At 55.9% G+C, this 103910-nt stretch overlaps 7 protein-coding genes and 1 long non-coding RNA gene across 20 annotated transcripts; 6 read left to right on the top strand and 2 right to left on the bottom strand.

Annotated features, from left to right (window-relative positions):
* Positions 1 to 6746: 6746 nt before the first annotated feature.
* On the top strand, positions 6747 to 13516 carry ZNF865 (zinc finger protein 865). The gene is given in 3 exon segments (XM_033224503.1): positions 6747 to 8403; positions 9856 to 10677; positions 10680 to 13516. Coding segments are annotated over 2 exon segments (3165 nt in total). The 5' UTR covers positions 6747 to 8403; positions 9856 to 9881; the 3' UTR covers positions 13049 to 13516.
* A 3779-nt stretch (positions 13517 to 17295) lies between these two features.
* On the bottom strand, positions 17296 to 21133 carry ZNF784 (zinc finger protein 784). The gene is made up of 2 exons (XM_033224504.1): positions 21011 to 21133; positions 17296 to 19180 (listed from the first exon to the last, which is right to left on the bottom strand). The coding sequence occupies exons 1-2, from the start codon at positions 21086 to 21088 to the stop codon at positions 18287 to 18289; spliced, it is 972 nt and encodes a 323-aa protein (XP_033080395.1). The 5' UTR covers positions 21089 to 21133; the 3' UTR covers positions 17296 to 18286.
* A 6363-nt stretch (positions 21134 to 27496) lies between these two features.
* On the bottom strand, positions 27497 to 29186 carry LOC117091763. The gene is made up of 2 exons (XR_004440518.1): positions 28156 to 29186; positions 27497 to 28065 (listed from the first exon to the last, which is right to left on the bottom strand). It is a non-coding gene; the product is annotated as an uncharacterized LOC117091763 (long non-coding RNA).
* An 8321-nt stretch (positions 29187 to 37507) lies between these two features.
* On the top strand, positions 37508 to 47668 carry ZNF581 (zinc finger protein 581). 4 transcript variants are annotated; one of them, XM_033224522.1, is made up of 2 exons: positions 37508 to 37632; positions 46597 to 47668. In XM_033224522.1, exon 2 carries the CDS (start codon positions 46616 to 46618, stop codon positions 47207 to 47209), a length of 594 nt encoding a protein of 197 aa, XP_033080413.1. In that variant the 5' UTR covers positions 37508 to 37632; positions 46597 to 46615; the 3' UTR covers positions 47210 to 47668. The 4 variants fall into 4 exon arrangements, with proteins under 4 accessions (XP_033080413.1, XP_033080414.1, XP_033080409.1 ...); XM_033224523.1 differs by lacking the exon at positions 37508 to 37632 and adding an exon at positions 45598 to 45820; XM_033224518.1 differs by lacking the exon at positions 37508 to 37632 and adding an exon at positions 45836 to 45886.
* Positions 37524 to 45515, top strand: ZNF580 (zinc finger protein 580). The gene is made up of 2 exons (XM_033224524.1): positions 37524 to 37632; positions 44542 to 45515. The coding sequence occupies exons 1-2, from the start codon at positions 37594 to 37596 to the stop codon at positions 45070 to 45072; spliced, it is 570 nt and encodes a 189-aa protein (XP_033080415.1). The 5' UTR covers positions 37524 to 37593; the 3' UTR covers positions 45073 to 45515.
* A 1380-nt stretch (positions 47669 to 49048) lies between the features above and the next one.
* CCDC106 (coiled-coil domain containing 106) lies at positions 49049 to 54287 on the top strand. 3 transcript variants are annotated; one of them, XM_033224515.1, is made up of 6 exons: positions 49049 to 49739; positions 50452 to 50527; positions 50654 to 50758; positions 50855 to 51031; positions 52674 to 52886; positions 53534 to 54287. In XM_033224515.1, exons 2-6 carry the CDS (start codon positions 50497 to 50499, stop codon positions 53848 to 53850), a joined length of 843 nt encoding a protein of 280 aa, XP_033080406.1. In that variant the 5' UTR covers positions 49049 to 49739; positions 50452 to 50496; the 3' UTR covers positions 53851 to 54287. The 3 variants fall into 3 exon arrangements, with proteins under 3 accessions (XP_033080406.1, XP_033080408.1, XP_033080407.1); XM_033224516.1 differs by having other exon boundaries at positions 49677 to 49739; positions 50345 to 50527; XM_033224517.1 differs by lacking the exon at positions 50654 to 50758 and having other exon boundaries at positions 49612 to 49739.
* Positions 54288 to 56129: 1842 nt separating this feature from the next.
* U2AF2 (U2 small nuclear RNA auxiliary factor 2) lies at positions 56130 to 78158 on the top strand. 2 transcript variants are annotated; one of them, XM_033224513.1, is made up of 12 exons: positions 56130 to 56250; positions 60287 to 60422; positions 61252 to 61296; positions 61587 to 61690; positions 62456 to 62607; positions 63913 to 64029; positions 66805 to 66943; positions 71309 to 71388; positions 71472 to 71594; positions 71882 to 71980; positions 72235 to 72483; positions 77386 to 78158. In XM_033224513.1, the coding sequence occupies exons 1-12, from the start codon at positions 56202 to 56204 to the stop codon at positions 77518 to 77520; spliced, it is 1428 nt and encodes a 475-aa protein (XP_033080404.1). In that variant the 5' UTR covers positions 56130 to 56201; the 3' UTR covers positions 77521 to 78158. The 2 variants fall into 2 exon arrangements, with proteins under 2 accessions (XP_033080404.1, XP_033080405.1); XM_033224514.1 differs by having other exon boundaries at positions 71882 to 71968.
* Positions 78159 to 78603: 445 nt separating this feature from the next.
* Positions 78604 to 101365, top strand: EPN1 (epsin 1). 7 transcript variants are annotated; one of them, XM_033224508.1, is made up of 11 exons: positions 78604 to 78898; positions 81953 to 82326; positions 90260 to 90509; positions 94137 to 94261; positions 94556 to 94630; positions 95129 to 95212; positions 97130 to 97433; positions 98032 to 98142; positions 98296 to 98382; positions 100323 to 100580; positions 100745 to 101365. In XM_033224508.1, the coding sequence occupies exons 2-11, from the start codon at positions 82099 to 82101 to the stop codon at positions 100951 to 100953; spliced, it is 1731 nt and encodes a 576-aa protein (XP_033080399.1). In that variant the 5' UTR covers positions 78604 to 78898; positions 81953 to 82098; the 3' UTR covers positions 100954 to 101365. The 7 variants fall into 7 exon arrangements, with proteins under 7 accessions (XP_033080399.1, XP_033080397.1, XP_033080401.1 ...); XM_033224506.1 differs by having other exon boundaries at positions 81977 to 82326; XM_033224510.1 differs by having other exon boundaries at positions 81997 to 82351.
* The last annotated feature ends 2545 nt before the right edge of the window (positions 101366 to 103910 follow it).

Genomic DNA, 103910 nt, shown 5'->3' on the forward strand with positions numbered 1-103910 from the left:
AGAGGGTCTCGCTCTGTCACCCAGGCTGGAGTGCAGTGGCCCGATCACCGCTCACTGCAGCCTCGACCTGCCAGGCTCAAGCGACCCTCCCACTTCAGCCTACCGAGTAGCTGAGACTACAGGCGCGCGCCAGCATATTTAGCTTTTTTTTTTTTTTTTTTTTTTTTTTGAGACGGAGTCTTGCTGTCGTCCAGTCTGGAGTGCAGTGGTGCGATCTGGCTCACTGCAACCTCTGCCACCTGCGTTCAAGCAATTCTCTCCCTCAGCCTCCCTAGTAGCTGGAATTACAGGCGCCTGCCATCACGCCTGGCTAATTTTTGTACTTTTAGTGGAGACGGGGTTTCACCATCTTGGCCAGGCTGGTCTTGAACTCCTGACCTCGTGATCCACCCGCCTCGGCCTCCCAAAGTGCTGGGACTACAGGCGTGAGCCACCGCGTCCGGCCCAATTTTTTTTTTTTTTTTTTGTAGAGACGCGGTTTTGCCATATTGCCCAGGCTGGTCTTGAACTCCTGTGCTCAAGCAATCTGCCTGCCTTGGCCTCCCAAAGTGCTGGGATTACAAGCGTGAGCCACCACGCCAGGCCAAGAGAACGGATTTTAAAATGAGGGACGGAGCTTATAATAATTCAGCTCTGAGGTGGGCGTGGTTCAGGGCCGGGGGCCGGGGCTTAAAGGAGAAACTTTGAGGTAACAGGGTATTAGAGGTGGGACTTAGGAGAAGGTGCTGACGGGGGCGCACGACTGCTGTAGAGGCGGTGGGGAGAGAAGGAAGTACCTAAGAGAGGCGTAACTAAGGGAAGCTCCTGGGAGAGGGGAAGCTTAGCAGGAGGGGCTGAATGGGCCTGGGGTTTGGCTGCTTGGGATGGGGCTGAGTTGGGAGCGGGGATTAATTACAGAGATTATATGAACGGGGCAGTGTCAAGTGTGGTAAAGCCATGGCTCTTGACCAGCATGCAGCAGAATCAGCTAGAGTATTTCAAAACACGGATCCCTAGACCCCCAACCCCAGGGCTTCTAGTCTGCATGGTCTGAGCAGGCAGCCGGATGCTGCTGGCCTCCCAACTATGCTCGACAACCACGGATTTAAACGGATGCTTTAGAGGTGGGAGGTACTCAAAAGTCACCAGGGTTAGCTTAAATGCTATCGGGTGAAGGGGCGGGGCTTACATGCAAGGGGCGTGACTTGGGTGGAAGGGGCGGGGCTTGAGCAGAGGTTAAGTTCCAGAGAGCACGAGCTTGGAGAGGGGGAAGAACAGGAGAAACTGCATGAGGGCGAGGGGAAGAAGACAGATTTTGAGGCGGTGGGGGGCTTATAATTACGCTGTGAGATGGGAGTGGTTCAGAGCCAGGGGGCGGGGCTTCAGTGTGAGACCTGAGCCGGAGGTGTGGCTTAACCGGACACCCAGAGCGTGTCGGGGGGGTTCCCGGAGAAGAAGCGGGCACTCAGAGCGCAGGCGCACCTGGCTCTGTTCGCCCATCGGAAGCGGCCCAGGTTTTCACCGCTCTCGGCCCCGAGTCAGTGCGCAAGCGCATTTCCCCCATCCTGGTCCCCGCCACCGCCTCCTCTTTCCGATCCTCCACGCCGGCGCCTCGGGAACGGGCGCGACTTCCGCTTCCGGGCGGGCGGGCAGGCGGGCGGCGCGGGGCTGCCGGGGAGGGGGGAGGGGGCGGCACTTCCGGTCGGGCCCTCGGGTCTCCCCGGAGCGGCGGCGCCTCCTCCGCCTCCTCGGCCTCCTCCCGGCGGAGACCCCGGCGCCGGTGAGTGACGGGGTGCGTGGCCCGGGGGCCCGGGTGCAGCGGGGGCGGGGGGCACCGCCCTGGCCCGCTCTGGTCCCCAGAACGTCCCCCAACCCCTAGCAAGTCAGTTCAGCTCCCGCCGGGCCCTTGGCAGGGGACTCCCAATCACTGCTTCCCCGTAAGACCCCTGCAGATAGCTCCCCGATGAACACCTCCAGCTAGGATGACTGCCAAAGCGCTTTCATTCGTGGCGATCCCCTAGACGCCTGCCAGGGCCCCCAACTGATACCTCCTCGTAGGATTCCCTCCACATAGCGCCCCCCGTCATTGCTTCCTCCAGGTACCATCAGCATCGCCCCTCCCCATGTAGGGCAGCTGCTCGTGAACCCTCTTCTTCTTATCCTCTATATAATTCTCCCCAGAGTGTTGCCTTAGAGCTTTGCAGCAGAACTGCCCCCCGTTATCTCTGTCCATACACAGCAACGGCCCCCAATGGCCCTGACCACCTCCCTCCCCAGCAGAGCGCCCCTTCGTGGGTGTGAAAATACTTTCTATTCTGGTCAGCACCAAGAATGCCTTTTTCCTTTCTGCAAATCCTCCAGTGATTCCCCTTAAGAATACCCCTTTCAAAACCACCCCCCCTCGCAGCGGGACAGCTCCCTCTAGAATTCTTTCACACTCACATCCTCTCCCGCTTCAGGCAGAAATATCTGCCTGCTTAGCACCAGGCTCCCATGAAATACTCCTGTACCTCCTCTCCCCCCACCCTCGTCGTGGTCAGCCCCTGTCTTCATTACTTCTGCCACAGAACAGTGTCCGGCAGTGAGGCAGTGAAGCCTTGCCTCCCAGAATGTTCCTCATCCTCTTCCTATGGCATGAACAACTGTTGCCCTGACCTGCAGCTTCTCACCCAGCTCTCATGCCATCGTCCTGGACTCCCTAGGGAAGACTGTGGACTTCACTAGGGCGTTAACTTCTTTTCTCATAGGCATTCATTCTGCACTGAACGCATATTCACTCTTCTAGCTGAAGGGTATATACAGCCATGAAGGGGAGTGATGCACAGTCTTCTCACTGTCCAGGGTCTCAGTCTTGTTGATCAGAAACGAGTCAACAAAGATACATGGGGTTTTGCGGGTTCTCTGAGAGCCTGATGAACTACTTTAGAGGTGAAACCTGAATTACAAGAGGCAGCTTAGCCATGCGAAGATCTGGGTGGGTAGGCAGCAAGAAAAGCAAATGCAAAGGCCCTGAAGTGGCGGTGAGCCTGGTGAGTGGAGGAACAGCAGGGGAGGCCAGTGAGGGTGGAGTGGAAGATTTGAAAGGAAGAACAAGAGGAAGGAAGGTTTGGTCTCAAAAGGCTTTGGAGGTGAGGCACTGGGATAAATTAGCCCTTGTCACGTCTACCGAGCCCAGAATGTTCATTCATTCATACGTTCATTGGTAAACACTTGTTGAACAACTGTTTAATGAGTACCTACTTTACACTGGGGGTACAACAGAGAACAAAACAGACAAGAATCCCTGTCCTCATGGAGTGGATATGCTAGTTGAGGGGGCACATGATTAAGAAACAAAATACAGGCCAGGCGAAGTGGCTCATGCCTGTAATCCCAGCAGTTGGGAAGCCCAAAGTGGGAGGATCGCTGGAGGCCAGGAGTTCAAGACCAACCTCGGCAACATAGTGAGACCCTGTCTTTACAGAAAAAAAAAAAGCTGGGGGTGGGTGGTGTGCACCTGTAGTCCCAGCTATTCAGGAGGCTGAGGTGGGAGGACTGCTTGAGCCCAGGAGTTCCAGGCTGCAGTGAAAAAAAAAAAAAAAAAACCAAGAGTATATATGCGTGTTCAAAGTAAAATATCATGGGATAAAGAGATAGAGCTGGGGGGGCTGTGGTTCAGGATGGCCTCCCACAGGATATTCCTATGTCTTGTCATCTTGTCCCTCCCAAAAGCCACACACCAAAAAGTTATACAAGGGTAAAAATTCCCCTTCTCCTGGACAACTGTGGCCCACTGGGGGGCTGCTCTTATCAGCACCCCAACCCCAGGAGTGAAGTGATTAGGAGGATGAGCCCTGGATTCTACTAGGGTTCACAGCTTTGAGCAAACCACTCCCTCCTTTCCTAGCCTCATTCATTCACTTCTTCACACGAAAATGTATCAAGCCAGGAACTGTTGTAGGTCCTGGGGATGGAACAGTGAGCAAGAGATAAAAATCCGGCCGGGCGCGGTGACTCACGCCTGTAATCCCAGCACTTTGGGAGGCTGAGACGGGTGGATCACGAGGTCAGGAGATCGAGACCATCCTGGCCAACATGGTGAAACCTCGTCTCTACTAAAAATACAAAAAAAATTAGCTGGGCGTAGCGGCGGGCACCTGTAGTCCCAGCTACTCGGGAGGCTGAGGCAGGAGAATGGCGTGAAACCCGGGAGGCGGAGCTTGCAGTGAGCCAAGATCGTGCCACTGCACTCCAGCCCGGACGACTGAACGAGACTCTCAAAAAAAAAAAAAAAAAAAAGAGATAAAAATCCTTGCCTTCAGGAAGCCGATCCTCTGCATGGGGAGACCAGCAAAATCAAGGCAAAGAAGTAGACTATGTGAGGTTATAAATGATGCTGAGCAGTAAGGAGAGAAATGAAGCAGGGTTGGGGAGATCAGGATGTGGGCCTGAGTGACAGACCGGTCACTGGTTACTGAGAGGCTCATTGAGAAGACAATTGAGCAAAGATGGGGAGGAGGTGAAGGGGTGAGCCAGGTGGTTGCCTGAGAGTCAGAGTATTACAGGCAGCAGCAACAGCCAGTGCAAAGGCCCTGCGGCAGGAATGGAGTGGGCACATTTGCAGAGCAGCCAGGAGACTGTGGAGGTCATTGTAAGGACTGCGGCTTGCTTTATTTATTTATTTATTTATTTAGAAAAGGACTTTCACTCTTGTTGCCCAGCCTGGAGTGCAATGGTGTGATCTTAGCTCACTGCAACCTGTCTCCCAGGTTCAAGCGATTCTCCTGCCTCAGCCTCCCGAGTAGCTGGGATTACGGGCACGCACCACCACGCCTGGCTCATGTTGTGTTTTTAGTAGAGACAGGGTTTCTCCATGTTGGTCAGGTTGGTGTCGAACTCCCGACCTCAGGTGATCCGCCCGCCTCGGCCTCCCAAAATGCTGAGATTACAGGCGTGAGCCACCGCACCCTGCCAGGACCGTGGCTTTTGAATGAGATGGGGTTACTGTTTGGTTTGGGACAGAGGATGGACATGGTTTGGTTATAGTCCTCCTGTCAGTACAATGGGAATAATAGTAACAACAAGTTACCAGTTTGTTGTGAGGTTTGAATGAAACAAGCCACATGAGGCACCTAAGCACAATGCTGGTTAGAGGTCGTCCTGCCCTTGGGTCAAGTCAAGTGACTTGGGATTCAGTAGCAGGGAGATGGGTGGAGCAATGCGTATTTCCAGTGTAAAGTAGGGGGGGGGTCCTCCTTCATTTTGGAGGGAGAAATATCGAAAGACAGCATGTCATGGGACCCTGGAGCCTTGCTGCCTTTCTTCAACCCCTGGCCCTGCCACTAGTTAACAATGTGACTTTGGAAGTAGGTTTATTTATTTTTAAGAAGCAGAGTCTCACTCTGTCACCCAGGCTGGAGTGCAGTAGCGTGATCTCACTGCAACCTCTGACTCCTGGGTTCAAGCAATTATCCTGCCTCAGCTTCCCAAGTAGCCGGGACTACAGGTGTGCACCACCATGCCCAGCTAATTTTTGTATTTTTAGTAGCCATATATATTGGCCAGGCTGGTCTCGAACTCCTGACTTCAGTTGATCCACCCACCTTGGCCTCCCAAAGTGCTGGCATTACAGGCGTGAGCCACTGTGCCTGGCCTGACTTTGGAAGTTTAATTTACCTCTCTGGCCCTCAGTCTCTTCCTTTGTATTTCAGAGTCAATGATTATAACCATCTTCTAGGGTTACTGGGAGGATTCGTTGAGTCAACACACATCAGAGTTAGAAGAGTGCTGGGCTGGTAGAAAACGCACATCCAGTGTTATATGTTATTTTACATTACTCTTATTAACAAACCCGAATTTCATCACAAGGCAGCACTGTTGCAGCAGAATGGCCCACAGTCTGGCATCAGAAAGACCTGGAATCAGTTACCTGCTTTCCTCTTTATGACTTTGGAGGAATGCCTTCCCCATGCTGCTCCTCAGTTTCCCCACTTATAAGATGGGCCCAGTAATGGTACAGGACTATGCCACATCCAGGCAATGACAAATCAAACTGGTCAGACAATAAATGTGAACCGTTAATACACTTGCTGTGGGACTCCTGTCCCTTGGTGGCGGTGGCGGTGGTGGTGGTGGTGGTGGTGGTGGGCGGGGGGTGGGTCCCTCCCCATCATGCTTCTCTCCACATAAAACCCTCCTATGACATCCCTCCTTAAAAAGATACCAGTTTAGGCTTGAGTCGTGTGAAAGAGGAAATGTCTCTGGTTTCCTAGTGGAAATTATCATGAGCCTGATCGATTCTGTCCACCACTGATGTATCCCCTTCAGCATCTCCACACCCTGCCCTCAGTGCCTTCCTCATAACATCACTGTCCCCAGAATTGCTTCTCCCAGGAATCCTTGGGATCATTTAGCTCCATTTCTGCTAAATGACCCCCTCTGTTCCCTCTGGGAGTTTGGTCAGCTTAGTCTCATCCCTTCGTTCATTCCACAAATATCAAGATAGACATGCACGGCTGTACATTTCCCTCTGAGCACTGCTTTGGCTGCACCTCCTCAGCTTTGGTATGTTGTTTTCATTTTCATTAATTGCTAAGCAGTTTGTTTGTTTGAGATGGAGTTTCGCTCTTGTTGCCCAGGCTGGAGTGCAGTGGCATAATCTTGGCTCACTGCAACCTCCACCTCCCAAGTTCAAACGATTCTCCTGCCTCAGCCTCCCAAATAGCTGGGATTACAGGTGCCCACCACCAAACCTAGCTAATTTTTGTATTTTTAGTAGAGACGGGGTTTCGCCATGTTGGCCAGGCTGGTCTTGAACTCCTGACCTCAGGTGATCCGCCCGCCCCGGCCTCCCAAAGTGCTGGGATTACAGGTGTGGGCCATCGCGCCCAGCCAGCATTTTCTAATGTATGATTTCTTTGCGGACCCATTGGCAATTTTGGAAGGTGGTGTTTCATTTTCACATATCAGCAAATATTTGTCAAGCACCCACACTGTGCCAGGTGCTACACTAAGTGCTGGGGTCACAGGGGCGAGCAAGACAGGCCAAGTCCTTGCTCTCCCAGAGAGGGGCCAAACAGTAAACACACAGAAAAGGAATAACATGAGTTGGTGGCAATAACTGTAATGAAAAACCTGCAGCTGGATGAGGGGTAGAGAGTGATGGGGTGGGGAGTACTGAGTAGAGACCCAACCAGGCTCCAGAGGCCTTGTTGAAATCTGGGGAAGAACATTGTAGGTAGAAAGTAACCACCACCCTCTCCTACCAGGCCCCTTGTATAGACACCGCTCATAACCCAGAAGACACCCCTAAATAAAACTCTTATCCCGATAGTTCTACCCTCACCTTCCTTCACTCGGGGAACAGCCCCCGGTCAAACACTGCTGCAGGGACAAGGGTGGGAATGGGGTTCAGCCGATTGATCCAGACTCTTACTCCGTGTCGGCTGGCAACTCACTTTGCCTCTCCGTGCCTTAGTTTTCTCATTTATCCAATGGTGGTAACAGCCGCCCCTATTTCTTAGATTTGTGGGAAGTCAGTGAATTAATACGTGTAACGTGCTTAGAACCGTTGCTGGCCTCTAGGAGTTGTCCCATCAGTGACAGCTATGATTAACGTGTGCTCTAGTGGAGGCAAGCTAGGCAGGGCCTTCTTTCCCCAAACACTCTTACCCTTCCTCCCCATAGCGCCCTAAATCACCCCCTACTCCCTGCATCCTTATGGCCTGTGTTTGCCTTCCTGGCCAGTCAGCCCCCTCCAGAGCTGTCTCCCCAACTTAGGTTCCGCCTACAGCCTTCCAGTTACCACCCCAGCCACGCCTGTCCTCTTTCCGGAGATCAGATTAAACAGAGGGGGTGTGAAGGGCATGGGATGTTGAGTCTTGTCCAAGGACAAGGACATCCAGAGCTGGAGACTAAAAATATCTCACTCCAGGATGGTGTTTGGGGTGGGGGTGGAAGAGACACTCCTCCCTCACCTGTGGGAGGAGAGAGCAGCCCGATGGATAGAGGAGAAAGGGTCCAAGCCTTGGTAGGAACCCCCTTGACCCCCACAGTGGGCTGGGCTTAGAGCCAGGCCCCCACTGGGTAGGGATGATGGACAGAAAGCGGGTCAGACCTCACGGGCCCTTCACCCACTGGCCCTCCAGCCACTTGGTGGGGGTGCTTCCCCAGGCCAGCAAGTAGCCTAAGAACCCAGAGATCAGTTACGGGAGCCGAGGGTCTGGTGCGGTGTGGGATAACACATGGATACCTGCCATCTGGAATGAAAAGTCGTGTAAAGGAGGTGCCAGAGAATGATGCTGGGGTGGAGGGGTCAGGAGAAGCCCCACTAAGGGCAAGCAAGGATGGAACTCAAGCTCCCTGCTTCTGTTGCTAGGCTCAGCCCAGGTGTGTGATGTCATGGATGGTACAAATAGCTCAGGGGATTGGACGCATTCTGCTGAGGTGTGTGTTTCGTTACGTTCTGTTCCAACCCCCTTGAGTCTCCCTGCAGTACAGGGGTCCCCCCCATTTTAAACATGGAGAAGGTGTGGATCCCAGTGGAGGTGGGATTGGAACCCAGGTCCTTCCCAGCCCAGGGCCTGTGTTTTGATGGTATCGGGCCACCTTCTGACTACACGCCAGCCCCCGCGTTGGAATTTGTTTCTCCCGGGCAAGCACGTTCTCCTTTCTACCATCTAGTAATATGAAAAGAGCGCACCCCCCCATGCCGACTGCTCTTTCAGTTCTCTAGGCCTGTCCTGACTTCCCTGCTTCTACTACTATTAGTTAACAGTGATAACAGTATCATATCTCCTATTTTTTAAATTTTAACTTTTAGAGCCAGGGTTTTGCTCTGTCACCCAGGCTGGAGTACAGTGATGTGATCAGAGCTCACTATAGCCTCCACCTCCCAGGCTCAAGCAGTTCTCCTGCCTCGGCCTCCCAAAGTGCTGGGATGACAGGTGTGAGCCACTGCTCCCAGTCCATACCTTCTATGTACTGAGTGCTTGCAGAGTGCCAGGAACTGCCCCCCCCCAAGAGCCTTACGCATATGAGCGTGTTGAATCCACACAGCCCTGTGAGGTAGGCAAGTGCTTTGTCATCCCCAGGTGTAGATGAGGAAATGGAGGCACAGAGAGGTTCAGTCACTTGCCCATGGCCACACAGCTAGAAAGTGGCAGGGCTTACTTACATTTGATTCTGGCCCCAGAGTCTTCCCTCCTAATTACACTGATAGAAATTGTGATTCCCCTTCTCATTATGCTCATTTTAGGATAAAACCTGAAGGGATGAGGACGGAGGGCTGGGGGTGGGGTAGGGTGCAGGAGTGTGGGGAGACAGCAGAGGGCCTGAGAGGGTTTGGAAAGAAAACTGAGTCCAGAGGCCCTCAGGGTGCTTGGACAATTGGAGTCTGAAAAGGAGAGAAAGTAGAGAGGGGCCAGACCAGCGCGCTGGCTCACATCTGTAATCACACTTTGGGAGGTGGAGGCTGGAGGATCACTTGAGTCCAGGAGTTTGAGACCAGCCTGGGCAACAAAGCAAGACCCCGTTTCTACAATAAAGTAGAGGGCCTGCAGGTGGTGTGGAGGAGAGGGTCTCCTCCACAAAGCTGTTATCAGGACCCCAGAAAAGATGGGAAGAGATGGAAGGAATTAGGGAAAAGAGAGATGGAGAGGAGGGTGGGAGTTGAGAACACAGAGAGGTAAGGTGAAGGTGAGTAGGAGAGTCCAGGGGCCAGGGAGCCAAGAGGAAGGGCTGCCCTTTGGGGTGGACAGGCAGCGGGACTGGAAGCCTAAACCTGGAAGGCGAGGGGGTGATCCGCACCAGGATGGATGAGTGGGCGCACAGCTCCATTCACCTGCGGGGAGACCCATCACCGCGGCCGTGTCCTCAGCCCGGTCCTCCTCTTCACAGGGTCTCCCGTCTCCCACCCGCCGGAGATGGAGGCGAACCCAGCGGGCAGCGGCGCCGGGGGTGGCGGGAGCAGCGGCATCGGGGGCGAGGACGGGGTACACTTCCAGAGCTACCCCTTCGACTTTCTGGAATTCCTCAACCACCAGCGCTTCGAGCCCATGGAACTGTATGGGGAACACGCCAAGGCGGTGGCAGCCCTGCCCTGCGCCCCCGGGCCCCCGCCGCAGCCCCCTCCCCCGCAGTATGACTACCCGCCCCAGTCCACCTTCAAGCCCAAGGCGGAGGTGCCCTCCTCGTCCTCGTCCTCGTCCTCCTCCTCCTCTTCGTCCTCATCGTCGTCGTCGTCTTCGTCCTCTTCCTCTTCCCAAGCCAAGAAGCCCGATCCGCCCCTGCCGCCCGCCTTCGGGGCGCCCCCTCCTCCCCTCTTTGACGCTGCTTTCCCCGCTCCGCAGTGGGGCATCGTGGACCTCTCGGGACACCAGCACTTGTTTGGGAACCTGAAGCGAGGAGGGCCCGCGTCCGGGCCGGGGGTGACGCCTGGGCTGGGCGCTCCCGCGGGGGCCCCAGGGCCGCTTCCTGCCCCCTCGCAGACCCCGCCAGGACCCCCCGCGGCGGCGGCCTGCGACCCCACCAAGGACGACAAGGGCTACTTCCGGAGGCTGAAGTATCTGATGGAGCGGCGCTTCCCCTGCGGCGTGTGCCAGAAGTCCTTCAAGCAGTCCTCGCACCTGGTCCAGCACATGCTGGTGCACTCGGGGGAGAGGCCCTACGAATGCGGCGTCTGCGGCCGCACCTACAACCACGTGTCCAGCCTCATCCGCCACCGCGCTGCCACAAGGACGTGCCACCCGCCGCGGGGGGCCCGCCCCAGCCCGGCCCCCAGCTCCCGCCGCTGGGCCTCCCAGCACCGGCTGCCAGCGCTGCCACCGCCACCGCCCCCTCCACGGTGTCCTCGGGCCCTCCGGCCACGCCCGCGGCGCCCGCCCCCTCCGCAGACGGGAGCACCGCCCCTGCTGGTGTTGGGGTGCCCCCTCCCGCCGCCGGGGGCGGCGATGGCCCGTTCGCCTGCCCACTCTGCTGGAAGGTTTTCAAGAAGCCCAGTCACCTCCACCAGCACCAGATCATCCACACGGGCGAGAAGCCCTTCTCCTGCTCCGTGTGCAGCAAGAGCTTCAACCGCAGGGAGAGCCTGAAGCGCCACGTGAAGACGCACTCGGCCGACCTCCTGCGCCTGCCCTGCGGCATCTGCGGGAAGGCCTTCCGCGACGCCTCCTACCTCCTCAAGCACCAGGCGGCCCACGCAGGGGCGGGCGCCGGGGGACCTCGGCCCGTGTACCCCTGCGACCTGTGCGGCAAGTCCTACTCAGCGCCGCAGAGCCTGCTCCGCCACAAGGCCGCCCACGCCCCGCCCGCCGCCGCTGCGGAGGCGCCCAAGGACGGGGCAGCCTCGGCCCCGCAGCCCCCGCCTACCTTCCCCCCGGGCCCGTACCTCCTGCCCCCGGACCCTCCCGCCACCGACAGCGAGAAGGCGGCGGCGGCCGCGGCGGCGGTGGTGTACGGCGCCGTGCCAGTCCCGCTCCTGGGCGGCCACCCGCTCCTGCTCGGCGGCGCAGGGACCAGCGGGGCGGGAGGCTCGGGCGCCAGCGTCCCGGGAAAGACGTTCTGCTGCGGCATCTGCGGGCGTGGCTTCGGGCGCCGCGAGACCCTGAAGCGCCACGAGCGCATCCACACGGGCGAGAAGCCCCACCAGTGTCCCGTGTGCGGGAAGCGCTTCCGCGAATCCTTCCACTTGAGCAAGCACCACGTGGTGCACACGCGCGAGCGGCCCTACAAGTGCGAGCTCTGCGGCAAGGTCTTCGGCTACCCGCAGAGCCTCACCCGTCACCGCCAGGTGCACCGGCTCCAGCTGCCCTGTGCCCTGGCCGGGGCCGCCGGCCTCCCCTCCACCCAGGGCGCATCCGGGGCCTGTGGGCCCGGGGCCTCAGGCACGTCTGCAGGGCCCACCGATGGGCTGAGCTACGCCTGCTCGGACTGCGGCGAGCACTTCCCAGATCTCTTTCACGTCATGAGCCACAAGGAGGTCCACATGGCAGAGAAGCCTTATGGCTGCGACGCCTGCGGCAAGACCTTCGGCTTCATTGAGAACCTCATGTGGCACAAGCTGGTCCACCAGGCCGCCCCCGAGCGCCTGCTCCCGAGCACGCCTGGCGGCCCGCAGCCCCCGGACGGCTCCAGCGGCACGGATGCGGCCAGCGTGCTGGACAATGGGCTGGCGGGGGAGGTGGGAGCGGCCGTGGCGGCACTGGCAGGGGTGTCTGGGGGTGAGGACGCAGGCGGGGCGGCGGTGGCAGGGGCCGCCGGGGGTGCCAGTTCCGGCCCTGAGCGCTTCAGCTGTGCCACGTGCGGCCAGAGTTTCAAGCACTTCCTGGGCCTAGTGACTCACAAGTACGTGCACCTGGTGCGACGGACCCTGGGCTGCGGCCTCTGCGGCCAGAGCTTCGCGGGCGCCTACGACTTGCTCCTGCACCGCCGCAGCCATCGGCAGAAGCGGGGTTTCCGCTGCCCGGTGTGCGGGAAGCGCTTCTGGGAGGCGGCCCTGCTGATGCGCCACCAGCGCTGCCACACGGAACAGCGGCCGTACCGATGTGGCGTGTGCGGCCGAGGCTTCCTGCGCTCCTGGTACCTGCGGCAGCACCGCGTGGTCCACACTGGCGAGCGGGCCTTCAAGTGCGGCGTGTGCGCCAAGCGCTTCGCGCAGTCGTCCAGCCTGGCAGAGCACCGGCGGCTGCACGCTGTGGCCCGGCCCCAGCGCTGCAGCGCCTGTGGCAAGACCTTCCGCTACCGCTCCAACCTGCTGGAGCACCAGCGGCTGCACCTGGGCGAGCGCGCCTACCGCTGTGAGCACTGCGGCAAGGGCTTCTTCTACCTGAGCTCCGTGCTGCGCCACCAGCGCGCCCACGAGCCGCCGCGGCCCGAGCTCCGCTGCCCCGCCTGCCTCAAGGCCTTCAAGGATCCCGGCTACTTCCGTAAGCACCTGGCTGCCCACCAGGGCGGCCGGCCCTTCCGCTGCTCCTCCTGCGGCGAGGGCTTCGCCAACACCTACGGCCTCAAGAAACACCGCCTAGCGCACAAGGCCGAGAACCTCGGGGGGCCTGGAGCAGGGGCGGGCACCTTGGCCGGAAAGGATGCCTGACCGAGGGGTTCCCATCCCACTCCCATCAGAAGCCCCCTTCTGGACTCCCACCTCCCGGGACTGATCAGACTCTCCCCCCTCCTCGCTGTTGCCCCATCCCTCAGAACTTCAGACGGACTGGCGACCTTCAGGGCGCACGCCCGACAGGCTCAAGACTGAATCACTCCCATCCTCGACCTCTCTGCCCTCCCCTCATCCCATCAGACACTGAACCCATCCTCCGTCCAACCCTCGTTTGTGAGCCTCATCAGCCCCCGTCCCAGCAGCGCTCTGCCCCCAGTTAAGTTTTGGCGGAGATGGGTCGAACCGCCCCTCCCCCTCCTTTGGAATCTGGCTGGACAATGGAGTATGAGCAGAGTTGGGAGGGTACAAGGGGGTGCTGGGTGCTCTTTGGGGTGGGGGGTGGGGGGCGGGGTGGCAGACGCGGCTTGTACAGAGCGGAGAATAATAAATCTTACCATGAGGGCCGCTGCAGTCCATCCTTGCATCCCACCCAGGGAGAGTGGGGATTACATACATGGTGGCAAAGCACAAAGTTAAAACTTGTTTCCTCTGCAATTTTGATTCTGGGCGCCTCTGTCTCTCATTCACTCTCATTCGACAGGGACTTACTGAGGATTTGCTGTATTCCCAGCTTTAGTCTGAGCTGGGCAAATGGAGATGGACAAGACAGGTAAGTGTCTGCTCTCAGGAACTGACTTAACATGCCCGGACTCTTCCCCTACCTGATGCTTTCAGCCTTCATTCACTCTGCCACCACTTCCGGGGGCCTCCTGCCTGCCAAGCCCTGAGGTGGGTACTGGGGAAACAGATGAACCGGACATGCCCCTCGACCTCAAGCAACATGAAAGAGAACTCTCATCCGGCTGCCGCAGCTGCTTCACTACTGTGTGCAGACTAATGGGTCATGATACATCTCCCTCTTAGCACTTACCCTCCAGGATAATGATTGGGAGATTCAAAGCCCATTCACAGCTCACGTTGGTGCTGGAAACAGTGAGATGTATGCCTGGCAATGTGTGTTTAGTTATCTCATTTGTTAGAAGAAGGGTCTGGGGTCCTGAAGAACAAAGGTGCTCCAGGACATATCGAAAATCCACAGAATTTGGACTCCAGGCCAGGTGTGGTGGTTCACGCCTGTAATCCCAGCACTTTGGGAGGCCGAGGAGGGCAGATCACTTGAAGTCAGGAGTTTGAGACCAGCCTGGCCAAAGTGGTAAAACCCCATCTCTACTAAAAATACAAAACTTAGCTAGGTGTGATGGCATGCGCCTGTAATTCCAGTTATTCAGGAGGCTGAGGCGGGAGAATTACTTGAACTCAGGAGGCAGGGGTTGCAGTGAGCTGAGATGGAGCCACTGCACGCCAGCCTGGGTGACAGAGTGAGACTCCATCTCAAATAAATAAATAAATAAATAAATAGGACTTCAGTCCCAGGGTACTTCAGTACAGAAACCTGAAGACAAGGCCAGGCACAGTGGCTCACGCCTGTAATCCCAGCACTTTGGGAGTCCAAGGCGAGCAGATCACCTGAGGTCAGGAGTTCGAGACCAGTCTGGCCAACATGGCGAAACATCTCTACAAAAAGTACAAAAATTAGCTGGGCATGGTGGCATGCACCTGTAATCCCAGCTACTTGGGAGACTGAGGCAGGAGAATCGCTTGAACCCAGGAGGCGGAGGTTGCAGTGAGCTGAGATCACACCACTGCACTCCTGCCCGGGTGACAAGAGCTAGACTCCATCTCAAAAAAAAAAAAAAAAGAAAAAAAGAAACTTGAAGATGAAACTAAGTACGAGGGCACTGGCTGGGTGAGTCCTGTGTGACCCATAGGAGGGCAGCTACCCTGTGTCGCTCCATGTTCTAATGCTGAAGACCCAGCATGAGACAGATGTTCTGCCAGCGCCCCCAGGGTTCAGGGTTCAGCAGTAATGTGGAAATGGAGCCTCACAATGTAAAGGGCATGGAAGTATCACTAGGGGTTGAGGGAGCACAGAGGAGTCACCTTGTCAGAGTGGAAATGGGGCTAGAAAAGCTTCTTAGGGAGAAGGTGATCCCTGAACGATGACATAAACCAACTGAAGTTTGCCAAGTAAAGAAGTGGCAAAGAGGCCGGGCATGGTGGCTCACGCCTGTAATCCCAGCACTTTGGGAGGTCGAGGTGGGTGGATCACGAGGTCAGAAGAGCGAGACCATCCTGGCTAACACCGTGAAATCCCGTCTACTAAAAATGCAAAAAATTAGCCAGGCGTGGTGGTGGGCGCCTGTAGTCCCAGCTACATGGGAGGGTGAGGCAGGAGAACGGCGTGAACCCGGGAGGTGGAGCTTGCAGTGAGCTGAGATCACGCCATTGCACTCCAGCCTGGGCGACAGAGCGAGACTTCGTCTCAAAAAAATAAATAAAATAAAATAAATAAAAATGGAGAAAAAAAAAAAAAGAAGAAGAAGTGGCAAAGATTTCCGGGCGGAGAGTTTAGTGTATTGAACTAAACCCTGCTATTCTAGAGAATTCAAGACAGGTTAGTATGGCTGGAGGTTGGGTTCTTGGGGGCTAAATCCTGAAGGGTCTTGAATTCCAAATTGTGGGGCTTGGGAGATTTGATAGGGTAGAGGCTGGAAACTGGCAGCTGCAAGGCCGAATATGACTACCAACACATTTTTGTTTAGTCTGTGCATTTTTTAAAAAGTTTGACTTGACTGCCAACATTGGGAAATCAAAAGATTTTACACAACGTGAACTAATGGAACTTCTGAAAGAAACTGGAAGATGTGGCAACCCAATCTGTGTTCCGGAGCTGAGCGGCCGTTACCCTCTTCTGATGGGGCACTCTCCAATTTGTTGAATCTCAACTCTTGAAACCTGATGGCAATCACCATTATTTTATGTTGCTGATATTTTCCCCTTGAACCTGGCCATCTTGCTCATGTATTTACATTTTCACCCAGCTCCTGTATGCATTCACATTTCCAAATCCTTCTCAAAGCCACAGGGAGCTGTGGCTTGGTGACAAGGATCTGCGTGGATGCCATATGGAGAATGAAGAGGGCAGGTGGCCAGGCGCAATGGCTCATGCCTATAATCCCAACACTTTGGGAGGCCGAGGTGAGTAGATCACCTCAGGTCAGGAATTTGAGACCAGACCAGCCTGGCCAACATGGTGAAACCCCATCTCTACAAAAAATACAAAAATTAGCTGAGTGTGGTGGTGCCCTCCTGTAATCCCAGCTACTCAGGAGGCTGAGGCAGGAGAATTGCTTGAACCTACAAGGCAGAGGTTGCAGTGAGCCGAGATTGTGCCATTGGACTCCAGCCTGGGCAACAAGAGCAAAACTCCATCTCAAAAAAATAAAAATAAAAATAAAAAAACAAAAGAGGGCAGCCACTGGACTGCTATGCAGTTGTCCGTGTGCGAGACCACTGTTGGTCTACAAGGGTAGTGAGACTGAAAAGACGTTCCAATTCCAAAGATATTTAACTGGCTCAATTGAGGGAAACTGATAAGGGATTGGACATAAGGATGAGGATGAAGAAGCTTTAAACCTGCTCAGGGCCGGGCGCGGTGGCTCAAGCCTGTAATCCCAGCACTATGGGAGGCCGAGACAGGCGGATCACGAGGTCAGGAGATCGAGACCAGCCTGGCTAACACGGTGAAACCCCGTCTCTACTAAAAAAATACAAAAAACTAGCCGGACGAGGTGGCGGGCGCCTGTGGTCCCAGCTACTCGGGAGGCTGAGGCAGGAGAATGGCATAAACCCGGGAGGCGGAGCTTGCAGTGAGCTGAGATCCGGCCACTGCACTCCAGCCTGGGTGACAGAGCGAGACTCCGTCTCAAAAAAAAAAAAAAAAACCTGCTCAGGAACCCAGCTTGGGTGGTGGTGCCAATGACATCAGAAGCATGGAAGTTTCTTTGAGGTAAAAGGAATGAGTTCTGTTCACATTGTGAGTTATCTCATGGGGCCCACTGGGTGAACAGAAAGGTGTGCAAAATCAGAGGCTCTCACTCAACAAGCATGCAAGGCACACTGAGAGTGCTTTTGCCAGACTTCCCTGACCCCCTCTCCTACAGCTGAACCACGTAACACGTAACCACACAGTGGGGCGCATTCACTCCCCATTCTAAGGATGGGGAAACAGAAGCTTGGAGGAAGGTATGATGCAACTCACTGCTGGTGGCAAGACCACGGTGTGGCCCCCTCCTCCCCCACCTCCCCAAAGTGGACAATCCCAATACAAGACCGACAGAGAAGCCCTTCAGATGGTCCTTTAATAGGAACAGAACTGAAGGTGTCACACCTCCAGCTCCCAAGTCCTCCTCTCGCTCCCACACCGTGACTCTTTCACTCCACACCCTGGCCAGCCCACCATGCTGCCATCAGCCAGCCCTTCCTTGGGATTGGTGGGGACTAGGCAGTAAGCTGTTTGCTTCGAACTGGGAGTGGAGGAAATCAGAGAAACCTGAGGCTACCTTGAGGCTACCTTGAGGCTTGTGGGGGACCATGGGCTCTGAGTCTAAAGCTTTAGGGGGGGGATGCTAGGTAGCTGCTTGCTTTATGTGTTCTCAGTTGCCTCTGAAGAAGAGTGGATGGGTTAAGGACCGACCACAATGGGGGTGGGGGTGGGGGTTGCCGCTGTTGGAGTCCTATGGTCAGGCTTACATCCTTGAGGCTCAAGTGCTCTCAGCTGTGACTTGGAGCCCCTCTGGCTTTGAGGTGATGGGATCCCAGAGTCTCTTCACAGATAACCTGGTGAGTGTCTTCTGCCTGAGGGTGGATAGGCCTCCCAGGTCCAGTGCAATGCAGTGAGGTAGGCAAGAGACTCCATCCTGGTCCACCCATGGAGGACCAGAGCAGAACACTATGGTGGACCCCAATTCCCCCCTTCCATTCGATCCTGGCTCCTCCTCTGAAGTGCCCAGGCTCTGTCGTGACAGGCTGGGTCTTGCACAAGGACAAGCCAACCAAGAGGCATCGGGGCAGTGACATCCAGCTCGTGGACCTTGCCTTTGGCCAGAGCTGCACCTGTCCTCTCCTAGGCCTGGCAGAGGTGCTGTGTGGGCGTGTGGGAGTCTGGAGCCTGGCCCTCTCCCTCTGCTCTCCATCACTAGCCGCTCACAGCCATCCCTGCAGCTGTCATCTCTCCCCCAATCTCCCCTCTTCTGTTCCCTGCCTCCGTTTCCCCACCCCCGCCCCCCGGGTCAGCCGCCTACCTCCGCCTTAACTAACCCATGTTCCTGCAGCCTACTGGTCGGCCTCCACCTTCACCTTCGCGGTCTCCCCCCGCCCCTCCTCCGCAGGGTCCCCTGCCCCACACCGGCTCCCCGACCCCTGAGCCGCCGACGAGCCCAACTGGCCTCCAGAGTCTCCCAGCCCCGGCCCCGGCCCGTGGAAGTGGGTGCGCTGGTGCTTGCGGAAGTTGGAGGAGTTATTGAAGGTGCGATCGCAGAGCGTGCAGCGGAACGGGCGCTCGCCCGTGTGGATGCGGGCGTGGCCGCTAAGCACCGAGGACTGGGTGAAGCCCTTGCCGCAGATGCCGCAATGGTACGGCCGCTCACCAGTGTGCACGCGCTCGTGGTCTCGCATGTCTGAGGAGCGGCGGAAGGGCTTGGCGCAGAACCTGCAGGCAAAAGGCTTCCCCACCGCTGCGCCCGCCGCCGCCGCCGCCATCACCACCTCCGCCCTTTCCGGGGCTACCCCGGGCCTCTGTTCTGCAACGGCCGCTGCGTCCGGAGGCCTCCGAGAGGTGCCCGGCTCCACCCCGTGTCGGTGCTGGTGCCGGAGCAGGGGCGCCAAGGCCTTGAAGGCGCGGGGGCAGAGCGCGCAGCGGTAGGGCCGCTCCCCCGTGTGCAAGCTGTAGTGCGCGCGCAGGCTGGCGGGGCCCGGGCAGCTGTGGCCGCACACGTGGCACCGGCTCGGGTCCCCACCAGGCCCGCCTCCCTCGGCCCCGGCCAGGTGGCCATGTTCGTGGAACAGTAGCTCGGAAACCAGCCGGAAGGCAGCAGGGCACAAGGCACAGTGGAAAGAACCTGGCTCTGGAGGCTCAGGGACCAGTGTGGTGTCTGTCACCTTCACCACCTGGATCTCGATGAGGTCACTCGGGGGTGTGCCGGGCCGACAGTCATCAGGCACCAGGACCTGGGCAAAAGGAGAAGAAACAGGAGCCTGTGGAACCTGCCTCAAGATCGCCCCAGCACGCCCCAATTATTAAAGCTTCCGCTCCTTTATTATTTTCAGACAGGGTCTCAAACTGTTGCCCAGGCTGGAGTGCAGTGGCACGATTGTGGCTCATTGCAACCTCGACCTCCTGGGCTCAAGCGATCCTCCCACTTCAGCTCCCTGAGTAGCTGGGACTACAGGCGTGCACCACCACACCCAACTAGTTAAAAAAAATTTTCTTTCTGGCCAGGTACAGTGGCTCAGGCCTGTAATCCCAGCACTTTGGGAGGCCAAGGCAGGTGGATCGCTTGAGGTCAGGAGTTCGAAACCAGCCTGGCCAACATGGCAAAATACCGTCTCTACTGAAAATGCAAAAACTAGCCAGGTGTTGTGGCTGCTGCCTGTAATCCCAGCTACTCGGGAGACTAAGACACAAGAATCGCTTGAACCCAGGAGGTGGAGGTTGCAGTGAGATGTGATCATGCCACTGCACTCCAGCCCAGGCGACAGAACAAGACTCCATCTTAAACAAAACAAAACGAAATTATTATTATTATTTTTTAATGTTGAGGGAGTCCCACTAGGTTGCCCAGGCTGGTTTCCAACTACTGGGCTCAAGAGATCCTTCTGGCTCTGCCTCCCAAAGTGCTGGGATTGCAAGCCTGAGCCACTGCGCCTGGCCCATCCTCCAACATTCTGTTGTATCCTCATCAACATTTCCCCTCCTGTCCAAAATATATCATGGATCCCACCTTTTCTTCTCCACCCTAGTTAAAGCCCCATCACTTGGCGCCTCCACAGTTGAAAAACCCAAGGGCATCTCTGTTCCTACTTCTGCTGGCTTGTAACCCACCTCCCCAGAATAGCCTGAAGGTCTTTTGAAAATGTAAATCAGATCAAGTCATTTTTCGCACTCAAAACCCTCCAATGGCTCCAAATGTACTTATCCCAAAACGTCACTATAATATCTGTGGCGATGTGGCTCCACTTATCTCTCTGACCCCAGCTTAAACATAAGCCAGCACCCAGCTGACTTCTCTCGTCTAAATTTAGCTCCCCCACCCCCACGGTATTGGCTCAATTTTTATTTCCTTTATAGAACATATCACAGTGACTCTCATTGATTGTCTCTCTCCCCTCAAGAGACTGCAGGCTCCAAGAGAACACAGCCCTTGTCTGTCTTGGTCACTTCTCTATTTACAGAGCCCAAGTAGGAGCTCAGTAAATGTTTGTTGAATGAATGAATGTCCTCAATTACTCTAATTCCGAGTGGGGAAACGTGGAGGAAGTTCCAAAGTCACCTAGACCACCCACTTCTACTCCCAAATCCTCCCTTGGGCATTCGAGAAGCATCACTAAGACCCTGCAGAATTATCCCCTACCCAAACATAGGTGCTCCAATCATAATCCCCCACGTTTTTCAGGGTCACCTTCCCCACCTTCTACCCTAGAATTAGCCCTATAATTTGAGGCCCCGCCCCTTACAAGGCTCCACCCAAATTATGCAAATTATCCCTGGTAAGCCCCTTTCCCTGGACCCAAACCCGCCCCACAACACATCGTCCTCAGACTCCGCCTCCATCCAGCTCCGCCCACCACCCATAGGTTCCTCCCCACGCCCCGCCCACCAAGGCATGATCTCCTCCCCTGCCCCGCCCCTCGCGCAACCCCAAGAAGCCCCACCCCCAGGGCCACAGCACTAAATACCTCCCCCGCCCACCCCTCATAGGCCCCGCCCCGGCCCCGCCCCCTACACTACGACCTCCTCCCACCTCGAGCCCCACGCCCAGGCCCCTTCCTTGCCCGCACCAGGTCCAGTGGCTCCTGGGATCGCGACTCCGGGTTCGGTGCGCTCGGACTCCGGGGCTCCGGGCGCGCAGCGGCCATCTTGTGCCCAAGACCCGCCCCCGAGGCCAATGTTCGCTCTGAAAAGGGGTGGGGCTCGAACTGGCGTAGGAGCTACTGCGCAGACGTACTGCGGGGCGGCGGGGGGCGTGGCGCAGCAGGGGGCGTGGCGTGGCGGGGCGTGGCGGCTGAGCCCGAGAGAAAGTGAGTTGTTCGCTCTCTAATTACCTGTTGGTCCCTCCGAGGGGACGCTCTGATGGCACTAGGACGCCTGTAACACCCTGGGAACAAATCCCAGCGTTCCTTCTAAACCAACGCAGGCCGACTCGAGGCTCTAGCAGTCAGGGGAACCTCAGCAGAACTGAAGACGCTTTGCTTTGTTTCCACAGTAAACGTTTTTGTGGTTATCTCTGCCCTGCTTATGACAACATAATGACGCCAAGTTTATAAATGTCGGCGTAGGCCGGGTGCGGTGGCTCATGCCTGTATTCTCAGCTACTCGGGAGGCTGAGGTGGGAGGATTGCTTGAGGCTGGGAAGTCGAGGCTGCAGTGAGCCATGATCTCGCCACTGCATCCAGCCTGAGCGACAGAAAGACTCTGTCAAAAAAAAAAAAAAATGCAGTGGAGAGAAAAATATTCAGTAAACAGCAACACAGGTGGTCCTGGGAGGACACAACCCGCAAGCTGATGTTATGTTTGGGAGGAAAGACCTCAAAGACGCGGGGTTTTCGGCAGCACCAAAGACAGGGCTCTTCTTAGCTGCCCAGTTTAGTCATTCCTGGAGGTGTCACCTTGGATAGGTCACTACACTTCCCTGGACCATTTTTCTTTCTTCTGTACGGAACAGAAGAAGCATTGTGACAAACCACTGAGAAGAGATATGGAAGAGTTTGGAAACATCTTTAAGTAGTTTTCTTGAAAGGGCAGGATAGGAGATACTTAAACATGATCCTAATCATGATCCTTTCATTCATAAATATATATGAAATTATATTTTGTGGTATAGTGGTATAAAATAAAAATAAACACCACTTAGGCTGAATTATCTCCTCCTCCTCCTCCTCCTCCTTTTTTCTTCTTATTTTATAGAGATGGGGGTCTTGCTGTCTTACCTTGCCCAGGCTGGTCTTGAACTCCTAGCCTTAAGCGATCCTTCTGCCTGGTCTTCCAAAGCTATATTCCCCTTTCTTTTCTATACATATATATATATTTGTTTATTTTTGAGACGGAGTCTCACTCTGTTGCCCAGGCTGGAGTGCAGTGGCATGATCATGGCTCACTGCAACCTCTGCCTCCCGGGCTTAAGCGATTCTCCTGCCTCAGCCTCGTGAGTAGCTGGGACTACAGGTATGTGCCATCACGCCCATCTAATTTTTGTATTTTTAGTAGAGACAGGGTCTCACCATGTTGGCCAGGCTGATCTCGAACTCCTGACCTCAGGTGATCTGCCCACCTCAGCCTCCCAAAGTGCTGGGATTACAGGCGTGAGCCACCGCGCCCAGCCTAAAATGAATTTTTAAATGTTGTGGGTCGCTAAGAGTATCGTGGGCCCTAGGCACTGTATCTACTACTGTGTCTAACGCATAAGTCAGCCCTTTCTGTTCAGGTTTCCTAATTTGCAAAATGAGAATGATATAAAACCTACTTCACACAGTTGCTATGATGATTAAAGAAGTCATTATATGTAAAGTATTTTGGACAACGAATGGCACACAGTTGGTGCTATGGGTTAGCTATAATAATTACTACCATTTGGCACTCCCACTAGCAATAAATAAGGACCTCTGTTGCTTAACATTCTTTTTTTTTTTTTGAGACGGAGTCTCGCTCTGTCGCCCGGGCTGGAGTGCAGTGACCGGATCTCAGCTCACTGCAAGCTCCGCCTCCCGGGTTGACGCCATTCTCCTGCCTCAGCCTCCCGAGTAGCTGGGACTACAGGCGCCCGCCACCTCGCCTGACTAATTTTTTGTATTTTTTAGTAGAGACGGGGTTTCACCGTGTTAGCCAGGATGGTCTCGATCTCCTCACCTCGTGATCCACCCGTCTCGGCCTCCCAAAGTGCTGGGATTATAGGCTTGAGCCACCGCACCCGGCCAACATTCTTATCAATATCTGATAGTCAAACTTTAAAATGTTCAGTAATCTCTTGGGTGTGAAATCATTTCATTTCATTTCTTTTCTTTTCTTTTTTTTGAGAAACAGCCCAGGCTGGAGTGCAGTGGTGTGATCTCAGATCACTGCAACCTCCGCCTCCCTGATTCAAGCAAATCTCCTGCCTCAGCTTCCCGAGTAGCTGGGACTACAGGCGCCCACCACCACGCCTGGCTTTTCTGTATTTTTGGTAGAGACGGCGTTTCATCGTGTTAGCCAGGATGGTCTCGATCTCCTGACCTCGTGATCCGCCCGCCTCACCTCAGCCTCCTGAAGTGCTGGGATTACAGGCGTGAGCCACTGCGCCTGGTCTATTTCTTACTGAGAAGCTCTCTATTAAAAGAGATCATTTATAGCACACAGAACTCATCCCCCGTTTCCCTTTTTTGAGAGTTGGAAGTATGTCATCTCTGCATCCCTATAGAGAAGGCACGCATATGCCTCAGTGCGTGAGTGGTGAATGAACGAGTGAGAAATTGAATTCATGCAGGTAGAAGAATTTTGTACCAGAGCTTAAGGCTATTGAGTATTTTTTCCCCTTTTTTGTCTCCCTAACCCCACTAAAGCTATTAAATATTCACAGAGGAGAGCACTATTTAGTGAAATTACCATAAGCTTTCAAATCAGGCAAACCTGGGTCCAGATCCATTTATCCACTTGCTGTGCAACTCTGGGCAAGCCACGTCCCCTCTAAGTGTCTAGCTGACATCTACAAAGTGGGCACCATAATGCCATTTGGCAGGGTTGTAGTTAGAATGCCACCGATTGAGAATGCTAAAGGTCTATGTGATGCCTGGAACCAACTGGTGCTCAATAAATGTAGGTTCTGGCTGGGCATGGTGACCCCGTCTCTACTAAAAATACAAAAATTAACATGCACAGTGGAGCATGCCTGTAGTCCCAGCAACTTGGGGAGCTGAGGCAGGGGGATTGCTTGAGCTTGGGAAGTTGAGGCTGCAGTGAGCCAAGATCACGCCACTGCACTCTGGCCTGGGTGACAAAGTAAGACCCTGTCTCAAAAAATAAACATAAAATAAATATAAAATTTTAAAATTTAAAAATAAATCTGGGTTCCTTGCCTTTTCATCTGTTGTCTGGTTTCTGAGTCCCTCAGTGCCTAGCATAACACTAACAGACTACTGCATGACTTGAGGCCAGAAGCCCTGCCACACGGAGCCATTAGAAAATTGCAGGAAGATTTTAGTGGGGCATGGTGGTGGGTGCCTGTAATCCCCGCTACTCGGGAGGCTGAGGCAGGAGAATCGCTTGAACCGGGGAGGCGGAGGTTGCAGTGAGCCCAGATAGCACCATTGCACTCCAGCCTGGGAGACAGAGCAAGACTCCATTTAAAAAAGAGAGAAAAAAAAAAAAAAAAAAGAAAGAAAGAAAGAGAGAAAAGAAAAGAAAAAGAAAAAGAAAAAGAAAATGGCAGGAAGAGTCTTGGACTTGGAATCAGAAGATTTGCCTTGCTTCTTTCCATCTCTACCTTCCTGTAAAACCTGAGCACTTCACTTCTCACGGAGTCTAGATTTCCTGCCTTTTAAAAGAAATTGGCTGACAGAGTTAGCTAGATGGCTCTGCAATTCCTCTCCCTTTCATTTTTCTATGTACCCAAGAAAACTGAAATATACGTTCACACAAAAACTTGTAAACAAATGCTTGTAGCAGTATTATTCATAACAGCCAAAAAGCAGAAACAACCCAAATGTCCATAAACAACACGTGGTATATCCATAGAGTGGAATATTATTTGGCCATAAATGAGTAAAATACTGATCTGTGTGACAACATGGATGAACCTTTAAAACATTATGCTAACTTAGAGGCTGGGATGGGTGTGTGGTGGAAGTGGGGATAAATGAAGGTTGGTTAATGGGTACCAACATCCAGCTACATAGAAGACATACTTTTTTTTTGAGATGGAGTTCTGCTCTTGTTGCCCAGGCTGGAGTGCAGTGGCGCGATCTCGGTTCACTGCAACCTCCGCCTCCCGGGTTCCAGCAATTCTCCTGCCTCAGTCTCCTGAGTAGGTGGGATTACAGGTGCCCACCAGCACGCCCGGCAAATTTTTGTGTTTTTAGTACAGACGGGGTTTCACCATCTTGGCCAGGCTGGTCTAGAACTCCTGACCTCGTGATCCACCCACCTTGGCCTCCCGAAGTCCTGGGATTACAGGTGTGAGCCACTATGCCCAGTCTGTATATTGCAAAGTAGCTGGGAGAGAGCACTTGAAATGTTCCCTACACATAGAAATGATGAACACTCAAGAATGGTGGTTACCCCAAATGCCTTGATTTGATTGATCATTACACATTCTATGCGTGTAACAAATACTCACCTGTACCCCAAACTATGTAAAATATTATGTGTCAATAAAATAAAATTTAAAAATAGATTAAGTGAAAGAAGCCAGGCACAAAAGACCACATATTAGAAGACTATTAATACCAGAATAGGGTAATCTGTAGCGGCAGAGTGTAGCTTTGTGGTTCCTTAGGGTGGGTGGGGATAGAGAGTTGGAGGGAAGGAAGAATAGAGGAGTGATACCTAAAGGGCATGGGATCTCTCTTTGAGGTGATCAAAGTGTTCTAACATTGACTATCGTGATATTTGCACACAATTATGGATATATTTGGGCAACACATCACCACAGCCATCTCTACCAAAAACAAACCAAACCAAACCAAAAAACAAAAGTAAAAAAGGCCCGGTGGAGTGGTGCATGCCTGTAGTCGCAGCTACTTAGCAGGTTGAGGTGGGAGGATTACCTGAGCCCAGGAGGTTGAGGCTGCAGTGAGCCATGACCGTGCCACTGCAATCCAGCCTGGGCAACAGAGCAGCCAGACCCTGTATCAAAACTAACTAAATAGGCCGGGCGTGGTGGCTCACGCCTATAATCCCAGCACTTTGAGAGGCCAAAGCAGGTGGATCACCTGAGGTCAGGAGTTCCAGACCAGCGTGGCCAACATGGTGAAACCCTGTCTCTACTAAGTAAACAAACAAACAAACAAACAAATTAGCCAGGCCCATGTGGTGGCACACCCCTGTAGTCCCAGCTACTCGGGAGGCTGAGACAGGAGAATTGCTTGAACCCAGGAGGTGGAGGTTGCAGTGAGCCAAAATTGGGCCACTGTACTCCAGCCTGGGCAACAGAGTGAAACTCCATCTCAAAAAAACTACAAAGAGGCTGGGCACAGTGGCTCACGCCTGTGATCCCAGCACTTTGGGAGGCCAAGGCAGGAGGATCACCTGAGGTCAGGAGTTTGAGACCAGCCTGACCAGTATGGTGAAACCCCATCTCTACTAAAAATACAAAAATTAGCCAGGCATGGTGGCGGGTGCCTGTAATCTCAGCTACTCAGGAGGCTGAGGCAGGAGAATCGCTTGAACCCAGGAGGCAGAGGTTGCAGTGAGCCGAGATCACAGCACTGCATTCCAGCCTGGGTGACAGAGCAAGATTCCATCTCAAAATAATAATAATAATAATAATAATAATAATAATAATGATTGGCTGAATATGATGACCTTTCAGGATCAAACTGTAGATGCTATTTAAAAATGATAAACCTGGTATGGTAAGTATGTGGATGTTCACTAAGGAATTCTTTCAACTTTTCTATATATTTGAAATTTTTCATAATAAAATGTTGGTGTGGGAGCCTGTAGACTGTTTTTGTAATCTGAATTTTGAAAACCTCAAATCAATTCCATGACAATTCTCATGATACTGTAAGTTCCCTGAAGGTAGACACCATGTTCACATCTTCACCTCCCATATCTCTGGCGTCCACACTAGTGTCTGGGAGTATTCAGATATTCAATACACACGAATTGAATTAGTGAATCAACACATAAGTGTATTGAATGTGAAATGAATAAAGAGACGAATAAGTAGCTGGTAACAATGGGCGTCTGAAGTCCTACGCCAATAGTAATCCTCAGAGATCGTCCTCAAACCTTCCTGTTCGATCTGCAAAGTAACAGTAACATTAACAATAATAGCTAATATATATTGAGAGCTCACTGACTGTGAGGGGAGGCAGGTCCAGATTTTGCAGAAAGCGAAGCTTATCCAATTAAGAAAAAGAGTACTAAGCTAAAAATACAAAATAAGATACGCAAGCGAACATTTAGCATGAGAAAATAAATCCCACCTAATGACATTTGCAAGATGATAATTACCATATGCAACCTCCAATTATAAAGCATACAAGACATTTTTATTAATTTACAGCCTTACACAGCTCTGTAACACTTTCCTCCCTGCATCCTTCGATCTGTACTTCACACCACAACAATTTACAGTTTAAGCAAGTTTTATTTCAGATTCAGGACAGTTACAGATTTAGTACGGTCAACTTTGGGAAAATCAAAATACGTTTCTTTCAGATATGAATTTAAGTGTACAAGGCATAGCAAACTTTTTTGAGCAGTGGCTAATCTTAAATATTCTTTGAATTGTTGACACCCATTAGGTAGAGAAGTGGTCGTGCCCGCGGGGAGCTTCGGAAGCTTAAGCTTTGTTAGCTTCGTGGTAAACGCACCTGAACAGCTACGTTTAACGACTTTTAAAGGAAAGAATAATATCCGCTTTGCTACACGAAAGGGGGAATCCTGATAGGTAAGACTGGACTCCGGCTTGGAACCGGATTGTGGGGGCCCTCCACGCCTCTCTCAGGACCCTTCTTGTCACTACAGACCCCGCCTATCTTCAAACAGAAAAACACGGAGGTTCCCAGAATGGAGAGTCGGGAGCCCCATTTGGCTCCTGGCTGGTTCCGAGCGAGTTCCTCCCCATTCTGGCGCCTGAGGTTTTCGTCTGTGTGATGAAGTGGGCACGTCCCGATCTCCCCGTCGGTTCCCAGCGCTGTCAGAACAAAAACGAACGAGAGACAGGAAGCCCCTCTGCGGAGCGTGATCGTTTGGGGAGTTGTGGGGCGGAGGGGTCCCCACTTACTGAAGGGGGTGGGGTGAGTCAGAGCGGAGAGCGGCTCCTTCCTCTCGGAGCCTTGTGTTTCCAGCCGGAGCGTTTTCGCAAAGGGCCCGAAACGCGCCCCTTTTTCCCAGGGACTCTTCCCAGAAGTCACGGCCCGGGCCTTTCCTAAAAGCACTCTCACTGGCCGCCGTTTCCTCTCGGCTGGACCAGAGAGGCAGCTCTTATAGCCGACCCAACCCGCCTAGGACCCGCTGGCTCCAGTGCTGAGGAGCTTAGAGAAGGAGAAGTTGTAACAAGCCGGACGGCTGGACCTGGGGAGAGGGGGCGAACCATAGAGAGGCGGGCGGGTAGAGGGGCCAGTGTGGGAGTGCAGACGAGAGGAAGCCTGCGGGTAGATGGGCAAGAAGGGAAAACCCTAGAGACGCGAGGCGGCTAGACGGGCTGTCATGAGCGAGATGCAGTGTGGGGCGGACCGCTGGCCTCCGAAGGCGGGAACGGAAAACGGATCTCCTTGGGTTGAGGGATGTTGGCATGTTGGGAGGACTTTAGTCTCAGTCCAACGCTACCAGCGTGCCCTAGAGCTGTGAACTCTTTAGTCAGCTTCATATTATTTGTCACTTGTAAAACAGGAATGATTCTGTTACCGCTCAGGGTGATGAAATAAAATCATGTATGAAAGGACAAAGCATAATGCCTTTGCACAGACAGTATGGGACACCTGGGAACGGCTGCTAGTATTATTTTCCCACTCTGAAGTTCTGCAGCTCTGAAGTTCATCAGGGAATTAAAACCAGGCACTCGTGCATTGAGAGAGAGAGAGAGAGAGAGAGAGATCTGAGGATTCCCATATAATCACTCTCAAGGTGTCTCCGTCTCTAAAGCCTCGTCCCTAGCTCACACCTCATTCTTTCTCATGTGGGTCACAGTATCAGCCAGCCTCCTCTTCCCTTCCCTAGTCTCTCAGCTCCCAACTCAGCCGCTTAACATACACAGACAGATCCTTTTTGTTTGTTTGTTCCGTTTGAGATGGAGTCTCGCTGTGTCGCGGGGGCTGGATGCAGTGGCGCAATCTCGGCTCACTGCAAGCTCCGCCTCCCGGGTTCACGCCATTCTCCCGCCTCAGCCTCCCGAAAAACTGGGACTACAGGCGCCTGCCACCACGCTTGGCTAATTTTTGTATTTTTAGTAGAAACAGGGTTTCACCATGTTGGCCAGGATGGTCTCCATCTCTTGACCTCAGGTGAGCCACCCGCCTCGGCCTCCCAAAGTGCTGGGATTACAGGCGTGAGCCACCGCGTCCGGCCAAGTCCAGGTTCTTTAGTCTGGTAGTTATGGATGTCTCCACCAGCATCGTCCCCTGCTTGGTCCATTGTGTGTGCTCTGTTGCCCTGAAAGATGGACAGTTCTTTAGGCTCTTTCAGTCCTGGCTTTTGTACCCACTTCCCCATCTTGGCTAACTCTCTTGTGTTCTCCAAGACAATTCAGATGTCACACTGGAAAACCTTTCCAATTCTATTCCTCTCCCCTGCTGAGTCAAGTGGCCCTTCTGGCCTCTTGCACCTGTCTTTGCACTTATGACCCTGCATTATAATTGCCTGTTTACTTGTCCACTTCTGGAGACCTGTCTGTCCAATATGGTTACGTTACTAGCCACATGTGGCTTGAAATTGCATTAGGCCAAATTGAAACATGCTGTAAGTAGAAAATAGACACTAGATATCCAAGATTTAGTACAATGAAAATGAATGTAACACAACTCAGTAATTTTTATACTGATATGTGAAAAGTTTTGATAATATTTTAGATAGGGTGGGTTAAATAAAATGTTATTCATATGCACTTCACCGTTTGTTTTTTACTTTATCAATGTGGCAACTATTAGAAATAATTATCTATGTATATTTACACTGGCTAGCATATACATAGAAGACTATAGGTGTATTTCCTTGCTCTGTTGGCTGAAAGGACTTAGAAGATGATGCCCTAGTAGTAGCAATGAGCACACTAAGCACCCAGGTGTTGGTTTCTGATACCAGTCTCCAAGGACTCATTGGGAAAATGATGGTAGGAATGGGACAGGAAACATACAAGATGGGCCCAAACGATCTTCTTTTTCTTTTTTGGTTTCTTTTTTGAGACAGAGTCTCGCTCTGTCACCCAGGCCGGAGTGCAGTGGCGCGATCTTGGCTCACTGCAGCCTCCGCCTGTTGGGCTCAAGGGATTCTCCTGCCTCAGTCTCCCAAGTAGCTGGGAACACAGGTGCCTGCCACCATGCCCAGCTAATTTTTGTATTTGTAGTAGAGACAGGGTTTCACCATGTTGGCCAGGATGGTCTCGAATTCCTGACCTCAAGTGATCCGCCTGCCTCGGCTTCCCAAAGTGCTGGGATTACAGGTATGAGCCACTGTGCCCGGCCCCTTTTTCTTTTTCTTTTTTTTCTTTTTTTTTTTTCCGAGATGGGGTCTTGCTTTGTCACCCATGCTGGTGTGCAGTGCCACAATCATCACTCCCTGCAGCCTCGACCTCCTGGGCCCAAGCGATCCTGCCACCTCAGCCTCCTGAGTAACTTGGACTACAGGTGTTCACACCATCACGCCCGGCTAAGTTTTGTATTTTTTTGTAGAGACAGGGCTTCACCACGTTGCCCAGGCTGGTCTTGAACTCCTGGGCTCAAGCAATCCTCCCACCTTGACCTCCCAAAGTGCAGTCCTCCCACCTTGACCTCCAAAAGTGCTGGGATGACAGAAGTGAGCTACCGTGTCTAGCCGCCATAATTTCTGTTTCTTTTCTTTTCTTTTCTTTTTTTCTTTTTGAGAGAGTCTCACCCTGTCACCCAGGCTGGAGTGCAGTGGTGTGATCTCAGTTCATTGCAACCTGCACCTCCCAGGTTCAAGCAGTTCCCTGACTCAGCCTCCCGAGTAACTGGGATTACAGGCGTCCACCACCACACCCAGCTAATTTTTGTACTTTTATTGGGGCGGGATTTCACCATCTTGGCCAGGCTGGGTTCGAACTCCTGATCTTCTGCTCCACCCACTTCGTCCTCCCAAAGTGCTGGGATTACAGGCGTAAGCCACCGCGCCCGGCCTACTGCCATAATTTCATTCAGCCTCTCTGGTCCTCAGTTTCCTTATCTGTGAAATGTTAGTGCTGAATCTGAGAAACCAAGGGGCCTTCTTCTTCCAAATTCTAGTCGTTAGTTAGGTAAGATTCTTTAGTGAGGCCGAACGAGTCTTTGAACTTGAGTTTCTGTAGGCTGGAGGAGACAGTAGTCCCTACCTACTTCTCCCAGGTTCTAAGGTGGGTGAGACATTTTGATATTTTGGTCTTTGTCGCCCCCACGAGGCCTAGAAGGGTTCCCTGTCGCCCCAGGTGTCCAATAAAGATCAATCCGCCAGGTGCTGTGGCTCAGGCCTGTAATCGCTGCACTTTGGGAGGCCGAGGAGGGCGGATCACCTGAGGTCAGGAGTTTGAGACCAGCCTGATCAACATAGAGAAACCCCGTCTCTACTAAAAATACAAATTAGCCCGGCGTGGTGGCGCATGCCTGTAATCCCAGCTACTCCGGAGGCTGAGGCAGGAGAATCGCTTGAACCCGGGAGACGGAGGTTGCAGTGAGGTGTGCTGAGATGACGCCATTGCACTCCAGCTTGGGCAACGAGAGCGAAACTCCGTCTCCAGAAAAAAAAAAAGAAGAAGAAGTGAGAAAGATTTACTTGCCACCTAGGGTAACTGCTGGTCTTCTTTCCCCTATTAGTGGAACTCAGGAGGCGGGTAATCTATTTTAACTCTGCACCTGCTGGACTTTGTGAATGGGGAGTTTACTCTCTGGTCTCAGTAGCCCCATCGATAAAAGGGAATAACTTATCTCCTCCTTGTCAACAGCCAGATGGTGGGGATTTGCCAAATCTAAGACATCTATTTTCTTGCCTTGTTCTTCTTTATTTTTTTTCCCTCTCAGTTTTAAAACTGGATAGTCCTAAGACTTCTCCCAAACCAGGGTGAGTTGCTCACCTATTTTGTCCTCACTTGTATCTTAAGTGCAAACTGTCATTACCTTATTGACCACCAGGGGTGCCCTACGCACATAGTACTGTGGTTAAAGAAGCTGGCCCAGGAGAGAGCAGAGAAACGGGGCCCAGTTCCCAGCCTTGCCCTGAGTTCCTACAAACCTTCAAGGGCCTGCTCTACTTCACGCAGCATCATGTCTCACACTCAGCATCCTCCCGGCCTTATGATACGAACATGTGTGTGGTCCTGTGGAAAAGTCTTTTTTTTTTTTTTTTTTTTTTTTTTGAGGCGGAGTCTCGCTCTGTCGCCGGACTGGAGTGCAGTGGCCGGATCTCAGCTCACTGCAAGCTCCGCCTCCCGGGTTCACGCCATTCTCCTGCCTCAGCCTCCCGAGTAGCTGGGACTACAGGCGCCGCCACCTCGCCCGGCTAGTTTTTTGTATTTTTAGTAGAGACGGGGTTTCACCGTGTTAGCCAGGATGGTCTCGATCTCCTGACCTCGTGATCCGCCCGTCTCGGCCTCCCAAAGTGCTGGGATTACAGGCTTGAGCCACCGCGCCCGGCCTACTGCCATAATTTCATTCAGCCTCTCTGGTCCTCAGTTTCCTTATCTGTGAAATGTTAGTGCTGAATCTGAGAAACCAAGGGGCCTTCTTCTTCCAAATTCTAGTCGTTAGTTAGGTAAGATTCTTTAGTGAGGCCGAACGAGTCTTTGAACTTGAGTTTCTGTAGGCTGGAGGAGACAGTAGTCCCTACCTACTTCTCCCAGGTTCTAAGGTGGGTGAGACATTTTGATATTTTGGTCTTTGTCGCCCCCACGAGGCCTAGAAGGGTTCCCTGTCGCCCCAGGTGTCCAATAAAGATCAATCCGCCAGGTGCTGTGGCTCAGGCCTGTAATCGCTGCACTTTGGGAGGCCGAGGAGGGCGGATCACCTGAGGTCAGGAGTTTGAGACCAGCCTGATCAACATAGAGAAACCCCGTCTCTACTAAAAATACAAATTAGCCCGGCGTGGTGGCGCATGCCTGTAATCCCAGCTACTCCGGAGGCTGAGGCAGGAGAATCGCTTGAACCGGGAGACGGAGGTTGCAGTGAGGTGTGCTGAGATGACGCCATTGCACTCCAGCTTGGGCAACGAGAGCGAAACTCCGTCTCCAGAAAAAAAAAAAGAAGAAGAAGTGAGAAAGATTTACTTGCCACCTAGGGTAACTGCTGGTCTTCTTTCCCCTATTAGTGGAACTCAGGAGGCGGGTAATCTATTTTAACTCTGCACCTGCTGGACTTTGTGAATGGGGAGTTTACTCTCTGGTCTCAGTAGCCCCATCGATAAAAGGGAATAACTTATCTCCTCCTTGTCAACAGCCAGATGGTGGGGATTTGCCAAATCTAAGACATCTATTTTCTTGCCTTGTTCTTCTTTATTTTTTTTCCCTCTCAGTTTTAAAACTGGATAGTCCTAAGACTTCTCCCAAACCAGGGTGAGTTGCTCACCTATTTTGTCCTCACTTGTATTCTTAAGTGCAAACTGTCATTACCTTATTGACCACCAGGGGTGCCCTACGCACATAGTACTGTGGTTAAAGAAGCTGGCCCAGGAGAGAGCAGAGAAACGGGGCCCAGTTCCCAGCCTTGCCCTGAGTTCCTACAAACCTTCAAGGGCCTGCTCTACTTCACGCAGCATCATGTCTCACACTCAGCATCCTCCCGGCCTTATGATACGAACATGTGTGTGGTCCTGTGGAAAAGTCTTTTTTTTTTTTTTTTTTTTTTTTTGAGGCGGAGTCTCGCTCTGTCGCCTGGACTGGAGTGCAGTGGCCGGATCTCAGCTCACTGCAAGCTCCGCCTCCCGGGTTCACGCCATTCTCCTGCCTCAGCCTCCCGAGTAGCTGGGACTACAGGCGCCGCCACCTCGCCCGGCTAGTTTTTTGTATTTTTAGTAGAGACGGGGTTTCACCGTGTTAGCCAGGATGGTCTCGATCTCCTGACCTCGTGATCCGCCCGTCTCGGCCTCCCAAAGTGCTGGGATTACAGGCTTGAGCCACCGCGCCCGGCCTGGAAAAGTCTTTAAGTACTCCAGCCGCCTCTGCCAACACTGGATAACCACCCGGGTGGATGATCACTGACTCTGTGTCCATTGTTCCCAACATTTCCAGGAGGTGGCCCAGCATATCCCGGCTGGCTGTGGAGGCTGAGGCCACATACTTTATTTATTTATTTTGAGACGGAGTTTCGCTTTTTTTTTTTTTTTTTTTTTTTTTGAGACAGAGTCTCACTCTGTCGCCCGGCTGGAGTGCAGTGGTGTGATCTTAGCTCACTGCAAGCTCCACCTCCCGGGTTCACGCCATTCTCCTGCCTCAGCCTCCCCAGCAGCTGGGACTACAGTCGCCCGCTGCCATGCCCAGATAATTTTTTTGTATTTTTAGTAGAGACGGTGTTTCACTGTGTTGGCCAGGATGGTCTCAATCTCCTGACCTCGTGATCCGCCCGCTTCGGGCTCCCAAAGTGCTGGGATTACAGGAGTGAGCCACCGCGCCCGGCCAGGGGTTTCGCTCTTGTTGCCCAGGCTGGAGTGCAATGGCACCATCTCGGCTCACTGCAACCTCCGCCTCTCGGGTTCAAGCGATTCTCCTGCCTCAGCCTCCCGAGTAGCTGGGATTACAGGCATGTGCCACTTCGCCCTGCTAATTTTGTGTTTTTAGTAGAGATGGGGTTTCTCCATGTTGGTCAGGCTGGTCTCGAACTCCCGACCTCAAGTGATCCTCCCGCCTCAGCTTCCCAAAGTGCTGGGATGACAGATGTGTGCCACTGTGCCCGGCCAGGAAAGATTTTCTAGAGTAGGAAAGACAGCATAAAGTATTTCTAGAAATCCGACCTGAAATCAGAAAGGTCTAGCGATTTGTCTATTGCTACAGAGCAAAGGCAGAGGGCGGAAATTCTTCAACTCGTGAGACAGTTGAAGACAAGCCCTAACTCTTGATATGCTTCATGGCAAGAAAATGGAGTACTCTATCCCCATTGGTTAGGTGGTAATGCCAAGGCCATAGAGGGGCAGTCACTGGCCCTGGATCACACTGCTAGTCAAAGCTGGCTAGTAGAATGTAAAGGAAAATGAAAGTCTCAGGGCTGCCAAATTCATTATGCCCAAGGTAAGCCTGGAGACTGAGTCATGCAACACTGCTGTCTGCTTCCCAAACTGCCGTCGTTGCTTCACAACCCAGTGTCAAAGCATTACACATTAGCCAGACCCTCACAGAAAGACAAAGGGCCTCAGGCATCTCCACAGGACCACCAGTACAAATTGTTCTTTGCTGTCCTCCATCCTCCCATAAAACAAGAAAATAGGCCGGGTGCTGTGGCTCACGCCTGTAATCCCAACAATTTGGGAGGTGGAGGCGGGCAGATCACCTGAGGTCAGAAGTTCCAGACCAGCCTGGCCAACATGGTGAAATCCTGTCTCTAGTAAAAAAAATAAAAAAAACAAAAACAAACAAACAAAAAAAACAATTAGCCAGGCGTGGTGACTACACCTGCAATCCCAGCTACTTGGGTAGGCCCAGGCAGGAGAATCGCTTGAACCTGGGAGCTGGAGGTTCCAGTGAGCCAAAATGGCGCCACTGCACTCCAGTGTGGATGACAGAGTGACTCTGTCTCAAATAATAATAATAATAATAATAATAATAATAATAAAGAACATGTCCCTTGTAACTTTAGGTCTGCAATCTAAGTCTAGTTCCTAAAACTAAAGTCTGTTTGATTTCACACTGATAATGCTTATCTTCCCAGGTACAGAACAAAAACGATGAGCTCAATCATTGTTGAGGAAGGTGGATCACTTGAGGTCAGGAGTTCAAGACCAGCCTGGACAACATGGTGAAACCCCCATCTCTACTAAAAGTACAAAAATTAGCTGCGCGTGGTGGCGGGCACCTGTAATCCCAGCTACTCGGGAGGCTGAGGCAGGATAATCACTTGAACCCGGGAGGTGGAGGTTGCAGTGAGCCAAGATCGCGCCACTGCACTCTAGCCTGGGCGACAAAGTGAGACCCTGTCTCAAAATAAATAAATAAATAAATAAATAAATAGGAATAAATGAAAGTGTTTCCTTGGCTCAGTAGCCCTGGGGGACAAAGGAAAGGAGGAAGAAAGTTTTTTCTATTGTATAGTCTTTCCCTTTGTAGAAAGACTGGCTCCTTCTCGAGCCCAGAAGGATAAAGTGACTTTTTAAGGAAAGTCCTTTTCTAGCTGGGCGCGGTGGCTCACGCCTGTAATTCCAACACTTTGGGAGGCTGAGGCAGGCGAATCACAAAGTCAGGAGTTCGAGACCAGCCTGGCCAACATGGTGAAACCCCGTGTCTACTAAAAATACAAAAAAATCAGCCGGGCGTAGTGGCGGACGCCTGCAATCTCAGCTAGTCGGGAGGCTGAGGCAAGAGAATAGCTTGAACCTCGAGATGCGGGGGTTGCAGCGAGCCGAGATCACTCCGGTGAACTCCTGTACTCCAGCCTGGGTAACAGAGCGTGACTCCGTCTCAAAAAAAAAAAAAGAAAAAAGAAAAGTCCTTTTTTTTTTTTTTTGACAAAAGCCATCTCTGTTGTATTTCCTCCCTCAGCATCCGGCACGGCGCCAAATAGTGATTTCATTTTAACTTTCGTGTAGTGTGTGTGGAGTAGCAAGCTACGCGATGCAGGAACCTTTCTCTTGTGGGTGCGTTTCCGGACGGAGTGCTTTCCTGCTGCTCTCCGAATCCGGAAGCTGCCGGAGAAGTCGGAGTATCCCGGAAGTCGTCCCTGCGGTCACTTCCGGACGTGAAAGTTTGCTGCGTAGGGCTAGGGAGACCGGGCCGGACTGCGGGGAGTGAGGAGGTTCCGCAGTGACGGCATTAAGAGTCCTGTCCAAGTGAGGGATTTGGGGTGTGGGACAGAGTGGTCCCCAGGGCAGTGGGCATTGGAAACTGAGAGGCCCTGCGAAGGAGGCTTGGGGAGGGGCTGCGGAGACCAGGGGACGAGGTATAGGAAGGGGAGGGCAGAAAGCCTTGGGAGTGAGTGGGCTTGGATCCAGTTGCCCGAGAGGCACAGGCCTGGGAATCACTGTATTTCCCGAGGGGTGAAGGGGCTCTTTCCCATGGGAAGGCAAAGTGAGATGAATAGTGGACCTTGAGAAGAGGGGGTGGCCAAGAAAAGGTTCCTGAAGGAGGCAGGACCCAGACTGCAGGCTGGGGAGGGTCTGGGCAGCCAGAGGGAGGTGAGGGTGCTGGAGCGGGGGTCACTCGGTCACTCCGGCCGGAGATCTGAGTGGCCTCTGCTCCCTCTGCGCTGTGGAGTGCATCTGTTTGCCAGCCTCGCTGGACCGTTGAGAGGATTCATCGAGACCCTGGATATGAAGATGCAGTGAGAACTGAAGTTTGGGGACATGGGTAATCAGTCACAGTGGCCCAAGATTTGAGGTGTAAATGGAGAAGTCAATGATTCGCTGCAGCTGTCTGGACCAGGTTGGGTGAGGGCAAGGGTGGGAAAGGTGGCTGAGGTCAGGTTGGGCCTTTCATGCCAGGCTGAGGGGCTTATACTGTAGGGAGGATTTTAAGAGAGGAGCTGGTGGACTGGTGAGCAGGGCATATAGGTGACACCTAGCCAACTTGAGAGGTCAGAATACATGATTCCAGAAGGCTAAGGAGAAGGCTGCCAGTAAAGCAGAAGAATTCTCAGGGCGAGGAAAACACATAAGCTGTTGCGTGTGGAGCTGTGTAAATTCACGGTCTGGTCAGGGGCCTGTGAGATGCCATGTGTGGTTGGAGCACAGGAATGAGAAGTGAGGTGGGGAAGTGGCTGGGCCACCTCACAAAGGGTCTCAGATTCTAGGCTGAGAAACTCGGACTTGGTCCTGAGAGTAAAGGGGGCCAGGAGAATGTTACGCACGGTGCTGAAGTTGCATTCAACACAGCTGTGAGAAGAACCTGTCGAGGTCAGGCCAGTGTGGGAGAGGAACTGGAGGCCAGGGTACCAGGGAGAAGGAAGGGGAGTGCCCTCAGGGGGTGGAGGTGATGGAACTTGGTGCTTGTCTGACTTTGGGGAGTGAGGGAGTGGGAGGAAATGGGGACGTTCAAAGTTCTAGATGGTGTGACAATTTTGTTTAGATGGCGTGGCTTCCCCATGATCATGTCTTGGGGGTGAGCAGGGGTTCCCTTTGTTGGGGAGCTGGGTAGGGAGGTAATGCTTGACTTTTGGATGGGGCGATCAAATTCATTCATTTATTCAACCAATATCGAATTGATTCCCTACCCTTTCCTGAGACCTTTGATAGATTCTGAGGGTAGAATATTGACCAGGATGGTGCTGGGCCTTGGAGAGTAGGGAAGGCAGGCAGTCACACAGCAGGCAGTAGATCAATGAGGCCATGATGGATCGTGCCATGGGATGTGAAGGAAATGAACAGGCGGAGGACACCGAGCAGGGCACCTCGAGCTAACACGGTCACTAAAGGCTGCTATGACCAGGTGTCCTGTGAGCTGAAATTTGAAGGCCAGGAAGGAGCCACTCTTGTGAGAGGCTGAAAGGAACATCACAGAGAGAGGAAGAGCAAGCACAAAGGCTCTCCAGATGGGAGAGGCTGGTGCATCAGGCAAGGGAGAGGCAGCACCATGATGCCCAGAAGGGAAGGCAGCCGCGGGGGCAGTCTCTGCGGGGCCTTGCAGTGTCTAGGTTTACTCTAAGGGCAGAAGGAAAGGTTTAGATAATAATGCACTGCATTCTGTAACTCCTGGACTCAGGCAGTCCTCCTGTCTCAGCTTCCTGGGTAGTTGGGACTGTAGGCAGGCACCACCACCTCTGCCTAATTAGTATTACTTTTTTGGAGAGATAGGGTCTCAATATGTTGCTCAGTCTCAGAAGGGAAGGTTTTAAGTCAGGGAATGATTCTATGAGCTTAAAAAATCACTTGGAAATTGCCACAGGGAAGGGAGGGAGAAGGCCAGGCATGATGGCTTACGCCTATAATCCCAGGACTTTGGGAGACTGAGGCGGGTGGATGCTCGAGGCCAGGAGTTGGAGACCAGTCTGGGCAACACGGTGAAACCCTGTCTCTTCTAAAATTACAAAAAAGTAGCCGGCTGTGGTGGTGCATGCCTGTAATCCCAGCTACTCAGGAGGCTGAGGTGGGAGAATTGCTTGAACCTGGGAGGTGGAGGCTGCAGTGAGCCGAGATTGCACCGGTGCACTCCAGCCTGGGTGACAGAGCGAGACTCTGTCTGAAAAAAGAAACAGCAACAAAAAAACGAGAGGGGAGGGAGAGTGATGGCGGGGGAGGCTGCTGCTGCTATAGGCTGGGGCTTATTGGTGGTGGTTGGCGCTGGGGTGGCAGCGGGGACGGTGGGATTACAGGGAAATGTGTGGCTTGCTGACAGGGGTCATGTGCACTGACCTGGTGCGGGCAGAGGCAGGTGCTGTCCTGGCCATCCCGCTTGCGGGTATGTGACCTCAGGCCAATCACACCATCTCTTTGAGCTCTGCTTCCCTCATCTGTAAAACAGGGATCCTCATGGTACTTTCCTTGTAACTCTGCCCTGAGGATGCTGTGCATTTAGCAATGGCTGTTCCCGCGTGAGGGCTCAATAAATGGTGGTTATTGTTGTCATTATTTCCGGGGACAACAGTGGGGGTGGGGGTTGTGGCCACTACAATGCCAATAGTTACATGGTCTGAAACTCAAGAGAGGGATTGTGTTAGTTTCATTGCGTCTCTATGAGTGAATACTTGAGGCTGGGTAATTTATAAAGAAAAGAGGTTTAATTGGCTCATGGTTCTGCAGGCTGTACAGGATGTGTGGTCCTGGCAGCTGTTTCTGGCAAGGGCTTCAGGAAGCTTACAATCATGGTGGAAGGTAAAGGGGTGGTTGGCATATTACATGGTGGGGGGAAAAGACTGGTGAGAGGTGAAAGGTTTTTTTTTTTTTTTTTTGAGACGGAGTCTCGCTCTGTTGCCCAGGCTGGAGTGCAGTGGCCGGATCTCAGCTCACTGCAAGCTCCGCCTCCGGGTTTACGCCATTCTCCTGCCTCAGCCTCCCAAGTAGCTGGGACTACAGGCGCCCGCCACCTCACCCGGCTAGTTTTTGTATTTTTAGTAGAGACGGGGTTTCACCATGTTAGCCAGGATGGTCTTGATCTCCTGACCTCGTGATCTGCCCGTCTCGGCCTCCCAAAGTGCTGGGATTACAGGCTTGAGCCACCGCGCCCGGCCACTTTTTTTTTTTTTTTTAAGATGGAGTCTTGCTTTGTTGCCAGGGTGGTGTGCAGTGGTACAATCTTGCTTCACTGCAACTTCTGCATCCCAGGTTCAGGCGATTGTCCTGCCTCAGCCTCCTGAGTAGCTGGGACTACAGGCGCTCGCCACCATACCCAGCTAGTTTTTGTATTTTTAGTAGAGATGGGGTTACACGGTGTTGGCCAGGATGGTCTCGAATTCTTGACCTCATGATCCGCCTGCCTCACCCTCCCAAAGTGTTGGGATTACAGGTGTGAGCCACTGCATCCGGCCTGACATGCTCTTTTAAACAACTAGATCTTGTGAACTCAGCGTGATCTCAGTCATTACCTCAAGGATGGCACCAAGCCATTCATGAAGGATCCACCCCCATGATCGAAATGCCTCCCACCAAGCCCCATCTCCAACATTGGGGATTACATTTCAACATGAGATTTGGAGGAGGCCAGGTGCAGTGGCTCAACCCTGTTGTCCCAGCACTTTGGGAGGCCGAGGCGGGTGGATCACCTGAGGTCAGGAGTTGGAGACCAGGTGGCCAATATGGTGAAACCTCGTCTCTACCAAAAATACAAAATTAGCGGGGAGTGGTGGTGCATGCCTGTAATCTCAGCTATTTGGGAGACTGAGGCAGAAGAATCGACTGAGCCCGGGAGTTGGAGGTTGCATTGAGCCTAGAATTGTACCACTGCACTTTAGCCTGGGCGACAGAGCAAGATTCCCATCTCCAAAAAGAAAAAAAAAAAAATTTGGAGGGGACAAACATTGTAACCGTATCAGGGATCTGGGCAAGAGACTCAAGTGGGGTAATTGTCCGAGTAAACCAGGGGTTCTCAACCAGGAGCAATGTTGCCCCCAGGGGACACGGGCAATGTCTAGAGACATTTTGGGTTGTCACAACTGGGGGTTGGGGAAGGGTGCTACTGGCATCTGGTGGGTGGAGCCAATGATGCTGCTCAACACCCTACGGTGCACAGGATGGTCCCCCACAACAAAGAGTGGTCTGGCTCAAAATGTGTGGTGGCTCATGCCTGTAGTCCCAGCTGCTTAGGAGACTGAAGTGGAAAAGGATCACTTGCACCTGGGAGGTTGAGGGTGCAGTGAGCCAGAAGCATGCCACTGCACTCCAGCGTGGGTGACAGAGTGAGACTCTGTCTCAAAAAATATACATACCACCCAGTAAAATGTTTAAAAAGTACCCAGTGTTCCAAACCAAATATAACTGTGAGGCCTTTTGGGCCCTCGGGCCTCCAGTTTACAACTGGTTGATGGCGGTCTCTGGAGTTGTTCCATAAGGCAGGAGCCACATGTGGCTTATATTTTGATTATGGGGGGAAATTATTTTTTTGAGAGTCTCCCTCTTGGCACACTGCAACCTCCACCTCCTAGGTTCAAGCGATTCTCCTGCCTCAGCCTCCCAAGTAGCTGGGACTGAAGGGGGGGCACCACTACGCCCGGCTAATTTTTGTATTTTTAGTAGAGACGGAGTTTCACCATGTTGGCCAGGCTGGTCTCGAACTCCTGACGTCAGGTGATCTGCCCGCCATGGCCTCTGAAAGTGCTGGGGTTACAGGCGTGAGCCACCGTGCTGATTATTGGAAATTTAATACAATTTAAAATTCAGGTCCTCTGATCAGCCACATTTCAAGAGTGTAAGAGTCCCACGTGGCTAGTAACCGTCATAGAACTTTGTACCATTGCAGAAAGTTCTGATGGACAGTGCTCTAGGACGTAGCTGTGGCACCCCCAGGGTCCTGGGGCTCGCTGCAACTGTTACTCCTCTTCTTTCCCCCACTCCCAGCTGCACCTGCAGATGCTGCTGCTGCCGCCCTCCTGCGAGGCCGCGGCGCCACGTGGCTGGAGGAGGAGCTGCAGCTGCCGCGTGTGCAGCTCTCCAGTGCAGCTGCAGCGCCACCGCGCGTTGCTTTCGACGCCGGAGTCCTTCGCATGCGCAGCCAGCGCGCGGGCCTCAAGTGCCCCGGGACCTGGCGCAGCCCGCGAGCCCGTTTCAGGCTTCTAGTGGGCCCCGTGGGCAGTGCCAGCCTTTCCCACCTCCGCATCTGGCAAGGCCTGGCCTTCGCTGCGCCTCGGTGTCCCCATGTGCCTTCTGGAAATACCACACCTCCCCACCTGCGCATGTAGCCGTCTGGCCCTCTGTGGGCCTGGGTTCCCGCATGTGCCCTGTGGGAAGAACACACCTTCCCCAACTATCTGGCAGCATCTGGCTTTCTCCGGGCCTCGGTCTCCCCATTTGCTGGGTGGAGAATCACGGCCCGGCCACATCGGAGCCAATGGCTGGCCTCTGGACCTCGGTGTCCACATTTGCTCAGCCGGCAGGAACATCCCTTCTCCCGCCCTCTACCTCGGTGGGTGGCCACGGCCGAGCAGACAGCGACGGCCCAGTGGAAAGAGGACAAACCCTTGTGGGCCTTCGGGCAAAGACATAACTTTGCTTACTCTCGGTTTATTGGCCGATCTCTTGTCAAGTCGCGGAATTGTTCCAGTCCGGAGGTGGGAGGGGAGCGGGGACGCCGGGGGCGGGCGTCTTCAGCGTGCCCCGCGCCTCGGGTCCCCTCCCCGCAGGGCGCTCCGCAGAGCCGAGGGGTGGGAGCGCCGGCTCCAGGCGGCGGAACCTCCGCACGGGGCTCGCGCGCTTCCGGCCGGCGCCTTTTCCCAGGGACGCAGCCAACCCCTTGCACCCCCGCGCCCCCAGTCCCCGCGTCCCCGGCGCCGCCGGCCCGGAGCTGCCCGGAAGTCTCGGTTCCGCCGCCGGCCCTCGCCAGGGGAAGCCCGGGGCCGCCCGGGACCTCGGCCCGCTCCTCCGGACCCGACAGGCCGCCGCACGGGGTACGGGGGCCGGGATGGAGGGAGGAGCCTGGCCCCGGGACGACGCCGAGGCCGGGCAGGCTGGGGGAGTGCGCTGGAGCCACCCGGGATGGGGATGGGGGTGGGGAGCGGCAGGGTCGGGCGGAGGGACGGGAGGGGCAGTCGAGGCGCCAAGGCTCCTTGGGGAAGTGAGGGGAATAGGAGGGGCCCCGGGGCCGGGCGGCGCGGGGCGGTGTGTAGCGGGATGGGGGCGAAAACGCTGGGGTTCCCAGAAACAAGGGGAGTAGAGCAAAAGAACGGGCGGGGGCCGTGCTGTGTGTAACAGGGAGAGGGATGGGGCTCCTGGAAGAGGTGAAGAGGAGAAGGAGAGATGCCAGATGTACACAGAAAGGGGGGGAAGTGGGCTTGGGAGCGGTGCTGTGGGAAGCGGAGTCCCGGGGCCTGGTGTGCATAACGGGGTTTGGGAGAAGGCCCCTGGTGGGTACAGAAAGAAGTAACGATATCACCGCCATATATAGGGGCGGGGGAGAAAAGGGGGCCCTTGGGGAGAACGTAGCAGGTAGCCAGGTTGGGAGGGCGGGGTATACAGAAGGAAGGCATTTGAGTCATCTTGGGGTGTATAGATGTAGTGAGACGATGGGTTCCGTAGTGGGTAGCGGTGGCTAGACTTCGAGGTGCTAAGTGTAGGAACAGGATGGAAAGGCCCGAGTGAAATGTGGGGAACTGGGTTAGTGGGGCTCTGGGGAGGTACCTAGAGAGGAAGTGAGGGAGGCCACGGAATATGAAGATGGGGCGGCCCTGCGGCATGTAGTGGGGATGGAGCCCCAGCAGGGCCTGGAGGCGGATGCGGGGGCTGGATGGAGGGGGGGTGCGGCAGAGGGAGGGGAAGCAACCTGAACTGGGGCTGGGCAACAGGGAAAGAAGAAACCACAGATTAGAGAAATCTCGGTGATCAGCAGGGCCGGGGTGTGAGATGTAAAGAGGTAAACAGATTTAGGGATTGATTGCAGGGGTGGGTTGAGAGAAGAAAAGGGAAGAAAAGTCGGGGGACTACGCCCTCAGACCTGACCTGGGTGCTGAGAGGTGGATCCAGGAGTGGCAAGTGGTGGCGGGGTTTTGCAGAGCTCAACTGGATGTCCTCTCCGAGGCAGCTTGATGGAACGTGGGAGAGCTGGGCTGGAGTGAGCTGTTATTTTGCTGGGGAGGTGGTCAGTGGCGCACAAAGGGTAACAAGCAGCGATAGTGGGGACGCTTTCCATTTTAGGAAGCTTTTCCTAAAAGGAAGTGGCAATTTTAACTAATCTCCCCTCCGCCGCTCCCAGCTGCCGCTCCAGATGCTGCTGCTGCCGCCGCGGCCACCCCACCCTCGGTCCTCCTCTCCGGAGGCCATGGACCCACCGCCCCCCAAGGCTCCCCCTTTCCCCAAGGCGGAAGGCCCTTCCTCCTCTCCTTCCTCGGCGGCGGGGCCCAGACCCCCGCGGCTGGGCCGCCACCTCCTCATCGACGCCAATGGGGTCCCCTACACATACACGGTGCAGCTGGAGGAGGAGCCCCGGGGCCCGCCCCAGCGCGAGGCGCCCCCAGGAGAGCCCGGCCCTCGCAAGGGCTACAGCTGCCCGGAGTGCGCCCGTGTCTTTGCCAGCCCTCTGCGGCTGCAGAGCCACCGCGTGTCGCACTCGGACCTCAAGCCCTTCACGTGCGGCGCCTGCGGCAAGGCCTTCAAGCGCTCCAGCCACCTGTCGCGGCATCGCGCCACGCACCGCGCCCGCGCCGGGCCGCCGCACACCTGCCCGCTCTGCCCACGCCGCTTCCAAGACCCAGCGGAGCTGGCGCAGCACGTGCGCCTCCACTAAGCTCGAGATCCGGCTTGAGCTGCCCTGCCCCTCTCAGGGCCACGAAGTCTGACCCACACAGCGTCACTCACTCCCACACACACTCCCTGGCTCCGCTGAGGTTACTGCCTTACCCTGGGCCTCAGTTTCCCCACCTTCCAAAAGGACGAGCATCATTCCTTCCTTACCCCCTTTCTAGCTGTGTGATGTAGACCAAAGTCGTTGCCCCTCCCTGGGCCTGGGAACCAGTCGGAACTGGGTTCCGGTCCAGCTGTGCTATGTGAGCCTTTGCAAGTGACATGACCTCTCTAAACCTTGGTTTTCTGCTCTCTGGAGCGGTGAACCGGTGGTTGTCTGTGGGGAAGAGATGATAAAGAGCACGGGCACGGTCTGGTTCATTTCTGTATCTACCCCCCTTCCGCCCATGCCCCCTACCCTTTGCTCAATAAACATTCCGCACTTCATTTTCAAGTTCTTCCTTGCGTGTGCGTGCGCGTTGGGGGCTGGGGGGTGGAGACCGGATCTTCCTCGCTTGGGTACTTTTTCTCTCGGTGTGTGTTTCTGGCCGGAGCCGTTTCGCGACGGCCCGGGCGCCCCGCCCCCACCTTCCTTTCCTAGACCCTTTCCTCTCCCTTCGGCTTCTCTCTTTCGGCCGGCGCCGCCAGCTCCTGGGGCACACCCAGAGGTCCCCTTGCCGCCGCCGCCTGCAACTGCGAGGGTAGCCCGGGGCCGCTTGGAGTCGCCCGGACCTGAGAGGCTGCTGCACTGGGTACGGGGGCCGGGAGGAAGGAGGGGGCTGGGAGCGGGCGGCAGGAGGGGCCGGACCGCGTGGAGGGTACCTGGGCCGGGGCGGGAGTGGGGCAGGCGCCGGAGGAGGCTCTTCTGGAGCTTGCAGGGGGCGAGAACTTACACAGAAAGGCCCAGAAAGCGAGGGCTGTGGCCCTGGGGGTGGAACCCCGGAGAGCGCTGGGACCTAGAACGAGCCTGGTGGTGGCCGGGCGAGCACTAGAGAGAACCTGAGGTGGGTGGACGGGTGGGAGCACGGAGTCGTTCAGACATGTCGCTGGAGAGAGGCCAGGACCTGGGGGTCCTAACGTCGGAGCCCCTGTTAATAGGTTTGGCTTGTATGGAGGGGGTCAGGAAAGGCTTGAGTATGTAGGACGAGCCAACACGCAGACCCTGGAAAGGGCTAGAAGGAGGGGAGGGAGAGGCCTGGAGGCCTGCGGGGTGGGGCACCCACTGACCTGGGAGGCCACAAAGGGGAAAGTTAGAGCGAGGTCCAGGTTGTGCAGAGCAGGTCAAAAGATCCTGTGAGGACAGTGTGTGGCGGAGCACCGAGGCTAGGAGAGCTTTTCCAAGGAGGGAAACCCTGGGGACCTTTTAGGGGGTCACAGAGTCCAGCTGTGAGTGGGACTGGAGAAGAGGGACTGAGGGCAGCAGGATGCGGAGGTCCTGGGCCGTTTATAGGGAGGGAAAAGGATGGAGCCTGCAGTGCTGAGCTGCCTTTCTCTATATAACCTTCTTACCCCATCTCCCATCCACCAGGCCTCAGCCAGCCCTCCGGATGCTGGTGCTGCCATCCCCCTGCCCTCAGCCTCTGGCGTTTTCCTCCGTTGAGACCATGGAGGGCCCTCCCCGTCGGACATGCCGCTCCCCAGAACCTGGACCTTCCTCCTCCATCGGATCTCCCCAGGCTTCATCTCCTCCAAGGCCCAACCACTACCTGCTCATTGACACTCAGGGTGTCCCCTACACAGTGCTGGTGGACGAGGAGTCACAGAGGGAGCCAGGGGCCAATGGGGCTTCAGGCCAGAAAAAGTGCTACAGCTGCCCCGTGTGCTCAAGGGTCTTCGAATACATGTCCTACCTTCAGCGACACAGCATCACCCACTCGGAGGTAAAGCCCTTCGAGTGCGACATCTGTGGGAAGGCATTCAAGCGCGCCAGCCACTTGGCACGGCACCATTCCATTCACCTGGCGGGTGGTGGGCGGCCCCACGGCTGCCCGCTCTGCCCTCGCCGCTTCCGGGATGCGGGTGAGCTGGCCCAGCACAGCCGGGTGCACTCTGGGGAACGCCCGTTTCAGTGTCCACACTGCCCTCGCCGCTTTATGGAGCAGAACACACTGCAGAAACACACGCGGTGGAAGCATCCATGAGCCGGGCTGCCGGGTGCCCCAGGTACCACAGGACTTTGCAGGGAGCCTGGACTCCTGTCCAGACACCTGGTGAGAGCCCGAGGCTGGTGTGCAGGGCCCTGGACACAGACACAGAGCAGCCGCATCTCCAAGGCAGAGCCCTGCCTGAAGGAGGAATCCGTGAGTAATCTTCAGGTCCTCCGTGTTTTGGAGCTGAGATGGGAATGAGCCCCTACACAAAATGGAGTCCTCTAGCCTAAAGATACCAGCTGTTCCATGGCAGAGCCTCGACTGGATGGGGATGGGGAGTGTCGTGTGTAAAGTCTCTGGCCTCATAAAAGATGGCTGTGGGTCATCAGGAATCTGTGCCATCTTCCTGAGGCTTCTGTGCAGTTGTTGGGGAAGGGACCCCAGTCCTGCCTTCCACTCCCCAGCCAGGCCTGAGACCAATCAAACAATAAACGCGTTTCCCACCCTGAACACTCGAGGTTTGTTTTTAGAGACAGCATCTCAGACCGTCTTTGGTGGCTGCCCAGCAGGGAGACCTCAGCTTGCCTGGCTGGGGAATGGGAAGGTTGGCCCACCTTGGGTTCATCCCCTCCTCAGCTCCTGAAGACCTGGGTCATCTGGGAAGAATGTTTTTAAACTGAAACAATTTTAAAACCACAACCTCCTATCACAAACACATTTTATATGGCAATAGAGTACACAGATACGCAAAATATATGTGAACCAAGTTTCCTTCCTTTTTTTTTTTATTTTTTTTAGATGGAGTTTCGCTCATCACCCAGGCTGGAGTGTAATGGTATGATCTCGGCTCACTGCAGCCTTCACCTCCTGGGTTCAAGCGATTCTCCTGCTTCAGCCTCCCAAGTAATTAGGGTTACAAGTGTGTGCCACCAGGCCCAGCTAATTTTGTACCTTTAGTAGAGATGGGGTTTCACCACGTTGGCCAGGCTGGTCTCGAACTCCTGACCTCAGGTGATCCACACACCTCAGCCTCCCTCAGGACCCTGGGCCTTGAAACAAAAGTTTCTTTACCATAGTTACCTTTAGTATGTGCAGATTTTTTTTCATTATTATTATTTGAGACGGAGTCTCGCTGTGTCGCCCAGGCTGGAGCAGTGGTGCAATCTCGGCTCACTGCAACCTCCGCCTCCCTGGTTCAAGCGATTCTCCTGCCTCAGCCTCCTGAGTAGCTGGGATTACAGGCGTGCACCACCATGCCCGGCTAAATGTTTTTTTAAAATGCTGATTTCATCCTATTCTATTGAATTCTTCACCCATGAACGTATCGTTTGGAAAAGACTAATCCAGGGCAGGTGGCTCCCCTTGGAATTTTTGGACCAGGCTGCAGTTTATCTGTAAAGTGAAGTGGGGAGGGGAGGATCATGGGTACAGCTTTGCAGGCCGTGCACACGTTTAGATTCTCCCTCCATCGGGTTAAGACCTTGCTCTCCTAAGGGCTGGCCACAGTCCAGAGCATGGATGCTTCTGGTGAACAGGAGACGCAGGTGGAGCTGAGCCTGAAGCTAAATAAACATCTGCTTATTAATTCATTTTTCTTGCCTGTCTAGTTTGTGCCAGGCACTGTGCTAGGCCTCATTTGCTCTTCCGACCTCTTTTTTTTGGGAGGAAGAACACATCTCCCGTTCGTACTCCCCAGAGTGGGAAAGGAAAGAGCCTCCCAGAGGTTGCGATCATACCCCACCATCTGACCTCAAATAATACCAGCAGCGCGCCTCTCCAAGCCCTGACTATGGCCAGGTGCTGCTGGGCTGAGCTGTGTGTCACATCACTGAATCCTCACAAGAAATGTAGAGGGGCTTGTAAGTTCCCCATTTTACAGGGGAGTTAACAGGCTGGGGAGGAGCAGGAACAGTCAGGACTGGAATCTAGCTCTGTTCCAAAGCCAGCTCGTAATTACCAACATGGGGGTGGGGGTGGTGTGTTCCTGGCCCTCATTTTTCGGGAGGGGGTAACTCCCCCCATTTTGGCCCCCACATCCCTGAGAACCTTGGGGTCTGGCTGTAGGAGGTGGGGGAGCTCGGGGGGGTCTGCCGTTGGCTAGTTCCTGAGATCGTTAAAAGTAGATTCTCCTTTCGCTCCAACTTTCCCGGTGTCTCACACACTCTCCTGCCTTCTCCTGGGCCCACTGGGCCCACCGCCACCCAATTCGGGGACCCCCGGAGGCCCGCCAGCTCTCCAGGATGGGAATTTCGTGACGTTCCCTGCCTGAGCTTCGGGAAGGGCGGGGGAGTGCTGTAAGGGGCTATCACGCAAGTGCAGACCCTCTGCTGCTGCCGCAAACGGCGGCCCTCACCTGGACCCGGGGACCCTCCAACGACGGGCGCTAGCCTGGCCCGACTGGGCGAATCCCCGCGTCCGTACCCGTTCCGTCGCTCAGTTCCACGACTCGCTCCCCTGCCGCCCCGCCTGTTCGGGGGTGGGTGGGCGCTTCCCTCGGCTCCCCGTGACACTTTGCAGACGCTCCCTGGCGCCGGGCATGGGCGCCGCCGCCGTCGGTCCCCGAGCCGGATTCCGCGCGCGGGTGGGTGAGCGCGGGGGGCCTCGGCCCCTCGGACCCCGGGCACCCGTGGGCGGGGGATGGTGGCCGCATTTGCACCCCCGCCCTGATGCATTCCCCCCGGGATCTTTCCATGACTGCTCCCCCTCCCACCCCGGGACAAAGGGCGGGGGCGGCGCATCCCCACGCGTGACCTTTCCCCGTACTGCGCACGCGCCCAGCCCCCACCACCGGGGGAGGGTCCGCACGCCCACGCGAGTGCGGGGGAGGGGTGTGGGGCCCCGGAGGTGGGGGGGCAGCGCGCACGGGCTGGACCTCCTCCTACCCTGGGAAGTTGGGGCAGTTTCCCTCAGCACCTGCCTCTTCCTTAGGCCTGGCGGTGGCCCGCGATGAGAGAGGGTCCTTCCTCTTCAGGCCAGGTGTCCCTGTCAGGCGACCCCTTGGGGCACCCAGCAATTTAGGGCTTCAGCTGCCTTTTCCTTCGATACCCGGGAGCCCACGTCCCCAGCTTACTTCTCGCCCAGGACCTCGGTGGCTGGGCCCCCTGCCCCTGACTCTGGGAACCCAGGAGTTTGAAGCCCAGGCGTGTTTTGCCTCAGTCCTGGGGTCCGGGCTCCCTCCTCCCTCAGACCAGAGATCCAGGCCAGAAGGTCCTTCCTGTCTCACTTCACCTCCCCCAGGATGGACCCTCGAGTCCATCCGCGTCCCTCCATTTGTGGCTGCTGTTTCTGTCCAGTGCCCCTGAGGCCCTCGGCTGCTGGGGTCCGCAGGAAGCCACGCCATGAATGACCGGAGCAGCCGGAGGCGGACAAGTGAGGAAGCTGGGTCCCCTTTCCTACCCTGGGTCCCAGGGCGCTCGGATCCAGGCTGCCGTGGTTGGGGGGTGGTCTGAGGGGCCCGGGACTTCTCTGGGGTGACCCGGGGCCTCTCCTCTCCAGTGAAGGACGATGAGGCCTTCGAGATCTCCATCCCCTTCGACGAGGCGCCCCACCTAGACTCACAGATCTTTTACAGTCTGAGCCCTTCTCGGGGAAACTTCCAGGGTGAGCCGGGGGCGGGGGAGGGACTGGAGTCGGCTGGGAAGCCAGGCCCTGAGTCCCAGGGTGTGACCTGGTCCCCCACCCTCGCTGTGTCCCTAGAGCCTCCGGAGGCTGCGTCCCCTGCCCTGGCTTTGATGAACAGCGTCAAGGCCCAGCTGCACATGGCTCTGGAGAGGAACTCCTGGCTGCAGAAGCGCATCGAGGACCTGGAGGAAGAGAGGGACTTCCTGCGGTGCCAGCTGGACAAATTCATCTCTTCTGCTCGGATGGAGGCAGGTATGTGTGGGGTGCTCTGATCCACCTGCCTCCCTGTCCCGCTACTGGGAACCCGCTCACCCAGACTCAAGGCTCCACTGTTTGCCTGGCTGGGTGGGACCTGCCATGTTGGCCCTCTCTGCTAGTCCCCTGCCTGTTTTGGGCCCCCAGGCCCAGCTTGCTCCTCACTTGATGTCCAGGGCCTCATCCCCATGAACTGTCTACTGGGGCCTGTCCTGCTTTCTCCTTCAGCTCCCCAAATCCCATCAGCCTCCAGTGCCCTGGCATCTGCTTCCTCGGCCCATGGTGACTTCAGGACCCTGGAACCTGAGAGTCCCTGTCTTCTGACTACTAGGGGGACCTTCCTTCATCTCTTTGGCCGAGAGGCCCACCCTAGTCCTTCGGGTTTCCTCAGGGGGCCCCTGATCCTCCTCCTGTCCCCCCCTCCCCTGTGTGACACCAGGGGCCATCTTCCCACCCACCCTGTCCCATCCTTGGTTAATGAGCTCTCCTTGCTCATCAAAGACATTAAGGCTCTTCCTTTGTGGGCCTTTTTGGGTGGGGACACCAGCAGGTGCTGTCCCTCAAACCCTGCCCCACGTTCCCGGGCAGTCCCCGCCCACATACCTTGCTTTGCTATAATTCATGGCCAGAAGCAGCCGGGAGAGCTCCCATGGCAGCCCCCAGCCCCAGCCAGTTCACAGCTAGCATCTTCTCTTGACTGGTGGGACCCTGTGCCCTGCTTAATACATTTTGGACCCCAGCCGCATCCTCTTCCCCCATATGGTCAGGCCCTTTGCCAGACAGCCCATGTCCTGGAGAACCCACACTTTGCCCCACCTACCCTCAGCTCGGCTTTGCTAGCTCCTTGGCTGGGAAGACCCCTCAAAAGCTCCCACGTCTCTCTTTGTGAATTAAACCCTTTCCCCCAAAAACCTGGGCAAGGGGACTATGGTCTCGTGGTGTCTCTGTTACTGGGAGCCCAGCATCTGGGGATCTGGCCTTCCCTCTGCTCTGGAACAAACCGCCTCTGACTGCCCTTGCCTGCCACTGTCTCCTCCCACTGATGGTTCCATCCTGGGTGACTGACTCCTTTGCACAGTTTGGCCCTGCGGCCTCGGCACTTTCCCAGTGGGGACCCTGGCACCAGACCCCTCTCCTAACCCGCCTTCTAGAGGACCCTATGTCTGGGCCTCCGCGGGCCAGCTCCCTCTGTCTAGATGGAGGTGGGACCCATCCTGCTGGACCCAGGACCCCTGATTTCTCTCAGGGTCTGAACCCCCGACTCCAGCCTAGGCCTTGCCTGCCTCCTGGGTTTACAGAGGCCACTCTCCGGAGGTCCCACCCAGTCCCTAGAAATTTCTCCCTCCCCTATGGGAACTGCACATAGTCACAGGGGTCCTGAGGTCCCTGGTCGGCTGCCTCCCCAAGACCTCTTGCCAACCGAAGCCTCTGAGAAAACGCTCCACCCATTACTACCTCCCACAGACCCCAGCAGGCTCTACTCGGCCACCAGCGTCTCTACTGTACTCCTTGTCCGTTTCTTTAGGGGACCAGCCCAGGTTGGGGGATCCGGTTCTGGGGACTGCAGCCTCTCTCAGTCCCAGCACCTGTGATGGGATGTCTGGTCCCATAGTTCACGTGTGTGTCTCTCTCTCCCCAGAGGACCACTGCCGGATGAAGCCTGCGCCCAGGCGGATGGAGGGGGACAGCCGGGGTGGGGCTGGGGGCGAGGCCTCGGACCCGGAGTCAGCAGCCTCCTCCCTCAGCGGAGCCTCCGAAGAAGGCAGCGCCAGCGAGAGGAGGCGGCAGAAGCAGAAGGGAGGTGCTAGTCGGAGGCGCTTTGGGAAGCCCAAGGCCAGGGAGAGGCAGCGAGGTGGGTGAGGTGCATGGCGCGGGCGCTGAGGGGCCCGGGCTGCTGAATTGCTGTGTGTCCTTCCCAGAGGCCCTCCTTTCTCTCCAAGCCCCTCCAGCCTCGCTGGAGAAAGACCCACCGGGTTCAGTCTCCTCCTCCTCCCTTGTCATCCTGGGATTACGAGGCGTGAGCCTGGCCTGGGTTTACTTTAAGTTTTGGTCAACCCTCGAGGGCAGGGCCACTTTGGGCACCTCCTTCACCTTCATCGGTAAGAATGAGGAGCGCAGTAGGACCTACCTCAGGGCGGGTGAGGCTTGAATAAGTGAATTCACCCGAGGCAGGGAGGCGCGGGTGATGGCTGGGTGTGGTGGAGAGGCAGGGGTGGGGGGGTGCTAGGACTGCGTTGGTTGAAGCCGGCCTCTCGGCTCATTTTCTCTCCTCACCCTCCTTCCTGGGCCTGCCTCTTCCCATTTCCCACTGGTCCAAGTACTGGGTGCGCTTCTTCCCTCCTCTCCCCCTTCCTCCCCTGTTGTTCTCTGTCTCCTCCTGCACCGCCCGTGCCTCGGCTCGCTGGGATCCTTCCTTCCCATGGCCATTCCCCTTCCCGTGTCCGCCCCTCGCTCTTGTCCCCTGCTCCTCACTTCCGCGTCCCCGTCTCCGCCCCGCAGTGAAGGACGCCGACGGGGTCCTCTGCCGGTACAAGAAGATCCTGGGCACCTTCCAGAAGCTCAAGAGCATGTCGCGGGCCTTCGAGCACCACCGCGTGGACAGGAACACCGTGGCGCTGACCACGCCCATCGCCGAGCTGCTCATTGTGGCCCCCGAGAAGCTGGCCGAGGTGGGCGAGTTCGACCCCTCCAAGGAGCGCCTGCTTGAGTACTCCCGCCGCTGCTTTCTGGCCCTGGACGACGAGACGCTCAAGAAGGTGCAGGCGCTCAAGAAGAGCAAGCTGCTGCTGCCCATCACCTACCGCTTCAAGCGGTGATCGCACCACGCCTCCGCGCCTCCGCCCGGGCCTTCCTCCCCCGCGGACCCCGGCCCTCCCCAGGCCCCCGGTGGATGACCTGCGCCTCTCCCTGCCGCGCCCCTGCCCCTCCTCCTCGCTCCCTGGGTTGGGGGCTCCCTTAGCCGGGCCCCCAAGCGCGACGGTCCAGGGCCCGCCGCAGCCCCTTCCCGAACGCCGGCATCCCCTTCCGCTTGGGCTGGCCAGCGCTGTCCTCCCCGGACCCCTTCGTCCTGGAAATCAACCAGGCAGGAGGGTGCCCCCCGCCTCGGGTGGGGGACTATATAGACCCCGTCTCCGCCCCGGCCCCGCGGAGGAGCTGCCCACCTGATTGCCGGACAGACCTCCCCAACTCCGCGTGAGACAGAAAATTATTCAGAGAATTTAAATTAAAAAACGACGTGAAAATTTGGAATAAACTGAGCCTCAGCCTTTTCCTAGGAGGGGGACGTGCCTGGGAGGGGAAGGCCGTCGCCCCGAAGACGGTGATGGGGTTGCGGGGGCTTCCTAGGGGGTGGGCGGTCAGGCGGGAGGCCGATTAGGACGGTGTAATTAGCACCCCGGAGGCAGAGACGGAGAAACAGCTGTGCCCCTGAAAACTCGGAGGCAGAGCTCTGGAAAAGAAGCGCGGACACAGCCGGGCGCGGTAGCTCACGCCTGTAATCCCAGCACTTTGGGAGGCCGAGGCAGGCGGATCACGAGTTCAGGAGATCGAAACTGTCCTGGCTAACACAGTGAAACCCCATCTCTACTAAAAATACAAAAAATTAGCCAGATGTCCCAGCTACTTGGGAGGCTAGGGCAGGAGAATCGCTTGAACCCAGCAGGCGGAGGTTCCAGTGAGCCGAGATCGGGCCACTGCACTCTAGCCTGGGCGATAGAGTCTCCGTCACAAAAAAAAAAAAAAAAAAAAAAAGAGTAAAAAGAAGTGTGAACACTACCCGCTGGGCTACGCGGACCAGTGAGTGGCGCGAGGCGGGACTCGATGACCTCGAGCAGGGGAGGCCACCTAGCGGCCAGGCCAAGTCTGGAGGATACTTCCGTCCGGCCGCCAGGGGGCAGTAACGCCGGATCATCCTCTCCCGGAAGTAATGCGCGATCATCCATCTGCTGCGCCTGCGCGACGGGACGGGCCGGAGCGCGTTGATGTGGTTGCCAAGACAACCAAGAGGGTGGCCGGATTTAACCGTTGGAGATTAAGCACTTTCACTCTAGGAAGGGAAAATCTCGCGCACGCGCAATGGGGACTGAAACCTGGTCCCCGCAACCTCCCTCACCGGAGAAGTGAGAGAGCGCGCCACATACTCTTACGCAGGCGCAGAAGCCTGTTTCCCCTCACCCGCCGCTTCCACCCTGCGCAGGCGCAAAAAGCCGCGCTGGCAACCTCCGCAGCGGTCGCGCGCACCGTTCACCCCTCTTGCTGTTTTTGTCTCGCGCAACCTTCTCAGGCCCTCCGCGAGGCCGGTCCTTTTTTTCTTTCACTTTTCCCATCCGGAGAGCCAGGTGCCGAGAACCGGGACCTCGTCCCCTTCTCTGTATCCCTTCCCCTGACCCACCTCGCCTTCGTCCTCCCTCCCTTTTCGGTTCCCGAAGCCGGAAGGAGCCGAAGCACACACGAAAAAAGCCGAAGCTGTCCCCGGAGAGTGAGGCCTTCACGAAGCGGCGGCGGAAGGAGCCGAAGTTCTCTGATCGGCGGAGTGAGCAAGTGGCATCTCCGGAAAAAGCCGAAACTTGGACTCGCGCTTAATCCCAGGAGGGGCCCGAGGGCGAGCTCCGGAAATCTCCGGAAAGAGCCGAAGGCCGGGACGGTTAGGATTGTCGGAAGTGGCCGATTGCTTGGACAGGGCCGGCGGAGAAGATCGGAGGAAGTCCGTGGAAGCAGCCAAAGACTGCGACGGATTAAATTGTCGGAAGAACCCGAACTCGCAGAGGGGGCTGGGCGCATTGGAACACGAGGACACACGGAAACCTCCAAACGTTGAGGAGATAATTTTTGGAAAAGTTACGGAAACCTGGGAAGTCGGCGAAACCCTACCTTCGGGTGTTTTCGGAAGCAGTCGCAGCTGCCGTCTGCCTCTCCGTCCAGTGTCCGGAAATAGCCGACGTGCTTCGGAGCCAGGCTCGGGGGGAGGGGCAAGCTCGCGGGCGGGCGGGTGAGGGGGCGGAGCCCGGGCGGGTGGGGAGGGCTGCCGGAGGCTTGATTAGGTAGGAGGTGGCGAAGCGCCGGCGGCGGCCGGAAGTAGCCGAAGCCAGCGGCGGAAGTAGCCGAAGCGGCCGGAGCGGGCGGCAAGGCGAGGCGAGAGCTGCACAGGGCCCTACGCGGCCGCCTCAGCATGTCGGACTTCGACGAGTTCGAGCGGCAGCTCAACGAGAATAAACAAGGTGAGGGCGCCGGGGTCGCGGGGCGGAGGTGTGGGCGGCTCCTCGTGTCGCTCTTTGCCCCCCCGCCATTTTCTCCCTCGCTTCCCCCCCACCTCTCACGGCCGTGCGACCCCCCCCAACCCCGGTTCCCTGGCGCGCGCCTCGTTCACGTGACGTCCCCAGCGTTCGGCCGCGCGCTAGGCGAGGGGAAGGGGGCGGCGGGGCGCGGGCCCATGACGCATGCGCACGGCGGCTGTCCCCGTGCCCCACGTGGTCCTGCCGGAGGTGGCTCGGGGGACGCGGCGCGAGTGCGCTAGGTACCTCGACGTGAACTTTTGTTTTTTAAAATCTTTTTGTTTTCTCTGAAAAGGAGATTATGTTAGGCCCCGTAATCCGTTCTTTTTCTCCCGCTGCCTTGGCACTTCCGCTTCCGGTCGGGCCCACGGCCGCGTCTCCACGCCCCCTTTGTTTCCAAAATGGCGGTTGTGAGGACTCGGGGGGGCCCCCCTTTCCCTCCTTCACGTGGATGAGGACAGAGCTGTTTCGAGGACTCTCGGAGGCCACGAGCCCGTCTCTTACCCCTTTTCCTTTTTGCTGATTTGCTGCGACCTCTCCTGCCAGGTTGTTTCTGCCCCGTCTGTTGGTAGTGGGGCGCCTCATTAATGTGTTGGGCGCATGTTCCCTAAAGCAGCTGCATTCTTTGAGTGTGGGCACGCACACATCCTGCATATGCGGAACTTTTGGCGGTCCCGAGAATCGCGATAAGGAGTGTTTGAGACAAACGTCAAATCATGTACGATCCCAACTCAGGGCACCTGATAATACTCAGCCTCAGATCTCACTGTAGAGATCAGGAAACAGGTTCTGAGGGAGAAGAGGGACCTGGCCCGCTGCGCTAAACTCTTCACTTAACGGGGAAGGTGGGAGGCAGGTTCCCTTCAGGGTATCCATAATTATGATGGGTGAGAACAAAAAGCGTGGGGCCCTGCTGATCTTAGGGACTCCGAGAGTGTTAGAAGCGGGAGAGTTGTTCCATGCTTCAGTTTGAGAGTGAAGGAACACAGGACTAGGGAAGGTTGAGGACTTGTTTCCTGAGGCTTCAGCTGCCCATGATCCTATGTCGTTCGGAGGACGAAATGAGGGCTAAGGAATTTTCCTTTGAACCCAGGCTAGAGTTGGGTAGGGGCTGTATTAGGAAACAGTGCCCTGGGGAAGAAATAACGTTTACTGAGGGTCTGACTCTGTCTTAGGTGATGGACTGTTCAAGAGCATAGGCTTTGGAGTTGAGCACATCAGGGGTTTAGATACTTGCTTTGTTGGTTAGTAACTACTTTTAATACGTTTGTATCTCTCTTTTTCTTCCTATTTGTAGACTGATTATTATTTTCTTCTCACTGGGTTTTGAGAGGATTAATAAAGATTATAGTAATGATAGGTGTAGTTAAACTCCGAGCGCTTATGTGTGCCAGGCTCTTCGCTAAACTCTTAGCATGATTTTACTTAGGGGATCCTTGTAACAGCCCTGTGAGGTCCAAATGATTTCCACCTCTACTGGGGAGGAAACTGAGGGCTCAGAAAAGTTAAAAACTTTCTCAGGGCTCAGCTAGTCAGAGGCAGAGCTGAGATTAAATGGGGTAACATAAAGTGTGTGGCATGTGGCTTGTTGTACACTAGGTGTGCAGTAAGCGATATTTGCAATTGTAAAATCCCATGCTTAAAGAGGAGGGTCTTCCACTCACAGAGATTGTGTCATAGTTGGGAAAGGGCAGGAAAAGATGCTTTCCAAATATCATTCTGTCACACAACACCTGGGTGGAGTAGATGTGACCCTCGTTTACAGAGAAAAAACCAAGTCTTAAAGGTTAAGTTGTTTTTGCATAGTTTTTGTTGGTTAGAAGAAAAGCAGGTGCTGATTCTGAGCTCTGGCTGGCTGCAAGGCCAAGTTCCACTCTGCTGGGCCACCAAGTGGAGCTGATCGGGCCGTTCTTTGAGGCTCTCAGATGGTGCTTCGCTGGTTCTTGTGGGGTTTCCCCCTTGGTGCTGATAGGGGGAAGTCCCTGAGACCTGGCACGGCTCCTGAGTTGCCGGAGCTGCTCCCATAAGATGACCACAATACAGTGTTTTGAGCAGATGAAGTTCTCTTTGTTTTTACCTGTCCAGCATCAGTGTGTGGGAGAGGGTTCTTGTCATAGGGGAAGCTCTGCCCACCTGTCACTCTGCCTGTGGGTCTTTGTGGAGGACGGATCAGCCTCTGTACCTCAGTCCCTTTCTCTGCTACCTGTGTCGATAGGGAATTTCCTTGCCTGTCCCAGGCACCCAGCGGGCGTCGTTGCTTTCTCTGCGTGGCTTCCTCTCTGCCTGCTTGCCTGTTTCAGAGCCTTAGCAGCAGGAAGGGCTCTTGGGGCTCACAGCCTGTCCATCATACAAGCGTGGAGTTGTGCCCAGTGCCGAGCCTGCGTGCTTACCCTGCTGCTCTGCACTGCCGGCCTGTCCTGCCGATTGTTCCTCCCAATTTCGGTTTTTGATTTTGGGGTTTTTGGCCTTCAAGGGGACGATTATATTGTCATTGGTGGTTCTAGCCAGACTTGAGTGCTCTGCCTGATCCACCTTCAAGAGTATGGCCTCGTGCTTAACTCACTGATGTTTGAGTGTTTCCATTCCGGTATCACCATTTCTTAGCTGTTTGGCTTTGGGCAACTGTGATCTCTCTGAACCTTAGGTTTCTACCCATTAGGTCAGCCCCCAGCAGTGTTTCCGAAGCAGTAGTGAGGATTAAGAACAAACAAAACTATTTAGTACAGATTCCAATTGTAGGAAGCATCTCAATATTTGTTACTGTTTTTTTCTCTTCTGGGTGCATATTTTTCTGAGTGTTGGTGGTTTTGGAATTGCGGTGCTTTTCCAAACATTCAAATTGCTTCACAGAACCATAAGACAAAACACTGTGGGGGAGGCTAAAGTTTAACGTCTTCCCTCAGTGCCTTTTCCTCCTCTTGTCCCCAGGGATGATCACTGCAGGAGATGCGTGTTCACATACATAAGCACCTTAACGTGTGCATCTTTTTTGTGTGTATGCTTCGTGGCTAGTTGAGAAATCTGGGTGTCTTTGAATTAAGGAAATGGTATGGCGGTGCTCATGAACACCCCCAATGCTCATGCTTTATCCTCCATCTTAAAGGGCTGGTCTTCCTTCTTCAGGGGTTGAAGGGTCTAGTGAGAGCAGAGGTTTCTGTGGTTTTACCAGCGAGGCTCTGTTTCTAGTGGCTACATCAGGCAAATAGAGGGTTGAGGGAGCCGGCTGGAGGCTGGCAGAGATGCATGCCCCTATCCTACAGTACAGCCTAGCCTCTCCAGTACTTGGCTTTGAAGGGAGTGAGGCCGGGAGAATCAAGTGGTTTGGGATTCAAGTCGGGATGGGGCAAGCTCCTCCCCTGACCTGTTGAAGGAGAGGAGAGCCTCTTTCCCCTTCAGTCTGCGGATTCTCTGAGGCCCTTCCCTTCCCTTGGGGAAGGGTGCTTGCTTCTGCATTATTCACTGGCTTGGGAAGGGATGGGTTGAGTTTCCCTGCTTCCTGGGGATATCAGATCCTGCCTGGCACCTGACCCCTAGGCCTGGTGGTGGGGCTGTGGGTGCCAGCTGGTTGCAGAGGTCTTTCCTGAGGGGTCGCTGGGTCCCTTCAGGAAAACATCATTGGGTCTCTTGATTCCCCAGCCTCTAGCCCTGCCCCTCTCAGGGACGACCCTGGGGTCAGGCCCCTCAGCCCTCGAGGGGACCAGGAGCCAGCCTCCTCTGTCTTCTCTGGCTCCCAGCTCCTCCTGAGCATCCTCAGGTATCTCACACCCCCGGGGCATTTCCAGGCCCCGTCCCCCTGGTCCCCTCGTGGTCCCTGGACTCGCTTGTGGACCCAGGAGGCCTGTTAATTCCCTTCCTCCATTGGATCCCTTCCCTTTGGGGGTGGCCTCCCTGGGGCTGGGGACATAGCCACCAGCGCGCAGGGTGGGCTGGGCCCGCAGCCTTACTCCGCTCATCGCTTGCCCCTCCTCTCACCCTTGCCCAGAGCGGGACAAGGAGAACCGGCATAGGAAGCGCAGCCACAGCCGCTCTCGAAGCCGGGACCGCAAACGCCGGAGCCGGAGCCGTGACCGGCGAAACCGGGACCAGCGGAGCGCCTCCCGGGACAGGCGGCGACGAAGGTACTAGGGCTCAGGGATCCTCCTGGGCCAGCCTGGGAGTCAGGGGGTTGGTGTTGGCCGGCCTGTGGGTGGCCTGTGCGTGTGTGTCTGGGCCCGGGCCCTGTGTGGCTCGTGTGTTCTTCGTATGGATCTGGGGGAGGGATCTACTGCTTGGTCTGTCTTGAATTCCGATTTTTTCCCCTCTTTCTGGGGTTTCTTTCATTTTCTCTTGGTGGTTGCTGGTGGGTTGCTGGGGGCAATAGATTCTTTATCTGGAGCCTGGGAATTGATTCTGTGTTTTCCTTCACAAGGGGCTGTTCTCTGTCTCTGACTCTGAGGGCCTGTTCCTTCTTTTCGACTCTCTGTGGCTCTCTGTGGGACTCTCTTCGAGGGGGTTGGTCTCTGCCTCCAGTTTCTTTCTTCCCTGCCTCCCAGGAGAAGGGAACTCTTGGCACCGAGGCAGTATCCACAGCCTGGGCTTACTTTCTGGCCCGGGGTGTCGGTTTCCGCCGCCTCTTCCCTTCTAGGCTTCCCTCTCTGTTCTCTGCCCCCTTAGGTGAGGAAGGGCAGGATAGGCAGAAGTCCTCCTGCCTCCTCCCAGCTCAGTTTCTCCAGCTCGAGACCGGTCCTTCCTGGCCCCTGGCCCCTTTCTCCTTTCCTCACTTCCTCTTTCCTGGGGGTTGGGAGTGTTTGGGGGGAAATGGCAGGGCTGAGGGGGGCCTGCTTGCTGCTTGTTCACCTCGGCCCTGCTCCCACCCTGGGGCTCAGTGCCCTTGGGGGGGGTGTGGCATGTGGGGAAGACGAGGGTCCCCAGTCACCCCTCCCCATACCTTTCCCTCCCACCCCCCAGCAAACCTTTGACCAGAGGCGCTAAAGAGGAGCACGGTGGACTGATGTGAGCTTCTCTTCCTGCCCCTTCCTCCCTGATGTCCACTCCCTTCACCTTCCTCACGCCCGTGCACCCTGTCCCGCCCGTTTCCAGCCCTGGGCCAAGCACTGGGAAGAGTCCACTTACCTTGAAACCAGCACCCCTCCCCCAGGCCCTGCCCCAGACCCTCTCCTTTCCTGGAGAGAGTGGAGCTTACATGGTTGGGGGGAGGGTGAAAAGGTGCCTGGGAGGGGGCTCGCAGGCCCACTGTTAGACTGAGGTTGCCCTGCCCCGCTCTCCCCTCCCACCTCCCCCAGTCGTTCCCCCCGCCATGAGAAGAAGAAGAAGGTCCGTAAATACTGGGACGTGCCACCTCCGGGCTTTGAGCACATCACCCCAATGCAGTACAAGGCCATGCAAGGTAGGCCCCTGGCCGGGCTGCTCCCAGAGCGAGAGGGTGCAGGGGCTGGGATTCTCCGTCAGTCGTTCCCCTGCATGTGTGCGTGGAGGGTTGGGGACACAGGTGGAGGGTTGCACACCCCGGGAGGTCTGGGCCTCCGTCAGTCGTTCCCCTGCGTGTGTGCGTGGAGGGTTGGGGACACAGGTGGAGGGTTGCACACCCCGGGAGGTCTGGGCCTCCGTCAGTCGTTCCCCTGCGTGTGTGCGTGGAGGGGTTGAGGACACAGGTGGAGGGCTGCACACCCCGGGAGGTCTGGGCCTCCGTCAGTCGTTCCCCTGCGTGTGTGCGTGGAGGGTTGGGGACACAGGTGGAGGGTTGCACACCCCGGGAGGTCTGGGCCTCCGTCAGTCGTTCCCCTGCGTGTGTGCGTGGAGGGTTGGGGACACAGGTGGAGGGTTGCACACCCCGGGAGGTCTGGGCCTCCGTCAGTCGTTCCCCTGCGTGTGTGCGTGGAGGGTTGGGGACACAGGTGGAGAGCTGCACACCCCGGGAGGTCTGGGCTCTGTGCTTTTGAGGCCCCCCTCTGGATGCCATTAGGAAGTGAGGCTTCTTAGGAGCAGCAGTTACAGGGTGGGGGTCCTGAGGTGGAGAGAGGATTCTGGAAGGTGCTAGGGCCGAGAGCCTGTAGGAGCTTTCTGCCGAGGAGGGGAGCTCCCAGTGTGTGATGGGGGAGGCCACTGAACACTCCCCTCATGGGGTTTTGTCCTGCTTGTATCCCCTTTGAAGCTGCGGGTCAGATTCCAGCCACTGCTCTTCTCCCCACCATGACCCCTGACGGTCTGGCTGTGACCCCAACGCCGGTGCCTGTGGTCGGGAGCCAAATGACTAGACAAGCCCGGCGCCTCTACGTGGGCAACATCCCCTTTGGCATCACTGAGGTACTGCCCTCCCCCTGCCCCTGCCCTCTCCCTTGTCCCGCTACCCCATTCCTCCCCTTCCCTCCATTCCCTTTCCCCAACCTGCACGGGTCAGACTCTGCTCCTGCAAGACCCCCCGGCCCCCTCCCAGACGGACCGATGGAGTTGAGCCAGCCAGGGGCCGGGCTGGGGGTGGCCCTCCCTCCCTCCTCTTCCCCTCTCCCGTCTCCCCTCCCCCCAACCTCCTTCAGCAACCCAGGGATCAAGCACACACATAATGTACCCACGTGTTGTACCTACGTGTTGGAGAGAGACAGAGAGGGAGACTTGGACACACACACACACACACACACACACACACACACACAGACGCACGCTGCCCCTCAGTTTTTTTCTGACACGCCTCTCCTTCTCTGCCGCCTGTCCCCCATCCTCTCCCCCACGTCCCTCCCATGGTCGCTGTTCTTTTATTTTTGATCGCCCCTGACCTCCCCCTTCCCCACCACTCCTTTTCCCTCTCCCCTCTCCCCAACCCCTTCCTGTGGCACCCCCTGAGAATCCCGAGATCAAAGAGTTGTTTCCATTTCTCTTTAAAGTGAAATATTGTGGGGCTGAGATCCCTCGTAGCAACAAAAAGTTTGCTACCATCGTCGAAGGCAAGTAAGGTCCATTCTGACTTTCTCAACCTGCACTTTGCTACATTTGATAAACCAGCCCCCGGACTCCAGGGCCAGATTCCTCCACATCACTCTTTTCTCCTCCCCTCCCGTCCCTGCCCTCCTCCCTACACTCCTCCCCTCCCGCCCCTGCACTCTTGACCTCCTCCTCCTGGCTCGTCTCTGTCCGCTTTCCTTTTCTGTCCTTTGCTCGTCTCTGCCCCTGCCTGCCACTTCCTTTCTACTTTCCTGCCACTTCTCTGTCTGTCTCCACTGGGTGTCCCTTCCCTGTGTGCTCTGTCTCTTCATCTCCTGTGTTTCGTGTTTTTCTTCATTTTGTGTTGTCACCATTCCCTCTGCCTTTTCTTGAACAATCTTCTCCTTTCCCCTGATTTTTTGGGGCCCCTGTGGCTGTCCCCCGACGCCTGTCCATCGCCTGCCCTTGGCCGTCTTCTTGCTACTGCTTCCTCCCCATTTTCTCTCTCGCTTCTGTTCCTACTATTGACTTCTACACCCCCACCCATATTCCACTGTTCCTTCCCCCCTCCTCCCTCCCCTCATCCCTCTCCCCTTACCCCCAAACCCCTCTGTGTCTCCCTCTCTCACCCTTCCCCTCCTCTCTCCACCTCCCTTCCCCCGCCCCCCCCCTTGTCTCCTATTCCCTCTGCAGGAGGCCATGATGGATTTCTTCAACGCCCAGATGCGCCTAGGGGGGCTGACCCAGGCCCCTGGCAACCCAGTGTTGGCTGTGCAGATTAACCAGGACAAGAATTTTGCCTTTTTGGAGGTGAGCTGGGGAGTGAGTGGGGTGAAGGAAACGTGTGTGATGTGAAGGCCCATCCCTCAGGCCGCTGGTGTGTGGAGCTGCCCTGTGCTGTTTCCACTGGGCCCTCTGCAGCCCGTTCTCCACCTGGTCACTGAAGTGAGCCCTGTAATAGCTCCGCAGATCTGATCCTACTTTCTGCCTTACCTCTGCTTTCTCTGTGACCTGAGAGGCCTGTTTGGCCTCTGCAGACCTTTTTGGCCTTTTCCAGACCATTCCGGCCCAGTCCTCTGCACTCTGGCCATGCCGACCTTCCCAGAATGTACCATGCTCCTGCCTGCTTGGCTAGAGTTCTTTACCCCAGCTACCTGATGTTCTAACTAGTCTTCCGTACCTCAGCTAATGGAGTTCCTAACTAGTCTCCGTGACCCCAGCTAATGGATGTTCCTAACTAGTCTTCCGTGACCCCAGCTAATGGATGTTCCTAACTAGTCTTCCGTGACCCCAGCTAATGGATGTTCCTAACTATCTTCCGTGACCCCAGCTAATGGATGTTCCTAACTAGTCTTCCGTGACCCCAGCTAATGGATGTTCCTAACTAGTCTCCGTGACCCCAGCTAATGGATGTTCCTAACTATCTTCCGTGACCCCAGCTAATGGATTTCCTAACTAGTCTTCGTGACCCCAGCTAATGGATGTTCCTAACTAGTCTTCCGTGACCCCAGCTACCTGATGTTCTAACTAGTCTTCCGTGACCCCAGCTATGGATGTTCCTAACTAGTCTTCCGTGACCCCAGCTAATGGATGTTCCTAACTAGTCTTCCGTGACCCCAGCTAATGGATGTTCCTAACTAGTCTTCCGTGACCCCAGCTAATGGATGTTCCTAACTAGTCTTCCGTGACCCCAGCTAATGGATGTTCCTAACTAGTCTTCCGTGACCCCAGCTAATGGATGTCCTAACTAGTCTTCCGTGACCCCAGCTAATGGATGTTCCTAACTAGTCTTCCGTGACCCCAGCTAATGGATGTTCCTAACTAGTCTTCCGTGACCCCAGCTAATGGATGTTCCTAACTAGTCTTCCGTGACCCCAGCTAATGGATGTTCCTAACTAGTCTTCCGTGACCCCAGCTAATGGATGTTCCTAACTAGTCTTCCGTGACCCCAGCTAATGGATGTTCCTAACTAGTCTTCCGTGACCCCAGCTAATGGATGTTCCTAACTAGTCTTCCGTGACCCCAGCTAATGGTGTTCCTAACTAGTTTTTGTTACCTTAGCTAATGGATGTTCCTAACTAGTCTTCTGTTACCTCAGCTAATGGATGTTCCTAACTAGTCTTCTGTTACCTCAGCTAATGGATGTTCCTAACTAGTCTTCCGTGACCCCAGCTACCTGATGTTCTAACTAGTCTTCCGTGACCCCAGCTAATGATGTTCCTAACTAGTCTTCCGTGACCCCAGCTAATGGATGTTCCTAACTAGTCTTCCGTGACCCCAGCTACCTGATGTTCTAACTAGTCTTCCGTGACCCCAGCTAATGGATGTTCCTAACTAGTCTTCCGTGACCCCAGCTAATGGATGTTCCTAACTAGTCTTCCGTGACCCCAGCTAATGGATGTTCTAACTAGTCTTCCGTGACCCCAGCTAATGGATGTTCCTAACTAGTCTTCCGTGACCCCAGCTAATGGATGTTCCTAACTAGTCTTCCGTGACCCCAGCTAATGGATGTTCCTAACTAGTCTTCCGTGACCCCAGCTAATGGATGTTCCTAACTAGTCTTCCGTGACCCCAGCTAATGGATGTTCCTAACTAGTCTTCCGTGACCCCAGCTAATGGATGTTCCTAACTAGTCTTCCGTGACCCCAGCTAATGGATGTTCCTAACTAGTCTTCCGTGACCCCAGCTAATGGATGTTCCTAACTAGTCTTCCGTGACCCCAGCTAATGGATGTTCCTAACTAGTCTTCCGTGACCCCAGCTAATGGATGTTCCTAACTAGTCTTCCGTGACCCCAGCTAATGGATGTTCCTAACTAGTTTTCTGTTACCTTAGCTAATGGATGTTCCTAACTAGTCTTCTGTTACCTCAGCTAATGGATGTTCCTAACTAGTCTTCTGTTACCTCAGCTAATGGATGTTCCTAACTAGTCTTCCGTGACCCCAGCTACCTGATGTTCTAACTAGTCTTCCGTGACCCCAGCTAATGGATGTTCCTAACTAGTCTTCCGTGACCCCAGCTAATGGATGTTCTTAACTAGTCTTCTGTGTCAGTGTTTCTGAACTGTTGGGAAAGGGCCTTGGTTTTTGATTTTCGACTCTTGGGCTGATAACTCTGGTGAAGTACTGTGAAGACATTGGCAGTGCTGGCTTGCTGTGGAGGTTTCCGAGCACTCCCTCTCACTTTGTACTTGCCTCACTGCAGTCCACTTTCCGTTGCACTGCTCCAGATATGGGCTGAAATGTCCCCTCACCAGAAATACTCCAGTACTGTCATCTCCCCATTCAACTAAGCTTCCCCGTGACATCCTTTTTCAGCATTTTGTCCCTCTTCTGCATCGTCACAGCCTGCAATTGTGTGTTTGCCTCTGTGTTGGTGTTGGGTGCCTGGTGTTTTTAACGGTCGAGTGTGAGCTCCTGGCAGCAGGGACATGTGTGTCTGTTGTCCTCCCAGTGCCCAGCCTGGGGCCTGGCATGTTGTATTTGTTCACATGAGTGAAAGGAAAGAGGAAATCCCAATCCTGGAACACTAGGGTCTGTATCAGTCCCTGGCCGCCACCCTCACCCCACCTTTCTCTTTCATTCAGTTCCGCTCAGTGGACGAGACTACCCAGGCCATGGCCTTTGATGGCATCATCTTCCAAGGCCAGTCACTAAAGATCCGCAGGCCTCATGACTACCAGCCGCTTCCTGGCATGTCAGAGAACCCCTCCGTCTATGTGCCTGGTGAGTGGGGGATCCATTAAGGGTCCTCTTCCTCCCCAGTCCTGTTCCCATGGCCCGTCCTTCCCTTCAGCCCAGCTGGAGTGGCTTAGGAAGTCGTGTAAGTACTGTGGACCATAGGTGCCTTTTCCCTGCTTCCCCTCAGTCTGTGCGAGTGGGGTGCTCTCCTGCTGATAGAGAAGGTGCCTAGGGCCGGGAGAGGGAGCTGTGACCTGCTTGGGGACACACAGCTTGTATGTGGCAGAGCCAGGATCGGACGAGAGGTGCTGGGGGAAGTGAGGGGCTTGTAGTCGGGACCTCATGCCTGCTCTGGGACCTTGGAGGGCTCAGTCCGTGCCCATCGGGGCTGGCGTGCGTCGACAGTTTGCAGCAAAGTTCCTGCTGTGGGGTCTGGCACCTGGGTGTTCACTCGTTTTTTTGTCTCCCAGTGTTTGCCTTGAATCTTCTGTTCTGGGCCATTCCCCATAGCTGTGTTTAATATCGTCTCTAATTGGTAGGTAACATAGTAAATCAGGGGTTGGCAGACCATCTCACTGTGTGAAAGCAGCCAGACGGTGTCTGAGTGCATGGGCCTGGCTGTGTGCTGGCACATCTCAACACGCATGGCTGCTCAGATGGGGCTTTCCTGTGCTATTCACAGGCCACAGAATGGTCTCCCTTTAGAATGCTTGCAGGATGTACAAAACCAGGTGATGGGCCCTGTCAGCCCACAGGCTATAGTTTGCTGACCTTGTAGTTGATGAATGGATTTGAGTGAGGGTTTGTCTGATGCCCTGTCAGGGTGTGGCCGTGTCTCCTAGGACGTGGAGGAGATGGGGTTCTGCTGGCTGGTACTCACTGTTGGAGGAGTCCTTTAGAAACCGAGTCAGCTCTTCAGGGAGGCAATGTGGAGCCCCAGATGGAGGCACACCTGTGTCAGGCAGGACTTGGGCTGGGTTCCTCACTGGCCTCCAGTGCTTTTCTTTTTGTTGTTGTTGCTGTTGTTTTTTGAGACGGAGTCTCACTGTTGCCCAGGCTGGAGTGCAGTGGCACCATCTCGTCTCACTGCAAGCTCCGCCTCCAGGGTTCAAGCAATTCTCCTGCTTCAACCTCCCGAGCAGCTGGGATTACAGGCACCTGCCACCATGCTCGGGTAATTTTTTGTACTTTTAGTAGAGGTGGGGTTTCACCATGTTGGTCAGGTTGGTCTCGAACGTCTGACCTCAGGTGATCCACTCACCTCGGCCTCCCAACGTGTTGAGATTACAGGCATGAGCCACCGCGCTCAGCCCAGTGCTTTTCCACCGTGAGTTTTGGTAAATTCAGCTAACCTTTTAGAGCCTGTGGTATATGTTGACATGCTCCAATCTGTATGGACTTTTTATGTATGGGTGCGTTTCCCCGATCAAGCTACAGAATATCTTCCCCACATCTCTTCTGGTGAATCCACTGTGTTTTCATTCATTTTAAATCCTGTGAGTGGCCCGCCACTTGCTGGTGCTTACTGTGTGTGTCAGGCACCGTCCTAAGTGCACTCCACGGATGACAGTCCTACGATACAGGGATTGGCAAGTTACGGTTGAGAGGCCAACTCTGATCCACTGCCTGTTTGTTTTTTTTGAGACGGAGTTGCTCTGTTGCCCTGGCGGGAGTGCAATGGTGCGATCTCAGCTCACTGCAACCTCTGCCTTCCAGGTTCAAGCGATTCTTCTGCCTCAACCTCCCGAGTAGCTGGGATTATAGGCATGTACCACCATGCCTGCTAATTTTTTGTGTTTTTAGTAGAGACGGGGTTTCACCATGTTGGCCAGGCTGGTCTTGAACTCCTGATTTTGTGATTCACCCGCCTCAGCCTCCCAAAGTGTTGGGATTACAGGCGTGAGCCACTGTGCCTGGCCACTGCCTGTTTTTGTAAGTAAAGATGGATTGCGGCAGAGCTGGCCTCGTTGTGCAGTGCCTCCTTCCTGGGTAGGGACGTGGTGGACCTTGGGGAATAGGAACGGTGGGTTATGGATCTAAGGTTGCTTCTCTTACCAGGCTGAGGGGCTTGACACTTCTGAAGGTGATGGGGTGCTCTGGCAGGGGCTGAGCTGAAGGCGACCCAGTGATAGCAGTGGCTGCCGAGCTCCTTTCAGGCGTCCCCTGGGCCGAGATGGCCTGGTCACCATGGGAGGGGACATTCCTCCATCTTACAGAGGAGAAAGAGCTTCGGGACAGTGGGGATCCTGCTGGGTCTCCCCCATACCGCCTTTGCTCCCGGTGTGGTGCTTGATAGGTGCAGCCGCTGAAGAGGTATGGGGCCCTGTTTCCCCGCCTGACCCTGCAACATCCCTGCCAAGTAGGGCTCCTCCTCCTCAGTGATGAGTGGAGGACCTCGAGGCTCCGAGAAGATTCCTTTGAAGTTGTTGTCATGTAACAGCGGCTGACCCCACTGACAGTGCTCACAGTGTGTGTCTGGGCTGGGCTAGCCCTGTTGTGGGCATTGAGTCTCGCAGATGCCCGGGCCACGGCGACTGCCATGCCTATTCTCACGTCCTCTATTGAATCAGCACTTGGCCCAAGCTGTTCTCACGCACGTGGCTCGCACAACAGGCGCCAGTATTCTTCCCATTCCACAGATGAAGACACTGAGGCCCTTGGAGCCTCGTACGGTACAAACATGACTCGAACTCAAGGAGCCATGTACCCAGAGAGCCCAACTCTTGCACCCTTGGCCCTGGGTTGCTCAAGTGAGACGTGTAGAGCCAGGGCTCGAGGCCAAGCTTCCCGTGTGACCCATTCTTCCTTGGACCCAGGCACAGCCTGCAGCCTGCCATGCTGGCTGTGGACAGTCACAGCTGAGTGTGGGCTCTGGAGGCTGCCTTTTTCCTGCCTATGTGGCTTTGTTCTGTGCCTCAGTTATTGCCTTCTGTGCTGTAACAGCATTGCAGTAGGAGATTTGAAAGTCTTACAGGATGCCTGGCCGTTGGGGTGAGTGCTTGGTGTGTGTTCCTGCTCCCGGGCTGCTGCTACTTGTCCCTGTAGCATAGGAGACGGGTCTCCTGGGGTCTCCGTGGCCCCAGTCTGGTGTTTGGAGCTGGCTGGGTTGGTGCTTCCAGTTCTCTGGGGGCAACGTCGTCATGGACTGAAGGGGCTTGAGTAGGTAGGAGAGGGTGAATGGGCGCCTCCCTCCTCCCGTGGGCACAGCGGCTCAGCTTCTGAGGGTCCTTCCCATTTCCTGCCTTACCTGTTCCTTCCCAGCATCAGGATGGAGGTGGGATGGGGCCACTCACACTTGGTGTGGGGGTTGCAGAGGAAGGGGAGGCCACATGGCCTAGGCTTTGAACTTGGGAGTCAGGCTGGTTGGTTACCGGGTCCTGGCATAGCTGGCATCTGACAGGATGGCGTCAGGATACGTTGGCAGAGCCTGTGAATCATCCCACCAGTAGGCACTTGTCTGTGAGTCCAGAGTTCAGCGGATAGGGCAGGATCAAGGGCCAATCAATTCAGCTGATAAGCCCCCACTCTGGTATGTCAGCCCTCGAAGACAGTGGACCCTGCATCCCACAGTCAGCCCCCAGTTCCCAGTGAGATGAGAGTGGCTGATGCTGCGGACGCTGCTCTGAGGCTTGCTGAGCAGCCTGGGCTCCTCATCGTGTGAGGGCAGGGGCACCCCTGCAGTGACACCTGCTGTTCTGGCAGGGCGTGAAGGGAGGAACTGAGCCTTTTTTTTTCTTTTTTTTTTGAGACGGAGTCTTGCTCTGTTGCCCAGGCTGGAGTGCAGTGGAGTGATCTTGGCTCACTGCAAGCTCCACCTCCTGGGTTCAAGCAATTCTCCTGCCTCAGCCTCCCGAGTACCTGGGATTACAGGCGCCCACCACCACGCCCAGGTAATTTTTGTATTTCTAGTAGAGATGGGGTTTCACCATGTTGGCCAGGATGGTCTTATTTCTTGACCTCGTGATCCATCCGCCTTGGCCTCCCAGAGTGCTGAGATTATAGGCGTGAGCCCCCCGTGCCCGGCCAGGGATAAGCTTTAATGGGAGCCTTGCCTGGGTGTCTGTCAGAGAAGGGGTGGAGTGTGTTGGGACTCACCAGTAGGTCCCGAGCCCAGGTGACCTGCCAGCATTCCACAGCAGCAGGTGGCAGATGTGGGTGTGAACTTTGTGCCCTCGGAGCATTCTGGAGGATGTTCTAGTTTGAGGTTTCCTTGAGGCTGGGCAGATTTAGATTTGGGAGACAAGGTGCGTTCTCCCCAGGGAGCCTCTGTGCCACTGCCCAGGACCCTCCCTCGTCAGATCAGGCAGGAAGTGTTCTTTCTGGCGATTGAGGAGCTTGCTGTAGACTGTCCAGGTTTTTGGGAAGATAACCTGGTGCTGGAATTGAAGTCCTTGTCTCCTCTGCCCATAGGGGTTGTGTCCACTGTGGTTCCTGACTCTGCCCACAAGCTGTTCATCGGGGGCTTACCCAACTACCTGAACGATGACCAGGTAACCTCCGTGCCTCCCTCCAGTCCCGTGCCCCCACCCCGCCCCACCTCATCCCAGCCCTGATAGACTCTCGGCCGCTGCAGGTCAAAGAGCTGCTGACATCCTTTGGGCCCCTCAAGGCCTTCAACCTGGTCAAGGACAGTGCCACGGGGCTCTCCAAGGGCTACGCCTTCTGTGAGTACGTGGACATCAACGTCACGGATCAGGTGAGTCCCTGGTCCCTGGCCGCTGCCGCGTCTGTCCTTCCCTGCCCTGCGTCTGTTGCCAAGCCGTGGTCTCCCCTCCTCGGGACGGGGCGGGAGGCGGCCAGCCTGAGGCAGTGCCCTGCGTGTGGGCTTGTCCTTGTCCCATGGTGTTGGCTTTTTCCAGGCTCTTAATCCCCTTTGCCTTCCCCTCTTCCCCCACCAATGCCCCGGCTTGGGGGTAGGTGTTGGGCTCCCGGTCCCTGACCCCACCTCTCCCGCACCCCCTACCCCTCGTCCTCCAAACGCAGGCCATTGCGGGGCTGAACGGCATGCAGCTGGGGGATAAGAAGCTGCTGGTCCAGAGGGCGAGTGTGGGAGCCAAGAATGCCACGCTGGTGAGCCCCCCGGCACGTCATCTTCCATTGGCTCGAGGGACCCTGGGGGTGGGAGGGCTGGCTAGGGACAAGTGTTGATCTTTCTCCCAGCTTTCATGGGGAGGCAGTTGGGGGACGTTCAGTGCAGTGTTGGGGAGTGGGGCTTTAGGTGTTTAAGTGTAAGAGATGGCCTTTTCTCTGGGTGGGCATCTGAGGGGCATAGGCTTGAGCAGAGGGAGACTGGGTCTGGGCCCCCTGTGACGCCCCTGCCTCCCCTGGCCCCACAGAGCACCATCAATCAGACGCCGGTGACCCTGCAAGTGCCGGGCCTGATGAGCTCCCAGGTGCAGATGGGCGGCCACCCGACTGAGGTTCTGTGCCTCATGAACATGGTGCTGCCGGAGGAGCTGCTGGACGACGAGGAGTATGAGGAGATCGTGGAGGATGTGCGGGACGAGTGCAGCAAGTACGGGCTTGTCAAGTCCATCGAGATCCCCCGGCCTGTGGATGGTGTCGAGGTGCCCGGCTGCGGAAAGGTCAGGAGGCCCCAGGCTCAGAGCGTTCTCACTCTCTCCCCTTTCCTCTTCTCGCCCTCTCTTTCCTCCCTTCTCCCTCTCTTCCCGCCTTTCTCCCTCTCTTCTCTGTCCCTCTCCTCCCCTCTCAGTCTCCGTCTCCCTTCGCTGAGCATGCATATAGGTGTGTGCCGTCACTGAGTGCTGCCCTCAGGCCTGGCCATAGGAGATGTTGGTGACGCAGAGGGGTGTGTGGCCCTGTGGGGGCCTAAGGCCTGCAGGCGAGACAGTAGTTGGGGAATGCAGCTCTGTATTGCTTTAGAACTTGGCCCTGCTCCCCCTTCTTAGATGGCCTTGCTTGTGCAAATGGTTTTGTCTGGTCTGTGGAGTGGGGAAGAGTGCTGGGAACAGTCCCAAGACACCTGCTGGTGTCTGCTATGCCAGGCACCCCGCTGAAGCTGTGTCTGCACTCACCCTGAGCCCTCTCAGTAGCTCCTGGGCTCCATTGTGGGAGGAGACGAGCACAGCTGGGGTGGCTCACACTGGCAGGTTTCAGGTTCTCGGAGTCTGATTTCAGAGCCCACTAAGTCCTGTCGCCTCCAGCACTGTGACAGGTGTAACCAACTCACCTTGGCTGCCTTGTGAGACGGTGGTGGTGAGGGCGTGTGACCTGCTCTTTGATCCCCTTGCTTGGCGTATGTATGGAATTCTCACTGTACCAGGCTTGGAGGGACCTCTGTTCACTACTGAATCCTCAGTGTCCACATCAGAGCCTGGTATGATGATGCTGAGGGTTCAGTAGTAAATAGAGGTCCCTCCTGTCCTGTGCAGCAGAGGTCCTGGGGATGCAGCTGTTAGAGGACATGCATGCTGTGTTGAGTCGGGGCAGGGGCAGCATTTCTGGGTGTGCTGTTCATTCAGGGTGGTCAAGGTTAAGAGGTGGCAGTGAGCAGGTGAGTGAGCGAGGTGGTGGGGCCGGGGCTGAGTGGCAGGCCTTGGAGGGCTGCATGGGTCTTAGAATGCCCGGTTATTTTGAGCCAGATGGGAGGGAAGCAATATTGAGAGGCCTCCAATGTGGTCACACCTGGCACATGGAAATGGCCCCACATGGTGAGGTTAGGGGTGGGTGCGGAGGCACAGCAGGTGCTTCCCTGGGCTCTGCCTACCCTGCTTAGTCCTGCAGGGCAGAATGTGGATGAGCAGTAGGGCAGAGAGGGTGCTGTGGACAGGAGGGCAGAATGTGGATGAGCAGGAGGGCGGAGAGGGTGCTGTGGACAGGAGGCCTTGCTGGGGCTGGCAGGGTTGGTGCTGTCGAAGTGATGCCACAGCCAGGTTTGTCAGGACCAAAGCTGGCTCTGCAGGGCCAGATTGGGCAGGGGGGCCTTCTTACGTCGTGGAAGCAGCTTGGCTTTCCCCTGGAGTGGTGGGCTTTTCAAAGAGAAAACAGGGCTGTGGTGGTGGCATTTTTGAGGTGATTGTGGCTGCAGTTGGGAAAATGAACGGTGGGGAGGTGTCCCATGATAAACTGGGTGAAAGATGGTAACCTGATTTTCTTTTTTTTTTTTTTTTTTTTGAGGCGGAGTCTCGCTCTGTCGCCCGGACTGGAGTGCAGTGGCCCGATCTCAGCTCACTGCAAGCTCCACCTCCCGGGTTTACGCCATTCTCCTGCCTCAGCCTCCCGAGTAGCTGGGACTACAGGCGCCCGCCACCTCACCCGGCTAGTTTTTGTATTTTTAGTAGAGATGGGGTTTCACCGTGTTAGCCAGGATGGTCTACTACAGGCTTGAGCCACCGCGCCCGGCCAGTAATCTGATTTAAAGTAGTAGCAGGGGATGGAGAGTTGATGGATTTGAGGGAGACTTGTGCCTGGGAAGTGTCCAGACTTTGGTGATTGGTGTGTTTGTGTAGAGGGGAGGCCTATGGGCTGCTCAGTAGCAGCTCTGATGGTGGGGACGGTAGGTGAGACGCAGGGGTGACGAGCAAGTTGTGGGGGGTGAGCCGGGGGGAGGGGGCGGCTAGCTGGCTTTGGATTTCTGAGACACCCAGTAGAGATGTCGAGGATAAATTAGCTGGACAGGTCTGTGTTCCCAGCATGAGGGCTGATGGAACTCAGGTGTCAGGGTCCCGCTTGGGACCTTGGGATGGTGGAGTGGGAGAGCAGGGTTGGGGAGGCAGTTGGAGAGGTGGAAGGAGCATCTTAGAGAACGGGGCAAGGGGAAGGCCAGCAGCATCTCCTCTCGCTGCAGCTCCTGCCCGTGTCCTCCAGAGTCCCCGCCCCTTGAGCTCGTATGTCAGGGCTGCTCTCTGGTGTTGGGGTGGAGCTTGGCTCAAGCAGGGGCTGAGGAAACATTTGTGGGAAGAAGAGAAGGAATGGAGAGACCCTGGCCTTTGGGATCAGCTGACCTGTTTTACATATTAAAATTATTGCACTGGCTGGGCAAGGTGGCTCACGCCTGTAATCCCAGCACTTTGGGAGGCCAAGACAGGCGGATCATGAGGTCAGGAGTTGGAGACCAGCCTGGCCAATGTGGTGAAACCCCATCTCTACTAAAAAAATACAAAAATTAGCCGGGTGTGGTGGCGCACGCCTGTAATCCCTGCTACTCAGGAGGCTGAGGCAGGAGAATTACTTGAGCCCGGGAGGGGGAGGTTGCAGTGAGGCAAGATTGCGCCACTGCACTCCCAGCCTGGGTGAAGGAGCAAGACTCGGTCTCAGAAAAAAAAAGAAAAAATTACTGCATTGTATTCCTGTTTTCTTAAATTTTTTGTTACATGTCTTTTCAAATGTATCTGAAAGTGGAGACTCTAATAGTGATGAGTGTTTATCATAGTGTATGTGCTAATATTCTGGCGTTCCTTCATCTGGCTTCAAGTTACCAATATTTTGTCATTCTTAATGTTCATATTCAGCTTATTTCTCCCCCCTCCTCTTTTTTCTTTGCTGGATTATTTTAAAGCATATCAGATATATTTCATCTGAGATCCTTAAGTATATGTCTGTAATTTCTCAACTAACATTTGGGTCAGATAACTTCTCTGTGGGGGCCTGCGCTGTGCGTTGTAGGATATTGAGATGTATCCCCACCCTCCACCCACCAGATGCAGGAGCACTGCTCCTCGCTTTGAGACACCTAAAAGCATCTCCAAACATTGCTCCGTGTTCCTTGGGGACAAGCCCTCCTCCATTTGACAACCATTGCTCTAAGCAGATAACCTTAAAAAATTGTTCTTTTAACAAAACCACAATAGCATGATTAGATTAGCAAAATTCTTTAGTGCCTATTCCATGTTCAAATTTTTCTGTCTCAAGAATTTTTTTAGGCCGGCGCGGTGGCTCAAGCCTGTAATCCCACACTTTGGAGCCGAGACGGGCGGATCACGAGGTCAGGAGATCGAGACCATCCTGGCTAATACGGTGAAACCCCGTCTCTACTAAAAATACAAAAACTAGCCGGGCGAGGTGGCGGGCGCCTGTAGTCCCAGCTACTCGGGAGGCTGAGGCAGGAGAATGGCGGAAACCCGGAGGCGGAGCTTGCAGTGAGCTGAGATCCGGCCACTGCACTCCAGTCCGGGCGACAGAGCGAGACTCCGCCTCAAAAAAAAAAAAAAAAAAAAAAAAAAAAAGAATTTTTTTATTTTTATTTTTTGAGACGGAGCCTCGCTCTGTCGCCCAGGCTGGAGTGCAGTGGCGCGATCTCTGACTCACTGCAAGCTCCGCCTCCTGGGTTCACGCCATTCTCCTGCCTCAGCCTCCGGAGTAGCTGGGACTACAGGCGCCCGCCACCTCGCCCGGCTAGTTTTTTTTTTTCTATTTTCAGTAGAGACGGGGTTTCACCGTGTTAGCCAGGATGGTCTCGATCTCCTGACCTCGTGATCCGCCGGTCTTGGCCTCTCAAAAGTGCTGGGATTACAGACGTGAGCCAGTGCGCCCGGCCAAGAATTTTTTTTTTTTTTGATACGGAGTCTCACTCTGTTGTTCAAGCCGGAGTGCAGTTGCGCAATCTTGGCTCGCTGCGTCCTCCATCTCCCGGGTTAAAGAAGAGTACCTGGGACAGGCACCCGCCATCATGCCCAGCTAATTTTTTTATTTTCGGTAGAGATGGGGTTTCACTGTGTTGGCCAGGCTGGTCTGGAATTGTTGACCTCAGGTGATCCGCCTGCCTCAGCCTCTCAAAGTGCTGGGATTACAGGCGTGAGCCACTGTGCCCAGGCAAGAATATTTTTTAATAGTTTGTTTCAGTAAGGATCCAGATCAAGGTCCCTATCTTGAATTTGGTAACAAAAATTTCTGTAATTTATCCTTTGTACCTCTCCCCCCCCCCATTTTTTTTTGCAAGCTCTTTTATTTGTTGAAGAAATAAGTTCATCTGCTGTATAGGATTTTCAGTGTTCATGTAGGCTCATTGTATTCTTCCCTCCCTCCATTTTCCTGTAAATTGGTTTAAGTAAGGTTAGAAGCTCGAATAGATCAAGATTCAAGTTTTTAAATTTTACTCAACCTGAGTTTGAATCCTAATTTCTGAGCTTCCCGTAGCTCATTTATTGTTGGGATAACATGGCTGTTGGGGTGGTTCTGGGAGCGCCCACCATGGTGGCTGGTGTGGAGTAGACAGCACGAGGGACCCTCCCCACGATGAGCTCGTCCAGGCCTGCCCTCTATGGCTCTGCTGACCCCAACGTCTCTGTTCTTCTCCTCCGTGCCTGTGGTGTGTCTTTGCTCTTTTTGTTTTTTGATCCTGGAGGATGTTTGGGTAAACTCCACCAAACCTGCACTAAGGGTTCCTTTCTGACGCCTGTGGTGAAGGCCCCTCCTCCCTGTCCCTTCCTGCCTTCGGTTCCGGGGTTGGGTGGATGTTGGGTGCATGCTGGCTGCCTGGCTGCTAGGCTTGAGCCTTGTTCACAAACCTGCCTCTCCTTTCCCCACAGATCTTTGTGGAGTTCACCTCTGTGTTTGACTGCCAGAAAGCCATGCAGGGCCTGACGGGCCGCAAGTTCGCCAACAGAGTGGTTGTCACAAAATACTGTGACCCCGACTCTTACCACCGCCGGGACTTCTGGTAGAGGCGGCTGGGGGAGGGTGGGGGCAGGGCTGGCTGGGGGCTTCTCCCCACTCCCGCCCCCCCCTTATCCCCCTCTGAAGACGATGGGCAGAGGAGTGACAGCCGCAGACACACGACAGCCGGCAGCAACTGGAATGGCAGCAATTAAGGGTGGGGGGCGGGGGTTGGGGGGTTAGGGCAGGGAGGGGACTGGGGAAGTGCGCACACAGCCCACACAGACAACACGCACCCACACAGACACAGAGGGAAGGGGTTGGGATGGGGACAGGGTGCACAGCAGGGCGGGGTAGGACCCCAGCCCCTCCCAAAACAGCCTCTCCTCCCTTAAACCCCCTTTCTCCTCCCCTTCCCCACGGTAGGAACATAGCGTGTTTATATTTTATGGCCAAACTATTCTGAATTTTGTTGTCCGGCCCTCAGTGCCCTGCCCTCTCCCTTCCCAGGACCACAGCTCTGTTCCTTCGGCCTCTGGTCCTCTCTGGTCCCCTCCTGGGTTTCTTACGTAGTTGATTTTTCCTCTTTAGTCTCCCCCGACCTGCGCCCAGCCCCGTGGCCCCTGCCCCTCTCCTACTCTGTGGCAGTTTCATATTTGCTAAGACGAATTTGCTCATTAAACATTTTGTTGTATTTTACTTTATCGAGCGGCTGTGTGTCCAGTGTGTCCGACCCTCTGCCTCGGTTCTGGGCTCGGGTGGCGGTTCCCTTGCAAACCGTGGGCCCCTGACTGGGACGCCCTGGTGCCGGCGCCGGCACCCTCGGGGCCTTCCCTGCTTGCGCGGTGCGCTCCTCGGGGTCGGTACAGGCATAGTCCCGGGGGGCGTGAGGTTCCCGAGTGCTCACCCACCTCGCCGACAGGAGGGAGGGTGGCCCAGCGGGCCGGGGCGGGCGCGGCGTGGGTGCGCCAGGAGCTCCGCGGTTGCCGCCAAGCCAGCTTGAGGGGACGCTCGGCGTCCGGTGAGCACCCCGCGGAGCCCCCACGGCAGCGGGTGGAAATGACGTAAGGCGCCTAGCAACGGGGACCAGCGCGCCGGAAGTGATGCCTTCCAAGTTGGCTTGGCTGCGGAAGCGACTCCCGCCAGGGCGGGGCGCGGCACGGGAGGGCGGGGAAACCAGCAATTTCCGCTTCCGGTCCGTCGCCCCCCTTCGGTTGCTTCCCGTCTCTTCGGCGGCTCCCCTCCCCCGCCCGGCTCTCCGCGCCCCTTTTGGGCGGCGGGGCGGCGGAGCCGTCGGCGTGCGGCCCCCCCTTGCGTTCGTGAGTGCGCCCGTGGCGCCTCCTGGTCCGCCGCCCGGGGCCCGGCGCTCGCCCCGCGACACCGAGGCCGAGCGGGGCAGGGGGCTGACCGCCATGACCCCCCAGAGCCCGGCGTGAGGGGGCCGAGGTGAGCGCGGGGCGGAGCGCGGGGGACGCCGGCCCACCTGCTCCGGGTGTTCGGGCCTGGGCCGCGGCGTGCGCGGGCTCGCGCCTGGCCAGTTCTGGGTGTCTCTGGCGGCCTTTGTGTCTCTGCTCCTGTGTCGGCCTTGACTGCCCTGTGTCGGTTGTCTGTCTGTCTGTCTCTCTCGTGTCTGTCCGCGTCTGTTTCCCGTGGGCCTCTGCCTGTGCCTGTTTCAGTGGACTTAGAAAAGGGTTTGGAGATACGAGTGTGTCTGTGTGTCTGTCCCGGGTCTCTTTTTCCTCTGCCTGTCATGCCTGTCTGTCAGGATTTTGTTGGTGTCTTTCGAGTTTCTGAGTCTTCATTTCCCTAGGTGTCTCTAGCCCTTCCCTGCGGGCTTTTCTGCCTATGGTGCAAATCTTACCCCCGCCCCGTCTTAACATCTGAGTTTTGCCCCCATACCTATCACCTCCAATCCTGAAGTTTCTTTCCAGGAGTCTGTTCCCTGGTCTAGAATCTGCCCCTTTTCCCCTGTTTTCTGAGTCTCTGGTGTGGTGGTGAAGAGCCCCAGCCTTGGATTCAGAGGCCCGGCTGCCTGCTAAGCTGTGTGGTATTTGCCAGGTGATACTCTCCAGCTCCAAACCTCAGTTTCCTAGTCGTAGGAAATTCGTAGTTCGTAGGCGTTCATAGTTTCTGCATCATAGGGTCCCTGTGCACGTAAGTTGAGGTGATGTTTGTAAAGTACTAGACGGTATCTGACACATAGCAAGTGTGTAATTACTGGGAGCTCTGGTTTTTGTTATTACAGTGCTTAGAGGTTTTTACACAGTCAGTGTTCAGGTATCGGTCGGTTATGTGGGAGTACTCCTTGCAGAACTTTGTCATATCCTTTGTATTCTTTTTAATCTAATACTTCTCTTGGAATCAATTTCATTGGAAATACGGTCTCATTCTAAGCAGTATCGGAGAAATCTTAGCTTTGATGTGCTAGTTGGGTATTTTTTTCTAATGCACGCCAAATAGGTACACAGTATTGAGGTAGTGCATTTTCTGCCGCCACCCTTTTGGAACTGTTCTCTGTTTTTTTCTCTGATAATAATAGCAGCCAGTGTTATTGAGCGCCTACTATCTGTGGGGCACAGAGCCAAGCACTGTATGTACCCATCTTATTTAATCAACAGGCCTGCCAGGTAGGAATTCTTTCATTTCAGAGTTGAGCAAACTGCATCTCAAGGAGGTTGGCGCTGCAGGTAGCTGATGTGGCCAGGATTTGAACTCACATTTTCTATTCTTTGCCATTAGATTCCGTTTTTCTTGTCTCTTACTTCTCGCCAGGTCTCTTTTTGTTTCTGGGCCTCTGTCTTTCCTCCTTGGCCTCCTGCCTCCCTGTCTTCCCATGTTCTTGTATCTGCTGTTGCTTGTATCTTTCTCATTGTGTCTCTGCCTAGCTCCTTCTGCCCGGGTTTGGGTTTCTGTGTGTCTCTGTCTGGGTCTGTCTCTATTTCTTGTCAGTCCCCTTCTCTGTATTACATCATCGCATCATCTTAATGTGTCAGGCTGGGGCTCTTTTGGGACTCCGGAGAGTTTCTTTTTGACTAGCTACATCTGTCTTCAGGTGCCTGGCTCTCTGGTCTGAGTTTGAAGCAGAGGCCGGCCTCTGTCAGTCATCCCTGTCTCCCCTGGGCTTACATCATGGTGGGGCTTTGAAAATCTCCCTCTGTGGCTTGTTGGAGCCGCATAGACCGGTGATCAGAGCTGGCTCTGGAACCAGGCTGCTCCAGGAGTACGGTGTGTGTCCCTGGGCAAAGGGCTGAACCTCCGTGTCTCCGTTTCCTCAGACTGTGAGGTGGCTGTGAATCATGGGGTTGTGCCAAGGATTAACTGAGTTAATACATGTAAAGCGCTTGAAACAGTGCCTGGCATGGGATACGAGCAGTGTGAGTGTCTGCTGCTGTCATCATCGTTTGCTTGATTCTCCTTCTGTTTCTCATCACCAGTCTTGGGATGGGTTAATTTAATTGAGGTTCATTTAAAAGTATGAGTTTTGGAGTTCAGGTGGGCCTTGGTTTGAGTCTGCCCTGCTATTCCTGGTGTGTGACCTTGGTTGAGTTAGTTAACCTCCAGGAGCCCAGTCTCTGCATGCAGTATTGAAAAATGTAATGTCCCTCTTGTGCTGAGTGAGCACCTGGCACACAGCTGGGACCCAGGCAGTGGGGCTGTTAGGTTCCTTATCTCTCCTGAGCCCTGGGCTTCCCCTGTCCTTGGGACGTCTGGTCTTCTGGCTTCCCCGGTTCTTCCTGCCGCTCTGGGTTGGCTCCCTGCTCCTGCCCCTGTCTTTAATCCCTTCATCCTTCATCAGCCTTCTTTCTCATGTGTCCTTGTTTTGCTGTGGATTCCTGCCCGCTCCATCCTTGTTCCAGAGGCCTGTCCTGTCCTCCCTCTCCGCTTCCTCCTTGCATGGTTTACGGAATGGTTTTTCTGGGCCAGCTTCTTTGCTAGGAAAAGCCACATCCAGACAAACATGTTCTCTGCCCCCATGGGGCCTGTGGGTTGACCTGAGCTACAGAATCAGACGAATATAAAATCAGGAGGGAGGCTGGGTTTACTGATGAGGCTCCAGGGAAAGGTGACCGTGATGTGTGGGTGTGGACCTGGGAAGTGTAAGCAGAGCACTTGGGGTGAATGGACATCCCTGGGTGAGGAAGAAGGAAGAGCGCATGGGCAGGACAGAGTGCCTCCGGATGTGCCGCCCGTGTTTACAGGGCGTCAGTTCCCTAGATGACCGCACGGAGCCCCATTTGACGGAAGAGAAAGCTGAGGTGCAGGAGATGGCAGCCCACCCAGGGTGGCCTGGCCAGGAACTGGCTGAGCCAGGGTGTGGGGCTGCGATGTGCCACTGCATATACTCTGCCTCACTGAGCAGGGGCCCCAGCAGGAAGGAGGCAGCCTGTTTGAGGAACTGAAACATGGATGGGGTTACTTTGAGACCTAGAGGTTAACAAGGGACGGAGCCTTCTGGGCCACAGTTAGGAACTCATCTTTGACCCTGAGGGCTCTGGGCAGCCCATGTCCCACTTGTGTTTCCAGAGGTCCTGTTCCCCTCTCAGATGCGGTGACCTGCCAGCGCCTGCCGCAGCCTTTGTCCGGGAGTCGCCGCGTCTCTCCACGCATCAGGGGCCCTGTGCCCCTTGCTGCTGCAGCCAGGCACCATGTCGACCTCGTCCTTGAGGCGCCAGATGAAGAACATTGTCCACAACTACTCAGAGGCGGAGATCAAGGTTCGAGAGGCCACGAGCAATGACCCCTGGGGTCCGTCCAGCTCCCTCATGTCAGAGATTGCCGACCTCACCTACAATGTCGTCGCCTTCTCGGAGATCATGAGCATGATCTGGAAGCGGCTCAACGACCATGGCAAGAACTGGCGGCACGTCTACAAGGTCAGCGTCCCGCTCTCCTCCCCAGGCAGGTGCAGGGGCTCAGGCGGGAGGGCAGGAGCCCATGTTGTGCACCCTGCCTGGGATGGCGTCCCGGTTCTCAGAAGGAGCTGTAGAAGAGCAAAATCTCTCTTTTTGTTTAATGAAGGCAACGAACGTAAGGCTAAGAAGTTTGGAGCCTTGTGGTTAAAATCTGTTTTTGAGTGAGTGGTGCATTCGTAAGATTCATGTGCTCAGGAAGCCTGAAAGGGCCCACGGTGCCCATCTCTTCTGTGTGCCCAGATACCCAGTTCCTTTCCTCAGAGCAGCCAAGTTTCCGCTCTGGGCCCCGTCTGTGAATGCCTCTCAGGCAGACGTGTGCTCCCCGTGGCACAGGCGATGCCACGCTGGGGATGAACGCTGAAACGGTGTCGTGTTCTCACACTCCTTGTCAGACTCAAAAGCCTGCATACTGTTTGCTGGCATCGATCCGACTGGGAGAGACAGGACCGTAGGGATGGAATGCAGATAGCAGGTTGGTGCTCGCCGGGAGTTGGACGGGAGGGGTCACCTGCAAAGGGCAGCACAAGGACATTTTGGGGGCAGCGGGACTGTTCTGTGCCTTGAGTGCCGTAGTGGCTTCATGTCCTGTGCGTTTGTCAGAACTCAGACTGATGTTAAAATGAGCGAGTCTTACCATATGTAAATGAGAACCCAATTTAAAAAAGGAAAATGAGGCTTTATCTTAAACATTCCCTATCAGGATGTAAAAGATTTGCCGCCTTTTTTTTTTCTTTTGCAACTGCAGAACTTTCAACTCTATGGATTGGTCATCATTTATTTAACTAGTGACTTGTTGATGGATTTTTTTGAAAAGGGTTTTGCAGTGTTTTAAGAATGAGATTGCCGTGAATATCCTGGTACCTTTGCTGTTTTCTAGAACTGGAGTTGCCGAGTCAAGAGGCTCGTGCATGTGTAATTTCGGCAAATGTGTCCAAAGTGCCCTCCATGGATGTGGCCTAGTTGCTGGCCCTGACCCACTGACCACACACGCAGATCGCAGGTTTTGGGCCAAAGGGCTCGCGCCTGTGAGCAGGACTCAGCGAGTGGGTTTTCAGTTTGCTGTTCTTGGGGTCCAGGGGCCTTAGCATCCCCACCTTTGGTCTTTGGTTACTGTGTTCCTTGTGTTACGGCAAAGTGGCCAAGGACGTGGGCTGGGGCCGGGTTACTCTCCCAGTGGTGGGATCTCGGGCTCGTCCCTGAATCTCCCTCTGTGAGGGCCCGTGGAGTTGATTCACGTCCGACTCGGGTGAGGGGCTGGTGAGTGTTAGACAGCTGCTGTTGCGGTCCATTGGCAAGCATCTGCAGAGGGCCCGCTCGGGGTGTCTCGGTGCACCAGACCTGCAAGGCTCCACCCGCATGCCCTTAGACCTGGGCCTTTTCTGGGCGAGGTCCCCGTCCTTGCTGATTTTTGAGACTTCTGCCCAGGTGAGGGCAGTTCCCTCCCCTCACAGGTGAGGAGGCTGAGGCCCGGAGCGCTGCAGCACTTCCACGTGGAAGCAGCGTTGAGGCTCGTTTCCTGTGACTCTTTTTCATGCCCAGCCCGACACACCAAGATTGGGTTGAGTCAGAGGTTGAATCAGTTATTGGTCATTTACTGTGAAGGGCTGGGTGGCGTTTGTTTAGTTGAGGATCTTGGAAAAGCCTGGGGGTGCAGGGGAGCCTCTGTGGAGGCAAGGAGGGGGCGGGGCTAGAGGGGCAGGTGGGGCTGGAGGGGTGGGTGTGCAGAGGTGATAATCCAGAGGGGCCCTAGACGCAGTTCCTTCCTGGCTAGTGGCCAGAGTGATGCTGCTGGGGGCAGAGACAGAGTGGCCTGTGGGCAGGGCTGGCAGGTGCCAAGGCCTGAGAGTCTGCTGGGGAGCATGCGGTGCTGGTGGCCGCGGTGGACGGCAGGGCAGGGCAGGAGAGGGATGTGGCCTTCAGTGCCAGGCGGGGCTTGGGCTGCTTCCTAAAGGAGATGGGAGAGCCTCCATGGGGAAGCAACTTGATTTTTTTTGTTCATGCTGCACTTTTGTCCTGAGGTTGGTTACCTGTGGGCAGCCTCTTGCTGGACGGTGCTGGGGACCCAGCCCTGATCAAACCTGACCCCGACCCTCAGGCAGCTCCCAGGTAGGTGGGAGTCGAGCCGATAGGCTGGCGGGTGCCATGAAGGAGGGAACATAGCACAAGGCTCTGCAGGCCTCAGGCAGTCAGGGCAGACTTCCTGGAGGAAGCAGCCAGCCAGTCACAGGTCTTAGCCAGCCTTTCTAGCCTGGTTCTTTCTAATAACTTTGTAAAGGCAGATTTACTGTGGTATAATTTGCACACAATAAAACCTAGCCTTTCAAGATAGAGTTTTCTGGGTTCTGACAGATGCACGTGTTTCATAATTGTCATCACAGCCAAGGCATAGAAGGTTTTTGTCACCCCCAAGACCTCCCCTGTGGTTTTCGCGGCCCCTCTGGGACCCTCCCCAGGCCTGGCTGTTCTTGCTGTGTTCACCATCCTCACAGCATCTCTTGATTCTTGGGACTCTCCTTTCTATGCTCCCCACAGCAGAGTCTGGGTGCCGGCCTTTTTCTTTGAGCTTGGGGATCCCCAGCCCATGTGGCTGAGGACGTGGGGTTCCTGCTCCACCCTGAACTGCTGATTCCTCACACTGACGGTGGGGTTCAGCCTCACTGCCCCCGGGGAGGGTTGATGGTGTCTGTGGAAACCTGCTCTGGTTGCCGCGTGTGCCGCCTGCTGGACGCTGTCCTGAGAGCAGCTTTGTGAGGTCAGCACGTGTCACTGTTGTCCCTGCTGTGGCATGTGCTGATAGCTAAGCATAGGCACAGGGCAGGGGTCCAGGAGGGGCTCCCTGCGTCCACGTCTGGGCAGCGCCTCCCCTCTTGGGTGACCACTTCTGTCCCGCAGTCCCCTTCTGGAAGTACGGGTGATGAGCACAACCCCACGGGCCCGGAGGCCCTGAGCCACTGTGAAGCTGCCGCGCCCCCTGACCCTGTCCGGAGCCCTCTGTGCTGACCTGTTCCGGCACGAGGGCGGGTCCTCTTGCTTCCCACCATCCCTTTGCCACATGGTCTCATCTTGTCACTTCACCCCAGGTGGTGGGTTGTGCAGGAGCAGTCTTTCCACTTTGATGGATGGGGAAACTGAGGCGCAGAGCTGGGGGAGGTGGGGCTTGGGCCCGTCTGTTGAGAGCCCAGGCTGTCCCACCCTGTGGCCCTGCTGGCTGGTACTTTGTGGATCTTACTGTCCCCGTGGAGAAGGGTGGTCTGTGGGGGCCTCGCGGGCCTGGCTCTGCACGGCCTCCCTGCGTGGCCTTGGGGGTGAGTCTTGGTGAGTAAGGGCCGGCGTTTGTTTGGTGACTTGTATGTGTAGCACACATAGGTTCTCATCAAATCCACCGTTACCTGGTGAAGGAAGTTCTTTTCTTCCTTTTTCTCTGTTTTCCAGATGAGGAAACTGAGACACAAAGGAGCTCAGCTCTACCACGCAGGATGGGGTAGAGCCAAGAGGAGTCCCGAGCCCACCCTCTGGGCCCTGTGTGGAACCCCGAACACTCCCTCTGGGTCCTGCCCCGAGCCCACCCTCTGGGCCCTGCACTGCTACCTCACTTCTGAGGAATGCAGGGTCTCTCAGTCTTGACTTTAAACCAGGGGTCAGGAAAGTACAGCCCACTGGTGAAATCCCACCCACAGCCGTTTTTGTAAAAAAGTAAAGGAACACAGCCAGGCCCATTCATCTGTGGCTGTGGAGTAGTTGAGACAGAGAGTATATGGCCTGAAAAACAAATTTTTTCATCTGGCTCATTACAGAATGTTTGCTGATTCCTGTTTTAAACTTTATTTCTGCATTGCAGCATGTCCTTGATAAAGCTGCCTTTAGCATTAAAAAGGACTATTACTTTATGCAGTTGGCCACTGCTTTTTGTTTGTTTTTAGAAAAGCAAAGGAGAAATAACTTATTCTGCAAACTTTTTTTTTTTTTTTAACTTCTTTAGAGACAGGGTCTTGCTCTGTAGCCCAGGCTGGAATTCAGCAGTACAATCATAGCTCACCGAGCCTTGACCTCCTGGGCTCCAGGCATGCTTGAGGAATAGCTGGGACCACAGGCACATATCACTATGCCCGGCTAATTTTAAAATATTTTCAAATTTTTTGTAGAGATGAGGGGTCTCACTGTGTTGCCCAGGCTGGTCTTGAACTCCTGGGCTCGAGTGATCCTCTTGTCTTGGCACCCCAAAGGGCTGGGATTATAGACGTGAGCCACTACATCTGGACCACTTGCTCACTTCTAAAATAAGGTTTTAAATTTTTGATTAAGGAATTGCATACTAAGCACCTCATGAATGTATAACATATTGGACACCTGTGTAGCCTTTGCCTAGAGGGAGGTAGAGGATGCATCCAGCCTTCCAAGTTCCCTCAGGAAACCCGTCTCCTGCGGGCACCGTGTCTGACTTCTGTCTGCCAAGACTGTTCTAGAACTTTATATACAGGGAGTCACATGTGTGGTCTTTTGTGTCTGGCTTCTTTTGCTCACCATCACCATCAGGTCAGCAAGGTTGACTGTGCTGTTGCATAAAGCAGTTGTTCATTTATTTTGAGAAAGAGTCTCACTGTTGCCCAGGCTAGAGTGCAGTGGCGTGGTCTCGGCTCACTGCAGCCTCCGCCTCCTGGGCTTAGGCAGTCCTCCAGCCACAGCCTCCCAAGTAGCAGGGATGACAGGCACGTGCCACCATACCTGGCTCATTTTTTGTTTTATTTGTTTATTTATTTATTTATTTACTTAGAGATGGGGTTTCACCATGTCGCCCAGGATGGTCTTGAACTTCTGGACTCAAGTGATCCACCCACTTCAGCCTCCCAAAGCACTGGGATTACAGGATTGAGCCACTGCACCCAATCTAATAAGATTAAGTAATAACCTTATTATTAAATAATTAATCTTATTAAATAATGTTTATTTAATTATTCTTTCTTATTTATGAGACGGAGTCTCACTGTGTCGCCCAGACTGGAGTGCAATGGCGCGACCTCAGCTCACTGCAACTTCTGCCTCCCAGGTTCAAGCAATTCTCCTGCCTTAGCCTTCTGAGTAGCTGGGATTACAGGTGCCTGCCACCACACCTGGCTAATTTTTGTACTTTCAGTAGAGATGGGGTTTCACTATATTGGCCAGGCTGGTCTCGAACTTCTGACCTCGTGATCTGCCCACCTTGGCCTCCCAAAGTGCTGGGATTACAGGTGTGAGCCACCGTGCCCAGCCTATTTTTTGTTTTTTCTTGAGACGCAGTTTCGCTCTTACTGCCCAGGCTGGAGTGCAGTGGCACTATCTTGGCTCGCTGCAACCTCTGCCTTCCAAGATCAAGTGATTCTCCTGCCTCAGCCTCCTGAGTAGCTGGAATTGTAGGCGCCTGCCACCACGCCCAGCTAATTTTGTGTATTTTTAGTAGAGATGGGGTTTCACCATCTTGGCCAAGCTGGTCTCTAACTCCTAACCTCAGATGATCTGCCTGCCTCGGCCTCCCAAAGTGCTGGGATGACAGGCGTGAGTCACTGTGCCCAGGTATTTATTTGTTTCATTTATTGATTTATTTATTTACTTATTTATTTTTGAGACGGAATCTTGCCCTGTCGTCCAGGCTGGAGTGCAATGGTGCGATCTCGGCTTACTGGAACTTCTGCCTCCTGGGTTCAAATGATTCTCCTTGCCCCAGCCTCCTGAGTCGCTGGGATTACAGGTGTGCGCTACCACACCCAGCTACTTTTTTGTATTTTTAATAGAGATGGGGTTTCTCCATGTTGGCCAGGCTGGTCTCAAACCCCTGACCTTGTCATCCACCCACCTCGGCCTCTCAAAGTGGTAAGATTACAGGTATGAGTCACCACACCCGGCCTTATTTATTTATTTTTAAATGGAATCTCACTCTGTCTCCCAGGCTGGAGTACAGTGGCGTGATCTTGGCTGACTGTAACCTCTGCCTCCCCCATCCAAGGGATCCTCCCACCTCAGCCTCCTGAGTAGCGGAGATGACAGGTGTGCACCACCATGCCTGGCTAATTGTTTTGTATTTTTAGTGGAAATGGTTTCACCATGTGGCCCAGGCTGGTCTCGCATCCCTGACCTCAGGTGGTCACCTGCCTCAGCTTCCCATAGTGCTGGGATTATAGGTGTGAACCACCACGCCTGGCCTCGTTTATTTTTCATTTCAGGGCATGTGGTAGTCCCACTGTGTGAGTGTACCATAGTTTATATATGCATTTCACTGTAGGTGGGTTTTCACACTATTTCCCACTTCACAATCTTTTTAGCTGCGATACCAAAGTCCAGAGAGCTCTGGAAACAAAAGTGTTTCATGATCCATTTGGCACAAAGTCTGACCCATACTGAAGTGAGGTCGTTTATGTGGTGTCTGCTGGTCCCGCAGTAATGTGGCTGTTGGCAGGACTCTGCCTGGAGCGTTCTCTTATGTGTTGTATGTGCATTGTTTTCCTAGTCTGAACTCAGGAAAATTCTGAATTCCAGAACATAAGGGTCCCAGGAGTTGCGGACCTGGGACTGCCTCTTGGCTTAGGGTGTGATAAAGCATAGAAATGGCTTATCTTCTTTCCTTTCTCTTTTCGTGTAAATACCTTGAGGCCGGTTAAAGACTAATCTCTGATTACACTGCAAATGCTGTTAACACACCTTTGAAAGGCCTTGCCAGAGCTAGGTCCAGCTGCCTCAGAGGGTGAGGAGATACGAATGGCCCTGGCATCTTTCCTCGCAGATTTCTCCTTGGTTCAGACGGAGCTTAGCTGTGATAGCTGACTCTTCCCCTAGGAGCCCTGGGTGGGTTTCTGTGGCTCTGTGAAGGCCCTGGAATCACCTGCAAAATTAAAGGTGTGCCTTTTTCTGAGGTCAGTGACCAAGACACCCCCTGCAGAGCCTTAAGGGGGCCATGACCCCTCAAGCCCAGGACTTGAGCCTGAGCTAGGAAGAGTCACAGAGACCTTGGTCCCCCCGCCCCCACTATTAATTTCAACTTGTTGAAAGCAAGTTTGTTTTCATAGTATAAAATGCAAACATACCACAGGGTGCAGATTGAACGATCATGTTCCCTCTGCCCTGTCCTCTTGCTCCTGGTGGTGTGGAACCTGGGTGCCCCTCCCGAGAGAACCCAGGCCTACGTGGGCCCTTGCGTGGATCTCTTCCCTTCTTGCAGAGGTGACAAGCTACTGCTCCAGGCTGTTGATACCAGCGTGAGGATTTACAGTCAGAAATACTGACACATTTCAAACTGAATACTAAGACCCCTTTCATTGTGATTTAACGAATGTGGTTTTCTTGGCCTTGTTACTTTAGATTGTAGTTGTAGAGAGATAGACAGGGCTCCGGGATGCCAGGTAATGCCCACGGTGGCTGTGGTGCCTGCAGCTGCCATTTCCTGTTTTATTTGGATTGAGATGGAGCTCCTGCAGTGTGCAGTCCTCTTCATACCGCACAGTTCAGTGGCATTCGGCCCGTGCACAGTGCTGTGCGACCACCTCTGTGCAGCTTCAGAACTCCTTCATCGTCCCAGAGAGAAAACCCATAGCCTTCAGGTGTTCCCTCTCCATGCCTCCCTCCACCCCTGGCAACCCATAATCCACTCTCTCTCTCTCTGGATTTGCCGGTTCTGGATGATTCATGTCGACGGAATCCCAGGCCGTGTGGCCTACTGTGCTGGTGTCTGTCGCTGAGCGCAGTCCCTCTGTGGCTGCTCCGCGTCACAGCATGGGGCCGTGTCATACTCGGTGGGGACAGGTGGGTTGTGGGACTTGCACCCAATCAGCTGCCCCGGGGCCTGGGCCGTCTCCAGCCCGCTTGCGGTGCCTGCCCAGCGTGCTGACCGCCCAGCGTGCTGACCGGGCGTCCCTGTGCCTGCCCGCAGGCCATGACGCTGATGGAGTACCTCATCAAGACCGGCTCAGAGCGCGTGTCACAGCAGTGCAAGGAGAACATGTACGCTGTGCAGACGCTGAAGGACTTCCAGTATGTGGACCGCGACGGCAAGGACCAGGGCGTGAACGTGCGCGAGAAAGCCAAGCAGCTGGTGGCCCTGCTGCGCGATGAGGACCGGCTGCGGGAGGAGCGGGCACATGCACTCAAGACCAAGGAAAAGCTGGCACAGACCGCCACGGGTGAGCCCTCCCTGCGGCCCCTGACGGCCTAGAGTCTGTCCTCTGCCTGCTGCGGCTCCCAGCACCCAGCCGCCCACTTCCCTCCCTCCCAGCCAGGAGGGACTGAGACATCCCCCTTTTCCTCTCCTCTCCTGGGACCCTTGCTCTGGTCTCACTTGCGCCCTTTTTTCCCTTAGTACCTTCCATGCAGCAGCTCCGGGACCCTCCCTGCCTCTTGCCTTGTGCCCCGGGACAGGTCTAGAATTGGGAACTTTTATTTCACTTCTCCATAGGCTCAGGGCCTGAGGGTGGTCAGTGCTGGGGACAGGGCTCTGAGGGGACAGTCACACAGTGACCCCCAAGGGTGCCGTGCTTCTGCCTGCGCCGAGATGAGGGGAACATCGCAGAGGCAGAGGGTGGCCTCGAAGGGGCACAGAAGGAAGGCCAGAGCCAGGGCCTGCAGGTTGCACCAGGCGTCTGGGCCTGCGTTAGGAGCCTTGACAATGCCTTCCGGAGGTGGAGGACTCAGTCTGGTGGGTGGTTACCAGCACTGAAAACAAAACTTGAAATAGTGCCTCCCACATCATCAGGCCAAGATCTGTCCCACGAAACATTTCCAGTTGTGTGATGGGTGTGTGGGCCTTGCACTGTGCTGGAAAGTGTGATCTGTGCTGGTCGCGGGCTCACAGCCGTGAAGAGACTAGTCCTGCTGCTCAGGACTGGGAGGGAGGCGGGAGAATGTCTGCGAGGCTCTTCTGCTCTCCAGGAAGAGTGGAGGTGCCTCAGTTAGTGGGGGTGCGTGAGATGGGGAAGGGCCGCTAGAGCACTGCCCTGGAGATGGAGGTGGGTCAGCCAGGCCGGCGCAGACAGCACAAAGGGCCTGTGGCCCCCATGGGGTCCGGCTCGAGGGACGGGACTTGTCTGGGGAAGTCTAGGCCTTCTGTTTGGACAGGTCTCGTTTGGGATCACCGTTCAGCACCCATGGGGGTACATGGGTATGATGGGGTGTGTACGGCCCTGCCCAGAACTCCAGAGTAAGGACCCAGGAACTGGTAGACGGCATGAAAGCAGAGAGTGTGAAGTGGAGGGAAGAAGCTGGCGTGGTGTGGGAGTGCTCAGAGCTGGGGACACCAGGAGGGAGTGTGGGCGGCAGAGAGGGGCTGGTCAGCTTGAGGCAGGCAGGTGGGCGGCGGGGTTGGGGTGGACTGAGGAGGGACGTTGGCAGGAGCTGGGAGGAGAGCGGGAGCCTCAGGGAAGAGGCCTGAGGGTGGGAGATCCTGGCTCGGGGGTGGTCAGACTCTGTGCAGGGCCAGAGCCAGCGTCCTCTGCGTTGCTGGCCACGCCTTCCCATCCCAGCTGCCTGGCCCTGTCTGCCAGCGGTTGCTGGGAAGCAGCTGCGCCCCTCTGACACTCACCAAGGACTCTGGAATTTGAATTTCATGTAGTTTTCACATGTCTTTTTAAGAGTTTTCAGTTGTTATTTAATTTTTTTTTTTTTTTTTTTTGAGACGGAGTCTCGCTCTGTCGCCCAGGCTGGAGTGCAGTGGCCGGATCTCAGCTCACTGCAAGCTCCGCCTCCCGGGTTTACGCCATTCTCTCGCCTCAGCCTCCCAAGTAGCTGGGACTACAGGCGCCCGCCATCTCGCCCGGCTAATTTTTTGTATTTTTTTTTAGTAGAGACGGGGTTTCACCGTGTTAGCCAGGATGGTCTCGATCTCCTGACCTCGTGATCCGCCCGTCTCGGCCTCCCAAAGTGCTGGGATTACAGGCTTGAGCCACCGTGCCCGGCTGTTATTTAATTTTTTAAGGGTACTCAAGTTTTTGCCCATCTTGGTGCATTCTTTTCATTTTTTCCCACCATTGAAAAATGTAAAGGCCTTTCTCAGACCTTCTCAGGCCAGCTGCGGCTGCCACTGTGGTGTGCTGGCCCCTGTCCTGGAGCGAGCTGTGTGGAGGGCTGTGGCTGGGGAGGAGGTTGGGGGCAGCTAGGGAGTGCGCCCTGAGACCCCCAGTGGGCGGGCAAGGGCCTGTGGTCCCCGGGCAGCTGCGAGGCTGGGTGATCCGAGGCTGGGTGATGCGAGGCTGGGTGATGCGAGGCTGGGTGATGCGAGGCTGGGTGATCCGAGGCTGGGTGATGCGAGGCTGGGTGATGCGAGGCTGGGTGATGCGAGGCTGGGTGATCCGGTGATGGGAAGGCCCAGGTGTTGCTGGCTGAGTGCCGGTGTTACCTGTGATGTGGGAGGTGCGGCCCTCGGGGCTGCTGGGCATTGGATTTAGCCACCACCGGGCTGGGGGGTTGGGGCATTTGCAAGGTAGAGGTTGGGCAGTGGGGTGTAGATTCCCAGCACCCACCACTGAGAGTCCTCAGAGCTTAGGAGGAAGTCGCAGGGGCAGGGCCTCACCTCTGCCCCACGCTGCCCTTCCATCTGCCCATCCCCCCAGACGGCCACTTACCCACCCAAATCCGTCAACCGCTGCTGGTTCTCTCATCCTTTTTCACTCATAACCCCAGATGGTCACCCTTTGGCCCCGCTCTGCCACTCACGTGCTCCCTGGGCATACCATGCACCCAGTCCTGCTGGGCACACTGCACGGGGGCCAGCTTGGGGGCCCCTGAACCTGGTACAGGTGGGGCCACCAGACAGCTGCCTGCTGCAGCTCCAGGCGAGGGGAGCCAAGGCCTGCTTGTCAGGGAGAGGCCTGGGCCTAGGGTTGGGTGGCGACAGAAGTATAGAACACAGGTGCAAGGCGTCTTGGAGCTGGAGCCGACAGAACTTGCTGACGAGTGCACAGTGGTGGGGAGGGCGGGTTAGGAGAGGCAAGGTCCACCCTGGGGCTTTGGAGGCTGGGGTGATGGCCCCGCGCTCGGCGGGCCTGGGGCCTGGTTGGAGCCTGTTCTCTACACTGTGGAGGGGGCCTAGGGTCCACAGGCCTTGAGGGTGGAGAGAACAGTGTCAGGACAGAGTTTGAGGGTAGGTGAGGGTCACTGAGAGGATGCTGCAGTGGAGGCCGGGGATATCTCAGCACTCTCCTGGAGGGTCCGGCCATGCTTTCCTGTGTCCTCTCTCTCCCTTCCCCTCCTGCTCCTGGAACCAAGGGCTCCTTACTGGCCACTCCCCAACCCTGACCAGGCCTTGGATCCTGCCGTCTCAACAGACTCTGTTCTCCCACTCTGAATTCCAGTTGTTCCCTGCCAGAGCTATCATTCTCCACAAGCCCTGGACACAGAGGCCTGGGAGACCCGGGAGGAAGGGCCTCCCATCCCCCAGGGGCCCAGCGACAGACCCCAGGCACGCGGGGAGTCCTGGTGGTGGCAGGGCTCAGAGGTTCCTGGGGTTCCCCATCTGCTTATCAGACTGACTTTTGCTCTGGTCCTTCCCTGATGCCTGGCCCCTCCCATGGGTGGGGCTGCCTGCGGGCCCCCCCCCCCCCCCCCCCCCCCGGGACCCTGCATCCCCACCCTTTCTCCTCTGAGCACCAGGTGTCTGGTCGTCTGCCTCTTGGTCCTAGTCTTGGCCTTCAGAGGTTGTAGGGTGGGGGACTTGGGCGATGGGGTTGAACACAGAAGCCCCCGTCTGTCTAGGCTGTGGGGTTTCCTGTCTCTCGTTCCCTGGTCTGGGTCTCACACGTTTCTCCTCTGCCCTCCAGCCTCATCAGCAGCTGTGGGCTCGGGCCCCCCTCCTGAGGCGGAGCAGGCATGGCCACAGAGCAGTGGGGAGGAGGAGCTGCAGCTCCAGCTGGCCCTGGCCATGAGCAAGGAGGAGGCTGACCAGGTACTGGGCGTGCACCTGGGGCTGTCTGTCCGCCACCCGCCTCCACATCTCACCTCAGGCTGCCTCCCAGCCAGACGCGGGCCTGGCCCTCACTGTCGCTGCTCCACGTGCTGTCACTTGTCTCCTCCCCAGTCCTGCCTCATCCTCACCCCCGTCCCTCTGCGTGTCGCTCTCTGCCTGTCCCTCACTGGTTCAGGGACCCCAAGCCCTCTCTTCCTTTGACCCTATCTGACTCTGGCTCTGCCTCTGCCTCTGGCCCCTTCTGCCATGCCCCTCACACTCTCTCTCCCCCAGCCCCCATCCTGCGGTCCCGAGGACGACGCCCAGCTCCAGCTGGCCCTTAGTTTGAGCCGAGAAGAGCATGATAAGGTCAGAGCAGCTTCCCTGTCCCTGCCTCTGCCAGGGACTCCCCTCAGACCAGCCCCATCGCCCCTTCCTAAGTCACCCCCCACCATCTTGCTGGGCTGGAAAGCCCACAGGCTCTCGCATGTTGAAACCTCAGTACCTTCAGCCGTAGGATGTAGGACCTCAGGTCAGACAGAGCCTGTGTGGCGGCCAGCGCAGCCGTGCCAAGGTTGCTTGGGTGACCAGGGTCCCTTCCTCCCCCCAATGCAGGAGACACCACCGAGGCAGGTGCCGGTCCTCCCTGGGTGCCCCAGCACAGCACCCCACTCCCCTCATCCCCGTGTCCCACCTGACCTTTGACCCAGGTGCCCCATCCCCATTTCATACATTGTCCGCATCCCATCGAATCCTTCAGCCGCCTTCATTGGGGTGGGAGGGGTTGCTGGGGCTTCCGGGCTGAGGTGGCATCTGCCTACGGCCCACGTTCTCATGTCTCCCTGGCCGCTGCCCGTGCCCCAACAGGAGGAGCGGATCCGTCGCGGGGATGATTTGCGGCTGCAGATGGCGATCGAGGAGAGCAAGAGAGAGACTGGGGGCAAGGAGGAGGTGAGTGGGGCTTGTTCTGCCCTCCCTGCCCGCAGGTGTCCGTCCGTCCCCTGCTCACTCCTGCATGGCCAGGTCCCTGGAGCAGAGGCTGAGACACAAGGCCCTGGGGCTGGGCACTGGGTTTCCAGGCCCGGTCGGCCTCTCACTGCCTCTCCCTCCCCACTGGGCTGAGGCTGGTGACTGACCAGGCTGCCCTGCAGCCACCTTCTGTGGTCAGCACTGGCCATCCCTCTTCGGGCCGAGCACCGTGAGGGCCACCCCCGGCCCACAGCTGAATGGGGAGGCCCAGAATAGGTTAACAGCCTGACATGGCCACAGGGAGGAAGGTGCAGGGCTCACCCCTCTGTTACACTTTCTTGGGCACCTCCTTGGTGCCATGCCCTGTGCTGCACACCAGGGCCTGTTGGTGAGCGAGGAGGCACGGTCCCGCCCTTGCAGACAGTGTTTCTGTGGCATTCCTGTGCTCTGCAGCAGGGTAGCAAACCCTCCCACAACCTTGCGCTTTCAGGACACGCTTCAGTACTTCTCTGTGACGGGGCCTGGCTGGCTTTGTTTCGTGTCAGAGCTGAGGTCACTCACGCCTCTGGGCCCAGGGTGTCCACACTGGCCTTGCCCTCCAGCCTCCTCCCCTGGCCTCTCCCCAGTTACTAGTCTGTCCCGAGTGTCCTCACAGCACCGTGGTCGCTGCTGCCGCCCCCCAGGACAGGCTTATCGGGCTGGGTTGGAGTTGGCTCCCCAGCCTGTGCACTGCTGTTGGTCTCAGCAGGTCCTGAGGCCAGCCCAGGTTTGAGGGGTGGGAACAAGGCCCCCTCTCCATGGGAGGCGACACATAGCTTGTGACCATAAGTGATGGGCACAGTGGGACTTTCTTGGTAGATAGAAAGCCTCTTTATGTTGGCCTCGGCCAAGGGATCTCTACCAGTGTCCCCCACAGCTCAGTGACCCCAGTAAGGGCTGCCCCATTGGAGGAGCACCAGATCTCACCCATGTCTTCTCCTGCCCTGCCCTGGACTCAGCTCTTCTTCCCCTCCCATCCCCCCGGGGCCTTTGCCTCACGGTGCTGACTGGAGATGTGTGCATGAGTCTGTTGGGGGCACTTGCACTTTCTGAGACAGGGGCTCTGGTTAGCTGGGCCCGTCGTGTGGCACCTCCAGAACACAGGACCTTGCATGCATGTGCGTGTGGCGTGGGAAGGCCTGCAGTGCGGTGACTGTGGGTGACGGGAGGACTTTGCAGCGTGTGCGTGCGGCGTGGGAAGGCCTGCAGTGCAGTGACTGTGGGTGACGGCAGGACCTTGCATGCGTGTGCGTGCGGCGTGGGAAGGCCTGCAGCGCGGTGACTGTGGGTGACGGCAGGACCTTGCATGTGTGTGCGTGTGGCGTGGGAAGGCCTGCAGTGCGGTGACTGTGGGGTGACGGCAGGGCAGTGTAGGGGCATCATGAGAGGTGCTCAGGGTGACCTGAGTGGGGTTCACGGGGGCTTTCCAGGGGAAGGCATGGAGCAGGGACTGGCGGGGCTGACTGAAGAAGGCACAGTGGGCAGAGGGAGGATTGAGGTGCTTTGGGTTGAGTGAGGGGAGGGCTTGGCCTCCATCCTCAGGGCTGGGCAAGGACCTGGGAGCAGGTGGGGTTAAGGGGCTGCCCTGCTGTGTGTGGAGAATGGATGTGGGGCAGGGGTGTGGCCTGTTTTGGGGCTCCCTGGGGTGGGGGAGGTGGGCAGGGGTGGGCCGACCCTAGGACGTATGAGGAGGGAGGGTGGGTGGTGTGTTTGGGGCTTGCCTCCCTCTTACCCCTTACGGATGGCTGCTGTCTGGACACCCAGGGCCTGGCCACCTCCCCAGCGACGGATCCCAGCTTGGTCCCTGTCCCAGGCTTCCCACCACTTCTTCATGCTCCTCTTCTTCTCTCTCCCCTACAGTCGTCCCTCATGGACCTTGCTGACGTCTTCACGGCCCCAGCTCCTCCCCCAACCACAGACCCCTGGGGGGGCCCAGCACCCATGGCTGCTGCCGTCCCCACAGCTGCCCCCACCTCGGATCCCTGGGGCGGCCCCCCTGTCCCTCCGGCTGCTGATCCCTGGGGAGGTCCGGCCCCCACGCCAGCCTCTGGGGACCCCTGGAGGCCTGCTGCCCCTGCAGGACCCTCAGTTGACCCTTGGGGTGGGACCCCAGCCCCTGCAGCTGGGGAAGGGCCCACGCCGGATCCATGGGGAAGTTCCGATGGTGAGTGCGTGGCCTGCTTGCATGCGGCCTCTATGCCTGTGTGCACCTGTCCTTGGTTGGCTGTGCCCTTGGACAGGGACAGATGCAGCCAAGTGGCGCCGGGCAGTGGTGGGGGCATTCTCGGTACAGGGGAAGGGGTAGGGGAGGGGGTCAGATGAGACAGGACAGGGCGTGTGAGATTGTGCCTTGGAGGACATGGGGGTGTGCTATGGGGAGGGGATGGCAGCTCAGCCAAGGGGCACAGAGGCTGCGGCCAGGGCAGAGCCTGTGCGACATAGGCATCTGGGAAGGGCGGTGGGTGGAGCTGGGAGGTGCGGGTGGAGAAAGGCCTGACACCTAGCTGGACAGGGGAGGGGTGGGGGAGCCGAGGGAGGGCTGGGTAGGTCTGGCAGAGGCTGCGGGGAAGCCCCTCACCCCCAGCTGGGGTCCCAGGGGCAGAGCCTGGCCGTGATGCCCAGTTGGAATTTGAGTTTGTGTGCGGGAGGCGGGGAGCAAGGGAGCTTTTGTGTGAACAGCCACAGATTCAGAGGCAATGGTCCCCCCGGCCATCTGGGCAGTCAAGGTTGCCAGCTCCTCCTGCTTTTTTGTCCTCACCCAGGTGGGGTCCCGGTCAGTGGACCCTCGGCCTCCGATCCCTGGACACCGGCTCCAGCCTTCTCGGACCCCTGGGGAGGGTCCCCTGCCAAACCCAGCACCAATGGCACCACAGGTACTGCAGTGGGGGTGGGAACAGAGCCCCGGGCGGGAGTGAGTGGGAGATGTTAGAGTCGAGCATCCTAAGGAAGGGTGGATGCCTGGACTGGAGGCGGGAGCTGAGGCGGGGCCCCAGGGAGGGGCTGAGCAGAGCATCCTGACCCCACAGTTGCCGGGGGATTCGACACGGAGCCCGACGAGTTCTCTGACTTCGACCGACTCCGCACGGCACTGCCGACCTCCGGGAGCAGCGCGGGTGAGCCCCTGCCCTCCTTCCCAGCAGCCAGAGGGAGCCCCATCCCTGGCTCTCTCTGTCCTGCTCCAGGCGGGGCTGGCTGGACTTAAGGATGAAAAGTTGACTTGGGTAGAGTGGGCCAGAACCATCCACCTGTCTTTAAAAAGTGTGCATCTTGATTTTAGAGAAATTGCAGACTTGGAGAAAAACAGAATTCTTCTCAAGGTTTTCCACCCAAATGTCAACCTCTGACCTGTCTCTGCCTCCACATCGCTTGAGTGCCTTGCAAACTCTCCAAGTGTGTCAAAGAACAAGGACTGTCTTGTCCTGTGCAGTGAGCTGCATGGACCGAGGTTTGGAAGGCAGCCGAGGCTCCCCTTCCAGGTCCCCACTCGCCTGCTGGTGGCTCCAGGGCTGGCCAGGGTGCGTCCTCATGGGTGCTGCCTTTAGCTGCCCTGGCTCCTTGGGGTTTTCAGCTGGCATAAGCCGGTGCCCGCCGCCTGTGACGGGCCTATCTGCTGAGTCCCTGAGTGGCTACTCCATCAGGAATGTCCGAGGTCATTGTGGCCACTAGTGCTTCACGATGGCCCTCAGCTGGCACCTGTCTGTCCCAGGATGAGTCATGTCAGCCTGATCTCTTGGTTTTTTGTTTAAGTGAGCTGTTACTGAGGCACAGGTTGTAGTACAGAAACCTGTTTCCCCTGATGAAAGGCCAGCAGCTAGCGGGGAGTGAGTTGCGCCTGCACTCCCCTCCTCTCATTATCTAGGTTAACACAGAGCAGTCTTCCAGCCTGCAGTTTTCCTTCTTTTTTTTTTTGAGACGGAGTCTCACTCTGTCGCCCGGGCTGGAGTACAGTGGCCGGATCTCAGCTCACTGCAAGCTCCGCCTCCCGGGTTCACGCCATTCTCCTGCCTCAGCCTCCCGAGTAGCTGGGACTACAGGCGCCCACCACCACGCCCGGCTACTTTTTTGTATTTTTTAGTAGAGACGGGGTTTCACAGTATTAGCCAGGATGGTCTCGATTCCTGACCGCGTGATCCGCCCGTCTCGGCCTCCCAAAGTGCTGGGATTACAGGCTTGAGCCACCGCGCCCGGCCAGTTTTCCTTCTTTTAGGCCCTTTTTTGTCCCATACAAATGTGTGCATTTTTTCAACGGTAGATAGAATTGTTAAATCTATTTAAAAAGAGAATCAGGCCAGGCGCAGTGGCTCACACCTGTAATCCCAGCACTTTGGAAGGTCGAGGTGGGCAGATCACGTGAGGTCAGGAGTTCAAGACCAGCCTGACCAACGTGGCTGAAAACCCATCTCTACTAAAAACACAAAATTAGCTGGGCATGGTGGCACACGGCTGTAGTCCCAGCTACTCGGGAGGCTGAGGCAGGAGAATCGCTTGAACCCAGGAGGTGAAAGTTGCAGTGAGCTGAGGTTGCGCCACAGCACTCCATCCGGGGAAACGAGCGAAACTCCATCTAAAAAAAAAGACCTCCAGCCAACAGACGTCTTCACGCCGGCCTGGAACATGTGTCTGCGCTGTTTGTCCGCTTGGAAGCTCCCGCTGGGGCTGTGTACTCAAGGAGTGTCTGAGGGCAGGCTCCTCTGAGCCTGGAGGCACCTGTGAACAGGCCCCCGCTGCCTTCCCCCGTGGGCCTAGAGACCCTGGACAGCCCCTCCCTGAAGCAGTTGCTGCCTTGTGGTTGTCAGAAGGTGACACCTGCTTCCATCATCCCTCTTGCGTTTGCTCACTGGAATCAGACCCACCTTGTGGGAATCTGGGCTGACATGCAAGCTTTTGGCCTGGGCAAGCGTTGCTCCGCTCTGCACCTCAGTTCCTCTTTCCCGAGGCCTCTGGGCACCAGGCTCTTTCACGCGCCCCCTATGATGGCCTATACTGCTCTGCTCCCAGGTTGGAGCCTTGCTGCTATCTGCCCTGTCTGAGCCCCTCTCCCGGCTCCTTTCAGGAGAGCTGGAGCTGCTGGCAGGAGAGGTCCCGGCCCGAAGCCCTGGGGCGTTTGACATGAGTGGGGTCAGGGGATCTCTGGCTGAGGCTGTGGGCAGCCCCCCACCTGCAGCCACACCAACTCCCACACCCCCAACCCGGAAGACGCCGGAGTCATTCCTGGGGCCCAATGCAGCCCTCGTCGACCTGGACTCGCTGGTGAGCCGGCCAGGCCCCACGCCGTCTGGAGCCAAGGCCTCCAACCCCTTCCTGCCAGGCGGTGAGTGTGGGCCCATCACCTGCCCGAGTCCTCCCTGTGGGTTCCACCAGAGCAGGTGCCTCACGGGGCAGGGATGCTTCGCCCCTCGCCTGCACGTGTTGGATGGACACAGGTGAGCTGCGCCACTGACTGCACTCCGTGTCTCTGGTCTTCTTTTCCTGCAGGAGGCCCAGCCACTGGCCCCTCCGTCACCAACCCCTTCCAGCCCGCGCCCCCTGCGACGCTAACCCTGAACCAGCTCCGTCTCAGTCCTGTGCCTCCTGTCCCTGGAGCGCCACCCACATACATCTCTCCCCTTGGCGGGGGCCCTGGCCTGCCATCCATGATGCCCCCAGGCCCCCCGGCCCCCAACACTAACCCCTTCCTCCTATAATCCAGGGCGGAAGGGGGCCTGGCTCCATCCGGCTGCCCCATTCTGGCTCCCTGGGAGATAAGTGTTGTGAGTGCATGTGAAATGGGGGATCCCTGCCCCCAGTGCCCTTCCCCCTCCTGGGGCCCACTCACACTACACCCTCTTCCTTTCCCACCCCACCTCCCCGGAGAGAAACTGGACTTGGGGCCTGGGGAGGGGAGCTGGCCAGAGGAGGACCCCTTTCCCGTGGCATTAGAAGGGGGAGGGGCGGCTGGGGCCCCCACCCATTCCCCCTCCCTCCAAACTCTCAACCCCCAGTCAGTGTTTGAGCCTCCTTGTTCCCCTCACACACCCCCCCCCACGCACCCTTGGTGAATCCTTGGTGATGATTTTGGCAACTTGGGGAATAAATGGCAATTCCCACGGGCTTGGCTCCCCCAGCTTCCCATCTGTGATTTCGCGTGTCCCCCAGAGCCCTTCATACAGGGACCCAGGGCTCGGTCCCATTGCTCTCTCGGGGGTGCCTGGGAACCAGCCCTTCTGTCTCAGAAGTCCTGATTTCCCTGATCCTTCCGAGTCAAGGGGTGGCTGGGTTGAGGGTGGACGGTGCGAGGCCTGGCAGACTTGTAGCCCACGCAGGTCCAGGTGGGCAAGAGGCCACGCGTGGCCGGACGCTCCCAGTGCAGGAGGCCTCGCTCTTGTGTTGAGGGAACACTAGGATGAGGTCAGAGAGTGCACTGGGGTTCAGGGAGGAGAAGAATCCTGAGGGATGGCACATACGCAACACAGTCACCATCGCCGTCACATGGGCCCACCGCAAGCATCACTAACCCAGCCCTGCATTCCTGGAAACCGGGTCAGCCTCTGTCGGCTGAGCTGAGTGAACCACCAGGCGCCTCATGGTTGTCGTCTGTGCCGTTGTCCTGGGCTGGACCACACCTGATGGGATCATCCCTGAGACGCCTCGGGCCGCCTTGTGAGCAGATGTTGCTGTTATCTCCAGGGGTAGGTGACAGCTTGCAGGCCCCACAGCCAGGGCCTCAGCGACGGGGATCTGGCCGTGTCAGGCTGCTCTTCCATGTGGGGTCTCCTCCATGATCCCCTGGGGTCAAGTCCTGATGGCTGGGTTGGCTTCCTCAGTGACTCCGACAGCTCTTGTCTCAGAGGTGCTGGGGTGCAGGCTGTGTGGGGCCAGACCCCTGGAGTCAGACTTCTTCTTGCCCCTTCTGCCCGGAGATGCTCTGGGCTCAGGGTGGGGCCAGATAGCTGTGTCACAGGGACACTTGCTGCTGTGGGTCGGGGTCCAGGGAGCACCCAGCCAGTAGAGGGTTGGAGGCCCTGAGAGGAACATGACGGCGGTGTCCAAGTGGCCTGGTGGCCACCCTGTGTGCCCCTCCCTGGTGGACCTGCGTCACCTGGGGATTGCAGAGCAAAAGAAGTGCTATTGGGGTGACGTGAGGTTGGGGGTCTGTTATTTGCTGTGAATTGGGTCATGACCTGTCTCGGAGCGTCCTCTGGTCTCCACTTGCCGCTGCAGACCAGGGTGTCTGGAGGGTGGGGGGCTTGATGGAGGAATTGCTGACCACGCCATGCAGGAAGGGGTGGGGCCCAGGGATACAGGAACTTTGGGGTCAGCTGGTTACAGGTTCAGTTGCAGAGGAGCATCTCCCTTCCTTAGCCGGGGAGGGGAAGCCCTCTTCTGACACCCGGCCTGGGTATGTTGTGGGGGAGTCATTTCCCGGGAGGAAATGGCTGTTACCAGGGAATGGGGTTCCGTTCCTGGGCAGCAGCAAGCGTCCCTTACGCTTGGGCTCTCCGAGACCCTGCTGCTCTAGGCGGATGTGATGGGGGAGCCCCCCGGGCATGGAAAGCCAGCCGAAGGCAGCTCTGAGTGGGATCGCTGGGAAAGGGGAGGTGAACCCCGCTCTTGGCGATCTTGGTCTCCCCGCAGGGTGGTAGCTCCTCGACCCCTCACTTGTCAGACCCTCCATTCACCAAGTGAAAGACGAGTTTCACGATTTCGCAGTGCCGTGCCTTCACTCCCTTTCTCTTCAGAAAAGCTGAGGAGGAAGAAGATAAAATGATACATTTGGGCTTAGTCCCGTGGAAAGGTTAAAGGTGTAAGGCTTCAGTTCTCCCCCCACCATTTCCTCATTTGGCAAAACAAGACTATTGAAAACACAAGACAAAAACCCAGAGGCTTGCACATAAATTCGGGGCTTATTTACGGCATCCTCGGCATCTTCCTTTCCCTACAGTGCGAATTACCAAGTAGCACCACGGATCTCCTGTCTCCTACTTTATTCCTCTTTCCAGAATATTCCAGCCACCGAAGTGCTCAGCAGGAGCTGCCCTGTAAGAGTCCCCCGTGAGGCCCAAGCACCTGGGCTTAGCGACATGCAGGGTTGAACGCTGGAGTCTGTTGTCCCCGATTGAGGGTTCACTCCCCTGTATTTGTGTCACTCGTTTCTACAGCAAATGCGTCTCTGTCCCCAGGGTGGGATGGCGAGCTTGTTAAATGGCCATAAGAAAGACTTTATTAGGTACAGGTACCATCCGTGGATGGAAAATCACTAAGAGCAAACCTCAGGGGTCCGGGGGGTTTTGGCTGAACCCACCTAGCAGGACTCTTGCTGCAGGCAGGCCAGGGTGATCAAAGGTCACCTGGGGATGGTGGAGGCTGAAGACGACGATCAGATGTGAGGGCGGCGGGGGTTGGGGGGACGGCGGCGGGGTTCATTTGCGGGAAGGATTTTACAAGGACATGCACAGAGGGGCCTAGGAGGGGGTTCAGCATTCTCAGGTTTGGCCTGAGTCGTGTTGCTCCCGGCCACCTCTCCAGAGGAACAGATGTGCCTCTGACCCCGCGTCTTCCCCCAGAGGGCTGAAGAGGAAAAAAACCACACAGAACTTTCCCCTGGGACAGGTGAAGCGGATGGGATGGGGCGTGGGGCATTCCTGGGTCTTGTCTCCGTTCA

Source organism: Trachypithecus francoisi, unplaced genomic scaffold (genome assembly GCF_009764315.1).
Source record: "Trachypithecus francoisi isolate TF-2019V2 unplaced genomic scaffold, Tfra_2.0 Lachesis_group12, whole genome shotgun sequence".
Lineage (NCBI taxonomy): Eukaryota > Metazoa > Chordata > Mammalia > Primates > Cercopithecidae > Trachypithecus > Trachypithecus francoisi.

Coding starts and splice junctions, on each gene's coding strand:
- ZNF784 (XM_033224504.1), bottom strand. CDS start 21,088: ATGGCCGCTGCGCGCCCGGAGCCCCGGAGTCCGAGCGCACCGAACCCG. Junction 19,181..21,010: donor CCCAGGAGCCACTGGACCTG/GTGCGGGCAAGG, acceptor CCTTTTGCCCAG/GTCCTGGTGCCTGATGACTG.
- ZNF580 (XM_033224524.1), top strand. CDS start 37,594: ATGGAGAAGTCAATGATTCGCTGCAGCTGTCTGGACCAG. Junction 37,633..44,541: donor GCTGCAGCTGTCTGGACCAG/GTTGGGTGAGGG, acceptor CGCCGCTCCCAG/CTGCCGCTCCAGATGCTGCT.
- ZNF581 (XM_033224522.1), top strand. CDS start 46,616: ATGCTGGTGCTGCCATCCCCCTGCCCTCAGCCTCTGGCGTTTTCCTCC.
- CCDC106 (XM_033224515.1), top strand. CDS start 50,497: ATGAATGACCGGAGCAGCCGGAGGCGGACAA. Junction 50,759..50,854: donor TTCTCGGGGAAACTTCCAGG/GTGAGCCGGGGG, acceptor CTGTGTCCCTAG/AGCCTCCGGAGGCTGCGTCC. Junction 52,887..53,533: donor GGCCAGGGAGAGGCAGCGAG/GTGGGTGAGGTG, acceptor TCCGCCCCGCAG/TGAAGGACGCCGACGGGGTC.
- U2AF2 (XM_033224513.1), top strand. CDS start 56,202: ATGTCGGACTTCGACGAGTTCGAGCGGCAGCTCAACGAGAATAAACAA. Junction 56,251..60,286: donor GCTCAACGAGAATAAACAAG/GTGAGGGCGCCG, acceptor ACCCTTGCCCAG/AGCGGGACAAGGAGAACCGG. Junction 71,389..71,471: donor ACTACCTGAACGATGACCAG/GTAACCTCCGTG, acceptor CGGCCGCTGCAG/GTCAAAGAGCTGCTGACATC.
- EPN1 (XM_033224508.1), top strand. CDS start 82,099: ATGTCGACCTCGTCCTTGAGGCGCCAGATGAAGAACATTGTCCACAAC. Junction 94,262..94,555: donor GCAAGGAGGAGGCTGACCAG/GTACTGGGCGTG, acceptor TCTCTCCCCCAG/CCCCCATCCTGCGGTCCCGA. Junction 95,213..97,129: donor AGACTGGGGGCAAGGAGGAG/GTGAGTGGGGCT, acceptor TCTCCCCTACAG/TCGTCCCTCATGGACCTTGC.